A 144,179-nucleotide genomic window follows, 5' to 3' on the forward strand; every position below is an offset into this window, starting at 1 on the left:
ATAGCAAGTATTAGAGAACAATACATGCAAATGAGTGCTTTGTGGATCAAAGCCATACCTTTGTTCCACAACATCTCAAGGATTTCGGCAAGAAGTGCCATTTGCAGCTTTTGGAACAGTAGTTTTCTGTTGCCTTTTTATGAACTATATACAGCAAGCTGGATTCAAACAAAAATACTTCCAAATCCATAGCACAATGTGGAATTCTATTTTTCTTTTAGAAAAGAAAAAGGTGAGTAAAGTTATCAATTCTCCCAATTCTTACCTTTGGTTACCCTCTGTAGCCTTTTTAGAAACTTTGTTTTGTAGCAAATATAGATTTATAAGAATCTGCAAAAGGATAGTATAATGAGGCCCCATTTACTCTTTGCTCAATTTTCCCTACTTGTTGCATTGTATGTACAATCTCAAAATCATAGTTACATGGGTATAATGTATGTGTATGGTTTTATTTCATGTATATTTCTACAACCAACATTTCCATCAACATACACAAATTATTCCATAACCACGAAGATCTTCCTAATTCATAGTTACACCCCTTCCTACCTTTCACCATCTCTATCCCTAGGGAACCACCAATCTCTCCTTCATCTCTGTAATTTAGCCATTGAATGTAAGAAATATTATGTTAGCAGGATCATACGATATATATCCTCTTGTATTTACCCATTTTCTAGTTTATTTTGTTTTACTGTTGAGTTCTTTATAATGAGTTTATGCTTATGTATATTTATGTATGTATCTTCTTTTGTCATATAGGTGATTGGTTAAATATATAACTTGCTTTCCTGTCATTTTATCAGGATCTTTTACACTTGGCAATGCCGACAATTCTGTTTCTAGGTTCTTATTTGGTTTCTTTGGTGTGTTTTCTCTTCTTCCAATACCAATCCCACAGTCTCCATAGCTATAGTTATGAAATAAGTCTGAAAATCAGGTGGAGTGACTTCTTCTACTTTCTTCTTTTTTTTTCAAAATTGTTTTAAAATTTCTAGTCCCTTTTACTTTTTATACAGAGGTTAGATTAAACCCGTCTGTTTCTAATAAATATATTGCTAGAGTTTTTATTGGAATTATGTCAAGCATGGATATTAATTTGGGAGAATTGATAACTTTACTATGTTGAAAAATACATGAATGCAATATGTCTCTCCATTATTGAGATCTTTGAATTTGTTACGTGTGTGTGTGTGTGTGTGTGTGTGTGTATGTGTGTGTGTACATGCATGCACACATTGGCTTACAATGTTGGGGATTGAACTTAGAACCTCACATATGCTCTGAACTACATACTCAGCCCAAAGATTTGAATATTTTTCCATAATTTTTGTTGGTGAACTATAATTATACATAATGGTGAGATTTATTGTTACATATTCATACATGAATATGATAAAACAGTATTATTTGGTCAATATCAATTCCCACTATTTTTTCTCCCTTACTACCTCCCTTGGTCCCTTTTCTCTACTCTGATCTTCATTCAGTTTTCATGAGATACACACACATACACATAACAAATTCTTTTCCTTTGTCCTCCCTAGCTTCCACATAAGACAGAAAACATAGGACCCTTGAGTTTCTGAATATGACTTATTTTGTTTAATATAATGTTCTCAGGTTCCATCCATTTTCCTGAAAATGACACAATTTCATTCTTCTTTAAGGTTGAATAAAACTCCATTGTGTAAATATATATTTTTAATATACTCATCTCCTGACACCTAAATTGGATACTTAGTTTTGACTATTGTGAATTGTGTTGCTGTGAACATGGGTAGGCACTTTGGATATTTTAATAAGTGTGTGTTTGTAGTTTCCATCATACAATTCTTGTAGATGGTATTTTTTATTATATTTTGATAGAATTTATCTAAATATTTCTCTTTTTAGTAAATATGATTGAAAATATTGCATTTTTATTTCATTTTTATATTTGCTGCCAGTCTGTAGCAATACAATACATTCCTGTATATTGGTTTTATATTCTGAAACCTTGTGAAGTCACCTATTTTTTTCTTGTGGTTTTTTGTTTTTGTTTTTGTACTTCTGATTTTCAATGTGGAAAATCATTGACCACCTGGCCTGCCTACTGTGTGGGTTGGGGATGTTGGAGGGTGTGCAGCTTTGAAGAAACCACATTATCCCTCAATTCAGAGTTCAGGATGCAGCTATAGTATTCTGTCAATGGATTTGTCAGCATGATTCCTGCATCTGTTTTTCTGTCCTCTGCTAGCAGACCAGGCAGCTTATTCCTTGGACCTTATAGGAGATCACCTAGGAATAACCCACCCTAGCTCACCCACCCTAGCTCAGGGATTCATACCTACCATGTCACTCTGGCCTGCTGAAACTGGTGAACAGGTCATCTCTTATTCTGCTGTGATGAAACATTTGCTTAGGTCATGCCCATTTCTTACTAAGAGGACATCCTTACTTCCCCTTGCTCCCTAGTGGGGTTTTATAATAGATTCTGATATCCAGAAACAGTGAAAGGAATAGAGTCACCTATGGTTTTATATATCTGTTGCATTAGGTAAAAACAGGTGTGATTACAGGGTGACCCCACACAGTGTCCCCATGTCTAAGAGGATAGTAAAAGGGCATTGAGGACATATAAACATGGAGAATATACATTCACCAATACTCTTTCATAAGGGAGCACTGTCTTTTGTTGGAAAGCAATACTTTCCTAAGTCTTCTGTTTTTTGGGAGATGGATGACATGATGATGATAACAGCCCCCAATATGTGTGCTCCAAATAGTACAAAACTGCCTTCTGAGAGAAAGGGAAGCTTAACTGCTGGGTGTTGGCATTATTTGGTTACTATGTAGGGGGTGCCAACTATCACACTTCTCCAAATTTCCCCCCATATGGAGCTCAGAATCTTCTGTAAGCAAATACTAGCAGATATTTAAATATCTGCTTAATAGGGAGACACATTTTTAGCCAATTAGTGTATCCAGATGTCTCTGTCTTATCCTTAAATTTTTTTTTTCCAAAATGAAAACTATCATAATTTGAAATACAGTGAACTTTAGTTCTTAAAGGAAAAATCAAGTAAAAATAATTCAATATCTTTATTAAGTTAACAGTTACAAAGACGGTTGTGATGGTTATTGATTGCAGGTTAAAGACAAACATTTATGATCTCAAAGATCCTGTGGACCAGGATTCCAATCAAAGTTTGGTTATTTATTCTGACTCAGGGTTTCCCAAAGGCTGAAATCTAAGTGTTGACTAGGGCTACAGTTATCTCATGTCTCCACAGTGGGGAGATTCACTTCCCAGCTGCTTTGTTTGTCTTCTGGTGGGCTTTGGATCATCCTTGGTTGTCGGCAAGAAGTAACCTGGCATTATCCTATGAGCTTTTCATTGCGCAGCTTGCAACATTGGTAGCCAGTTTCTTCTAGAGCAAGTAAATGAGAGGGGAGCAATATGGAAGCTGCCTGATGTTGGGAGGGACAACTCTCTTTTCTATGTATTAGAAACAAACCAGTAAGTGTAGAATACATTTGAAGAAATGGGAACCCAACAGCATGAATAGAATAGAAGGAGGTAGAAAATGATGAATAGACGGAGGTAGAAAATGATGGGACTGACAGGGTCATCTTACAGGCTGCATTTGTGGTTTATAAATTTACAAAATGAACCAGTCTGCTCATTTATTGTTCATCAACTTATATTTTTGTGGTCAGTTTCAACATGAAAGCAGCATACAATGTGATTATCCTTAATTATTGGCACATGATAATAGCTCATTGTTGTAATTTGGGTAATGCAATTGATATTTTGAAGGTTCCAAATTTAATGACCCCCCCAAAGTTGTCCTTTGTTTTATGACCAGAGAAAGAGGCAAGTTTCATAATTAAATATAAACTTATATAGATTTCAGAATCAAAGAAAAGATCAGTAGAGTTTAGGAAAATGACCAGGAGGAGGGAGGAAGGAAGGGGAAGGAGAGATACTGAAAAAAGATTGTTCAATAATATTGGTACAGTTTGTGTACCTCTAAATATGTAACAACAAATCCCACCATTATATACAACTATGATTCACCAATTAAAATATAGAAATATAAAGCTAACAAAAAATCACTTTATAGAACCCTTGTTTTAAGTTGGAATATATAGTTGAACTTTCAAATACTAATCTAGAAGAAGTAAAATGATTCATTCACACAGCAAACCACCTCGTCAAAACCTAACATTCACCCAATGTGATGTTCTTCATAAACCCAGAGGGCCTACATGTAACAAGGAACTCACCATGATGCTGCTAGCTCCAGAGTAATATCCATAGCATAATGACCTGCAGTGGAACTGACCCAGGTCCATGCCCTAAATGTAGAGTTGCATTATCTCATTCAAACTCGTAGCAAAAGTTACAGTCTATATATGTTTGTCTCTTATTTTCATTAAAAACTGTACACAGAAGAATCTAGAAGGAAGTTTTCTTATGATTCCATTCTTTCTGCTTACACTTTGGTCACTCACAGCAGCTCTGCTGCCTTTAAACACTTTTGATCCTTGGAAGCTCTGAGCCCAGTATCAGACTTTGCTCACCTGAGCTCACTGGATTTCTACACCTAGTAGAAGTGAGGGAAGAGGAAAATACCACCCTGCACATAAACACATCCTTGAACTTGAGGGTCTTCTTGATCTTTCCAAGTGTTGATTTCCTTCTTACTAAAAATAAAGTAAAATAATGGGAACTTGAATTAGTCAAAGTGTTCTTGGACATGAGACCACAAGCCTAAATGATTAAAAATAAAAAATATAAACTGGTCTTCATCAAAATTCAAATATTTTTTTAACTTGAAAAACCACCTCAAAAGAAAAAGAAGAAGGAGGAGGAGGTGAAGAAAGAAGGAGAGGGAAAGAAAACAGAAAAAGCTATAAGGTGGGAGAAAAGTTCTCAAAGCACATATATGGTAAATGGACTTGTATCATATATATGTGTGAAAGTATATATGTATATATAATATATATGTTTTATATGATAAATAATATGTATTATATATTGTACTTTAAATACAATTTGTTTTAAATATTATCTTTGTATATTAACTTAATATACTACCTGTATATTTTAATACAACTGAATTACCAAAAGACAAAAGTGCATTTGAAATATAAACAAAAAAATTGAATAGAGCTGAGCACCATGGTACATTCCTGTATTCCCAGTGGCATAGGAGGATAAGACAGGAGGATAGCAAGTTCAAAGTCATCCTCAGAAATTTAATAAGGCCCTCAGCAACTTAGTGAGACCCTGGCTCAAATAGAAAATAAAAAGGTGTGAGGATGTGGATCATCAGTTGACTGCCCCTTGGTTCAATCTATGGTATGTATAAATAAATAAATAAATAAACAAACATTTCATCAAGCAGATCTCATGGAGTAATAACCTCTAAACATATCACTATGGTTTAGACCTTAAACATCCCTCAAGTGTTCATATGCCAAAGGCTTCATAGCCAGGCTGTGGCATTATTGGGTGGTAGTGGAATCATTAGGATGTACAGCATAGTGGGAGGATGTCAAGTCATTGATTGTATACTCTTGTAAGGGATAGTAGGTCCCCAGACCCTTCTGTTCTTTCTCTTTGATTCCTGGCCACCATGTGATGAGCAGCTTTGCTCTACCAACATGCTTCCACTATGATGTTCTGCCACACCATAGGCCCAAAAGTAATGGAGCCAGCCTACCATGGACTGAAACCTTGAAATCCTGAGCCAAAATAAACTTTTCCCATTTATGAGTTATCTTAGGCATTTTGTCATAGTGACATAAAGCAGACAAACACACACATGAAAAGATCAATATCATTAGCCATGAGGAAAATGTGAATTAAAACTACAATGAGATACAGTTCACAATCATTAGGATCACTGTGATATAAAAAGTGAACAATAATGAATATTGCTCATGTGAATGTAAAATGACGCAGCCATTACAGAAAGCATTCTGGCACATATTTAAAAAGTAAACATGACAGCACCATATGATGCAACAATTCTACTCCTGTGTATCCAAGAGAAATGAAAGCATGCCTCCACACAAATATATCCATGAATTTCATAGCAACATTATTCAAAATAGCTCAAAAAATCCAAATGTCCATCTTTGCTACAATGTAGATGAACCTCAACTATGAACTAGTGGGGAAAAAAGGTACAGATTGTAAAACTCCATTTATATCAAGTGTCCATAAAAGACAAACCCATAGAAACAGAGAGAATAGAAAGCTGGAGTAGGACTGAATAATGGCTATATATGGTGTGAGGCACTTTTATGTGGTAATAGAAATGTTCTGAACTTGGATTGTGGTATAAGTTGCTCTATACAAATTTACTAGCACCTTTGAATTATACACTAAATTTGGGGGAATTTTATCACATGTAGACACCAATAAGCTAGTAAATAAAATAAAATAAAAACTACTGGAATTTTAAGAAGTGGTGTTTGAGTGCTTGATACATAGTCAATAAATGGCAGCTACTAGTATTGCTATTGTCTTGATTCCTGGCTCTTCTTTGTTAATGTTCCAATTGATTAACTATGGTTATTGTCCTAAGAGATCAATCTTATATATATATATATATATACACAAGAGTCAAACATAGATTAATAGTCAATTTTTTCCATGTTCTTCTACTATTTAAATGAAAGTGAATCTGAAGAATGTATGATATCATGATTTATAATGATAATGATACAAAATGAAATTATGTAAACTATTTAGTTACATGTTATAAAAATTAGAAATTGGTTCCCTAAATTATAATCCATACAATAAAAGTTTGATCATTTATTTTATATGTTCTTTTTTAATATTTATTTTTTAGTTTCCGGTGGACACAACATCTTTGTTTGTATGTGGTGCTGAGGATCAAACCCTGGGCGCACGTATGCCAGGCGAGCACACTACCACTTGAGCCACATCCCCAGCCCTATTTTAAATGTTCTCACTTTACACCAAAACCAAATTATCTTCCACTGAATCTGGGAAGACATTTACTTTAAAAAAACTATTGCTCTCATAATACTTTTATGAAATATATTTTTAAAATCTTTTTAGTGTTCAATCTATAATTCGAAATACACCAAGTAAAATAGAATAAAAGAACTGAAATCACGATAGCAGAATAAATTTTATAGGCTAATTGGAAACTTTGGGAGTCACAAATTTTAATTAACACTTTATGTTTGCAAATTAGCTGTTAAAAACCATTACATTTTGCTTCTCTTCCATCTGTAAAAAGCATATTTTAAATAGCAAATGTAAAAAATAAATAGGAAAGATTGTACCAATAATGCAAACAGTTTTCTTTTTGTATTCTCAAGCGTCTGTTCCAGGCTTTATGTCTGCTTGTTTGGGAGCATTTTAAAAGACTACTACTTTGCTAGAGTAAGTCCCAAGGAAACACCAGTAAACCAAATGTTTGAAAATAATTTTAGCATTGTTAGAATTATGTTTCTTTACATTTCAAAACTCATAACAGTTAAAACCACAGAAGTTATTTCCTAGTCACATCATAAGTCCAATGGAAGGTATTTATTTCAGTGTAAACTTTAAATTATTCTCTTTATCTAAATATTTAAAATCAATTTCATATTGAAACATGCTTTTCTTTACTCCTATTGAGATATTACACAGAAGGAAAAAGTTCTTATAGGATGCTTTTTTACACAAATGGCACACTTTTCTATGGCAGATGGCATAAAAAAATTTAAAATAACTGCACATCAAGTCTGTTCTCAGTTGAATGAAATCTTGGTCCCTCCCCTTGTCAAATAAGAAATAACCTTAACCTTTGTTGTTTAATTGCTCAGAATTTTGAATTGTTTATATCACAGCATAACCTTTCCTTTTCTCATGAACATAAGTAATTAGTTTCCATAATTTTTGTCTTTTAATTACAAGGAACTTATTTTTATTCATGCTTTATATGGGAATATATCTGGCTTCATGTACCTATTTTAAATAAAATTACATTTTGTCACTATCAAGTTGTAAAACAAAGTTGTTGCCTTAATCTATAGAAGAATAATATATAATAATCATAATAATAACTCTGAGATTTTCAGTAACAACTGTGTAAGCTTAAGAACTACTCTTGGAAGGGGGTCAAGAATTAGAGTGAATTATTTAGGAATTGCACTCAACTGAAAGACATAGTAGCCTCCAAACAATTAAGATATGTAGAGAGGGAGAGATAATATTGGAGTGTGTATATGTATGTTATGTATTTGTATATTTCATATATGCAAAATTACATGCCAAGTGATATTTATAACTATATTATTATATTTATTTTAACATACATATTCACATAATGATACACAAAAAAATTAAAGGTTTGTATTTTCTCATATTAAAATTCAAAGGTGATGACCAGGCCCCATGGCATGAAACTATAATCCCTTCAACCCAGGAGAGTAGGGCAGGAGGCTCGCTTAAATCTCAGAGTTCAAGAACAACCTGGGCAACATAGTGAGACCCATTTTCATTAATTTTAAATAAATAAATAAATAAATAAATAAAATTCAAAGGTGAGCTGCACATACACATGGTGGGTGGGGTAGCTTAATAATATGATTTTACAGTCTTTCTACCAAAACCTCCAGGTACCCCAAAGCAAAACAAACAAACAAACAAAAAACTTCTTTTTTTTGCTATGATTATTATGTATACTCTTGACCTACAAATATTGTTACACCCCACTATAGTCACATTTTCATTTATTTGAAGCTCCATCTCTTGAAATCTATCTCATTTTATCCCAACTTCAACCAATATTGCCTGTGCACAAATCTTGTCTATGCATCAAACACTGTTGATACTGCTTTCTTAGAAAGAGCAAGGTATACATTAACCTTCATCTTTAGGAATGTCCATGTAGGTGTTGCACTGATAACATGCAATAGTCTTAATAATATTCTTAGTTGTCTCCACAATATGAGATAGAGGGGCAGGATTTGGAAGCATATCAGTTTGTTCTATACCATTTATAAGCAGATTTTTGGAATTTCTATGTTTATAGTGATAAAAATACTGAAAGAAAATTATTCGATCTCAAAAATTGTTTATATACTCCTGGCCATTTAAAAAAAATTTTTTTTCCAACTGATGTTCTCTCAGAAAACAACATAAGTGTTGGTTATTGGTCAGGTAGTACAATAAAAATGCAATGTATGATTTTAGAAACCTTTCAAATAAAAACCAATTTAGCTCCTTATTTCATGAAATGACAAATTTTTTAAAAATTAGAGACTGCAAGAGTCACATCAGGCTCCATAATATGACTTATGTTCATCCTAAGTAAGGTGAAAACTTTTATAACTGACAAATCTGAAGAGAAATGGACAGAAATGGCTTAAGCTTATCCAAGTTTTGGATCCAATCACAAAAACATTGTGGGATTAAGGAGCAGCATAATAGTCGTTCTTATCATCAAAGACCTGTACAAAGAGACTGAGAAAGAGGAAAGTTACTGTGTATACACAATTGAAAATAGATCAAAAAGCAAAAATTGGTAAATGTTCTGGAGTCTGGGAAGTAATAGCAAATATGGTGTGAAATATGAATAAAACTTGTGGCTATAATTCTTAGGAAAATCACAGAAATTCTTCAGGTGCTATAAGCCCTAATGTGTAATACAAAATCTATATGTTCAAAAAACAAAAAATAAATAAATTGTGAAGTTTACATTTTGGAAGTCACCCAAATCAAAAAGAAAAAGTAATATCAGGAGCATAATGAGACAGAAAATTTAATCTACTTGAAAGAAATGGAGGATCAGTTCAAATTATCTGTAGGTCACAAGACTTTAAAATGGGCCAATACAGACTAGAAGGGCTTCCTTACATCAGGAGAAAAATGCTCTAATGCTGTGAGCAAGCTCTGCACAAGCTTCCTCTTCCCCAAGAAAGTTTTTTTTTTGAAGTATAATTAAGTGTACTTGGTTAAATACTATCCCTCCAAATTCATATTCATCAAGAATTTCAGAATGTCAACTAAAGGAATTGATATTGGCTTTGAAATTGAGAAATGGATAGAAACTGGAAGCATTTTGAAGCTTATGATGGGGAAAAACTTCTATTTCTTTAATTAGAAGTTAGAAATATGAATGTTGATGATAATTCTTACCAGGAATGGTGGCATGCATCTGTAGTCAGCTACTTGGAAGGCTAAAGCAAGAGGATTACATTTGCTCAGTAGTTTGAGGACAGTCTGGCCAACACAGAAAGACTCCATCTCTTTTTAAAAGGAGAGAGAGAAAGAGAGAGACAGACAGACAGGAAGGAAGGAAGATGAGAGGTGGAAGAGAAAAGAAAAAGGGTAATTCTTGTGAAAGCTCAGAAAAAAAGAAATGAAAAGCAAAATAGAGAAAGTTTCCATCATCTTTGTGTATACATTAAACATTGCCAACAGGAAGCTAGAAATAGAAGCATTAAAATACTACTGGTGATGTCTTAAAAGATAGAACACACTATTGAAAATTAGAGAAAGGGCAATCTTTGTCATAAGCGGGACAAAACTTGGCCATGTTGTGTTGCTTGTTTTGAGGAATACAGAACTTATAAATTATGAACTTCGATATTTAGCTGAGAAGATTCCCCAAAGAAGCTTCTTGTTACATTTATAACAATAATCTATAAAAGTGATGAATTGGGGAAGGAGGTATTAGGCAAAGGAACCAGCACATGATTGTTGATGAGATTTTCAATCAATCTAGATTATGAAGGATAAAAAAAGTAGGAAATTCTCTGTTGAAAAATAGTGCTCTGTAGAGAGTGCCAAGGGGGTAACTAGATAGGTTTTTTTTTGTAATTTTATTTGTTATGTTTAGATATAGATTAGAGGAGAGTATATTTTGGCATATTAGACATACATGGAGTATAAATTAGGACCCCATTCTTGTGGTTGTATATGCTATGGAGTTTCACAGCATTTACATATATTTATATATGAACAAAGAAAAATTATGTCTGATTCATTCTATGGTCTTTCTTATTCTCATCCCCCTTGCCTTCATTCCCCTTTGTCTAACCAATGAACTTTTATCCCCCATCCCACCCACACTTTATTGTGTATTAGCATCCAAACATCAGAGAGAACATTCCACCTTTGGTTTTGTGGGATTGGCTTATTTCACTTAGCATGATCGTCTACAGTTCCATCCATTTATCAGCAAATGCCATAATTTTATTCTTCTTTGTGTCTGAGTAATATTCCATTGTGTATATGTACCACATTTTCTTTACCTATTCATCTGATGAAGGACACATATATAGATTCCATAGCTTAGCTATTATGAATTGAGCAGCTATAAACATTGACATGGCTGAGTAACTGTAGTATGCAGATTTTAAGTCCTTTGGGCATAAACCAAGGAGTGGGATAACTGGGTCACAGGTGATTCCACTCCAAGTTTTCTGAAGAATCTCCATACTGCTTTCCAGACTGGTCACACCAATTTACAGTCCCACTAGTGATGTATGACTATACCCTTGAATTCATATCTCTCATCCTGCACAAAACTCAAAATAGATCAAGGACTTAGGTATTAAATCAGAGACTCTGAAGAAAATGTAGGCTCAATTCTCCATCATATTGGCTTAGGAACTGAATTCCTCAACAAGACTACTAAAGCTTAAGAAGTAAAATCAAGAATCAATAAATGGGATGGTACCAAACTAAAAAGCATCCTCACACCAAAGGAAATAATCAAGAACATAAACAAAGAGCCTACAGAATGGGAGAATATCTTCAACATCTGCACCTCAGATAGAGCATTAATCTCCAGGATATATAAATAACTCAAAAAAATAACAAAAAAGAAGAAGAAGAAGAAAGCAAAACAAATAACCTAATCAGTAAATGGGCAAAAAGAAACTTAAAAGATACTCCATAGGTGAAATAAAATGGCCAACAAATATATGAAGAAAAGCTCAACATCTCTAGCAATTAGATAAATGAGAATTAAAACTGCACTGAGATTTCATCTCACTCTAGTCAGAATGGCAATAATCAAGAATACAGGTAACAAAATAGGTTGGAAGGGATGTGGGGAAAAGGGTGCATTCATACATTGCTGGTGGGACTGCAAATTGGTGCAACCACTCCAGACACACTTTTGCTGAAGAGATCAGGTAAGTGAATTATTTGTCCTATGCATCATCTCAGTAGAAATCAGGAGTGGAGATGAAATTCTCTAGTAAATATATGTGGAGGAGCTTTTTCTCTGATGCTGTTTCTCCTCGACATCAATTAGGTTTTTGAGAGTCTAAAATTACTATATCTTGGGATTACTATAGCTTGGACTAAAGGGCAAAAAGGATAAGATGAAAGAAGGCTCTCAAACTTTTAGGAGTTTTATAGGCAGGGAATGGTCTGATAAGACTACCTGGCCACAACATGGACTGCCTTTCAAGACAAAGGAAGAACAACTCCATAGTCAGTGGTGGATATAGAGACAGAGTCCAGACAGCTGACCTGAGGCAGGGACCAACACAGTCACATGGTGGGCCCAGAGAGTGGGGCCACTGAGGATCCAGAATAGAGAGCAGGAAGCCACAAAAGATCATTCCTAAGCCTTGAGACCTAATGGAATTTGTCCTAATGAGTTTGGACTTGCTTGACACCAGTGACCCCTTTATTTTGTCCAATTTATCCCTATGCAAATGAGAATATCCATCCTGTATCTGTCTCAATGTTCTGTTTTAGAAACTCACAAGTTATTTTCTAGTTTCACAGGTCCACAGGTGGAGAGAATTTTTTTTTTCTGGCATAGACCTTAGCCAGAGTCTCACCCATGCCTGATTTAGCTAATTCAGTTGATGAGATTGGGAGTTTCTAATTTGATAATATTTTGGGTTTAGTGTTAATGCTATAATGGGTTATGACTTTTGAGTATCTTTTGAGTATATTTTCATGCCTGTTGGACATGAGTAGTTACTACCTGGAAGGAGTTTTTTTTTTTCTTATTGCCCTTTTTTTTCAGAGTTTTGCCTTTTTTTTTATTCTTTCACTTTTCCACTTGAACTTTACAATGGGAAAACACCAAATCACCACAACCAATCACTTAAGCAAAAACAAAAAGCAAAAACTGTTATTAATTTAATTGGTATCACAATCAGTGCATAAATTAACTTAGAAATAACTGACATGTTAATGACACTGTCTACTTAAGATAAATTATTTAAGACTTATCATCTGCCAGATACAAGTTTTCTTTTTTTTTTAATTGGATGTTCACAACATTACAAAACTCATGACAAATCATATTTCATAGATTAGAATCAATTGGGTTATGAATTCCCATTTTTACCCCAAATACAGATTGCAGAATCACATCGGCTACACATCACATTTTTACATACTGCCATATTAGTGACTGTTGTATTCTGCTACCTTTACTATCCTCTAATATCCCCCATCCCCTTCCCTCCCATATTCTCTCTCTACCCCATCTATTGAAATTCATTTCCCTCCATGTTTGTTATCCCATTCCCCTCGTAAACTCTTATATATAATTTTGTATAACAATGAGGGTCTCCCTCCATTTCCATGTGATTTCCCTTTTTTTTTTCTCCCTTTCCCTCCTGCCTCATGTCTCTGTTTAATGCTAGTCTTTTCTTCCTGCTCAGCCTCACTGTTCTGCTCTTAGTTGCTCTCATTATATCAAAGAAGACATTTGGTATTTGTTTTTTAGGGATTGGCTAGCTTCACTAAGCATAATCTGCTCTAGTGCCATCCATTTCCCTGCAAATTCCGTGATTTTGTCATTATTTAGTGCTGCGTAATATTCCATGGTATATAAATGCCACATTTTTTTTTATCCATTCATCTATTGAAGGGCATCTGGGTTGATTCCACAGTCTAGCAATTGTGGATTGTGCTGCTATGAACATCGATGTGGCAGTATCCCTGTAATGTGCTCTTTTAAGGTCTTCAGGAAATAGTCCGAGTAGGGCAATAGCTGGGTCAAATGGTGGTTCCATTCCCAGCTTTCCCAGGAATCTCCATACTGCTTTCCAAAGTGGCCGCACCCGTTTGCAGTCCCACCAGCAGTGTACAAGAGTACCCTTTTCCCCACATCCTCACCAGCACTTGTTGTTGTTTGACTTCATCATGGCTGCCAATCTTACTGGAGTGAGATGGTATCTTAGGGTGGTTTTGATTTGCATTTCTCTGATTGCTAGAGATGGTGAGCATTTTTTCATGTACTTGTTGATTGATGGTATGTCCTCCTCTGAGAAGTGTCTGTTCAGGTCCTTGGCCCATTTGTTGATTGGGTTATTTGTTATCTTATTGTCTAATTTTTTGAGTTCTTTGTACATTCTGGATATTAGGGCTCTATCTGAGGTGTGGGGGGTAAAAATTTGTTCCCAGGATGTAGGCTCTCTATTTACCTCTTTTATTGTTTCTCTTGCTGAGAAAAAAAAAACTTTTTAGTTTAAGTAAGTCCCATTTGTTTATTCTTGTTATTAACTCTTGGGCTATGGGTGTCTTATTAAGGAATTTGGAGCCCGACCCCACAATCTGTATATCGGAACCAACTTTTTCTTCTATCAGACGTAGAGTCTCTGATTTGATATCTAGCTCCTTTATCCACTTTGAGTTGACTTTTGTGCGTGGCGAGAGGAGGGGATTTAGTTTCATTTTGTTGCATATGGATTTCCAATTTTCCCAACACCATTTGTTGAAGATACTATCCTTTCTCCATTGCATGTTTTTAGCTCCTTTATCAAATATAAGATAGTTGTAGCTTTGTGGATTAGTCTCTGTGTCCTCTATTCTGTACCATTGGTCCACCCGCCTGTTCTGGTACCAGTACCATGCTGTTTTTATTACTATTGCTCTGTAGTATAGTTTGAAGTCTGGTATCGCAATACCACCTGATTCACACTTCCTGTTTAGAATTATTTTTGCTATTCTGGGTCTTTTGTTTTTCCATATGAATTTCATGATTGCTTTATCTATTTCTACAAGAAATGCCATTGGGATTTTGATTGGCATTGCATTGAACCTATAGAGAACTTTTGGTAATATCGCCATTTTGATGATGTTAGTTCTGCCTAACCATGAACAGGGTATATTTTTCCATCTTCTAAGATCCTCTTCTATTTCTTTCTTTAGGGTTCTGTAGTTTTCATTGTATAGGTCCTTCACCTCTTTTGTTAGGTTGATTCCCAAGTATTTTATTTTTTTTGAGGATATTGTGAATGGAGTGTTTTTCCTCATTTCCATTTCAGAAGTTTTGTCGCTGATATACAGAAATGCCTTTGATTTATGTGTGTTGATTTTATATCCTGCCACTTTACTGAATTCATTTATTAGTTCTAGTAGTTTTTTTGTAGACCCTTTTGGGTCTTCTAGGTATAGAATCATGTCATCCGCAAATAGTGATAATTTAAGTTCTTCTTTTCCTATTTTTATGCCTTTAATTTCTTTCGTTTGTCTAATTGCTCTGGCCAGTGTTTCGAGAACTATATTGAATAGAAGTGGTGATAGGGGGCATCCCTGTCTTGTTCCAGATTTTAGAGGGAATGCCTTCAATTTTTCTCCATTCAGAATGATGCTAGCCTGAGGCTTGGCATAGATAGCTTTTACAATGTCGAGGTAAGTTCCTGTTATCCCTATTTTTTCTAACGTTTTGAACATAAAGGGATGCTGTACTTTGTCAAATGCTTTTTCTGCGTCCATTGAGATGATCATATGGTTCTTCTCTTTAAGCCTATTGATGTGGTGAATAACATTTATTGATTTCCGTATATTGAACCATCCTTGCATCCCAGGGATGAATCCTACTTGATCATGGTGCACAATTTTTTTGATATGCCTTTGTATCCGATTCGCCAGAATTTTATTGAGGATTTTTGCATCTAGGTTCATTAGAGATATTGGTCTGTAGTTTTCTTTCTTTGAGGCGTCTTTGTCTGGTTTCGGAATCAGGGTGATGTTGGCCTCATAGAATGAATTTGGAAGAGCTCCCTCCTTTTCTATTTCCTGAAATAACTTGAAAAGTACTGGTATTAATTCTTCTTTAAAGGTTTTGTAGAACTCCGCTGTATACCCATCCGGTCCTGGGCTTTTCTTGGTTGGAAGTTTTTTAATTGCTTCTTCTATTTCATCTATTGATACAAGTTTTCATCTGTAAGTTTTCTATACTACTTTTAAAATTCTCCTTATACTTTTGGATTTTTTGTTATTGATCTTTTTATGCAAATGAGGCAGTTTCTTCCATGTATCTTCTCAATGGTTGTTGATTACAGATGTTTATTTTTAGAGTGCAATTCAATCTGGATTAGAATTCTGCAAAACAGGCAAAAGTGACACAATTATAAATGTAGTATGCATATGTAAAGATATTTTATTTCTTCTGTGACTCAGCCTAAATTAATGTAAACTATTAATCTATAGTTTCTTATCAGGAGTGCATTAAGAGTACATGTGTCTAGGGTACAATTAAATTGCAGCTCTGATGATAATTATTAAACTGTTGGTCTCCTTTCATTCAATTCATTTTATTTTCTTAGGTTAAGATTTTATGAATTTAACCATAAATTTATGGTTCTCCAAAAGAAAGTTATATTTGACAGTGTTGAGTATGAATAGTAAATCTATAATAAATTGTTCCTAAGAACTACAAAATCTTTAAGACTTGATTTGCTAATGTGACCAATGGAAAATAACATCTCCTTCAAATATTAGTTTCTATTGAGAAAGGTAAGATTAAAACCATAATGCCTATGGTAGGGGCAGGTGAGTCTCTTTTTTAACAGATTTATTGAGATATGATTCACATATCCTAAGATCCAACCATTTAATATGTAAAATTAATGGATTTAGCATAGCAACAGAGTGTTCAGCCATTATGAAAATCTAATTTTAGAATATATTCATCACATTCACAAAAAAAACAATACCCACTAGCAGCCACTCCACATTTGCTGCTACCTGTTCCACCTTGTTCCTCTCACTGCTAGTTAGTAATGACTCATCCTCTTCCTGTCTCCAGACACTCATCACTCCTGGAAATTTAATATAAAAAAATTATATGATGTTCTCTTTGGGGGCTGTATTCTTCCACTTAGCACAAGATTTTAAAGTCTCATCCATGAAGAATATATCAGCATGTATTTCCTTTTTATAGTTAAATAATATGTCATCATATAATGATATACTTCATGTTATGTATCCATTAATCTGTTGCTAGATACTTCCATATTTTGACTCTCATTAATATTGCTGAAATGAGCATTCATATGCAAGTTTCTTTTTTATTTTTCACTTCTCTTTGAACATAATTGAAACTGTGAACATAATTGCTGGATCATATAGTAAATCTGGAGTGTTTAACATTTTGAGAAACTGTCAAACTGTTTTCTAAAGCAGATGCATCATTTATATTTCCATCAGCAATGTATGAGGATTCCAATTCATGTTCATCCTCATCAGCATTTGTTTATATCTTTCTTCTATATTTTAGCCAATCTAGTGCTTGTGAAGTGGCATCTCATTTTTGTTTTGATTTGCATTTTCCTAATAACTGATGATTTTGAGGATTTTTTCTTTTTTGTTTTGTTTTTCAGGGAGTTGTGCTAGGGATTGAACCTAGGGCCTTGTGCATACTAGGCAAATGCTATACCACTGAGTTCAGCTCAATTTTGAAGATTTTTATGTGTATGTATCAGCCAGCCATTTATATATCTTCTTTATAAAGAAATGGCTACACAAATTATTTGCCCATTTTTTAGTTAGGCTATTAGGGTTTTTTATTAGAGTTCTTGAAATCCCTTTAAAACTTTATAATGCTAGCACTTCAAATTTCTGTTATTGTCCGAAGTTGCTTACTAAGAAGTTGCTTACTAAGTTTGCTTACGAAGTTGCTTACTAAGAGACCAAGCACCACAAGTAAATATCTACAGTGAGTCCAGCCAAATCATGAGTGCCAGCTCCATTCTGGTTAGTAAGGGCTGCCCACAAGAGTGTTTTAGCTCTTAAAATTGATGTATTTTCACTGTTTAAATAAAGTGAAGCAGTTGAATGAACATGAGTTAGTCTCCCTGTATTGAGTGTCCTTGGAGGAGAGTTGGCCATTCAGAAGGAAGCTGGGCTGCATCAGTAAGGAGGGTAACAGAACCCCCTGGGTGACAGGAGCAGAGGCAGGAAAAAAGGGGGATGACTGAGCTGGGGCCCAGATCAGGTTCACCACAGTGCGCAGATCCAATTCCTATGACATAGAATGTGAAGGCTATGCTTTCTGGATCACCTTTGGAGAAAAAGTCTCAGCATCCCCTAATGCAGCTTGGTGTTTTTCCCTTCAATAGGACACGGAGGCAGGCAACCAGCATCAATCAAGCCATGGCTCCAAGGATCAGCAACTTTGTATCAGTGGCTCAAGATGCTCTTGATCGTGAGAACTACAGGTACAGGTGTATGGTACTCATTGCTGTACTCAACACACAGTTTTCTCTCTAGAGGATCAGATGAGGAAGGACTTGATGAAGCCCTTTATTTCCTCCAGCTAACCCAGAGACCCACCTGCACAAAACCCAAACCCAATCATCCATCCCAACTTTCCAAATGCTGCCACTTGGACAATCAGATATTATTGATAATGAGCATGCTAAATGTAGAAATTGTAGAAAATTATTTCTTTCTTATGCATTTTATAATGAGCATGAATTACTTTTTTTTTTTTTTTGGTACCAGTATTGAACCCAGATGTGCTTAAACACTGAGCCACATCCTCAGCCTTTCTTTTCTTTTTTTTTTTTTTTTAATTTTGCAACAGGGTCTCACTAAGTTGCTTAGGGCCTCATAAATTTGCTGAGGATGGCCTTGACCTTGTGATTCTTCTGCCTCAGCCTCCTGAGCCACTGGGGTTACAGGTGTGAGCCACCACACCTGGCTGAATTACTTTTATAATTAGAAAATGATAGTTATAAAAAAGAACAAGGAAGTTCTTTTTTATTTTAGATTTCTTTTAGCAAAAAACAAATAATAATAAAAAGAAACTGCCAAATTAGACCTGAGACAAAGTTCTCATGCAGTATTAAATGAAATACATATTTTGATTTTTGTAGCATTTTACCGGTAGTATCCCCAGACATTATTTTGTCTGAGATGCTATAATTACTAAACTACAAAATGCAAACTTGAACAAATCTTTTGATTCCACATCCTATTTGATAGGCTTATTTGAGTCAATGCTTATATCCTGGCTGTCATATGCTATAGGAATGGGCTCAGTAAATTGCAGCTTGTGATAGAAGTGCATCACTACCCAGCCCATGCAGGCAACTGTGACCAGGGACATAATTGAGCCTGAATAATTGAGAGTAAAGTGGTGCTGGGAGTATGTGGAGAGGATAAAGTGTAAGGAAATTACTTTCTATTGATTGCATCTTGGTGAGTCACAGCCCACCTAACCCCCCCCCCCATAGCTCATTCTGTTTGCTGTGGCTCAAACAACAATCAGGTCATCAGTGCCCCACTCCTTGCTAGACTTGTCCTGACCAAAGAAGTCTTGGGGTGTCTCAAAGGATGAACTCCCACCTCCTCTCATTTTAAATGATGAACAGAAACACGGTTTTCTCTTCCTATTTGCTAAAGATCTTATAGCCTTCCTTATATTAAATTCAAAGACAATTTTATAGTCTTCAAAGGATAAAAAATTCATCAATAAGTTATTGTTATACTGTAGATATGAGGTGTTTTCCCAAGGCTTCTATGTTTTTGAAGAATATTCAGAGGTGAAATGATTAAATCATATGAGCTCTAATTAATCAGTCCATTCCAGTTTGAATGGACTGAGTTGGTGCTATCTGTAAGTTAGGTGGGATGTGACTGGAGGAGGTGGGTCACTGGGGTATGCTCAGTAAGGGAGTATCATTCCTGTGGTCCCCTTCTCCCTCTCTCTCTCCTTCTCCTTCTCCCTCTTCCTTTCCCTTTCCCTCCCCCTCCTCCTCCCTCTCTCCCTCTTTTCCTCTCCCTCTCTCCTGACCCTGCCATAAGCAGAGCAGCTTTCCACTACTGGGCCCTTCTTCTATCATGTGCAGCCCAAGGACCCAGAGAAATGGGTTTCACAGCCTATGGACTAAACCTCTGAAACTGAGAGCACTAAATAAACTTTCTCTCTTGTAAATTGTTCTGTCAGATATTTTGGTCACAGCAATGCAAAAGCTGACTAAGATAGTGTATATACCAAGATATTGGTATTATTGATTCCAATTTCTGTTATTTATATTTGCTTTTGAAATAGTGGTAGTTTACTAATCAATGTGTATGGTACATCAATACATAAATTGTCTTGGGTACATGTTGTTTTCTCTTGCACTTTAGTAGGAATAGTTAGAGTTCTGAACAGCTCAAATTATACTTTTCTAATCCTTCAGCAAATTTTAAGAATTTATTGTAATTTTCAAAGTACATTAACTAATGGTTGCTAACCACTTTTCCTATCAACTGGTATTACTCTGTTATCCATTAACTGAGATTTCTGAATAAAGATAATGTGGTATTAAATAATATACTGAACAAAACATTTAATAAATATTTGTTGTATGAATAAGTTAATGGTTCTGAGGTTTAATAGTGCCTTCTGAAAAATCAACTTTACAGAATAATTTCTTTTACATTTAAATGTGTACTTTTTGCATCTATCTTTCTTATGTGAAAATTGACGTGAGTACAACTTATATTAAATACTTAATTTTTCTGAGCTTTTTCCTACCATACATTGAACTTGCTCATTCAAGTAAAATAATTGCAAACATAGAGTGATCAAAGTCATTTTCACATTTTAAAATCCATATATTTCTAAGCAACTGGAAAGCAATCATAGTTCTTTGTTAATACAGTATAAGAAACTATTAATGATTTCCTTATAAACCCCCCCCAATTTTTTGCCATAAAAGATGACAAGAAAGGTGATATAGCTGTGACTTTTGAAACCATGTCCACAGGAGTCAGCTACAACACTCTCAAACCTTCTCTTCTCCCTGTGCCCAAGAAGAAAATGCTGCAATTTGATAGCAATATAGAATGTCAAAGAAAAGAAACAAAAGAGCAGCCATCCCATGCAAAGAGTCTACATATGTAAAGAAAGTTTTTTTAAAAAGCCTCACAGGTATTTGAGAAAAGTAAGAATTTCTTTAGTATCTCATTTAAATTAACAGCTACAAATCACTGGGAAAATGTAGATCCTTAATATTTTAATCAAAAGAAAATCTCTGCATTGCATTTTGTTGTAAAAATTAGCCCTTATTGAAAATAATTAGGAAAGGAATATCTGCTCACGGTGAGGGTTGAATGTGGTTGGTCACTACAAGCCAACACTAACAACAGTTATAAAAAGTAGAAGAAATTATAAAACATCATGTGTTTAAAAGACTTCAAAGAGTTATTGTTGCAACAATAATGGGATGAACCAAAATTTCAGACAAGACTACGAGTTCCAGAGGCAAAGTCATAGTAGACAGTTCCCCTCCCCCCCCCCCTTTTTCTCAGTGTTTCACCAATCCAAGGGCCATTCCTGGAGGGAATTTTAAAACAAACACACAAACAAACAAAAAACACTGATTTAGCAGTGACACAAAGCCAGAATCATATAATTTTGATCTTCAGATATGGGTGCTCTTCCTCTGAAACTTAGCTGATTTCTACATGGAAGGCTTCAAGGCCTATGCCAAAAACTTTACAGTCAGAATAAAATATCCTCTGTTCTCAAAGAACTTAGGAAGTGAGTATTCTCTATCTCTCTACCCAAGGCAAAAGTGAAGCCGGTCAGAAGATAAAGCACACCTAAGAAGAATTTTCTAGAGGAAGCAGTGTATTGACACTGAGAATTATAACTGCTTTTTACTCAAACATATTTTGTGCTTTCATCAGAAGGCTTCTGCAGGAAGACAAAGAAATAGGGAAAGAATTTTATATTTAAGAAAATACTTAAATATGCCAAAAGATTTATCCATGTTATTCTGAATTATCAGATCATTGCTTATTATTTTTTAGTAATATCCCATTGTTCAGGTTTGTTTACCTTTCCCTCTGTTCAAGAATATCTTGATTAGTTAAAATTTTTGGCAACTATGAAGTTAAACAATCATGTGAAGATCATTTGTGTTAGTTAACTTTCCTTTGCTATGACAAAATACCTGAGAAAATCAACTTTCAGGAAAAGTTTATTTTGACTCCTAGTTTTGGAGGTTTCAGTCCATGTGGACCCTATTGCTTTGGGGCTTGTGGTGAAGATAAAACTCTTGGTGGAAGCATTTGTGGAGGAAACCTGTTCACCCTGTGATGTCTGGGAAGTAAAAAGAGAAGAGAGGGTCCCCATATCCCCCTCAAGTGCATGTCTCCAATATACACCACCTTGAAAAGGTTCTGAGACCTCCCAGTAGTGCCATTGAATGGTGTCCAAACCTTTAGCATATGGCCCTTTGGGGGACATTTAAAATCCATACCATAACACCATTTTTGTATGAATATCAGTTTTCAATAAACTTGAGTAAATGTATGAGAGATGTTGCTGGGTTGTGTAGTGAGTGTACATATAACTTTATAAGAAAATGTCTTCCACAGTGTTGAAGCCATTTTATGTTCAAACTGGCAATGAAGAATTCCTGTTCTACATTCTTGTCAGCTTCTGGTATCTTGGTATCCTCATTACCATTGTTATTCTAATTATGTGGTGCAGAGGACCAAATCCAGAGTTTTTTACATGCTAGGCAAGTGGTCTATTACTGAGCTACACCTCCAGTCCTATTTTTTTTTCAGAATTTCTAATTATGGTATCTCATTGTAGCTTTCATTTGCATTTTCCTAATGACCAGTGATGCTGTGCTGTCTGCATTCATTTTTTTCTCAAGGCTTGTTAGCATGCTGCTGGCCATGGAGGTGGTGTGAGATGGTGGCAATCTCTCACTTTGTATTTAAATTTCAGTTTTAGACAATTTCTACAAACCTGGGTTTGAGGGTGTGGGTCTTATTTGTGGTCCTGCTCTCCCCTGGTAGGTTTCCATCTGTGTTCTTGCCTGTGGCTTTGGTACTCTTCTCTGTGAGAGTTGAGGAGTTTATTCTCTGGGAAGAGGATCTGGGCAGTTTCAGTTGTAACCTCATTTTCTTTCCCCAGAGCCCCAGAACACAGGTTTAACTGATCTTCCTTCCAGGGATTAAGACTTATTGTTTAGGATAAATAAGGAATGCTAGGCCAGGGTGGAGTTTGGGCTCTGGCTGCTGTTTCCCTCTGCCAAGAGGGTTCTCCTTCTGTTCCATTGGTGAGATTCCTACAAGAAAAGACTGCAAAAGAGTGTGTGATGACTCCCCTAAAGCTGCACCCAGAGGGGCCTCACACTCCTGTGCTCTGTTATAGTTAAAGCAATGTCCAAGTGTTTCATAAATTGACTTCCAGACCACGTATAATTGAATCAAGACTTTATTGAAGCACACTGGTAGCGACTGACCAGAACATAAAGCTGTTCCCCTGATCAGCCCCAAACAATTGCAAGGGCGCTCCTTATAAGCCTGAAAACCGCAAAAGGAATGTTTGGGGGGGGGTCTAGCTAATGCAAGCAAGCCAGGTTACAGAAACAGGAGAGTGCAGTCAGGCGATGAGGATGCTTAGCCAATCACAATTAGCCCAGTCACCCCAGTTACAGAAACATAGCCCAATTACCCTAGTTACAGAAACAATGCCCGATTAGGTAGTTCCCTGTTCTAAAAGGTTTCTAAAGCAAAAAGGAAAAGAACATCTTGCCCTGGTCATGACCCTTCTACTTGGCATGGTTGTTTTACAAAATGAAGTTACTTTTGCTTTACTATCACATAACAACTCGATAAACATTTCTTGTTTCATAAAGGGCAATTGGTAACATCTGCCTCAAGGATGCAACTCTTCCTGCAGGCACATGTCTTTCTTTTCTTTCAAATCCATGAAATTGAACCTAGGTTCTCTCATAGTCTCATGAAAATTTGTTAACTCCTGGTTTTACAGCTTTTTTTCCTTGTTCTGACTATATATATATCTCTAAAGAAAAATTGAAAAAGTCATTGACCTATGGGAGAAAATATTTAGCTAAAAATCTTTAAAGGGCAAACATGAGTCTCTTTTAAACCCATCTTTTTGTGTTTTAATTTCAGATAATGTACTTTTTAGTTTGAGAATATCCATTTTAAGAATACAGTGTTTAGAAGACCCACCTGTCTTTCAGTTGAAAGCTGTGGGGAGGGGGAACTCTCCCCTGGGAAGGAAGATGAAAAAAAGAAAAATTGTTCTTCTCTAAATAAAATTTACTAACTTATTGGGATGAATCAAGTTTTTCAATACTTCTATATAATAGATGGAATGAGCAAATGATGGAAGATACCAACTAGATCCTCAAAGATCCTTTTATCTAAAATATATGGCTTGCAATTAAAAATTACAAGACATGCAAAGAAATAGTATGGCATAGCTAAACCTGTTATGCCAGATTCATGGGACCCCAATAGACCTCCAGCAACCGAATCCAATGCAATCAAACAATTCTTTATTGCAAGCTCCAGCCTGGACTCACAACCGTTCCTGATGCAGGGGTCCCAGGGAGTGAGTCCCGGTCCTTTGTTCAGTGAGATTTTGTAGGTTTTGGGGGGATACTCTATGCATCACAACATCACACAGCAAATCATTCCATACCATGAGAAAATCAAACAACAACTCTTAGCATTGATTAGCCCATTCAATGACGGGAACAAGTTGGGTAGGGGTGATTGGTTAATACAAAAGGGGGATTCATTTGAACTGATTGGTTTAGGCCACAAGGGGTGTATGTGCTAAACTACATGGTTTCCCAACATGTTATCAACCACCATAAACTACTTGGGGGTCATCTGGCATTCCAGATTTATTATTTTCCCTGTCTCATGCTGATTGGAGGTTGCTAGGGGGGTTGCTATGGGTCCTCAACTAGCCTAAATGAGTCAGGGACACCTACCTGGCACCTCAGACCTCTCCTGTTAATTACAAACAACTCAGCAGGGTGGGTATGTGCTTAGGAGTGCTTTGTGGGTTTTTCCAAGGACAAGGGTCATGCCCCCTTCCTTAGGACAGGCCTTGAGGTAGAAGCTACTGTTATTTATTTATTTTTTTAAAAATGGAGTCACATTAGTTTCTCAAACCCCATAAGGAAAAGCAAAATTCCTACATATGTTTCAGAAAATGGCATAAGCAGACAAAACTTTAAAATATTGTGACTAATATTTTAAAGTACAGCAAAATATAAACATAAGAATGAATGAATAGAGAGTTTTATCAAGTAATTGTACACATTATAAATATAAAACACATACTTTATAACTGATAATGTATTACCTGAAATTGAGACTAAGCACAGGTTTAAGAGCAGATAAGATAGAACTGTACTACTGAAGTGCTCAGTAGAATATGTCTAAAGTAAAACTCAGAAAAAATAAAAGTAGAGGGAAAAAAAGAACAGAAAATAGCAAGAGTCATGTAAAACATCTAAAAAGTTCAATGTACATGCAATTGAAGTCCAAATAGGAGATAACGAAATGGGTTCAGTAATGACATTCAAAGAGAGATGGTTTCAAGCTTCAACTGTGTTGTAATATGTATATTCACTTTGTTCTTTTTATTATAAGAATAAAAATATTCCTCAGGTGGGGTTATAATGTTATTTATTCAGTCATCAATTGATGGACATTTGGAATGTTTCTACGTTTTTACTTTTGTGAGTACTGCTACTACACTCTATTCATTTTTGTATGGATGTGTTTTCTTTCTCTTAATTATATGTCTAGAAATAAAATTGCTGAGTCATATAGTCACATGTGTAACACTTGAAGAAACTGACAGACTATTATACAAATTGGCTTCCCCACTTTACAACTCAATGAATAATATATGAGGGTTTCAATTTCTCCAAATGGTGACCAAAAGTTCTTAGTATCTATAGTATTTACTTTAGCCATTTTATTGCAGTTGAATCTGTATTTTTGCTCACTAATATTGAGCATCTTTTTTGTGACCAATTTTGTGCCTTATTTTGAGAAATGCTTATTTTAAAAAAGAAAACAGAGTTATTTGTTTTATGTTTGTTGAAATTAATTTTTAACTAACAATTTGTGTCAATAAGCAATGCTCAAAATTATTAATGTTAACATTATTCTTTTTTGTACATTTTTCTTTCCATTTTCCTAGAGACTAATGAAAGGAATGATATTCATAGGAAATAATCAACCATACCACAAAATTGTATAGCCTCTGTGTTAAAGACATAAAGCCTTATCATAATAGTTAGGAGAAACAATTCCTCAAAAAATTTAAAAACTTATTATTAACAAATATATATGCTAGGGCAAACTCTTATGGTTAATTGGCCTGTGCATACAGAGAGTGAGTTCTGAAACCTGGCATGATATTTGGCATAAAGCTTTACTCCTAAGTAGATTAGATTAAAAGTGAAAACACAGTTTATGCTGAAAATATTCAACTTTTATTTATTTATTTTTGAAGCAGACATCTCTCTTATGTGCCCCAACTGGCCTTGAACTTCTAGGCTAAAGTGATCTTTCTGCTTCAGCTTTCTGAATAGCTGGGATTGTGGGCTTATGCCACCAAGTCTGGCTATGTTTCAAGTATTTAAAAATTAAAATGTTTAACTTTAAGTGCATGTTTATATGAAGGCTCTCAGGTTTCAAAAGAAAATTAGAATTATTTATTGATTGTTCTTTAGCAATGTTTGGAATGGGTTCATTTTTCTTCTATGTAGAAGAATAAGATTTTTCTTACTTCAGGTTCCTAATCTGATTTCCTAAGTATTGCTTGAGTATTTATATGTACACCACAACCCAAAATGTGCCAGTTTCTGTAGTAACCTATGCTTCCTGCAGAATGAGTGAAATTTGGTTAATTGTTCCAATATTATCACTTCATAATAGTCACACAAATAAATGAGTATTTCCTCTTATCTTCTTTTACTTTGTACTTTTTCCTCCTCATTTTATTGGTGCATTATAATTATACATACTGATGAGATTTGCTTTTACATATTTGTACATGCACACAATACAGAATATAACACTATAATTTGACCACTGTAACTCCCCAGAAGTTTTCCCCTCTTTCCTCACAACCCTTTGGTCCCTTTCCTCTGCTGTATCTCACTTTGATAATAGTCATACAAATAAATACACAATTCCTCTCCTTTCAGTTTGTACTTCTATATAAAATCAAGAGATAGCAGTTGGTTAGAAATATAGTTTAATTTTTCTGAAAGAAATAAAAATAATAAAGCTTAGTATCAAGACTGTTCTAAAGCTTGTACTTTAATGGTGTGGATAAAATTTCTAAATATGCTTTGATTTTACCTGATAATCTTTTTGTTGAGCAGTGTTAAGATTAACTTTATTGATTATTATTTATATATAATAAAATTTTACAATTGTGGCAACCCAATGGTAACAGTTTCATTATGCTCACATATGTAGACATGATTGGGGGAAAACTACATGCCTATTAACCTGTACTGTACCAAGATACAGAATGCATCCATCATCCCAAAACATTACTTCTACCCATTTCCAATCAACTCCTTCTCCTAAGAACTAGAATCATTCTGTGAATAATTTTTGCTACCTTTTTTTTCTCAAGATAATGTTTTTGAGGTTAATCCATGCTGTTATGTATATTAGAATCTAGGCTTCTGAAAAATGTGAAAGTGGAAAAGTAGAATTCAGGATTCGGCTATGTCTTTATAAAAATATGGTTCTGCAATTCCCAAATATGTGAAATCTAAAAAATGACTAGAATAATAACTGGAGCTTATGTGTACAATATGAACTATTTATCCAGTGTCACTATTGAACATGGACCTCAAACAAATCTCTATGATGGTATTTCATGAGTCATTGGCATGTGAAGTACAAAAACAAGCAAAACAAAAAGAGTCACAATGCAATTCTCACGTATTTATGGACTAATAGATAAAAGAACTAATATGGAAATGAAAAATGTACATATACACACAAAGACAGAATTTTGACAAAGTGCTTCAAAATAAATAAACTAAAATTGAGAGAGAATAATTGAAAGATCTTATTTCAATGGGATTCAAGATGTAGCCAAGTCCTGCAGAGTCTAAAGAAAGGGTATTCAAGGCATCGTGCATAAAGGACAATGGGAAGATGCATTATTAAAAAGAGCCTGATTTCTTTGAGAAATGGAAAAATAGCAAATGTTACAGTAGCAGACTAAAAAAAGAAAAGTAGGATGGATAAATTGAAACAATGTTATGAAGGGTTTAACTCAAGAAAGATACCTACATTGCATTCTAAATCTAATGACGAATCTGGGTTCTTGACAGGAGAATGAAATCATTTAATTTACATTCAATATGATATATTTGTGCTTCTGTGAAAAATAGATTAGGGGTATATGAAATAACTGGAAAGACAATTAGAAGCCTTCTGCAATTTCAAGTGAGAAATGAGAGTGACTTGGATCCTAGATGAGTCAGTTGATATGGAGATATGGGAAGGGCAGAATGATTTGAGGTTAGTTTTGGAGATTGGGTAAGATTGTCACAGCAATGGTCCCCAGTAATGCATGCAACACCCATATCCACATTCTAGTGAGGTCCTTTCCTCAATCCTCAATCTCTCTCTCGCACTCATGCTCACTCTCACATGCTCAACCCCCCCCCCACCGTGGGATTGTACCCAGGGGCACTTTGCCACTGAGCTACATCCCAAATCCTTTATTTTTTTTTTTTAATTTTGAAACAGGGTCTTGCTAAGTTGCTGAACCTGACCTCTAACCCACCATCCTCCTGCCTCAGCATCCTGATTTGCCAGGTTATAAATGTGCACCACCATGCCTGGCTTTTATGGTCCCTCTCACATTGACTCTGGGTTTGTCTAGCTACATAATTTGATCAATAAGATATGAGCAAATGTGATGGAAGCAAGGACTTGAAGAATATTTTCATAATAGGGTTTTCCCTCTTGATGCCCTTAGATCACAATATAAAGAAGGCTAAGGCTGGCTTAAGGAACTACTATACTATGTGGAACATATACAAGCAGTACATCTAGGGCCTCCAAGCCAACTAGACCCCAGCCAATCTGCTTGTGAAGTGCTGCCACTTGAGTTCACTAAGATAGAATATACACCTATAGTGGACCAAGTTGCTGATCCATAGAATGATGAGCTATAAAATTTTTCTGTTTTAAGCCTTTAAAGTTTGGCATAATTTGTTACACAGCAATTAATAGCTGATACAGAGAGAAATAACTGGCAGAATAGATAAATTAGGAAAGGAATGTACCAAAATGTTACAAAAGTTTCTGCTTGAGTGACAGACTTGATGGTTTTAATATCTGGGAGTTGGGTAGGTACAGGACTAAGGAGATCAAGATTATGAACTTAGATGTGTTAATTTTAACATGGAATTTTAACATGTAAGTCAAGAGAGCAATATATATATATATATATATATATATATATATATATATATATAAAATTAATTAATATAATTATATATATAATTATATATAAACATATATAACATATTATATATGTTCCTTGCTGCAGATACATATTATAGGGTTGACAGAATGAAGTTTACATACAAGGTAATTTATTTGAAAATATATTTTAGATGAAAAACTTCATTTTAATCATATTTTTCCTGGCATACCTATTAGTTCCCTATGAAGATCAATGTTTGGTTTGAAAATATGAAACTGACCCAATTCCCTCACTTTATAAAAGATTATTAATGCTGATAAAAAGAAATCTACTGAGGTAACAGCTCATGCCTGAAAGGCCTGATGCACAAATATGAATCTCCTGACTTATTAATGCCTATCGTCCTTTATTCATAGGGTATTCTCTCTTGAGATGGCACATGTGTCATATATACACATATTACTCTTAGGAGAAGACAAATAAGATGAATGAGAGAATGTAGATGATAAATACAACAAACAGAAAATGCTCATTCTTAGTGCTGGATAAACAATGGGAGGTGGGTGTGTAATGTGGCGTGACAGAGAATATCATGCCTCATCTTTAAGGCAGCTTTTCCTGCATCTGACCAATTGGAAAATATTAACATTTTTCAACAAGAAGCTGATTATCTAGGTTTATATTAAAAAATCTCATTTTCAAATGAAGACAGAAAATTCATTGTAGGAACAACAAAACAAAACACATTTATGGAATGGTTCAGTCTCTGGGCTCCTAATTGTCCAACTCAGGAGTGACGTAAGCCTAAGAACCTTTGAGTCCACCTGTGATCAGAGATCATTTGAACATCTTGGAAACTGGTCTATCTCTGCCATTACCTTCAGGGCTCCCCATCAGTCACTGCAGATGCCTGGGTTATTGCTGCATTCTGAAGATATTTTATTTTCTTTAACTGAGGTATTGTGATAATTTCCCATTTCTTTTAAAGGTTATATTTCTTAGAACCCCTTAATTGAATAACTGGGATACTTAGATATTAATGATTCTTCTAGAAGTAAATAATTTTTTAATCAAAAATCAACATGTTCTCTAAAGTCCATTAATTAGGTAGCCTATAAGGTTTGAATTTCACATGAAAATATTCTTCAACAAGTTCATACTGTTGAACAAACATAGTGTTTCCCACAGTGTCATTAGAAACAGGAGAGTTGGAGTTTCATCATTTCCAGTTTTGAGACTTGAAAGTTGATTCATGAATGCTCTATGAGACCACGCAGCAGTCTAAAGCAATGCAGGAGTTTGAAATCTTGATTAGATTTTAAAACCATAATGTTGAATGAAAAAGTAAGGAACAAAATAAAATTAATAGCAAAACTCAATACTATTATGTATAGAGAAGTATACAAACTTTAGTTATTACTTAAGTGTGTATGTGTATGGAAGGCTAATTGGAAGAACCTACACAGGGTACCTGGTATTGAAATTGTTGTACTGGCAGTGGGGGTATTAAAGGAAAATAATCAAATAAAACAAAAGTAGAATGTTGCCTAGGCCAAGGATTGTCCTAATGCTATTAAGTTGGGAGTTGATCATCTCAGCCAAAAAGATGGAGAATCTAGACTAATGATATGAAGGTGAGGGACAGGATCTTATTTAGGGTCAGAACCCAAACATCAGCCAGATAGAAGAAGAGGAAGAGCATTTTTCCCATCCTGATCATCTCCTAGACTCAAGTCACTAGGACCTCAAGCATTTCCATATTACATGAGAGGTATTTGTGGAAGCTCTGCTGATGTTTGGGGAGTCTATCCCTTTCACTCAACTAATTCAAAGCTCCTCAAAATCTCAGAGACTCAAAATGCCTACATAGTGCTGCAACTTATAGAATTTCTCTCAGGGCTTCATTTCATTGTTAGTGTTTTGAATCAAAATCACTAGACTTTGATTTTATGGGTATCTCTTCCATTGCCCTTATCTCACTCTAGTCTCCTGTGCAGGATGTCTCAGGAGGACTATCTGCCTCGACTTTGATCTTCAGGAGTCCCTCTCAGCAGCACTGCCTCTGTCACCTCCCCAGATATCAGCATCTGGGCCATCCAGGATCCTAGAACTATCCTGGGGACTTAGAATCAATCCTTCCAGTAAAGGGCACTGGATACCTGCCCTTTGAATTGGGTAAGGAAAGCATCTTATGAGAGAATAGGCTTAACAATATACAAAGCATCATTTTGTAATTGGCAAAGTAATGTGTTCCAAGAGATTCGTGTATCTATGTCAGGCAAATAGCACACAAGAATGGTCAAGTGCATGCTCTGGTTTAATTTAGTTGCAGCTTTTATTAGAAGCAGAACTGGTGTCAGATTATGCCCAGTGATTTGTCAGACCTGTCAAAGATATCTGATATCAAAGTGAGTGGCTCCCTGAATTTCTAAAGACCCAGATAAACAGAAATGGTTTCAGGGAGCTAAGAGCGGGGAAAGATCAGAAAAGGAGGTCCTGATCAAATCAGATCTGGGGTGTCCTCAGAAACCAAGGAAGCCAGATCTGGTAAGGGAGACTGAAGTCAACCTACTAGGATGAAGGTTTAAGATAAAAGATATGATGAAGCAAGAAGGAAAAAAAGTCTGTGCAAATTCAGAAGACAACAAAGAGCAGTGTGGTCCAGGCCAGGGAGAGGGTTCACATCTAGAACATGTAGCCACAAAGATGGAGGACAGACTAAGATATGAAAGTGAAGGGCAGGGACTGACTTAGGATCAGATCCAAGATATCTACCAGAATAGAAGAGGAGCAGAGCCTCTTTCCCAGCCTGGTGCTACTCTAAAAGGTCATGGGGGTCAAGTAGTAAACCAGACTGGAGGAGAAACTGGACACAGTGAACACCAAAGATAATAGACATCCTTCCATAACTGAATTGTGGATATAGTCACAGCTATGAAGACATAACAAGGATACAAGTCTAATTTTTTAATCTGGAATTGCATTTAATTTGGGGAAAATCAGAAAAAAAAATGCCCTCTTCCTCCAGTCATAATCAGTTGGCTAGATCTAGGACCATTAAAACTCAGTGTCTCACATCACCTGTCTTATTAGGTTTATTTACTTTGAACATTCATCATTCTTTTTCCCTCCCTCCCCACCCCTTTCTTTCTTTCATTTTTCATGTTTGGTGCTGTGGATTGAACCCAGGGCCTTGTGCATGCTAAGCATGTGCTCTACCTTTGAAATACACCCCCACCCCTGTATTTATTTCTTAAAGAATTTCTTACTTCATACTTTAAAATTATACAAGAACAACATCTTGTTTTCTTAGAGGAAACAAGGCATTATAAATATCTGACCCAGACACAAGTCATATTAGGCAAAAGTGAGAGCCTTTAGAAAACATAAAACTTAGAGAAATTCAACTTGCTCATTTCCCTGCTTCTAAAGGTTGTTCATGGAACTGACTCTGCAAGTGACATTTCAGTTCATCAGCTATCAGCACATATATTCTAGGATGTACTCTTTCTTCGAATTTGAGAAGGTTAAAGCTAAAGCATGCCATCAGTCTGTTATTTGTCTGTCAGAAGGCCAACTGCAGTTGAAGTTCACGTGCTCTAAGAAAAACAACAGAGAGCTAACTCCAGCCATTGCAGATGCTTAAACATTGAATTAGAACTTTCTAAATGGAAAAAAAAATGTGCAGTTTTTAAAATCTAGACAATACAAAAAATGAACAGGATTTTGTATACAAAAATGGGATTTGATTGACATACTGTCACAGAAGCATATATTTTAAATTGTTTTATTACAAAGGATGCCTAGGGCTTCTGTCTTTTGTTCAGAAAGCAATTCCAAGAATTCCCTCACATCATTGGATCTTTGCATATACAGCCCCCTCTCCTGAAACACTCTTTTCCTCCTCTTATTCACTGACTAATTAGTTCTCTTCTGCTGAAAGCCATAGCCAAGTAGGAATGACGCATGGCATTTTGGGTTGAAAGGTGACCCTGCTCAGGGATTAGGGTGGCTCCGAGTTTAGGGTGGATCCTGCTGGGAATAGGGCGTATCCTGCTGCCTCAGGCTCCTGCTCCTTTGGAGTTCCCATTGAGTTCTCGCTTGGGGTTCTGAGAGAATTGGTGCGCGGAGCCGGTGGAGGCAGGGTGTTCACGGGAAGTGTGGGTAGAGTGTCGGTGAGAGTTCGGGAATAAAGAGTTTCTGTTTGAATCTACAAGGATTTTGTGGTGGCTCAGTTAGTTTGTGCCCAGCCAGACTGTGGCACTCTTCATTTTCTAAGAACATTTCTAAACTTTCTCTGAAACCCAAATTGTGGAAAGAGCCTCTGTTGTGCAGTTTCTGAGCTCCAATCCTCCATTTCACTTATTACAGAATATAGAGATTTTTATTTTACAATTGTTTGTTGTCTCCATCACTGGACCATATGCTTCATTTGGGTAATGAACACATTTTGCTCATTATTGTTTCCTTTGTACTTATTTCAGAAATTATTTCCTTAAAAAATTAATTTTGGTTATGCACTTCTGTATGTGTGTGTGTGTGTGTGTGTGTGGTACACATGCCTGCATGTATGTGATATGCACATCTCTGTAATGCACATGTTAATGCATTTGATATGAACACCTGCACACATGTGTAATGTGCATGTCTTTGTACTTAATATACATGGATATGAATGTAGTGTGCATGTCTGCATGTGCATGCTGTATCCAAAATGATCAAAAGAAAATGAGAACTGTGGAAAAAATAAAGGGCACAACCTGTATGGAAAAGTATTCAACAATGATCCACATAAGAGTGTCACATTTTTTCCAGATTATCCTACTAGACTTGGACAGTATAACCTTGTGTTCTGCAAGAGCCCAGCTCTGGGTCAGTTTCAGAAGGGAATACTTAAATGATAGTTGAAGGATAAGTGTGTCAAGTAGGCTTTCATGGTGGGAGGATGATGCAAATTCTCAGCTTAGACTAATGCCTGGGAAAAGAGGTTTAGTTTGCCTTAAAGATGCATGAAGAGGTGGACTGTGGAGGTTTAGAAGCTCAGGGGCAGAAAACTCTGAATTCTAAGGCAAGAGAGAAAGGCTGGAGATGGGCAACACCATAGGAAGGCCTTCATCATATCCTCTATGTGAGATCCAAGCATTCATGTCTGTACCCAGTGCAAAGCATCAATCACTGCATCGTACATAATTCCTCTTAAATATCTCCACACCATCAATGGCATGCATGTGTTGCAACAATTCGTCTTTGTATGAGTGGTACTTTGGGGATTGGGTTTGCAAGATGGTGCCAAAGCCCTGGCCTGAAGAAACAATAGTTCTGGATTTCCTGTTTACAAGTTGTCAAATTGAAAAGAGACTCAGAAGAGAGTAGAGGGTGGAGGAAAGAAACATCTATAAAGCAGGTGAACAGAGCGACAATGGAGAAAAGAAGCTTCTATTTTTCAAAAACTACAGAGGAGTTTGACCTCTGAAGAGGAAAGGTAGAAGGCAGACTCTGGAGAACAGGTAAAATGTCAGGGAACACAGGATGGAGATGAGGATGCAATAAGTGTAAAAACACAGAAAATCCCATTGATAAATAGGGTCAGGCCCGGGAATAAAGGAGGATGGAAAGTCTTCAGAAGTCTGGGCACTTCCGCATAGTAAGATCAGACCCACAATGTAGAATACAGCTCAGGTGCCAATATGAGAAATAAAATAGAGAATGATGTGAGCATAAGACCAGTGAAAATGATCAGAATATCAACCTACTGAAAAAAAAAGAATGATTTTTTTAAAGAAAACAAACTACTTAGCTATAACCTAAAAAACATTGTATATTTTATTGAAAAACAGGAAGACTCCACTGATATATACCAGGGAGAGGGGGCACGTGACTTCCACATATCAAGAGATTGCTAAAGAATTTTAGCAACTGCCAGTCCAAGCTCATGTGACAGAAGCAAGTAGTTACCCTACCCGACATCACATTGCACAGAACTGGGTTAACCAGGACACAGGAAAATAATTTTTATGTTTTATGAATGTATCTTTCAATGACTAGAAGAGGGGGAAAATAAAGTATATACATCCTTTTTTAATGATGCTGGGGATAGAACCCAGGACCTTGCACATACTAGGCAGTTACTCCCCCACTGAGTTACATCCCCAGCCCCATACATGCAGATTGATCAAAGCTTATTTTTCTACTAGACTCAGGCATAGAGAACCTGTACATTGTAACATCAATTTTATGATCTGAGAGAGTTTCCTAAAATGACTCTTCTAGAATTAAATGTTATTTCATCAACAGTCTAGGGCACTTAATGGATTGAGTCATATGAAAGATTGCATAAAATTTGCATTATAAAAGATTCATAAATTTTAAAAACAGATTAATTTTGTCCTCAAAGAGGATTAATTGTTGTAATATTTCTCAACCTTACTACAATTTTAATATATAACATAATTGATTTGTCTCCTCATTTCATTTGATTTAAACATAAAGAGAATAGTAATCACAAAATGCCAATTCCACTGATAGCTACTAAGATTTATGATGGTAGAGCTCTTGATACTTAAAGACTTTATTATTTTTATTTGCTGTTCTATTTTTAGGTGTAGTTTTACAAAATATATGCTCTTATATTCTCTCAAATTAGAAAAGTTGAGAAAAGAGAATGCCAGTTTGCTCATAAGCCACAAAAATATTTGCATAGGAAAAAATAGGAAGAATGAGTGACATTCTATAAAATAGGACCTATAAAATAGGACCTATAATGATTCTCCTATGGAAAGGAGATGCATATAATGTCTTCAAATGGCTCAGCTAGAAATTAGCACAACTATATTGGGATTCACATCCATCTGGCCAAAGCACCCTACTAAACATTTTTTTAAAAGAAATGGGTATATTTTTTAACCCCTGTACCCACTTCTTTCTACAAAAACTATGCAATGCAGTATTTAATTGCATCATTATTTATTTAGGAGGTATTTATTTAGCAGGCAGGGTATGAATTTTGGTAAATGCCAGGAATATAGGATAAATAAACCAAACTATTTTGTCCAGATGTATTTAAAAATGTATAAATATACAGATACACATATGAGTGATGTATATTTATAATAAAGATTAATTAAAGTCTACATAAATATTTCTTTAGGATGATGTTTCTCATTGCTGAATGACTTAATGGTCAATAGTATTTGTATAAAAGACATAGAAAGCTTTAATAATATTCAGCCTGTTAAAAAGGAAATATTTCTTTAAACACATTACTAATTACTTCAAAGTCTGCATGTTCAACTTCTAAATGGCTAGTCATCTCAAATTTTAAATTTAATGATTTCTAAAATAACAATCTAGATTTTCCATTAGGAACAATGTTTTTTGAACTGGTATTGATAACTCAATATAGCTTCAAAAACCTGTCATATTCATTATGTATATTATATATATTTCAATTGTTAAATTGAATATAACTTGTATGTATATGGTCCTAGACATTATCAAGTTTCAAGCAGAGTTAATTAGAGCTTCAGCTCCATTATCTCAGCACTCTTCTCCTTGTTCTGGCATTAAGAGTCCAGGGGCTTTGCTCATGGCAGAGGAAAGCACAGCCATCCCATGCCCCACACCCATAAATAGCTGGCAAGGAGAGAAACAGCAACATTTCACCTAGCCATTATGCAAGTTCCAGTCATTACTTGGACCAGATCTTTTTAGGCTATTTCTCTATGATTAAATCACCATAACAATGGCAATGAATCAGCTCCATCCTGTCTGAAATGAACTCTGGTTTGAAAATAGTTCCACCGAAAACTTCTTGGGTCCTGAAACAACAGAAAAATTCCTATTGTAAGTTTACACCACAAGTATTAGAAAATGTAGTTGTGACTTTAGAGACTTTTAAGACAAAACCCACAAATTATTGATTTTGTAAGTTGGGAGTTCAGCAACACCAAAAGGCAGAGACAGGGTATTAGAAAGAAGCCCATGGAGGTCAGCACTAGAAAATGAGTCCTGTCCCTATTTACAATGAATCCTACTACCATGACAAATCCAGCCACTGAGACAACTCCCACAATAGGTTCAAATTTTAAAATGACCAATGGAAGTAATTGTGGGCAATATTCTATTTAGGTTTTCTAAAGTAACGTATGGTTGGGGGGTGGAAAATATTCTAATCAGGTATAAGATAATCAATGGGAAAAAATAGGGTAAATTTTTCAAACAAGTTTTTATAAGGAAGAGAATGCATCCAGTTCAGGATATTAGTCCCTATTTTCCAGACATTGAGCATTCATTGAGCATTGAGGCCTTGAGCCTCTCTCTTCTCTCTCCTCCCTCTCTCTCTCTCTCTCTCTCTCTCTCTCTCTCTCTCTCCCTGCTTCATTCTCCCTAATGGAGTGCTATCTTCACCTTCAATAAATCTGTACTCTGTTACTTTTGTGTGTCTCACTCAATTCTTTGTTCCAGATGCCAAGGACCTGGACTTTGACTGGAATGGACAATTTTTCCTATTTACTTCAAGATTAGTGATTTGAAAGACTTTGAAAGACTTTCAGTTAAATGGCCCTAAATGTTTACAATGAAACAACTTTTACTTATTAAACATTTCTTAAATATTCAAAGTACTCATACATTCTTACACTGTATTCTCTAAAATTATATATTTGAAGGAATCTTCAATTTATAAGGTGAAATAAAGATGACTTATAATGAAATTTATTCAATTTCATGTTTTTGGAAAGCATTGTTAGGATAAATAATTCTTAGCTAAAATTGTAACCACCCTATTCTGATTATGTGTCTGCTCAGTTGGTTATTTTCTGGGGAAACTGATCATGGTTCTTACTCATTTTGTGAATTCAAGCATGCTACATTTCCTATTTTAGACATGAAATATCTCCGAAGCTGAGTGTACAATAAAGAATAATGCAATGAAGTACATTTTTCTCCTCAAATACTCATTAATTTTCTAATAAAGTTAATTGCTATTGAGGAACAATGGAAAAGCAGATACCTAATTTATTATGTTACTTTATAATATTTCATCCTTTTAGAATGTAAAATTTTAAGTAGGTTTGGTAATCTCCCTTATTGGAGACTGAAATATTGAAAAGACAGCTTAAAAATTGGAATTAGCCCTTTACATCACCTGTATCAGAAACAATTTTTTTTTTCTGGAAGATTTACTTACATCTAATAAAAAAAAAGTTTTAATGGAAGTTTAGAGATACTGAGTTAAAAACAAAAATTGTCAATTACTGTATAACATGCATTATTTTGTGAAATTTTGTTTTTGTAAGTACTGTTAACCCCAGTGTATTTCAATTACAAATTGACAAATTTGGCAATATATGACTGACAATAGAACCAAGAGTCATTCACTAAAATACTTTATATCCTTCCAGAAAGCTTTTACTATCTGATCCCCTTCAGCACAGCTTAGATAAGTAAATAGGAAAGATCTTTGCCCAAGAACTCAAGAGATTCATTGAGGATTAGGAGCACTTTGCTGAGCAAAGTAAGGTAGTGCTTAGCTGATGGATCAGTTTCACAGGCAGGAACAGAATTTAGAGATTTCAAAGCCATGAAAATTATCAGTGAAAACCCTGAAGAACAGTGAAATTCATAACTTGCCCAAGGTCATGCAAGACTAGATTGGTCAAAGATCCTCAATTACAATTCTTATGACTGACATCAAATGAAGACTAAATTTTAAGCCCTCACCCATGTCCCTTTCTTTTCCCAGAGTACTTTCTAAAAATATTGATTGCATTTTATCTACACTTCAGTCTACTGATGAACTACAATGAAGATAAAGAACTTCTAATGGTGATAAACTTAATGACATAGATTGGACACAATGCTCATTATTTAATAATGGGTACTTCATAATGCTAAGTGGCTATAATAGATTTCAATGCATTTTAAAACATTTTAAATTTTATTCTTAAGTTATATTATTTCAGTCATGCATTTTCCCATTCTATGTCTACAAGAGAAATGTTGAAGTTTAAAAAAAAAACAGAAAAAAACACTTTGATCTCCTAATTCACCAGATTTAATAAATTGGATTACTCCATGAAACATTTTTATAAAGGTTTTTTTTAATTTTTATTTTGTCTTTAGAAGTACCTATATTTTTACACTATTGAATGTATGGCATTATAGTATATGGCAAAATAAATTTGGAGTTCAATATATTTGAAACTTTATAGTTTCATTCTTAATCTAAAAGTCATCATAGTGTTTCTTCCAATGTGATACATGCACTTGTTGAATGAAACAGGAACAAGAAAAGAAAAAAAAAAAAGGCTGAGGTGGGTGGCAGTCCAGGCATAAATTCCCTGGAGTTCTTATTTCCACACAGATTTACATGTATCTGAACAGAACACTGGGATTATGGGATGGATCTTGGCTTTAGGAGAGCTCAAAGCATGATTTCTAGTAGGATTTTATCAAGGTGGATATCTACAAACTTGTAGCAGCTGAAACTTTCATTAAACTAGAGTATGGAAAGAGAAATGAGGTTTGGATAAATAGATAATCACTGCAATCACTGTAAAACTTAATCCCTACCAATGGTATGCTCATAAATATATAGAGGATAAGCAAGTTCAATGTAATTGATGGACATATTCAATTTGTCATAAGACATAAGACACAGCCCCTATTCCATAAAAGCTCTCCATTTACTGTAGAATTTTAGTTCAATTAGGTATGAGAGTGTGATAGGGTCTATTCAGATAAAAAAGAAAAGTATTAGACTGGGGGTACAGCTCAGTTGGTAGAGAGAGAGAGAGACAGAGACAGGAAGGAAGGAAGGAAGGAAGGAAGGAAGGAAGGAAGGAAGGAAGGAAGGGAGGAAGGGAGGAAGGGAGGAAGGGAGGAAGGGAGGAAGGAAGGAAGGAAAGTGAGGGAACTTAATTAAATAATCTCAGAAGCATCTTCCTGCTCTACAACATTCTTTAAAGTAATAATCAAGTAGTGGATAAATTGATTTACTCTGAATGATTAACTCAGTGCTGAGTATAAGACCATGTCAAGAAAGGTGATAAGGATGAAATCAAATCATAACTGATCTCTAGGTAGGGACATTTGATAGCAGATGTTGTCATCTTAATAAAACTCTGCCCATATGTCCCCTTAGTTTTGGAGAAATCCCTCATATATATAATGTTTCAGCTACTTAGACTGGACCTTGGCAATCAGTTTCTCAGACTTGGGATGAGTATGGGGTGACCTTAGTCTATTGTCATACAAAAAAAATACTAAAAAAAATCAACTGGAGAAAATGTTCATTTTGAGTCTTAATTTCATAGGTTTCAGTGTGTGGTCATTTGGCTCTGTGGCTGTTAGAACTGTGACAAAACAGTACATTGTAATGAAAGTTCATGGTAGAGGACACTATTTACCTCAAGAGACAGGGAAGCAAAGAGAAAGAGAAGAGACAAACATCCCAGCATACATTTTAAATGCATTGCCTCAATAATGCAACTATCTTTCACTAGGACCCATTCCCAAATGTCCCATACCTCCCAATATTGCCACAGATTGGTGACAAAGTCTGCAACACATGGGCTTTTAGAGGACTCTCAAAGTCCAAACTGTAGCACAGAGGGAAAAACAGATAATTCCACTGTGGTGGGGTGGGGGGCAGCTATGATTTCCAGAGTCTGCCACAGAAGTTAGAAGTGGACAGTAGAGTGGTATTCAGGGGTAGCTGTGAAGGTGGAGTCATCTTGGTCAGTTCTGTGCCTCACTGGGCCTATTCTTTCTGCCACTATGGCATTGGGTTTTGCATCACTGGAAACATCCAATGAAGGGACAACTCCTAAAGAAAAATGACTCACTGGGCACATATGATAGCTCCTACTGGATTGGAAATCATGTGTGATACTTACTGTCATTCAAGGCTCTTTGGACCTCCACATGAACTTGTAAAAAGTAGATTCTAATGTGGACTGAAATCATTGATCTTCTGGCCTACACTAAGGCTAGGGATGAGTATGAGTAATGCCCAGGAAATCCTTATCCCTGCTTCAAATACTTTGTGTCCAGTGGGATAAATTCATAAAAGACATTGAAATGTTATTTGGGTTAGGCTGTGCAGGCTCATGTCCCTTTTAGGAAAGTAGATTTGGATCACTTTACTGATCTAAGAATCTAATGAATCAAAGAGAGTATACTGAAAGCAGAGGGACCTAGAATATGAAATGGTCCTCAGGATCACTCAAAGCTTGATGACTTCCCACAACAATGACATCCTTGTCCATGTTTTCCTCTTTGCTGTATCATCTGGGGTTTTTTTGTTGTTGATGTTTTTTGTTTGTTTGTTTTATTTTGTTTTGTTTTGTTGTTTTGATATGCAAGCTGTCCTTGCTTCTTAGCAGTGAGGAAACACACACACACACACAAACACACACACAAAAAAAACTTAATGAATGAGAAAAACTAGGATATTTATAGGATCTAAAGATATTTTTGTTAAAAACTCTATATCAGTTATTCATCTAGTGGGAATTGTTTAGTTAGTAAAATTAATGAGTGAACTATTGAAAAACCAGCCTCTACCTCAGAGCAAAGCCTATCCAAGGAAGGGACATCACCTTTGTCCTTGGAAAGACCCACAGACAGGCACATTCTCACCTGCTGAGTGGTTTATTTACAAATAACAGGAGAGATCTGCTGCGCCAGGTGTCCCTGACTCAGTCAGGCTAGGTGGGGACCCATAGCAATCCCCTAGCAGCCACCAATCAGCATGAGACAGGGAAATACCTGGGATGCCAGATGACCCTCCCAGTAGTTTATGGTGTTAGGAAACCATGTAGTTCACCCCTCTTGGCTTAAACCAATCAGTTCAAATGAATCCCCCTCTTGTAGTAACCAATCACCCCTACCCAACTTGTTCCCGCCAGTGAATGTGCTAATCATGTTTTAGAGTTGTTATTTGATTTTCCCATGGTGTGTGATGATTTGATAAGAGATGCTATGATGTATGTGTGGGTCCCTGCTTTCTCCAAAGAATGTATAAAACTGCTGCAAACCCTGGTCTTGGGGCCTCTCAGCATCACCAGTTGTTGTGTGCGCATGGAGGACTGAGCTAGCTTGCAATAAACACCTCTTTGCTGTTTACATCTATCTTGGTCACTGGTGGTCTTTTGGGGGTCCCGAATTCAACATAACACTATTATTTTAATATATTAGAAATATATTATATGTATTATATATAATATATATTATATATATAATATATAATAATAATATTTGATATATATAATGTGAATTTGTTAATTTTTAATCTTCCTATAGACAAGATCATTTTTATACAATTTCATCTTGCACACTATAACATAGATGAATCTCAAGATAATTATGCTGAAAAAATGAAACCATACATAAGATTACATATTGTATGATTTCATCTATATAAAACTCTAGAAAATGCAAATATTGTCACAGAAAGCAGAACTACGTTGCCTGAGGTTGGGGGAGGGCCAGGAAGAAGGAATTACCAAGGGACATGAGGACACTTTTGGGCATGATAGATGTGTTCATTATGTTGGTTGCAGTGATAACTTTCTGAGTATGGACATATGTCCAAAACTTATCAGTTGTATACTCTAAATATAAGTTGTTTATTGGATATCAATTATACATTATTAATGATGGTAAAACAAAAAAAAATACTCATATAAGTTACAGGGAAAAAGTAAGATAACTTCAGAATGTACTGGGAATTTTAAAAAATAATCTTCCTATTATTCCTTTAAGTAATGTGCAAATCTAAGAAATAAATAAGTTATTACAATATATTTTTATGTGTTCAATGACACAGTAGTTATCATTCTAGTACTTATTTACATTAGTGAAACATTTTATTTCCTCTGATTTAATCTGGGAATACTAAACCATGGAGGTACATTTAATTGTACCATAAATGTACATTTAAATGACTTTATTAATGGCCAAATCACGGCCGAGCAGATATTCATGGCCTTATCCAATGATGTAAGTCTTAATCTCTGTATTATCTCAATTGGTGACTGATATCTTTTTCTAACTTTATTAATTATCATACCACCTTTAGGAAAATTTTGTGATGAACTCACTATCCCTATTACATGTTGGCTTTCACTACTGTGCTCCTGAGATGAACCTGTCTGGGCAGGTGGGTTCATGTTTGTTGAATGAATAACTAAATGAAAATACACCCTCTTCCAGGATGTGTTTTTGCTCACTCAAACTAAAAGTGATTCTTTTCTCATCTCTGTATGTCTATGAGTTGTACCTGGCCTATAGCACTTAAAAAAACAGACAGTGGGTGTTCTTGTCTCTCCTCTTGGATTTTATGAGTTTATTTGGGAAATAAGCTCCTGCTTGCCATTCAACACACAACTGATTATTATCCATGATTTAATAAATAGTTATTTTTTTCCCCACTGAACATACAATACCCACTACAAAACAAGTAAAAAAGTTTCTAGTGACCTGCAGCCCTGGGGTGAAGGCTATTGTGCTAAAATAATGTGCAGACTTCCCACAGAGAGCTGGGATTCACAGCCTCACAATTGCAGTCACCAAGTGCTTTAAAAACAAGCCCCAGCAGAGGGACTCAGTGATCCATAGCAACCAGTGACAGCCTTAGGCCCTGCACTCCTGCACCTAACAGAAAGGGCCAGAAAACACAGTGCCTGCTAAGCTTGCAGTTTTGAGCCTCTGGGCTAGCTAACAAGCACCAGAGGCTGGCTGAGCAACTCAGCAACCAGGAAGAAGCTCCTGTGCCCCAGCAATATACAGCCACAAATCGCAGAGTTACCAGCTAATATGAAACCCATTCAGACTCATGGACCCATAGAAAGCATTTCCTGAGGTTAACCCCAAGCAGCCAATGGAGAACATTGTGCATAAGCAATGCATAATACCCCACAGAGGAGCTTACTGAAGAGCATCTCACAGACACCAGCCACTGCCCCATCTTCCCAGATAGAAGCCACAGAGGAGGCAGCAACCCTGCACCTCCACAGGCCACCCAGCACTATTTCAGCCAGACCAGTGTACCTCTACCATAATCTGCAACACCCCACACATTCCAAAAATACACACAAGGGAGCCTATATCAGATGTAACAGCTCTAAGTACATACATGTACTTTCTTTTTCTTCAGGAGGGCATAAAGACTGCATCTCCTATGAATTACCATCACTGCTAAGTTTCAGTCAATTAGGACCTGTCTTCTCTGACCTTCCAGAAAATTAGTATGTGCATGGACACACCAAAGATTAGAGGAGGTCTCCTAATCAGAGGTGTGCTAATGTGATTGCTACCTCCACATCTCAGGGGTGGATAAATCTAACCAAGGAGGTAAAAGATCTTTAAAATGAAATATATGGAACACTGAGGAAAGAAATTGAAGGGACCTCATAAGATGGAAAGAGTGGAAGACACAGAGACAAATCCACATAGATATAGTCATTTGATCCTTGACAATATTGGCAAAAACATTCATTGGACAAAAGACAGCTTTTTAAACAATTGATGCCAGGAAATCTGGATATCCCAGTGAAAGAATGATAGCAAAAATCAACTGAAAATGAATCAAATACCTGGGAATTAAACCACAAACTGCAACTGCTAGAAAAAAACAAATTCAACACTACAACATATTGGCTCAGGCACCAAATTTCTTAACAAGACTTCAAAGCTCATAACCAAAAATCAATAAATGAGACAGTAACAAATTACAAAGCTTCATAACAGCAAAGGAAACAAGAGTGTAAACAGAAAGCCTACACAGTGGGATAAAATCTTTGTCAGCCATGCTTCCGCTTCCAATAGGGGATTAATATCAAGAATATATAAAGAACTCAAAAAACTTAATATATATATATATATATATATATATATATATATATATATATATATACACACACACACACACACACACACATATACACATACATACATATATATGCAAATTAAGTAAATGGAATTTCATAAAAGAAGAAATGCACATAGCCAACAAATATATGAAAAAATGCTCAACATCCTAAGTAATCAGGGAAACAAATTACTCTCTGGTTAGAATGGCAATCCTCAAGACTATAAGTAATAATAAATGCTGACAAGGCTATGGGGAAAATATTATAGTTATGCAAATTAGTGCAAATGTTTTGGAAAGCAGTATGTAGATTTTTCAAAGGACTAGGAATGGAAGCACTATATTACCTAACTCTCTTGCTTTTCGGTATTTATCTAAAATAACTAAAATCAACATACTATACTGATAAGTACATGCCAATGTTTAGAACAGCATAATTCATAATAGCCAAGTTATGAAACCAGCCTAGGTGCCCATCATCAAACAAATGGATAAATAAAATGTTGTGTGTGTATATGATTAGGATATACTAGACTATACCATAGTATAGATAGACTATACTCCACTGTTGAACACTCGAGTTTATTCCTCCTATCTCACTATATTTTTTACACTCTTTATCCAATCATACTAATTCTGTTCATCTGTCAACACAGAGATACTGCTCCCTGTGGCTGACCATAGAAACAATCCTGTATCCAAATTTAGTGATGGTATAGCTGCCAGAGTCCCATATTCTCCTGGCAAGAACACATAATCAATACATAGCACAAGGTTTGAGTGTAGCTTGCATGGCCTGGTATATGTTAGGTCCAGGGGGAAAAAATAGCTGCATTGAAAAAAAAAATAGCAGCTACATATTCAAGAGTTTAGAGAACCATCATTTACTCCTTAAACTATGTTTTTTGTAATAATTAGGGCTTTTTTATTTTCATTAAAAATTCATCAGAAGTTTAATTTTAAAAGGTTATTAAACTCATGAATTCAAGATAGGGTATTATTATTATGCTAAATAGATGGATAGCTTAAAATTTAAGTGGATTTCTAATTATGTAGTTTCTATATGTTAAAAAAGTTTCTTTTCTAAGAATAGGATGGAAACATATATTTGAGGAAGATAAATTATTTTTAAGTTTTAGTATAAAAAGTGATGTTTCATTTAAGGATTTTTTTCCTTTTCTATTTTATTTATTTATTTATTTATTTATTTATTTATTTATTTATTTATTTATTTATTTATTTATTTCTCATATTCAAGAGTGAATCCAGGGCTGGGGATGTGGCTCAAGCGGTAGCGCGCTCGCCTGGCATGCGTGCGGCCCGGGTTCGATCCTCAGCACCACATACCAACAAAGATGTTGTGTCCGCCGAGAACTAAAAATAAATAAATAAATATTAAAAATTCTCTCTCTCTCTCCTCTCTCACTCTCTCTTTAAAAAAAAAAAAAAAAGAGTGAATCCAAGGCAGAGCTACATTCCCAGCCCTTTTCATTTTTTAGTTTGAGATAAATTGTTTAGGACCTCACTAAGTTGCTCAAACTGGCCTTTAATTTGTGATCCTCCTGCCCAAGCCTCCTGAGTTACTGGAATTATACACATGATTCATTACACCCAGTTCATTACTTTTTTTCTATTTTTTTTTTTAAGATGTAAAGAGCTTTCGAGGAAGAAAGATGGCGGGACAGAGGGAAGCAGCATGCCATGTAGCTCTATGACCCAGTTCTCACCTCGTCAGAATACTGCAACTCAGAGAGTGTAAAAGGAATCCTATACAGCTGATTGCTGCAAAAATCACCAACACTGTGACCCCCATCCTGGGCTTTGAGCCTCAGCATTCGAGTAGGACTCCAGATACCTGGCTTCCAAAACTCAAAGCCCGCAGTTCTAGCCCACACATTGCTCCCAAGCATCTTAGCAGAATCACCTATCAGCACCTCTGCAAAACTCCAGACTGCACTACGCTCCCACACAGGTCACTCAGCTACTACCTACACACAGCACAACGCCACTGCCTGGCTCCCCCCATCTCACCAGATACCCCAGCACTGGAAACAGACCACCTCCATCTTGGATAACCTTTCTCACCATGTTGGGTGGGGGCAGCTCCCAGATCAATTCTCCATTTGGCCAGGTACCAGGTATCCAACTCCCTGCCACTGCCCACTGGTGATAACTGCACAATGACCCCACTCAACACACACAAAAAAATGCTCTCAGTTGGGCAGGTGTGCAGTGCGGCCAGGGTGCTGCGCACCTGGTGTGAGCCTTGGTGTGAGAAGTCCCACAGTTGGGCACTGCTAGGTAAGAGGGAGATGGGACTAAAGTTGGAGCTTAACAGAGAGACCAAGAACTGAAAAATCTCCAGGCAAGAGAGGGAGATAGTACTGGGGAAGTGCAGTCTCCCTGCAGGGACTGGCAGGTAGCATTCCCTGCTCCCAGACACCCTACACCAGGACCAGTCTTCCCACCCTGGTTGCCTCTGAGGGCAGAGACACCAGCTTACAACAGACAAACCCACCTACTGGAAGAGAAGAGAAGCCGAAAAGACACAGATCTCTAAAACTAGAAACAACCCTGATTTCTCCATTTGAGGTTTTTGGGTTTTTTTTCTCTTTCTCTTCTACCCCTCTATCCTCCAGCCCTCACATCCCCAACACATGTGAAACCAAGAACTTTGTATGAAATGGGATTTTGAGTACTGAGTCATCTGAATACTATAATATAGAAGTGTTGTATATTCCATTTTTTCTTCTTTCATTTTTACTTCCCCCTGAAAATTTTACTATTTTAACATTCTGTATTTTTCTATATACATAAATGTGTTTGTTTTATGTACTCTACTATCTTCCCATGCACTTGTCTACCCTAAATTACTTTCTGAGTATTTGCTTGCTACTAACCCTCTTCATTAGATTTCTCTTTCACATTTCCTAAGATATATTAACTCTATATCCTCATATGCTTCTTCCTCAGTATATCGTTCTACACCCCACCCCCAGTTCATTGTTCAGAATGAACTGGGGGTGGGGTGTAGAAACCATAAATGTTTTTACAAAACTACTGATTATATTTCAGATGATAATTGAATCTAACATTTCTGTACATTGAGACAAAACTGCAAACGTCTTAATAACAACAAATTGTTTATAGGTAACATATTGTTGATATTGGGATCTGTTAATATTCTATTTCCCCACAAAGTAGGGATCTTGGATCTCTACAAGAGCACTACAAATCTATAGGGTAAACATAATAACACCCCAGACCCACAGAGCTGAAAAAGAAGACACATGAGCAACATAAAAAGACAAGAGAAGAAAGTACCCAAAACAAATGAAGACATCACATCATTAGAATCATTGGCAGCCATAACAGAAAAAAATTACAGAGAAAGAGTTTAGGATATACATGGTTAAAATGTTCTGTGAACTCAAGGAAGATATAAGAGAGCAAATACAGGCAATCAAAGATCACTTTGACAATGAGCTACACAAACAAATTCAGGAAGCAAAAGATCACCTCAACAAGGAAAGAGAGGTTATACAAAAAAACAAACAAACAGAAATCCTTGAAATAAAACAAACAATAAACCAAATTAAAAGCTCAAATGAAAGCATCACCAACAGAATAGACCAATTGGAAGATAGGACATCAGACAATGAGGAAAAAATATATAATCTTAAAAAGATCATATACCCCACAGTGATAATGGTAAGAAACCATGAGCAGAACACTCAAGAAATATTGATAGCATAAAAAGACCAAATTTAAGAGTTATTGGGATACAGGAAGGCATAGAGGTCCAAACCAAAGAAATGAACAATCTATTCAAATAAATAAGATCAGAAAAATTTCCAAGCCTGAAGAATGAATTTGAAATCCAAATTCAAGAAACCTACAGGATGCTGAATGTACAAAAATTACAAAAATCCACACCAAGGGACATTATAATAAAAATGCCCAAAATACAGAATAAGGAGAGAATTTTAAAAGCCAAGAGAGAAAGTAATCAAATTACATATCCTAATTGGAAAACCAATTAGGATAATGGCAGATTTTTCAACAAAGACCCTGAAAGCTAGAAGATCCTGGAACAACATATATCCACATTGATGTGGCTGTGTCCCTGTAGTGTGCTGTTTTTAATGGTCATCATTATCCAAAGTACATGTATGAAGACACAAATTAGTGTCAACATACTTTATATACAACCAGAGATATGAAAAAATGTGTAATATATGTGTAATAAGAATTGTAATATAATCTGCTGTCATTTTTTAAAAATCAATTAAAAAACTTAAAGAAATAAAAACCAGCCTAGAATAGAATAAAATAGTATCATAACTATTTAAAAATATTTTCTTAATGATGTTCAAGCAATAATAGAAAATAGAAATTATTATTAGAATCAGCCTAGTTAAGAGTATTCTGAAAAATACATGAAAATGTTGCAGAGCCTGGTACATCTTCAAAGGTAGTTATAAAGTTTTAGAGTGTAAAAAATGACAGAAAAATAGAGACATAGGTGATGGAAAACAATTTTTAAGTGACATCTATAATTGATTTTTTTTCTCTATTTTCACAAGACAAAAGATGTTAACATCTATACATTCCATTATTAGGGAGCTGGTTTGAAATTGTTCAGTAATTTTAAATAATGATAATAAGAAAGTATTGGGGTGGGAGTTGTGGCTCAGTGGTAGAGCACTTGCCTAGCATGTGTGAGGCACTGGGTTCCATTCCCAGCACCACATGAAAATAAATAAAGGGCCACCAACAACTAATAAAATATCTTAAAAAAAAAGAAAGTATTGGATAGAAATTTGGAAAAAAAACTAGTTAGCTTAGTGTGACTAGGAAGCTCATATGACCCCTATATTTGCAGTAAGAAAAAGTCAAATTGTGGGAAGAAAAATTGTAATTAAATATAAGGGGAAATTGTAAGCATTCAACTCAAAACTTAAGACCAATTTGATGTTAGGAGGATAGAAGAAACATTTTTGAAGGAGGTCTCATGGCTTATATGATCATTTGCACAGAAAGTGGGTAGGATACTAGATCTAAAAAGTTTCCTGTCAGTTCATGCACGTTGGGGATTCCGACTGACTCTACTTTTATGTATGGTGAGTGTATGAGTCAGACACAGCTCAGGGGCTCCAACCTCCACCTTCCCAGGGGAGCTACAGGAAGTGGAGGTTTTTCAATGCTCCTACAAACCTAAGGTCTACGTGGTTATTATATTTGTATATTATATATAATGTCTGTTGCCATCAACTCTAGGTCCCACTGCTGTCATAGAGCATTATTAGACCTTGTGAGATTATGAAGGGCCAGAGGACAACATCACCAAACAAGGTGCCAGTTTCTTTCTCTGTCCATGAGAATACACCTATGACTATGTTTGAGTGATCTGCAATCTTTTTTCACACATTATTCTGCCTATGGGCTTTGAGACATGTGAAATATTAACATGATCTCTAGCTAACCCTAGGCTCATTATTGTCCATTATAAAAGATTGCTGAAATAAACCATGAAAAAAATTCTTGTTTTCAAGTACATCAAAACCTAAATCAGAAGTGAGGGATATAGGATACTTAGCCAACAGAACATTCCACATGTATGATGGATACTAACCTGAAGAGTAAGGGGGGGGGGGGGAAATAGATGATGTGAATTCATAAGTTCACATGAACAGAAAGAAGGGGTAGAGAGTTTGTTATTAGCTGCCAATCATGAAAGTCATGAATTCTGACCATAACAGAAGCCCTCCACAGAGCATCTTACAAGAAAATCACCTACTTGGTAAGGGAGAAAGAGACAGGAAGGACTTCTAAATGCAAAATGATGATAAAACAGCATGTCAGAGATCTGTTCAAATCTTTGAAAGAGTCCCTCTGTTATCATTACCTGTGACCTTCCTTGTGCAGTATTCTGTGGAACATCATTCCATCTCTGTCTTTAAAAATTTGTCATAAATTTGATGGTCCCACTCAAAATTATAACTTCTTCCAATTAACTATCTTAAACATTCCTTTCCTATATTTTGGAACTGTTTTTTTTTGTTTTTCACATTTCTCTTTTACTATATTCATTTATATACAGGTCATATAAATTTTCTCATTCTGACTTTAAGCTTCATAGAAAAAGGACTGTAGTTTATTTAGTCCTCTATCTCTGAATTCTAATCACTGGCTTTGTAAAGCCAACAAGAGTTAATTATACTGAATTGCTGCATATGTTAATAATAGTAGGGTTAGAGATGGCTGGCAAGCAGAAGTCTATGTAATAAAGTAAAAATCAACCATATGCCATATTCATCAAAAATGCAGCTTAAATTTTCTATGTGATGATGTGGTCTCAGAAGCCATGTAACTAAAGTATGGAGGTCAGATTTAATAAAAAGTGTCCCAACAGAATATGGAATATGGCAGAAGCCTAAAAAGCGTGGTTGAAAAAGAAATATGGCATATTATTTACTTAGGGCAGATAGTGATTCAGGTTCTTCTGAGATAAATAACAAAAATTAATGTGAAATTTTATTATATTCTTGATGACTTAATGATGGGGATACATTCTTAGAAATTCATCTTAGGAAATTGCGTTTTGGGGGGGAAAACATAGAGTCCCTTACACAAACCTAGCTTACACAGGTCAACTGGGCCTCTTGATACAATCAAGAAATGAAAATAAGAGATGCATGAGGAAGCTCTGACTATTTTACAATGAACTTTACTAATAAGTAAAAGAAGCATGTTCTAAAATAAAATGATAAAAAGTATAGTATAGCAAATACATAAACTAGGAACATTGTTATTATCATTAGCAAGTACTATGTACTATATATACTGGTATGTGCTGTACTTTGTAACTCTCAGGACTATAAGTTTGTTAATGCCACATACATATGGGTAATGTGTTGTCCTGTGATGCTACCAAGGCTTTGTTGCTTGTCTATAGAAATTTTATCATCTTATAGGACATAACATGTCTGTAGGACATATCATCAGAAGGACACTAAATTTTTCTCACAAGAGAATTCCATGAGCACCCTGGTTTAGAGGGAGCATATTCATCTGTACCCAAAAAATGGTGCTGTGGCATTCAGTGCTCTGAGAAGCTGCCCCTCTAAATTCAAAGGTCAAATTTCCAGAAAGGGTCTCTGAGTAGACCCTTTGGGTTAATATGTTTTTTCCCTTAGGTTTAGAAGGTAGTGCAGGCTATTGGGAGAATTATAAACTGTGCTGCTTCCCTCATGTAAGATCTACAACAGCAGTTTGGATCCAAGTTCTTCAAGATAAAAAGAAAGAAGTAAAAAAGATAAGGTTCCATAAGATTTCATACAGCCCCTGTTTCTTTGAAGCTTGACCCTCCCTTTCCTACCTCTGTACTGATAGCACTAGGAACTATGGAAGATTTAATCCAGCTCCTTTGTAATTTTAGGGGACAGACAGATGAACATGGTGGGAAGAGAATAATTATATAAATTAGTTCCAATGTGCTGACCTCAACACCCTTTCTTTGAAAAAAAAGCAATTTACCTTCAGCCTTGCCTGGCCTAAGTGGACAGGATATGTCACATTCCTCAGCCAACTACCTGTTATCTGTAAGGAAATGCAGACAGGAAATCATGTTGATAAGAGGAACTCAAGTGGGGCTGGGGATGTGGCTCAAGCGGTAGCGGGCTCGCCTGGAATGTGCGGCCCGGGTTCGATCCTCAGCACCACATACCAACAAAGATGTTGTGTCCGCCGAGAACTAAAAAATAAATATTAAAAATTCTCTCTCTCTCTCTCTCTCTCTCTCTCCTCTCTCACTCTCTCTAAAAAAAAAAAAAAAAGAGGAACTCAAGTTACTTTGAAGGGAGAGATTTTTGTGACCCTTTTCACAAACCAGATCCTAGAAGATAAGTATGATTCCTTCTTTTTTGTGTGTGTGTGGTTGTTGTTGTTGTTGTTGTTTTATTGATTTTATTGTTTTAAATACATGACAGAAGAATGCATTACAATTCTTATTACACATATAGATTACAGTTTTTCATATCTGTATATAGAGTATGTTCACACCAATTCATGACTTTATACATGTACTTTGGGTTTTTGTTTTGTTTTGTTGTTTTAGTTTTTTGGTTTTTTTTTTTTTTTTTGCATTACAATTCTTATAACACATATATACCACAATGTTTAATATCTCTGTTTACATATAAATTATGTTGACACCCAATTCAAGTCATCATGCATGTACTTTGGATACTGATGTCTATCACATTCCACCATCCTTGCTAATCAACTGCCCCCTCCCAAAAAGAACTCAAAAAGCTAAGCATCATAAATAAATAAATAAATAAATAAATAAATAAATAACTCAATCAACAAATGGGCCAAGACCTCAACAAATACTTCTCCAAAGAGGATACACAATCAATCAACAAATATATGAAAAAATGCTCATCATCTGTAACAATTAGAGAAATGCAAATCAAGACTACTGTAAGATATCATCTCACCCCAGTCAGAATGGCAGCTATTATGAAGACAAACAACAATAATTGTTGGCAAGGATGTGGGGGAAAAGGTACACTTATACCTTGCTGGTGGGACTGCAAATTAGTGCAGCAAATATGGAAAGCAGTATGGAGATTCCTTGGAAATCTGGGAATGCAACCACCATTTGACTCAGCTATTCCTCTCCTCGGACTATACCCAAAGGGCTTAAAAACAGCACACTACAGGGAAAATTTATAGCAGCACATTTCACAATAGCTAAACTATACAGCCAACCTAGAAGCTCTTTAGTGGATGAATAGATTTTAAAATTGTGGCATATATACCCAATGAAATTTTACTCAGCATTAAAAGAGAATAAAACCATGGCATTTGTAGGTAATGGATAGCCTTGGAGAAGATAATGCTAAGTGAAGTTAGCCAATCCCCAAAAAACAAATGCTGAATGTTTTCTCTGACATAAGGAGTCTGACCCATAGTAGGGTAGGGAGGGGGAGCATGGGAGGATTAGATGAATTCTAGATAGGGAAGAGGGGTGGGAGGGAAAGAGAGGGGGCAGGGGATTAGCAAGGGTGGTAGAATATGATGAACATCATTATTCAAAGTATAATTCCTTCTAACCATAAAACCTGTGAAAATTATTAAGAATCCAATTAGAACTGCTCGGTATAGCTCAGGGTGACATAGAGTTTTCATGGTAGTGGGGACTTGAAAGCCTGATATCATTTTGGTGTCAGTCAAAAATCAAGAAGCGGACCTTAAAAAGACTCTCTGGGAACTTCCCTGGGATCCCCAATAAAACTGAATTGCAGAAGAGGCAAGGGGTCCCTCTCCTTTCTGAGAAAACCCACCCTCTCCTTGAGTTTGCCACCTTTACCTTTTCCTGCTCCGTCATAAATTTACTCCTGTTTCTTTAAGTAACATAGTTGAAATCTTTTTAACTTTATCACAAGAATCAGAGTTTGAAGAAGGGGTCTTCACGCTGCCTCAGTTTCCTAGAAAGCTCCAACCCTGTAACTGTGCCATCCCCTTACAAGCTGCCTGCCTTGTATTAGGAACAAGATAGACTTGCTCCTTTTATTTTTGACACTTTCCTTTAGATTACCACTGGGAGTTTTTACCAAGCTCAGACATTTTTGTAATCAAAATCCTCCTTGACAATTCTACCCAGGTGTGACAAAATTACTTTTTAGTAGCATTAGGGTGAGATGAATCTTAACTAGACATTGTGGTCATAAACTTTTTTTCATTTCCTGGTGCCAGGGATTGAATCTAAGTCCTTGGGCATCCTAGATAAAATCTCTACCAGAATGCTGTCTTTTGAACAATGACCATCATTCTTTACAAAGTATTTGTAGTGGTGACAACAATAGAGTATTTAAAATGTCTTATTGTCAATAATTTATCTCTAGATCTTTCTATTTAAAGTAGTTTCATGGTAAGTTGATTAAATTTTGTTTTACACATATACTATGTGATCTCAGTAGGTCCCCAGGGCATTCTTTATGAGTCATTTACTCATTATAGCAGAACAGTGAGTGAAATTGGTGTGTAATTGCTTTAAACACTTCAGGGTATGTTTTGTATTTTAAAAAGCTAATTACATAACCACATGAGGTAAGTTTCTCAGTTTGGCTAAACAATGACAGAAAATGGGAACACTGATTAAGTGATAAAGAAAATCTCTGTTGCAATAAAGTGCACAATTGTTGTTTGGTCCTGTTCTAAGTCACCAGGTATACCCCACAGAAGCTGCATGTGACTCACATAATGCTGCTATCTAGCAAGTTCCCCCTTTGAATTCCAGTGATCCTAAGCTTTTGTGGACCATATTGGAGCCCTGATGACTTCTGCCTTCTCTTCCTGCCACTATTTAAAACAAATTGCCACCTTTTCCCTCAGAGAAATCTTCCCAACTTGCACATTTCTCTCCTGGTTACAGAAATCTTTCTGTCTTTTCTTTCATATTTGTGCTTTGATAGATACCAGCAGATGTGGAGCCTAGTCTGAAAGCCAAAGTAATCTCATTGTGACCTCTGCACCTTTCCAGGGTCTCAGGCACCATCAGGCTTCTCCAGCACTGTAATGGGGCAGACCACTCAAGAAACATACCAAGTCCATTTTGTTTGAATTGCTGAGTCTTTATTTAGCCCACCAGTTGGTGACTACTCCTCACAGGACCCATAATGGTCTCTGCAAGGAATAGCCACATGCCTGAGCATTTCGGGGTCTTTAAAGCCAAAAACCACATGCAGGTTGACATAGCTGCAAGTAAGCAGGGGTACAGAAGTTGAATTGAGCAGTTAGCAAAACAATTCAATGGGTACATTGGTATTTCCCACAGGACTTTCCAGGTTGGCATAGCAGCAAGCAAACAGAGGGAAGTGGGTCAAAATGACCCTAGTTGAGTACAAGTTAGAGAATGGTTACTAATGCCTAGACAAACACTCTCTGGGTCCATTGTCCAAAAAAAAAAATGGGAACCAAAGAGAGAAAAATGTTACAATGTATAAGAATTTTGTTTTGCCAAACATGCTATGCTAAAAACTATTGATAGGTACAGAGGCGGAGTGTTCTGATGGGAGAAGCATTTCTTATATGACATGGAGTCTCTGGGTAAAATGGGGTCTGTTCAGTCATTGCCCATATAGCCTGGCCCATAACAGCAGTACATGGCCATGGGAACAAGCCAGCAGCCAGAAGATCTCTGTGCACAGCCACAGGCTGGCAATGAATTCTCAGATCTGGGATGCTAGTTTTTATCTTAAGCATTTCATTAGAGTCCATGCTATGTGAAAGATAAGGTGTCTCAGTTTCTTAGAGAGTATACTTTTCCTTTTCAGATAGTAAATCTGTAGAAATGCCCCCATCAGCAATCAATACATTTTCTTTGATTGTATTGTGTTTGTGCTTAATCTTCCCTGAGTGTTCTATTTAAATCAATCTTTTAGAAAATGGGCTTTTATTGATACATTTTTTAAAAAATTAATTTGGGTGGAAATGGATATTTGTTTCTGATTTCCTAAATATCATGGGAAATAAATGCACATTCTTAGGATTAATTTATAATCTGGGCTAAGGCATTAAAGTCCTACAGAACACGCTATTAAAATAAGAACCAGTAACCGGTAACTTCTAACAAGGTTGGTTCTTCATCTGTGGGATAAACAAACTTATTGTGGTGATTAAATAACATACTCCATTTTAAATGTTATGCTTGGTGATTTACACAAAACCAGCACATACAGAGTTTTCAATGTTGTTGATCTTCAGTCGTGGTTTTGTTAACTGGTACCTTCAGATGCTTGTGCTACTGAAAAATGAGAATCTGAGGTTGACAAGGTGGCTAAGTGGAGATAGGGAGCAAATCTCAACTCCTACACAGTTTGTAACCAAAGCAGTAGTGAAAGGCAGAAGTCATCAGGGCTCCAATATGATCCAAAAAAGTTTAGGATCACTGGAATTCAAAGGGGGACTTGCTAGATAGAATATTGGATCAGAGAGGTGAGTAACAAAAAGATTCCACTGAGATACAATATTGACAGTCAAAGACTTACCCAAGACCTGAGATTTGCATGGATTTTTGGAAGCACAAAGTTGAACTATTCTAGGGGAAAAACTGAATATCTAGGTCCCCAATACTTCAGGGAGATGGCTGGTATGGTTACTACCTCCATGCCCAGAGAAACTTAGAAAGCAAGTAGATGAGGCATGAACATTTGCTATGTCTCCGAGAATTTGATTGAATCCAAATCTGGCAGGTCCAATAAGAAATTGGTCCATCTCAAATAGCTAAGAAAGGAATAATATGACTATTTAATGTCAGAGTTTTTTGTTTTTAAATTCACTGCTATTGTTTCTGGGTTAATCTGATAAGTTTCTTCCTATGATTTGATATTGCATACTTTAATTTTGTCTGGTTTTCTCAAAATGTTCTAGTCTCTGAGAAGGCAAGTTAAAATAATTTCTAGAAAAAAAAATTAAAACAAACATGAGATTGTATTTGACATCCTCCTCTCAATATATACACATATCAGGACCCAGAGCAATTTGTTATCCAGAGATGATTAAATGCTTAAAACTTATGTTTTATATCATATCAATTGCATGTTCCACATGTTCTTTTCCAAATTTCTTCTTCATACATTTTAGGGTTCTGGACTTCTATTTCTGTCATCTCTCATACCTAGATCCAAAGAGAATGAACTTGTGTTTGCCCTTACTCTGCTGGCAATGACTTTCTTTTTTAACCTTCATTCCAATATTTTTAGATCATTTTCCTAAACCTGTATTTCTGATTTCAATAGTTATCAAGCAGATTAAATTAGAGAAGGAAGGATAAAAAGAAGTAAAATATTAGGGAGAAATAAAACAATCATCGTGCTCACTTCGGCAGCACATATACTAAAATTGGACCGATACAGAGAAGATTAGCATGGCCCCTGCGCAAGGATGACACGCAAATTCATGAAGCGTTCCATATTTTGCACACTACAGGGATACTGCCACATCGATGTTCATAGCAGCACAATTCACAATTGCTAGACTGTGGAATCAACCCAGATGCCCTTCAATAGATGAATGGATAAAAAAAAATGTGGCATTTATACACCATGGAGTATTACGCAGCACTAAAAAATGACAAAAATCACGGAATTTGCAGGGAAATGGATGGCACTAAGCAGATTATGCTTAGTGAAGCTAGCCAATCCCTAAAAAACAAATACCAAATGTCTTCTTTGATATAATGAGAGCAACTAAGAACAGAACAGGGAGGAAGAGCAGGAAGAAAAGATTAACATTAAACAGAGACATGAGGTGGGAGGGAAAGGGAGAAAAAAAGGGAAATCACATGGAAATGGAGGGAGACCCTCATTGTTATACAAAATTACATATAAGAGGTTATGAGGGGAATGGGATAACAAACATGGAGGGAAATGAATTACAGTAGATGGGGTAGAGAGAGAAGATGGGAGGGGAGGGGAGGGGGGATAGTAGAGGATAGGAAAGGTAGCAGAATACAACAGTCACTAATATGGCAGTATGTAAAAATGTGATGTGTAACGGATGTGATTCTGCAATCTGTATTTGGGGTAAAAATGGGAGTTCATAACCCACTTGATTCTAATGTATGAAATATGATATGTCAAGAGCTTTGTAATGTTGTGAACAACCAATAAAAAAAAAAAACAATCATCATTTGATTCTGGGAAATGTAAGCTAAGATTCTAAAAATAATAAATAAATTATAAGCAATGTTAAGCTCCTCCTTGAGAAAGTAATTTAATTTAAAGTAATTTAAAAATTATATAAACATATTACATAATATAAAATTCTAGGTATAATTATTACATATGTATTCCTATGTATATGACAAGTGCAAAATAAAGGAAAATTGAGCCTTATTTTAATAGCAAATGTGGCAAGAAGTTAACAAGAAAAGTTCTAATCTCTTTATGAAGAAAATTTAAAGCATCATTGAAGGATATAATGGAAGACTTTAACTGTCTTTGGATATCAAGACTCAATATTATAAAGCTGTTAGTTCTCCTTAAATTATCCTCTAAGTAAAATGAAATCATTTCAATTTTATCTTAAAATATTTATGTATAAGAATAGCCAAGACAATTAGTAAAAAGACAGTAATAAGAATTAGCTTTACAAGTTAGAAAAATACATTATAAAACTTGATTCCAGCAATTAGATACTAGCACTTTAATAGAGACATCAGTGAAGAAACATAATTGGGCCCATTACAAATCCAAATTACAGATTTAGCATATAATGAGTGTGGCAATTCAATTCAGTGAGAAGAAATGAATTATTCAATAAATGGTACTGGAACAGATAGCCATCTAGAATTACATAAAGTTAGATCCATCCTTCACACTTTATATTAAAATAGATGTATGATGAAATAAAGATTTAAAAAAACAACTATAGAGAAAATATAGGGACAAAATCAAAGGAGGAGATTTTTCATGTATATAATGCTAGACTGCGTATTTATGTTTAAAAACCAAGTTCACATGCTGCAAAAAATTTAATAAATTAAATTTAATTGAAATTTTAAAATGCCATAAAAAGACCAAGCATGAATAGAGGAAAATTTTATTATATATGACAAACAGTTTATAATGTTATATTATACACCAATCTTATTAACCAATAAATAAATAAATAACCAATTAATAAATAAAACAATTTATTTTTTTTTCTTTTTTTTTTCTTTTTTTTTTTTTTATTGGTTGTTCACAACATTACAAAGCTCTTGACATAACCCACTTCATACATTGGACTGAAGTGGGTTATGAACCCCCAATTTTACCCCAAATGCAGCTTGCAGAGTCACATCGGTTACACTTCCACATTTTTACATAATGTCCTATTGGTAATTGTTGTATTCTGCTACCTTTCCTATCCCCTACTATCCCCCCTCCCCTCCCCTCCCAACTTCTCTCTCTACCCCATCTACTGTAATTCATTTCTCTCCTTGTTTATTTTCCCATTCCCTCACAACCTCTTGTATGTAATTTTGTATAGCAATGAGGGTCTCCCTTCATTTCCATGCAATTTCCCTTTTCTCACCCTTTCCCTCCCATCTCATGTCTCTGTTTAATGTTAATCTTTTCTTCCTACTCTTCCTCCCTGCTCTGTTCATATTTGCTCTCATTATATCAAAGACGACATTTGGTATTTGTTTTTTAGGGATTGGCTAGCTTCACTAAGCATAATCTGCTCTAGTGCCATCCATTTCCCTGCAAATTCTATGATTTTGTCATTTTTTATTGCTGCATAGTACTCCATTGTGTATAGATGCCACATTTTTTTTATCCATTCATCTACTGAGGGGCATCTGGGTTGGTTCCACAGTCTAGCAATTGTGAATTGTGCTGCTATGAACATCAATGTGGCAGTATCCCTGTAGCATGCTCTTTTAAGGTCTTCAGGGAATAGTCCAAGAAGGGCAATAGCAGGGTCAAATGGTGGTTCCATTCCCATCTTTCCCAGGAATCTCCATACTGCTTTCCAAATTGGCCGCACCCGTTTGCAGTCCCACCAGCAATGTACAAGTGTACCCTTTTCTCCACAACCTCTCCAGCGCTTATTGTTGTTTGACTTCATAGTGGCTGCCAATCTTACTGGAGTGAAATGGTATCTTAGGGTGGTTTTGATTTGCATTTCTCTGACTGCTAGAGATGGTGAGCATTTTTTCATGTACTTATTGATTGATTGTATATCCTCCTCTGAGAAGTGTCTGTTCAGGTCCTTGGCCCATTTGTTGATTGGGTTATTTGTTGTCTTATTGTCTAATTTTTTGAGTTCTTTGTATACTCTGGATATTAGGGCTCTATCTGAAGTGTGAGGAGTAAAGATTTGTTCCCAGGATGTAGGCTCCCTGTTTACCTCTCTAATTGTTTCTCTTGCTGAGAAAAAACTTTTAAGTTTAATTAAGTCCCATTTGTTGATTCTTGTTGTTAACTCTTGTGCTATGGGTGTCCTATTAAGGAATTTGGAGCCCGACCCCACAATTTGTAGATCGGATCCAACTTTGTCTTCTATCAGATGCAGAGTCTCTGGTTTGATATCAAGTTCCTTGATCCATTTTGAGTTAACTTTTGTGCATGGCGAGAGAAAGGGGTTCAGTTTCATTTTGTTGCATATGGATTTCCAGTTTTCCCAACACCATTTGTTGAAGATGCTATCCTTCCTCCATTGCATGCTTTTAGCCCCTTTATCAAATATAAGATAGTTGTAACTTTGTGGATCAGTCTCTGTGTCCTCTATTTAAACCATTGGTCCACCTGCCTGTTTTGGTACCAGTACCATGCTGTTTTTGTCACTATTGCTTTGTAATATAGTTTGAAATCTGGTATCGCTATACCGCCTGATTCACACTTCCTGTTTAGAATTGCTTTTGCTATTCTGGGTCTTTTATTTTTCCATATGAATTTCATGATTGCTTTGTCAATTTCTACAAGATATGCCGTTGGGATTTTGATTGGCATTGCATTAAACCTATAGAGAACTTTTGGTAATATCGCCATTTTGATGATGTTAGTTCTGCCTATCCATGAACAGGGTATGTTTTTCCATCTTCTAAGATCTTCATCAACTTCTCTCTTTAGGGTTCTGTAGTTTTCATTATATAAATCTTTCACCTCTTTTGTTAGGTTAATTCCCAAGTATTTTATTTTTTTTGAGGATATCTTGAATGGAGTGTTTTTCCTCATTTCCGTTTCCGAAGATTTGTCGCTGATATACAGAAATGCCTTTGATTTATGCGTGTTGATTTTATATCCTGCCACTTTGCTGAATTCATTTATTAGTTCTAGTAGTTTCTTTGTAGACTCTTTTGGGTCTTCTAGGTATAGAATCATGTCATCTGCAAATAGTGATAATTTAAGTTCTTCTTTTCTAATTTTTATGCCTTTAATTTAATAAAACAATTTATATAAAAATAGTCAAACATACTAAAATGCCACTTTTAAAAATAAAATGTTTTATGAACATTTGATAATTTCTCAACTTCATGTATGTTTGAAGAAATGCACATTATAACATCACTGTGAAACTACTTAGCTTCATTTGAATGGAACAAATGTTTAGTAAGAAAACTCCTGCTTACAATAGTAATTTCCAAATTTTGACCTAGTATAAACTCATTTTTCTTTTAATTTTTTCCTGTTTCACTTAATTTTTTAGCATAAAATATAAATAGAATATTAGATCTATCATATCATATCAGCTTAAAACTGTTGGCCTAGCTTTTGAGACAGAAAGAGGATGCTAAGTTGTGCCATGTCACCTAGCACATTTTGATGTCACAAAGACTTGATTCCAGGCCATGGGCTGCATACTAAAACCACCTCATCACAGCACAGGGAATTCATGTTGGAGAAGAAATTGTTATGGGAAAGTTGAGATTATTCAGCATGTGGAAAATATCCCTGAAGGCATGGGAAGCAGACATTCTCAGACAAAGTTGATCAGAACAGAAAACTACACAAATCCTTGCAGGACAATTTCTATAAAATAAATTTCTAAAAGTACCTGTATTTCAATGTTCAAAAAAATAACAATCCAAAAGGGAGACACTTTGGGTATCCTGATAAACTCTATACCAAGTAGCAAATCTACTTGTTGGAATTAATTCCACAGGGACTCTCACAGAGGTAAATAACAAGTACCTGGAGAATATTGATCACATCATGCTTTACAACCATGATCCACCTCTCTGTCAATAGATGAGCAAATAATAAATCATGATGTCTCCACTTTATGAAATAATGGAATATGCAAGTCTTTCCCATGGAAAAAAAAATAAGGTATAGTGTGTGTGTGTGTGTGTGTGTGTGTGTGTGTGTGTTTAAGATACATTTTTTAAAAGCAAGGTAAAGAACATGGATTATATTTTGGCCCTCTTTGCAATTACTCAAATAATTATATAAATCATCCTGAGAGTTGAGTTACTCTCTGCTTTAAACAAAGAACATGCTAATTCTGCTCTCCGTGAAAGCAGTGAACTTTCTAAATAAATGCTCCTCTGCCTACTGTGTGTACCAGCTTCCACTCTAAACTCATTGAAATATCCCATGGGGATGAGGTATCCATTGGGCACTGATATTAAACAACATGAATTTCGGGCTACTGCTTCAGCCAAGAATAAGAAAGTTTTGTTTTGCTTCATTTTGTTTTCCTCTGAGCCATGGTTCTCATGCCCTCTAAGAGTATCTATTTAAGAGTAGCAGGCTGATTTGTTAAAATGTAATATCTTGCACCCTTCATATCGTTCTTGACAATATGGAGACCAATTGGTAAATTCAGCAAAAAGGCAAACGTGTCACTTGTTTTTTAGGAGAAAATAGGGATTTATAGGTGAGAGATCATTGGATTTTGGATAAAGATGAGAATTCATTGAGTTCTAAGTGGGATGAGGAATGGGAGGAGGGAGAAGTATATAGTAGACCTACTAGGGCAGAATGTATAGGGCATAATGGAGTTACTCAATTTCTATGAAAAATAGATAACAAATCCTCCCACAAGCTGTTTATCATTCTTGTATTGTAGTATTTATTAGTGGTATAACCCAAGCCTAAATACATACCTGTAGATATTATCAAATAGAATTTTCAGTATTCTGTATAATAATAAATTTTAAAAAATGATCAGGACTATGGGTGTGTGGCTTAGTGATAGAATCTTTGTCTAGCATGTACAAGATACTCAGTTGAATTTCCAGCACTACTCCCTTTCAAAAATAAATAAAAATAAAAATAAGTGAACATCTTCTGTTTGGTTAATCATCCCTGATACTTTTCCTTGTCATTTGGTCTCTGACCATCTTGTTATCAGAAGAGCCATGATCTAATACACAACTGGACCATGTTCCCAGGTTCAGTCCTAACGAATGTGATCACAAGTTACTTTTCTTTGTTTACAAAATGAGGAGTAGAAAAATGATCTAGGTTTGAGGATGAACCATATGAAATACTATTATTCAACTTGATTTTCTCATTGGAAACTAAATACATAAAATCAGTATGTTGAGTATCTTAACATATTAAGAGATTTTAAATGGGTCTTAAGCTCATTATCAGCAAATGTATCTATCTTGATTTTCAATAACATTCTAACCTTTTCTCATGCCAATATTCTAGAATAATACAAACTTTGCAAAAAAAAATTAGGCTACAATGTCTTGAAGAAATTTCTTTTAAAAAAACTTTATAGTGGCTTACTTAGGTAAGTTTATTTAAGTTTAAGGAATTCTTTGGATATCTGAAAGAAATGAATTTTGAGGAGTAAAAAAAAAAAAAGATCCAAGGATCAGAACTTGTCCAGAAATATCTGGAAGCACAAAAAGAGAAAAAAAAATGGGCAGTGGAAATACCAGAACAAAGCCTCAGAGCTGTGTCTTTAGAAAAAGAGTTGAGAAGAACTTAATGTGGTCTGTACTGTGCAAATGAAAATTGTATTTGGATTTGAACTTGACTTCTATTTTCTTTTAACATTCTTATTAATCATTCAACTTGTACAACTTATCTTCTTTTCAGCACTTCAAATTCAATATTTTTTTTTTTATTGAGATGAAAGAATTGCTTAAGCATCACGAAAAGGTCCCCAGGGAGCTCTCATAACACTCTCCAACACACACTTATACATATATATATATATATATATATATATATATATATATATATATATACTTCTTTGTTCTAATTTATTATATATGGCAGCAGAATGCATTATAATGAATATTGCACATATATAGCACACTTTTTTCATATCTCTGGTTGTATATAAAGTATATTCACACCATTCGTGTCTTCATATATGTACTTAGGATAAAGACGTCCATCGAATTCCATCATCTTTTTTACCCCCATTCCCCCTCACTTTCCCCTCCCCCCCTTTGAAGATTTATTACTCAAGTTTCTACTGAGGGAAAATTCATATTTTCCCTCATATTTATTGTAAAAAAGTTTGAGGGGAATTGCCAAAAAAAAAAAAAAAAAAGACTCCCAAACCCTATGAAAAATTATTGTGCCAATAATTTTCCATCTTTCTGTTCCATTATAATGATGGGCAAAATGGTCAATGAATACACATCCCATATTTAAAATCAATCAATAAATGCACTTACAAATTACTCAAAGAACCTCATAGTAGTATCCAGGCTATCTTGAAAAATCTACCAGTTAAGCATGCCCAGGCACCTCTCACTGATGAATTAGGCCCATCCTAGTTCTACCATTTCCTATAGTTAAGCCTTTGGGGGGGAAAAAATATATATATATATATATATATATATATATATATATATATATATATATATATATACACACACACACACACACACACACATTGAATTTCTCCATTCATATTTTAGGATGTTCAGTGGTTGTTCTTTCTCCTTGCATTAGTTTTCTGGGTCTCATGAGCAACATTCACATTAATAAAAATGCTTCTTTGTTTTTTTAAAGATCCATGTTGAAAAACAATATCTTATTTTAAAACATGCTGATGAGTGCATTTTAGTATTATTCAATTTTTCTTGACTTGTTTCATAGTTTTAAAATTAAAACAAAAATGTTAATAGATTCCAGCTATTACTAAATGAAAAGACCTGCACATGGTTAGTATATTTTTTACAGAGAACGAATAGGCTGTGCTTAATTGTACTTCCTCTGGAGCAGCTCTGCTCCATCCACTGACGAAGGGTTCAATACCTCCAGATTCTGTTAGAGGAAGAACCTGTTGTCATTTAAGACTTAAAGTGTACTAGAGATGCTCCCAATTACCAGAGACCAGGCAAGTGTGTGATGGGGAAAAGAGAGCTACTGTGATATAAAACATGCCCATTTTTAAAGCTGCCTTGAGTCCTTAAGAGACATATGCACACCAGGATGTGATCATGATAGAAAACTAACAGCACAGTCAGGAGCCAGCAAAAAGCACATGCTTCTCTAATAACTACATCCAACATCTTCCTGTTGACCCACCAAGTCTCACCTTTTCCTGGGTCCCTTTGTCAGGGGCTCTGTGACTTCCCAAAGTCCTGTCCTCCCCAGCATCTCCTTTATCACATTCATGGCTATCAGACTTGTCAGGCTTTTCCCAGTGGGCATGTGGTTTTAGCTGAGTGAAGCCACCTCATGGACTTCCTAAATGACCCAATCCTTCTGGGTCACATCCTTATTGTACAGCAGCCCTAACAAGCTATGGGTAAGGACTGTTGTCAAATGCTGGTGTTTAAGTTTGCAGAGGACAGCCTGGGGCAGCCTGGGCAGCTCTGGCCCACATATTTTCCCAGTAGAGACATAGAGTTGAAAGGGCAAGGCTCTTTTGAGCAGTGAGTCCACACTCACCAATCTGACAGACTAAGGAAGAACCAGGGACTCAGGGATCTAGGACATGCTCTGCCAGGTCCTGGATATGAGCCCAAGCCACACAGGAGATGGAGAGCTGGCTTCCCTGAACACGCCCCAGGAGAAGCTGTTGCCACTGTGAAGTTACCACCACTTTAATTTAATTGCAGCTGTTTAGAAAAGAAGGCAACAGAGATAAAAGCATAAAATTCAATTGTATACCAGGAGCTAACTTAACTAGCAACTACAGTAGCTTTAAAGAATTGGTGGATTCCAAATAGAATAGTGTATATTGTAAACTGTTCTCAATTGTTTATTATCTCAGCTTTGGATAATGCATGTAAAAAATGATGACCATTCTGTTTTCTGAAATGTATTCCCCTGTCCTTGCTCTTGGTGAGTCCCTTCTCCTGGTCTCTTCAAGCGAATAATTCTGCCTTTGTCCCTTTTGCCTAAAAGACTTTCCTTGAATGTGGGATACAATCCCTGTTCTTCATTTGATATTCAAGGTCCCTGTCTCTTTAATGTGGCCCAAATTTACTCCCTCAGATTCATCTCTTTCCTCTCTCACTACAAGAAAGTGCCAGTCTCTAAACACCTCAGTGTACTGCATGAAAATGTGCTCTGTCCAAAATGTCCCCTCCTCTCATGAGACAAATGTTCTGACTTGTTATCACCAAAGTCCCACATTTACTGCCTCATTCTCTAGTGGGTGTTGCCTAGATTCACAGCAACAATGATCTGCTGCTGCATTTTTCTACAAACAGGTCTCAGCTTAGATGCTGTGCTGCTCATTCCTCTTTCCTGCACTGGACACTAATCTGCAGCATCCCCTCAAAATAATCTCTATGTCCAAAGCAAAGTTCTTTTCTAGCTGGTATCCATTTCCAGCTCGAGATGGTCTTCAGCTACTTATCTTCCCATGAGTACAGTTTGGCATGAGACTGGCATCACTTAGTGTGTGTTTGAAAAGGTATTTTTAAAGGATATAACAGAAATGTTTCTTTAAATTCACATTATTCAATGTCCTCATTCTAAAGCATCTCACAACATTTTAATAGTGATAAGCCATGGCTTAAAGAAAAAAAATCTATAAATCAAATGAAATGTTGGGGGAAAGTGTGGATAAAAATTAAAAGTGAGGTTTGACAGACACTGTGAGCTATGGTGAGCAAATGAGGGAAATGAACTCTGGTGATTTCAAGCGTCCACAGGGATTGTCTAGAAAGAAAAACTAAAGGCATTCATACTTTCCCAACTGAGTATATCTGGAATTATAATAAATCCATTTTCTGTTAATATCACCGCATTCTCAATTTTATTTTCCTTCCCCAGAGTGAAAAAAACAAGATTTCATTTTGATTGGGCTCAATGTAATTTTGAAATACACAGTCTCCTTGTTCATGGAAAGTTAAAGAGAGAAAAATGTCATGTTCTGCTCTAGGTGTTAGCTAATGGTTATGCAGCACTTTTTAAATATGGCATTTTGTTGAGGTTTTCATAGTGCCCACAGGCATATGGAAGTCTTGTCCATAAAATATTTAGTTAACTCCTACACAACTTTATTAGAGTGCCAAAAATAATAATGCACATTTTTTCCCTTCCTCCTTCTTCTTTCTTTCTAAAGTGCTCACTCAAAATAGATTTAAAGAGGAAATCATTTGTATCTTATGGTGTGCTGTGATTACAGCATACATACACATATTCATGCAGATAAAGAACTTGGAACAATTATAGTATATGCATTATCAATGAAATAGTGGTTCAAAAAAAAGTGAATTAAACCTGAAACTGTGAAAGGATAGGAATGTTGAAGAAGACCAAATCCAACTTAAAAAATTATTGTTTTTTTGTTCCATAGAATCTAGTTTTGCCTTCCTAAGCTTATTAGAAGATCAAAATCGTATAGGAGGATCTTAAAAATCACCACTTCTAAGATCCCATCACATATTCCTGTGAGTCAGCCCTGGTGGGTCATGCCTGCATTTAAGACTGAGTCCAGGGTGCTGCCATGGGAAGGAAGCACAGGGGAGTAGATGAGAAATTAGAGTCTGAGAATTCTCATTGCCCTTGGCCTTCCCTGTGGCTACCCAGCCATGTAATAAGACTCCTGTGGAGCAGCTTTGTTGGTTGCCAGGGCTCCCCTACTGGGACTAATTTAGAATCCAGGAATCCCAGAGAAAAACTTTCACCACAGACTTTGCATTGAGGATGCTGGGAAGGATTTTGCAAAAAGACAAATCCAATAGCTGAGGATGTTGTTCACTATTTTGTGCTTAACTCAATCTTGGAAGTAGAAATGTTGAAGCAAAAATTGTCATTCTAGTGTTAGGAATTTCTAGATTGATTCAGGTTATAAATAAGAAATGTCTTTTAAAATGAGTCCGGTACTCAAAATCTGCAAGGAAATTTGTTCAGAAAACAATAGAGAGTTGTGTTTTTGTTTTTGTTTTCGTTTTTTCCCCTAGTTTGGTCTTGTGGTCTCCCTCTCAGGTGACGGTTGTCAAGATTTGTGTGTGTGTTCAATAAGACCCAGTGAGGAAGTGAAACCAAAATACATGCTTCAGAGGAAATTAATTACTCACAGATCCCAGAGAAGATAAGAATCAGGGAGAGTCTTGAAGTGTATCAGCGCTCAGTCAAGTGGGTGGGAAACAAGAGAGAAAGAAGAGAGAAAGACTATGCCTTTCTTAAGGTGCAGGGATGTTATCCCTCAGGCTTTCCCTTAGGTAAAGTAGAGTGATTAGTTTAAAGAAAACATACTGGGAGCCGGGAAACTTATTATATGACTCTGAGGTTGATAATTAGATTTTATCATGGTCAGCAGCAGTGAAGTGTGTTGTCTTTGTTTGGAATGAGGAACAAGATCATATTGCAAACAACACACAACGGGGCAGTTTTAACAAGGCCAGAGGCAGTGGTACATGACTGGTTTCAGGTAACTTTAGGTCAGGCCTGAGAATTGATGCTGAGGCAGCAGAGACATTAAACAAATTCATGGCACAGGATAATTATATCTTTTAATACTTCAATTCTACTTGTAGTATTTAGTGTTAAAAAAAGTGAACACTATTTTATTTTTTCATTATAGATTTACCTCTAACACAGCTATATGATTTTTAAGGGGAACAAAATAGTCTTGTGCAGAAATACTGACAAGAGAGGATTACATCCACCATTGAATCAATCTGACTCCTAACAGACTCAACATGAGAAGTGTGAAACAGCTCAAACCTTGAGTGTAATTACAGATCTATAGAACTACAAAATCTTATAGATAAAAATACTTTTCTGATCATACTACTTGTCCAAGATTTATTTCTGAAACGTATCAGAAGCAGACAGTTTTACAATAAAACTGATAGATTGAGCCATAACACGCTTTTAGAGCTGCTCAATAGATGAGTCATTTACTTTGGCAGAGTGCTCATACATACTTCATGTTCTGTTTACAGGACTGATTTGAGACCAAAAAAGGGGAGTCAGCAAAATTAGTCTTTTTAAGTTCTCTCTTATTTTCTCATTTCTAAAAAAGTATTTTTATGAAACTTAATCTGTATACCTGATGCTCTCAAGAATAAATCAGAGGCCAGCTTTCTGTCACAGTGACAAATTATCAGAGAGAATCAGTTTAATAGAGTTAAGATTTATTTTGGCTTACAGTTTTGTTTTGGTGGTGCTGGGGATTGAACCCAGGACCTTGTGCATGTGAGGCAGGCACTCTACCAACTGAGCTACATCTCCAGCCCATTTGGTTTATAGTTTTGGAGAAAACAGTTCCCCATGGTTTTCAGTCCATGGTTGGTTGGTTCTGTTGTTTTTCAGTCTATAGCAAAGCAGAACATCATGGAAGGAGAATGTGGGGGAGCAATACCATTCATTTTATGGTAACAGGGAAGCAAAGAGAAAGGGAATGGAATGGTTTGGGGTCCTGATAACCCTGTCAATGGTATTCAACCAATGGCCTAACTTCTTACCCAAAGGCCCTACCAAAATAAAAGTTCCACTTCCTCCCAGAAGCACCACAGGTTGGTGACCAAGTAATTAGCATATGGGCCTTTGGGGAGAATTTAAAATCTAAACAATAACACTCTCCAAGGGCAGGAACCAGTCCTATCTTCATCATCTATTTTCCAGTGTTTATTATAATACATAAGAAGAATCACCACAAAAGGACATTTACATTTTTAGAAGAAAACTCTGTGAATCAGACAAATATTTGAAAACTCAAAACTTTAAGTACCTAGATGATGGTACTTGATCATCTGCAATGGGCGTGAATACTTTTACCACTACCACCAAGTATTCCAATAAGAGATTTGTTTATAAAGCATATTTGACAAATCAATATGGAAAACATCAACTATAGTTAATGGGTCTTAATTATCAGTTACAACTTAACGTACCTCATGTAATCAAGTATTCCTGAGGACACAGTACATACTAGCTATTGTGCTAGGAACTTGTTGGAATTCAGCTTAATCTGACTATAGCTATCTTGAGCTGTAACCACCATTATTGCTCATGAGTAACCCGGATTGGTTTTCCCTGTGTAGTTTTCTTTCATACTATAAATAATCAAAAGCATAGAGTGGTATGTGGAGCTTTAGACTGGAGCCTGGTTGGCTGATTTTTTTAATTGATTTTATTTTTTAAATACATGACAGCAGAATGCATTACAATTTTTATTACATATATAGAGCACAATTTTTTATATCTCTGTATATAAAGTATGTTCACACCAACGGTTGGCTGACTTTTTATATTAGCTTGAGATAAACCAGATACATTCTAGTTTGGATAAATTCACTTTTATCCTGATAATTTTATACACCCTACTTTGGGGTGAAATTGTAGTGCTACCCAGGATTGTGCCAGTAAGTCTACAATAATTTGCATCCTGTGAAATCCCAGCTCTTTCTCCTTCTTTGGTCTCAAGGCGCCTTGGAGCCAGTTCTCATACACTGAGGCAAGGATGTTCTGGAGTAGCATTGATACCCAGTGAGTGATATGACAAGCAATATGGGGGAGAGATGATAAATTAACATGATAACACTAATGGGAAAACCTGAGAGTGAGCCATAATAACAACCATAATAACAGGGAGTAATGATGCAGCATGATGGTTGGGATGAGGAGAGTGTTAACTGGGGAAATAGATGTGGTCACAGAGAGTAGGTACTGTGCAAGGTAAAAGTTGAATGTTAAAAAGAGCTAGACAGGCAAAATCTGAGAAAAGAACTTTTAAAGTAGATTAAATCTAACTGTCGAGGGACAGGAATAACCTAAATTTCTTTAAGACAAAGAAAACAAGTTACCCAAGGTGGAGATCAGAAAATGAGTGGGAATGGCAAAGGAGAGGAGACTACTGAATGAATGGTCAGGTCAGGCAGGGTTTTGTGGATCATGTGGGATGCAAAATATAACTCAAGGAATAATTGTTTGACAGGTTCAAGGATACAGGTTACCAGTGAAATAATACCATTAGGAAAATAGCAGAAAGTCCTGTGCCAGTTAGTGAAAAAATCTGTTTGCTGTTAGGGGATAAGAATTTTTATCAAGGCTGAGGCTATCTTCTGGATGTACACAACCTATACATATATACATTTTATTTATTTATTTTTTTTAAAGGTAGGATATTTTTTTTAAAGAGAGAGTGAGAGAGGAGAGAGAGAGAATTTTTTTTAATATTTATTTTTTAGTTCTCAGCGGACACAACATCTTTGTTGGTATGTGGTGCTGAGGATCAAACCCGGGCCGCACACACACGAGGCGAGCGCGCTACCGCTTGAGCCATATCCCCAGCCCTACATATATACATTTTACATAGGATCAGTGCTTTCGTTCTGTGTATGGTGATTCAAAAGCTGGTATCACAAGTTTCTGGGTAACACTGTTCATTTGCTGGGGTCCAGCCCCAGAGGGGATCCAGGGATCCTAAAGGAGGAATGATGTTGGTGAAAGAAGAAGAGACAGGACAACAGGTTGCAAGTTATAGGCTGCCTCCAGAAAGATCTACCACCCTTAGAGGGGCCTTTATTTTTATACCTTTATTTGCAGGTGTTTTTTTTCAGTTTGTTAATGAATAGCCTCAAAGTCCGAAACTTCTTTGATTTACACAATTTTCAAGAGTTACAATCTTTTCTGACATACATTGATTACCTAAGATATTGAGTACATTGTTTAAAAATATTTTCCTATAACCTTTGCCAATCATGATTAAGCTTTTACATTTTTACCTCACTAGGTTCTAGACTACGCAACTGGTCTACATGTCTCCTGACTTATTATTAACTTGATTGACATATGCCCTGTTATTCATATCATGTGTATCATAAATAAAACACTTAACATTCCCCATGATTTTGGTTTCCAGTAGGCACAGCTCTGGTGCAGCATCCCTCATGCTGGGACCTGTCAGATAGCAGGTGCAAGAATGCCTTCGTCATTCATTGACTGATTGAAATTCTGAAATTGGTAAAAATAATACCCATTTCCAGATAAAATATTTGGGGAGAAATAGGAAAATTTGGAAATTTGAAAATTTTCTAGGTTCTAACTTATTTAGAACATAGGAAGAGTTTTACTGAACTCACACTTTAAAAGAAAGAGAACTCAAGCAGAAATTAGCCTCTATTAAATGCATGCTTGAAGTAAAATGAGGAAACATGAAATAAGAGCAAAATTCTCTTGGATTTATGATATTCAGCATGTGTCTGGTCAGTGAGCATCAGTTACTCTTACCTTTGAATTTAAACAACTCAGCTAGAATCCCATAATTCATATTAACTAGTGGTTTCTTAATTATGGATGAATGAGATATTCATTTAAAATTTTGGTGATTAATCTATTCTTTTAAAAAAACAAAATTCTTGGGCCGGGGATGTGGCTTAAGCGGTAGGGTGCTCACCTGGCATGTGTGCGGCCCAGGGTTCGATCCTCAGCACCACATACAAACAAGGATGTTGAGTCCACCGAAAACTAAAAAATAAATGTTGAAATTCTCTTTAAAAAAAAAATTCTTTACTCAGAAACTCATTTGATACACAGCTGCTGGCCAAAATTTGCTGAAACTAAGAGATTTGTTTCTCAGCCTCATCAGGCATGTTTTTTTTTTTTTTAATTTTTTTTAATTGGATGTTCACATTACAAAGCTCTTGACAAATCATATTTCATACATTAGAATCAAGTGGGTTATGAACTCCCATTTTTACCCCAAATACAGATTGCAGAATCACATCGGTTACATATCACATTTTTACATACTGCCATATTAGTGACTGTTGTATTCTGCTACCTTTCCTATCCTCTACTATCCTCCCTCCCCTCCCCTCCCATCTTCTCTCTCTACCCCATCTACTGTAATTCATTTCCCTCCATGTTTGTTATCCCATTCCCCTCATAACCTCTTATATGTAATTTTGTATAACAATGAGGGTCTCCCTCCATTTCCATGTGATTTCCCTTTTTTTCTCCCTTTCCCTCCCGCCTCATGTCTCTGTTTAATGTTAATCTTTTCTTCCTGCTCTTCCTCCCTGTTCTGTTCTTAGTTGCACTCATTATATCAAAGAAGACATTTGGTACTTGTTTTTTAGGGATTGGCTAGCTTCACTAAGCATAATCTGCTCTAGTGCCATCCATTTCCCTGCAAATTCCGTGATTTTGTCATTTTTTAGTGCTGCGTAATACTCCATGGTGTATAAATGCCACATTTTTTTTTTTTTTATCCATTCATCTATTGAAGGGCATCTGGGTTGATTCCACAGTCTAGCAATTGTGAATTGTGCTGCTATGAACATCGATGTGGCAGTATCCCTGTAGTGTGCTCTTTTAAGGTTTTCAGGAAATAGTCCCAGAAGGGCAATAGCTGGGTCAAATGGTGGTTCCATTCCCAGCTTTCCCAGGAATCTCCATACTGCTTTCCAAATTGGCCGCACCCGTTTGCAGTCCCACCAGCAGTGTACAAGAGTACCCTTTTCCCCACATCCTCGCCAGCACTCATTGTTGTTTGACTTCATCATGGCTGCCAATCTTACTGGGGTGAGGTGGTATCTTAGGGTGGTTTTGATTTGCATTTCCTTGACTGCTAGAGATGGTGAGCATTTTTTCATGTACTTGTTGATTGATTGTATGTCCTCCTCTGAGAAGTGTCTGTTCAGGTCTTTGGCCCATTTGTTGATTGGGTTATTTGTTTTCTTATTGTTTAATTTTTTGAGTTCTTTGTATACTCTGGATATTAGGGCTCTATCTGAAGTGTGAGGAGTAAAAATTTGTTCCCATGATGTAGGCTCCCTATTTACCTCTCCTATTGTTTCTCTTGCTGAGAAAAAACTTTTCAGTTTAAGAAAGTCCCATTTGTTGATTCTTGTTATTAACTCTTGTGCTATGGGTGTCCTATTAAGGAATTTTGAGCCCGTGCCCACAATCTGTAGATCGGAGCCAACTTTTTCTTCTATCAGACGGAGAGTCTCTGATTTGATATCTAGCTCCTTTATCCACTTTGAGTTGACTTTTGTGCATGGCGAGAGGAGGGGATTCAGTATCATTTTGTTGCATATGGATTTCCAGTTTTCCCAACACCATTTGTTGAAGATGCTATCCTTTCTCCATTGCATGTTTTTAGCTCCTTTATCAAATATAAGATAGTTGTAGCTTTGTGGATTAGTCTCTGTGTCCTCTATTAATTCTTTTTATTCTATTATTATTATTATGAGGCATGTTTTGAATACTTCATGGCCATGTGTGGACGGTGACTGCCACCTTAGCACAGGCACAGCACATTCCCTTCACTGCAGAAAGTTCTAGTGAAAAACACTTCTGGTCCCTTACCTGGAATATCGTATTTCTGAGACCCTCTTTTGTCTTGTGTTGATTATTAATAATTGTGAACAGAAAACTTCAAAGTAAACAATTGCAGAGGGTTGAGTTCTTTGAGAGACTAAACCAGACAGAGGAGCAAATTTTCCCAAGATAAAACTTGTGGTTTTATTTCCATAAGCCATTCACAAGAACACTTTATATTCTCTAAAACTTATATCCTACTGTGAAACCCTATATTTTAAAATAGTAATACTTCTTATATTTCAACCCCTAATTCACGGTGATATAATTCTTTCAGTGAATATAAACCTAAATCAGGTCATTTATATTTAGAAGTACCAGGACAAGCAATGGGTTTCAGCCTTAGACCAGTAAAAGCAAACATTTAGTACTATGTTTTGGGCAAGTAATTGAATTCAATAGATCTTTTTAAGGGTTAAAATGTTGAATGGCAGAATGATAACTGTAATGTAAAAATGTATCTCAGTTGTCTTTAATTAGGTAAAAGGACTCCTGTTTCAGGGATGCACACAGACAATGGGGGTTTGTACACTTCCATCACCTCCTTGATCTTAGATGTGGTTCAGTGTCACCATCAATTTTGTTAATGTTCTTCTCTAGGCCACACTTAATTCTATTGCTTCACATAAAATATTAAAGGCAAAGGTCACTACTAATGAAGGGCAAAAATTTACTTATAGATCCAAGTTTAGATTTCTGGAAGTGAAATATTCAAGACTGACATAGAGGGGAAAGGGTAAGCTACCTGGGTAAAGAGTGAGATTGGGTAAATGGATGTCTTCCCACTGGGCACTGCCCAGGGTGACACATGCTTATGATGTGTAATTCTTGTAAAGGATATTCAGAAGGAAAAATGACATCATGCAGAAATGGGGCCCAGAAAATCCACTCATAATGATCTGAATGACAAACAGAATTGAGGACATGAAATTTCACACAGAAGCAATCAGCCCATGCTTTTTAATTCTCCCTATCATCTGACTGAGAATGGCCCTGAACATAATATTCTGCACATTCTACATTTTGTGGAGCAAAAATCATGGTTTTCAGCCCTGGGCTTCATTCTTTCTCTAACCTCTTTTGTACATGGAGGACAGAAATGCTTATCTTAGCATTGCTGAATGACAAAGGCTGTCACCAAACCTAGAGCATTTCAATCCTTGCCTTGGGAAGGCTGCATGGACTATGCAGCGTGGTAAGTCTCAGGTACATGTGCCCCACACTAAGCTTCTTCTGTGTGTGGTGCTCTTGACCTCAGTCCTCTCCCCACTTGGGGAGGGCAGCAGAGGTCTCTGGGTGGGGAAATAATGGGGAGACTGACCACCAAAAGGCAGAGAGTTAGGTGGTAGAGATCCTGCTTCAGGAGGCAGGGGAAGGTAGAACCTCTGACAAGCTGAGGCCTCAAGCCATTGAGGACCTCAGCCTTCCTTCTCCCATTGACATTCACTTACAAAACACAAATTCAGAGATGAAATTATTAAGCATTTCAGTATTGTGAAATTAAACTCTAAATGAGCCTTTCTTAGCATAGAGGCCAGCACAACTGAGCTGGTCACTAGCCTAAAAATGTGCCCTGTCTCCTAAGTCTGTCCAGATTCAGGCAACAGGTTACTGCTGTTCCAATTAGTATAACACATTCCCAGCATGCTATAGTTTGAATCTAGAATGCTCCCCAAAAGTTCATGTGTTAAAAGTCTATGTTCTGAGCTGAGGCTGCGGCTCAGTGGTAGAGTGCTTGCCTCATACATGTGAGGCACTGGGTTCAAACCTCAGCACCACATAAAAAATAAATGGATAAATAAATATTTTTTTTTTTTAAAAAAGCTATGTTCCTATAGTGGTGTTATTGAGAGGTGCTTTAGGAGGTGGATCCTCATGGGAATTCCTTAGGTCTTGGGCAAATTCCCCTGAGGGGGATTGTAGAATCCCAGTCTGACCTCTTTTTCTTAAATATTTTTTAGTTGTTGATGGATCTTTATTTTATTTATTTTTATGTGGTGCTGAGAATTGAACCCGGTGCATCAGGCATGCTAGGCAAGCACACTACCACTCAGCCACAACCCCAGCCCCTAGTCTGACCTCTTTTTGTCCTTACCTTGTAATATAAGCACTTTTGATGCACTATGAACTTCTTCTATGATGTGCTGCCTCATGAGAGGCCCAAAACAATGTGGCCACTTGATTGTGGTCTGGAAACTCCAAAATCATGAGCCAAAATAAACCTTTTCTATTTATAAGATAGTTGCATCAGGTATTTTGTTATAGTGACAAAAGCTGACTAATATACAGATCTTTGTATCTGTTTGCCTTCTTATTCAAGTTCTATTATCTATATTTCCATCTATCTCTCTATCTATCTATTCATCTATCCTTCCATACCTTATTCACAGTAGCATAAGGGCAACTCTAATGTCTGTGAACTTTTCAATAACTGGCCTACTATGGCTGAATTTTTCAATATGATCTCCTCCTTTGGAACTTATGTACATACAATCTCACATAGATTACTATTTTAAGTCCTAAAAACATCCAGGTATGGTGGTCCATGCCTGTAATCTCAGCATGTTGAGTGGCTGAGGTAGGAGGATCACAAGTTCAAAGACAGCTTTAGCAATGTAGTGAGGCCCTAAGCAACTTAGCAAGATCTGTCTCAAAATAAAACATAAAGGGTCTGGGGATGTGGCTCAGTGGTTAAGGGCCTTTGGATTGGATCCCTGGTACTACTAGTACTAGTACTACTGCTACTGCTACTACTACTACTACTACTACTAATAATAATAATAATAATTCCTTAAAAAAACTTTTTTCTCATAAATTTTATTTTCTTTGTTCTATAAAAGTTATTCTGATTCAAGCAACTTTCTTAAGACTGCTTCAAAGAGGTGCTAGTGTTAGGATTCATAACATCTTCCAAGTAGTCCCAGAGCCAGAACTTCTTGTGATACCCTACTGTCCAACCACCTCCATCCTCTGATAATCTATGTAAGGAGCTGAGACAAAACAGCACATTACCTTGTTCAACCTCAGCTGGGAACATGAGTCTGAAGGTGGAGGTGTGAAGATTCAAATTTTCCCCTGTTCCATGCATTTTCTTTTACTGCTGTCTTGAACATACTAGGAAAGTACTTGACCACTGAATCACAACCCCAGTGCCTCAGTGCATGTTTGCAAATTACCCTAAAAGTGTTACAACTATTGCTTTAGGGTTTACAAAAGACTCCGGTAAGAAAATATGTTTACAAATATGGAATCTGTAAGCCATGACAATTAACATTATTGTAGCAATCAATTAATTTTTATTCTATTTTTAGTCAATTCATTCCATAAGAGTGTTATAGATTAGCATAGTGTTAAATACATATCATTAGGTAGAATTTACAAGGAAGTAGTAGGCAAAGCCTTTCCAGTCAATCTTGTTCAAGCCACAAACACAACTCTATAACATTTCCAAAAACACTGCCACACAATTTCTTATGATTTATTCTCTAATTTTTTGAAGCATACAGCCCTTTGGTGACCTCTAATCTACTGACTATGAGAAGTATATGGCAGAAACCCTAAAATTCCATGGTTTTCTAATTGTTTTTGTCTTTATTTACATTTTTGTCTTTTTCTCATTCATGTCGCACACATGTTCCTGAATGACCCCTCCTGCAATGCTCCACCAGAACCCTGGATTCTTAGGGGAAAGGTTGCTCTTCCAAAATCAGCAGACCCACCATCTTCATTCTTCATGGGCTGCCATTCATTGTACTCCTTAAAAGTCTTCCATGTGCATTACTTAATTTGAGCTTCATAGAAACTATGGGACAAAGGCAAGACATGTATTGTTGTAAATCCACCATCTGGTGTGTTAACGATAGCTCAGAGTCCTGGTGCTGGGATTCCATATGGAAACTGTGATGCCCATTAGTAGGGCAGAGGGAAAGAACAAGTGCCCCACCCACTAAAATAAAGTGACCACAAGTATATCTAGTGCCCAGTAAGATTTTGTTTAGTTAAAATAAAAACTTTAGACAGATTAAATTTAGCAAAGTTTATTTGAATACAAAAACAATTTATAATTTGAATAGTAGTCCAGATGAAAATGATTTAGAATAATCCCCTACAGGCTATGTTTGTACCCAGAGAAACCTTGAGATTTACTCTACCCTTTGAAATTCTTGTTCTCCTATTTAAAAGAAAAATTAAGTTAGCTTGCCTATATATCTCTAGGATATACAAAGAACTTGAAAAAAACAAATAATCCAATAAAAAATGGGCTAAGGAACTGAAAACAGACACTTCACAGAAGAAGAAATACAATTGATCAACAAATATATGAAAAAGTGTTCAACATTTCTTACAATTAGAGAAATGCCAATCAAAACTACTCTAAGATTTAATCTCAATCCTGTCAGAATGGCAATCACCAAGAACACAGGCAACAATAAGTGTTGGTGAGGATGTGATGAAAAAAGAACACTCATACATTGCTGGCGGGACTGCAAATTGGTTCAACCACTATGGAAAGCAGTATGGAGGTTCCTCAGAAAACTTGGAATGGAATCACCATTTGACGCAGTTATCCCACACCTTGGTTTAGACCCAAAGGATTTCAAATTAGCATACTTCAGTGACACAGCCACGTGGATGTTTACAGAAGCTCAATTCAAAATAGCTAAACTCTGGAACCAATCTAGGTGTCCCTCAATAGATGAATGGATAAAGAAAATGTGGTATATATACTCAATGGAATATTACTCAGCTATAAAGAAGAGTGAAATTATGGCATTTGCCAGTAAATGGTTGGAGCTGAGAATATCATGCTAAGAGAAATAAGGCAATCCCACAAAACCAAAGGCCAAATGTTTCCTCTAATATGCAGATGCTAATTCACAATAAGGTGGGGGCAAGGGCACTAGGGAAGAAGAGTGTTACCTTAGATTAGATAGAGGGAAGTGATGGGACGGGAGGGGAGAGAATGTGGGGAAAGGAAAGAATAGAATGAAACAGACATTATTACTGTATGTATATGTGTAACTGAATGACCAATATGATTCTGCAACATATACATTCAGAAAAATGAGAAATTATATCCCATCTATGTATGATGTAGCAAAGTGCATAAATGCATTCTACTGTCATGTGTGACTAATCTTATAACATTAAATTTAAAAAAAATTTACCTGTAGAAAACTCAAGGACATTGCAAAATGATAGTCACTAACAAAGAGTGGCTGCATTTTGTATTAGGTAGAATCATTCCATTTTGATAACACATAAATGTCCCTTATAAAATCTTTTCCCCCTTTCCACTCACATTAAATCTAATGACATACCTGTATATATGTTTAATATTTTTACCCTGGAGTAATAATTCATAACTTAGAATCCTTTATTATCTTAATAAAAATAACCCTTTGGGTTGTCCTTTATATACCAACATGGAAGTTACCTGCTGACTCCTTTCTAGTATGCAACATTAAGACCCTATAATAAGCATTTATGTCATATATCTCCTTTTTATACACAAAATCAAAATGAACCATGTAATACATGTAAAAATTCTCAATAAAATTCTGGCAAATCAAATACAAAAAAACAGATCAAAAAGAGTGTGCACCATGATCAAGTGGGATTCATCCCAGGAATGGAAGTTTGGTTCAACATATGGAAATTAATAAATGTAATTCATCACATAAGTAAACTCAAAGAATCATATGATTATCTCAATAAATGCAGGAAAAGCATTTGACAAAATAAACTACACTTTTATGTTCAAAACAATAGAAAAACTAGAGATAACAGGAACATATCTCAATATTGTAAAGGCTATCTATGCTAAGCTACAGGCCAACAACATTCTAAATGGAGAGAAATTGAAGGCATTCCCTCTAAAAACTGGAACAAGACAGGGATGCCCTCTTTCACCACTTCAATTTAACATAGTTCTTAAAACTCTGGCCAGAGCACACAGAGAGATGAAAGAAATTAAAGGGATATGTATACAAAAATAAGAATGTAAATTAGCACTATTTGCTGATGATGTTTCTATACCTAGAAGATCCAAAAAGCTCCACCAGAAAACTTCTAGAACTAATAAATGAATTCAGCAAAGTAGCAGGTTATAAAATCAACACCCATAAATCAAAGGCATTTCTGTATATTAGTGACAAATCCACTGAGAAGGAAATGAGGAAAACTACCCCATTCACAATATCCTCAAAAAGATATACAAAATACTTGAGAATCAACTTAACAAAACAGGTGAAAGATCTATATAATTAAAACTATAGAACCCTAAAAGAAAGAAATCAAAGAAGACCTTATAAGATGGAAAGGTATACCTTGCTGTTGAATAGGCAGAATTAATATTATCAAAATGACCAAACTTCCAAAAGCACTATACAGATTTAATGCAATTCCAATCAAAATCCCAATGACATTCCTCATAGAAATAGAAAAAGCAATCATGAAATTCATCTGGAAAAATAAGAGACCCAGAATAGCTAAAGCAATACTTAGCAGGAAGAGTGAAGCATGTGGCATCACTCTACCAGAACTTAAACTATACTACAGAGCAATAGTAACAAAACCAGCATTGTATTGACACCAAAACAGTCTGGTAGATCAATGATACACAATAAGAAACAGAGACTAACCCACAAATTTACAATTATATTATATTAGACAAAGGTGCCAAAAACATGCAATGGAGAAAAGATAGCCTCTTCAACAAATGGTGCTGGGAAAACTGGAAATCCATATGCAACAAAATCAAATTAAACCCCTACCTCTCACTATGCACAAAACTAAACTCAAAGTGGATCAAGGACTTAGGAATTAAACCAAAGACTCTGCATCTAAAAGAGGAAAAAGTAGGCCCTACTCTTCATTGTGTGGTATTAGGCTCCAAGTTCCTTAAAAAGACCCCTATAGCTCAAGAATTTAAACCAAGAATCAATAAATGGGATGGATTCAACCTAAAAAGTTTCTTCTCAGCAAAAGAAACAATCTGTGAGGTGAACAGAGAGTCTACATCCTGGGGGCAAATCTTTACCCCTCCCATATCAGATAAAGCACTAATCTCTAGGATATATAAAGAACTCAAAATGATAACTAAGCACCAAAAAACAAATAACCCAATCAACAAACGGCCCAGTTACCTGAACAGGTACTTCCTGAAGAGGATATATAAGCAATCAACAAATATATGAAAAAATGTTCATCATCTTTTCTGAAGGTTTTTCCTGAGGAGCTGTTTTGTTTGGCGTGTGTGGTTCTAAAAATAAAGTTCGTTTCTTTTGACAAGTGGCTCCTGAATTGTGCCCAGCAAGACTGCGGCATTTGGTGGCCCATACGGGGAACGAACCCGCGACCTTGGCGTTATCAGCACCAAGCTCTGATGAATCCAAATTTTAAAAGTTTAGAGTAAAAGGGTTATTTTAAGTTTATCTTTGGGGAATATATACCCCTTCCCAATTCCTTCTTTTTGCTTTAATAAGTACATTTTAATAGTTTGATGAGCTCTTTCAACTATGCCTTGTCCCTGTGGATTGTATGGGATTCCTGTTATATGAGTAATGCCAAATGTTGAGCAAAATTGTTTAAAAGAGGTAGAAGTATAACCAGGGGCATTATCTGTTTTTAACTGTTTTGGAACGCCCACAGTGGTAAAATTTTGTAAGCAATGAGCTATAATATCTTTAGTTTTTTCTCTGGCATAAAGGGATCCCATCAAAAATCCAGAAAAAGTATCAACTGTAACATGCGAATATTTTAATTTTCCAAATTCTGGCAAGTGTGTGATGCCCATCTGCCAAATATGGTTAGGTATCAATCCTCTAGGATTGACTCCAAGATTAACTTGTGGTAAAAAGGTCATACAATTTTGACATTGTATTATTATTTGTCTAGCTTGTTCCTTAGTTATTTTAAAATGCTTTTGTAAAGTATTAGCATTGACATGGAACTTTTTATGAAAATTTGTAGCTTCTTCTAGTGTAGAGAAAATATGTATGTCATGTGTAGTTTTATCTGCTAAATCATTGCCCAAACTAAGGGCTCCAGGCAATCCTGCATGTGCCCTGATATGTCCTATAAAGAATGGATCTTTTCTGTCCCAGATTAGACTTTGTATAGTGGAAAGCAAAGAGAAAACAGTAGAGGAAGGGGAAATCCTATCAGTATCTTCAAGGGATACTATAGCATTAACTATATACTGACTATCGGAAAATAAATTAAATACAGAATCTTTAAACATCACAAAAGCTTGTAATACTGCATTAAGCTCTACCTTTTGAGCTGATTGTTTGGGTACTAAAAATGTAAAAGTTTGATCAGGTGTAACTATTGCTGTTGTACCATTATTTGACCCATCAGTGAATATATTTGGAGCATTCATGATAGGTGTTTTTCTTGTCATTTTTGGAAAAATTACAGGATGCAATGACCAAAAAGACAATAAAGGATTAGATGATAAGTGGTTATCAAATGAAACATTAGACTTGCACATGATTATTGCCCAAGTATTTAACTCATTAGCTAACTCATCAATTTGATTCATAGTATATGGAGTAATAATTTCATTGGGAGAAATTCCAAATACTCCCTTTGCTGCTTTTATTCCTTTGAGTATTAATTGTCCTACAGCCTCAGGATACCTAGTAAGAATAGTGTTAGGAGAATAAGATAAATGTATCCATAATAATGGACTTTCTTGCCAAAATACTCCTGTAGGAATATTTTTTGTTGTAGTACAATAAATAATAAAGGCAAACTTATATCAATTCTATCCAAATGCATATTTTCCATATATGTTTCAATGATTTTTAATGCCTTTCTTGCTTCAGGCGTTAACATTTGGGGTGAATTTGGATCTGATGGACCTTTTAGGATATCAAATAAAGGTCCCAACTCTCCTGTTGGTATACCTAGATAAGGCCTTATCCAATTTATGTCTCCTAATAACTTTTGAAAGTCGTTAAGTGATTTGAGTTGATCTAGTCATATTTGAATTTTTGGTGGACGGACCATAGTGGAGGATAATAGAACTCCTAAATAATTAATTGGAAAATTTAATTGTACTTTATCTATTGCTATCTCTAGATTATAATTTTTAATAAATTTGTAAGTGTAGCATAACATTCTAGCAATGTGTTTTTATCTTTGTGTGCTAATAATACATCATCCATATAGTGAAATATTTGTAGTTCAGGATTTTGATTTCTAAGTGGCTGGATTACTTTGTTAACATAAATTTGACACATAGTTGGGCTGTTAGCCATCCCTTGAGGGAGTACTTTCCATTCATATCTCTGATCAGGTCATGGGCTGCTTGTATCTTTTCTTTAGTCAGGGGCCACTGAGGAACCCGTACTGGTCTTTCTGATTTCCAAGTAATTTTTATTGTCTCAGTGGCCCTTTCTGAAAATCCAAGCTATATCTGTCCGTTCCTTGATCTATTTGTATTGGTGCTGCTATACCTTGTTCTTGTTTTTCTAATCTTTTTCCTTTCCTAAAACCTTGTCTAGTCATAATACTGGGTGCATTTTGGTTGATGTTATTTGTTAATGTCAAACCTAATTGATCTAGGACATCTCGTCCCCATAAATTTATGGGAAGATGATCCAATACATATGGCTGTATAGTTCCTTCACATCCTTCAGGATCCTTCCAATCTAATACCATTGCACTTCTATGGGGATTAGTTGCCACTCCTAGGCCTCAAAGCGTTTGAGTGGCTTGTTGTAATGGCCAATGTTTTGGCCATTCTTGATGAGAGATGATGCTAAGGTCTGCACCTGTATCCAGTAGCCCATTAAATTCATGTCCTCGAATATTTAGTTTTAGCATGGGGCGAGAATCTAAATTTAAAGAAAGCATAGCCCAATCTACACCTGTGGAGCCTAATCCCTTGGAACCTCTTTCTACATTACGACTGGAAAATTTATCATGTAGGCTGGGTATTATTAGTAACTGTGCTATTCTATCTCCTTGTGAAAACACACAAACAGACCCCAAACTCCAGACAATCACTGGGTCAGGACCTTAGTTAATCTCTCTGGAATCCAAATCGGCTGCTGTTCTCCCTGTGGAAACACACAAACAGACCCCCGACTCCAGACAATTACTGGGTCAGGACCTTTCCATTGTCCTGTTAGAATATCCTTCCAAAGTACCTTGGGGTTATGTACATTTTTTGTACACATATGCCTTTCTGCAGCACTAAACCCTGATGAATCCAAATTTTAAAAGTTTAGAGTAAAAAGGGTTATTTTAAGTTTATCTTTGGGGAATATATACCCCTCTGGTACAAAGACCTATCCACTGGAGAGGCTTGTGGGAAGCCAGTGGTGGCAGTTGGGCTCTGAAGGTTTTTCCTGAGGAGCTGTTTTGTTTGGCATGTGTGGTTCTAAAAACAAAGTTCGTTTCTTTTGACAAATGGCTCCTGAATTGTGCCCAGCCAGACTGTGGCAATCTTTAGCAATTAGAGAAATGCAAATTAAAACTACTCTAAGATATTATCTCACTCCAGTCAGAATGGCAGCTATTATGAAGACAAATAACAATAAGTGTTGGCAAGGATGTGGGGGGAAAGATACACTCGTCATTGCTGGTGGGACTGCAAATTGGTGCAGCCAATAAGGAAAGCAGTATGGAGATTCCTTGGAAATCTGAGAATGGAACCACCATTGGACCCAGCTGTCCCTCTCCTTGGACTATACCAAAAGAAGTTAAAATCAGCATATTACAGGGACACAGCCACATTAATGTTTATAGCAGCACAATTCACAATAGCTAAACTGTGGAACCAACGTAGATGCCCTTCAGTGGATGAATGTATAAAAAAAAATGTGGCATATATACAAAATGGAATTATACCCAGGAATAAAAGAGAATAAAATCATGACATATGCAGGTAAATGGATGGAGTTGGAGAAGATAATGCTAAGTGAAGTTAGCCAATCTCAAAAAAAAATGCTGAATGTTTTCTCTGATATAAGGAGGCTGATTCATAGTGGGGTAGGGAGGGGAAACATGGGAGGAATAGACAAACTCTAGATAGGGCTGAGAGGTGGGAGGGAAGAGTAGGGGGCAGGGGGTTAGCAAGCATGATGGAATGTGATGGACATCATTATCCAAAGTACATTTAAGAAGACACAAATTGGTGTCAACATACTTTATATACAATATACTTTATATAAAATTTTGCTGTATATGTGTAATAAGAATTGTAATGCAAAAAAAATGAACACTGTAAATGTTTCCTTTATGAACCTCTGTTACTATGTGCATTGTGATTTTTGTGTGATTATTAACAAGTATTATATGTTATCTTTGAAGCATAGTCCAGTGGTAATGAAGTGAAAATGTCTTCAAATTTATGCTTTATGGAGCATCCAATAAAGTGCCTTGCCTGAAACTAAAATTTCACTGTGTTGCCTTGATCAGATCAATAACTATGGATGTCTTTAAAGATACTCTCACCTAAACCCAAAGCGAACCTGCTTCTTTAATGAAACTGTATCTGTGTTTTGTTGTTGGACTTGACATAACTGATTTTTTTTTCAGCAGTGGCAGTGATCACATAGTATATTATTTTTTATGCTGCTAAAACCTGTGGACTTGTTGAGAAGAAAATTTCTATAGTAGGTAGGATGGTGATTGCATGTCATCTCTACTTTCGGCTCCCTCATAGGAATATAGTTTTCCTGAGGTTAGAAACTGAGGAGTGTATTTATGATCAAAATTTGTGCATAAATTTCATATCCTCACTATTATTTAATCATTGTCTCTTCCTTACTTGGCACTGTGGTTTGAATGTGTCTTCCAAAGTTCATGTGTTAGAAGCTTAATCACCAGTGCAAATGTTGAGTGGTGAGGACCTTTAATGGTGACTAAGTTATGACTTCTCTGCCCTTAGGAATGAATTGTGCCATCGTGGCAATAAATTCATTATTTCAAGAGTAGTTTTATGTTGAAGAGAGTTTAGCTCCCTCTTGCTCTCTCATAATACTCTCCTGATCTTCTGTTTTCTGTCATAGAATGATACAGCAAGAAGACTTTTGAAAGATACACACCCCTTGACCTTAGACTTCACAGCTTCTAAAACTATGAGAAATAAATCTCTGCTCTTTATAAATTACCTAATCTCATGTGTTCTGTTATAGCAGCACAAAATTGACTAAGACACTCAATCAGCAGTCTGAGCATTTCTGTAACAGTCTAGAGATTTAATCAGAAATGATTCAGTGAGAGTGATGTACTCAACAGCTCAAGGTATTGCCACTGTAAAATGGATATGCTTAGCTGGGATTTTGGCAAGCATTTTGTCACTGACACTGAGCAATACTTTATGGTATGATGATTTCAGATGGGAAAATTAGGGACTGGATCTGTAGACTTTCTATTGAAAATATTCAATTTCTGTAGAAAATTTTCATTTCCCTATTGAAGAAAAACGAAAATTAAAAATTGAAGTTTAGACAATATGAGATTTAAAAATTATATGAAGATATGTCTACTAACAGGGTCTTTTTGTGTGTGTGGTGCTGGGATTGAACTCAGGGCCTTCTGCATTTGAGGCAAGCACTCTATCAACCAAGCTATATCCCTAGCCCTTACTTATAACTCTTCTTGATCTCTTAATTATGACAAAATTTCAAATTATTCATCTTTCACTGTATTTTATGTCTGTTGCTATGGTTTAAGAGAATAGATTGAATAATTTGCCTCATACTTTATAAAGTGGCCCCAGGCATGGCATTTTCTTTTATTACTTAGGTCCCTAACATCTGAGTAGTTTAGCGTATCCTGTTGTTTTTCAAAATTTCATCTTGGGTTAATCAAGTATCCAAGTGTTTGATTTTATTCTAGGACATGTGTGCCAGACTACAGAGCATCATTTAAAAAAAATCATCAACATATTTATTTGTCAGATTCTTCAGTAAATAAGAACTTGGAGTATTCATTTATATCATTTATGATTTATCATAAAGTATTGATACTGATATTATTGAAATTTACCTAAGTCCTGAGATCTTAGTATATAGCAAAGGTTAAAGAAATCCCCACCATCTTGAAGTTTTACTTATGCCATTGCTTACTGTAATAAGCTCCCTTCCCCCAAATTACTTAGATAAGACTCAGACACACCCTTATGTGCCTAGGACAAGGTCAAACACAGATCTTCCAAATTCCCATTCTTCATTTCCTAAAAGGTTAAACTGCTTGTACCCACTAATCAATGTCAATAAAATGCTAAAAACCAAATTTGTATTGATGTTCTTCCCCTGTAACCACCTTTAGCCTGAGCCAGTATACAACCTTTACTGAGAATTGTGAGGTCAGGAAAACATCCTCTCACCTGCTGTCAGATAACCCACTGTTTCTTACCACTGTCCTGTGTGTGATCCTCTCTGGCTTCGTTCATTTTTCTTAACATGAAACAAATTCTTTCTGTTTAACCATTGAGATACTTTCAGATCTAACAGTCAGAACATCCTCCTTGTTGCTACAGTTTACTTACTCTCAGTTTTCTTCAATTGAGGGAACAGTGTACATACCCAAAGGCTGGTGTGGCCAGATGTGCTTCTTAAGTATTTTCCAGAGGAGTCATTATTTTTAGGAGATATCTTACAAAGTTGTGCCAGTCTCTTCCATGACCCATCTGTGTTTCTACATTGAGCAAAGCTGAAAGTGACAAAGCAGTGGTGCTTCTGTTTTACTGGGGTGAGGACCACAACCTCATCCACACAGCTTTTATGTCCACCTATGATCCCAGAGATGAGAGATGGAATGTCTCAGCAAGCTACAGCACATGCTTCCCACACATGTGGTCTCCCCCTGAGTGATCCATATTTATTAGGGCCAACATTGGAGCTTTGGAACCCATGTCATTATTAGTTTTAATATACTAACCCAAAGTGATACCTTAACCTATCATCCAGTATTCCCACAGCTCAGTAGAATATATTTGAAAAATATGATTATTATAAAAGTTTTCCTCCCACACAAATTCATTCTTATTGGAAATTTAGAGGATTACATAAAATAGTCATAACATTTTACTCACTATGTCATTTGTAGTGTGTTACCTGGCCCTCTACGGGACTTTGGAATGTTTTCCCTCGATTTATCCCCATTTTTTTTGTGTGTTGTTTTTGTTTTTGTTTTCACCTCTCTCAAGTCTGTGATCAGTTGCAGCATTCTCAATAAATCCTCCCCTGACTTTCTATTTAAAATTATAGCCTCTTCCCTTTCCTTTATTTTTCTCTATAAACTTTGACAAATTTTAACATTCTATATATAACTATATTTATTTTGTGAACAGTGTAGTTTGCCTAAAATTTATGAATTCCATGAGGACAGTATTTATTTTCTTTTACAGCTGTGTTTGTTCCAGTATTCCCAGATAAGTTCTTGGCACAGCGTTTCATGCAAATATTTGTCAAGTAAGTGTTGTCTACTGCAAGAAGTTTTATTGTGACTTATCAATATTGTGCCTATACATGGAAGTTTCTTTTCTTAAGTTTCTGTTCCCACTGACATTTTTAATCTGAAATATTGGGTTGATCTTGCACAGGTTATTTGATGGTTGGTGATGATCCTACAGGCTTCAGTAATCTTTGAGAATATTCATCCATTCATATGGCTGTTACCTGATTCTGTAAATCTGGGCCAGCTCATTTCTCGAAGTCTCCGTTTACTTATCAATCTCTATGTAGGAGGGTTGGTCTAGATAAAGCATGCATGCCCATGTGCACATCTCTGTCAAGATGATAAGCAATGAAAGACAAACCGAGATGGGGCAGCCATCCCAGAGCCATAACTCCTTGCCTGTAAGAAAAGCTCTTTGTATTTCATCACTCTGTCTTCTTCATCACCAGTAACACATCTCCTGTGTACATTCAACATCCAGACATAAAAGGTGACAAGATAAATCAACTATGTGTACTTTCTTCTCCATTTCCTTACGTCTGATATTTCCTTTTCTCATCAGAATCCATTTTCTAACATTTCTTAAAGGATACTTTTGACAAAATGTGAAATATTTATAGGCAGCTGAGAGGAAAGGGAATTTTTTACTTTGCTAAGTGATAAATTTCTAAATCATGAATGGCAGATCCTATCACGGACTCAGTTTTCTTGGTGGAGTTTTTATTTTTAACTCTTAACTACATGAAAATGAACAAAGATGTGATACTGATTTTTTTTACCTTATGTGTAAAATCAAGATCTATTTTCTTTTTATTGAAATGCCTTTTTTATTATATCAGGGATAGATTGTGAAAGACTCATTGTGGTTTCAGGGAAGAAATTTTTTTAGCACAAGACAATGTAAAACCGCAAGGAGAACAAAATATCATACAATGAAACAAAACTCGTAATTTTTAGAATTCTATGAGTAAATGTTATTATTTCCATAGTGGTAAACACAATCAAATTATAGAATTAAGTTATCTTAATTTACTAAATAGCATGTTCATTTGAGTTTAGAATGTGAACCAGTGTCAATTCATGAGTGCCCTCCTTATGGATTCCAGTGAGTCATTAATGAACAAATTAGGTGTTCTGACTCAACCACACCATAAAAACCCTTGTGGTATTTAACCATTATTATAAGTAATCAGCCAGAACAAAATCATGGTTCAAACTACAGTGAACATCAAATATAAATAACCTTTTAAGTTTTTTGTAATTTATTTTTGTTGTTGCACCCAATATTAAAGCTGTACTCATGATCTCTGAAGTCTGTTCCATCTTCTTGTAAATATTCTTGAAATCTGTGAACAGTCTTTTGTGAACTTGGAGGAAAACAGTATGTGGCTTTGTCCTTGTGTAACATTGGTCCACCTCATGATTTGAGTATAGCCCTTGCTGCTCTGCCATTGAGGCTAATTTTAAGGTGGACATGTTTTCCTTTCCTCTTCTTTTTCTCCCCCTCCCTAACCTGAGGCTGGGCAGAAGTACATTTTCCCTATCCTAGGCTGTGTCTTTGAGCATACACCCACCACAGGAACCAAGTAATTCAGATTCAGGGATGGCAGCAGAAGATCTAAGAAATGGCTATATCACAAATTAACAAGTGAATCACACCCCCTATAAGGAACACCTGGAATGAATTATATCTTTTAAAACCTTCTGTTCTCCCTGATGGGCAGAATTACATAGGAATATTCTTACTGATCCATTTTATTCTCTTTACTTGAGGAAGATTTCTAATACTACTTTTTAAATGTGGTTGATGGTAAATACACCACAATGACTGATCTCCCTCCTCCCCAGCCAATATGGATTGTAGAGATCCCTTCATTTCCTTCCACTGTGCGGTAATCCATGAACAAAATGATGATACTTCATTGGATAGCAGATAATTTAAAAATAATGACGGATGCATTTCTAAAAAAGTTTCTGTGAAAATTTTAAGGTGTACAATGCCTGATGAAAAATTGATTAAAGGGGAGAAAAATCTAGGAAATTCAAGTTACTCTAGGAATACTCACTGACTGGTTTACTAAGTATAGTGAGCTAGAAGGCCTAACAAAATAATCTTTATCTGTGCTAAATTTTAAAGTGCACTAGTTACTTTTATGCTATCATATTATAAAATAATAGGCATTATGAGTCAGAATTGTGCCAATATCTTCAATAGCATTAATGCCTTTAGTACTGCTTTTCTTTCAGTCTGCTTTTGTTGTCTCTTTGTTTACTGCTTGTTTTGTTTTGAAAAGTCAGTAAAGTTGTCTTGTATACATTTAGCAGCCAAAATCCTCAGGATGTGAAAATGTGAGAAGGGATATGTGCACATTGGTTTGATATTTAACTTTCAATTTGTTAGCTATTAAATCTCCATGTGACTATTTATTACTCCTTCCATTGAAAAATTCCTATTTAAGCTGACTACTAAATATTTGAGTGATCTAGCACCACATACATAGTAGAATCCAGACAATTTACATTAACTTCTCTCTTATGCTGATATTCCTGGATCTTTTATATAAATAAAAAATATTTTAAACATACACCCATGTTACTGGGCTTGTTGTTAACAACCAGTGAAGAATTCAAGATATCTTTCCTTTATTATGAGATTATCAAATTATTTTAGCCTTACCAAAACAGATAGTTTATGTGACAGAAATGTGAAAAATGTCAGCAGATATTCACGTGTCCATGGATTTGAATAAAATTTTAGTAGATACTCAAACCCTATGGATTTATTAAGTTCTTCAAGGTTTGACATCTAGCTGAGAAGTGGATGCAGCATTATATAACATGATCGTCCTCAAGCTTTGATATAGCCCTTGCTGCTGTGTCACGGAGGCACATTTTAAAAATGAACATGTTTTTTTTCTTCTCTCCCTCTCCCAAATTAACAAGGGAATTACAACTCTGGACAGAGAACACCTGGAATGTAGCCTTTGTATCACCTCTTAAAAAATCCTCCTGTTCTCTCTGATGGGCCACAGTATCTGGGACAGAAATCCTCTGCAATTCTGTTTTGCTAGCAAAGCAATAACACTTCTTTTTCCTTTTAATCAAAACCCTGTCCTTGGGGCTGGGGATGTGGCTCAAGCGGTAGCGCGCTCGCCTGGCATGCGTGCGGCCCGGGTTCGATCCTCAGCACCACATACCAACAAAGATGTTGTGTCCGCCGAGAACTAAAAAATAAATATTAAAAAAAAAATTCTCTCTCTCTCTCTCTCTCTCTCTCTCTCTCTCTCTCTCTCTCTCTCCTCTCTCACTCTCTCTTTAAAAAAAAAAAAACAAAAAAACCCTGTCCTTGTTTTTGGACTGGCATTTGGTACAAGGACAGAACTTCCAGTAACCATTAGACAATCTTAATCAAAAAGTGTGAATTCCTACTCTAATCCATCATGAATCAATGGGCCACATGATCTCAAATGTATCTTCAGAGCAGCTTCAGAATCCTTCTAGCTATTTTAAAATATATATCTTGTTAACATAGTCACTTAACTGTGTTATAAAACATTAGACCTATTTCTCTCATCTATAATACTTTCTGCTTACAAAATGTTATGTGTATCATGATTCTCATGACAGCTTTGACCTGGTGACAGTCAGAGGCTCCTCCCAGGCCCCCACACTTGCTCTCTGGAGCATGCAACGAGTTCTGGGCCCAGTACTAGGCCCCATAGTGCTGTGAGGTAAGGGTCTCAGTTTGCATTTTATGGTCCAGTTGGTAGTCTCCTGCCTCACAGTCCATGCAAATTCTTGTATCAGGAATATGGCCATGGTCATTTATGTGGACCTTATTTCAGACCCCTATCTCATCTTCAGATGGACAACAGAGCAATGAAGGTCTCCTTCCTGATAATGTATCACTGTGCAGTGATCATTCTGTAACTAGGATAAGTGACAAGTACTTTTTTTTTAATCAAGGAGACTTTACTAATAACATGTCTTTATTTTCAGAAAAGGTTTTTTCTGTGTTTGTTTTCACAGGTTACTCATGATCAGTAGAGTGGGCTGTGTCTAACGCAATGCTTCCAGAGATAAAGGTAGGGGCTAGAATGTTCCTTACACTTTCCAAAATCAACCTTATATAAAACGTTAATTTTCTCCCTTTAGATTATCACCGTATGCCAGATATTTCTGCTTATCTTCAGGATTCAGTGAGATCATGCTCTCTTCAGTAATTAAATATTTATTGAAATTATAGAAAAACATTTTCATTTGGTCTCCTAGTCTTCCTTCCAAATCTTCCAGGTGATCCAAAAATATTAACCTTCATGAACATAGACGATCACTCCAAAACAACCTTTGTCAACCCCATCCTATCTCAAAGGTTCTACACCTTCCATGTCTCTTAAGTCAAAAGCAGGTTCCTCTCTCTGAGTTCTGAGAAGTCCCACTGTTTTTGCCCACCTTTCTTACTCCAGGTCCACACTGTGTGATGGCTAGGAGACTCTGAATTCAAGAAAGGACACAAAATTCTACTTCAAAGAGAGGATAAAGGGAGTTCTTAAATCAGAAACAAAATAATAAAAGAAGAAAGTCTATGGCATTAGAAATGAATACAGAACATTACAGAAAAAATAATATGGATAAATAAAATGGGCATATTTATCTTGAATTTTCCAAACAGTGTTTCATGATTGAAGTTGTTTCTAAATAACAACAGATAGAAATTCCTCTAAAATAATGGACTTAGCAGGACATTTGCAATTATGAGTAGGACATTTGCAATTATGAGTAGTGTTAGGTCTGTGGTGGCGACTTGATGGCAACTTAGTGGCAACTTAGAACAAAGCAGCCCGGGCAGGAAAAGAACATCAATCAGATGCCAGCGGAAACACCTGTCAATCAGATCTCCTGACTAATGCCTGTCAATCAGCAGGACCCCCTGGCCAATCCTAGAGTTCAGCCAACTCCCCTGACCAACTCCAAAGGGGCAAGGGACCCTAAAAACACCTTTTCCTGTCCCAAGCTCTTCCCTTCCTGCTGTAAGCCCCATAAAAGTCCAGTCCAGTCAAGCTTCCATGCAGTTTCTCCTCACACCCTTCTCCTGTCCCCTTTGTGGGTCTGATGGAGTTCCGCCCATGCCGCAGTCTGGTTGGGCACCAAATAACTGGGAGGTCACACCCACTTGTAGGTTCAAACAGGAACTACTTTATTGCCAGAACCCCACGGGAACACAACTGGAACTCCACCAAAACTCCGGGAGAACCAACGGGAACTCAAGGGAAACTCCGCGAGAACTCAATGGGAACTCAAAAGTAGCCGGCACCGAGGCAGCAGGAGCCGCCTTTTTGCCAGACAGCAGAGGTCTACATACACAACCAAATACACAGCTTGCTTCAATTCAGCATCATCCAGTTACAGCAATCAGTCATCATCCCAATTACCATACACACCTTAACTTAACCATCATCATCCTAATAGCTCGATGGCATTGCCTCTCATTCTGGCAAAATGCCAGGTGCCACCTTGACTTGGTTGTGGCTCCCAAAACGCCGGGGAGTGATATCTCAATAAAGCCTCGTTCATCGGCCCTTTTGAGAGAGAGAGAGAGAGAGAGAGAGAGAGAGAGAGAAATTTTTTTTTAATATTTATTTTTTAGTTTTTCTGCAGACACACCATCTTTGTTTGTATTTGGTGTTGAGGATCGTACCCGGGCCACATGCATGCCAGGCGAATGCACTACCGCTTGAGCCACATCCCCAGCCCTCAGCAGCCCTTTTTAAATCTGCCTCCTTTAGTCACTGCCCACCTTGCCTGATCTGACAAGTAGGACATTTGCAATTATGGAATACACATAGGAAACTACAGAAGTATTTAGGAAGGCAAAGGAAAGCAAGAGTTTTTTAAAGGGGAAATGAGTAGGATTACATAAGATGTTTTGAAACAGTTATCCCTGATATCAGTCCAAGTTTGGACAGGAAATTGCTGGCAGATGGCCTCACAGATGTGTTGTGTGACAAGATTGTGGCTGAGGTATAGTGTCTTATGATAGTTCTTGTTGTTAGATATACACAAGGTCCTCTCCTCCAAAACTTCCTGGCATAATTTGTTGGTTTCTTATGGCTATTGTTGATAGAATTTGACACTCAATTTTGTTTCTATGACTTTCATAAAGCAAAAATTACTAAATTGCTTCATGTGCATCTCAATGTATGTAAAAAAATTATATAATTTTTCATTGTGTCATAAAATTGTATTTTAAATCTGCAGACACAAAAGTATCTTAACATAAGTTCATTTACGTGTGTATACTTTTAGTTTTATTACAAATAACATTTAATTACTATATGGTGGTGTTAAATATTGAATGCTTTAGAAATAATTTAAACTTGCCTGTCAATTAATTTCAAATGTGTGCATATTTAGACACATGTGCCTCACACTTCATTCTGAAGATATGAGCTGAGCTGCAATCATAACATGCTTTCATCATCTTAAATTTATGATTTGAGCAATTAAAGCTTGCTTGCTTTCTTTCAAAATACATATTTGTATTAGCTTGGATTTGACATTTATCTCTTATTATTATGGTATCTTGAACAAGGGAATTCTTTTAGGAAGAAATATAAAACTGTTCTTATGTTTCTAATTTATGATATATTAGATGTTAGGCTTATATAGGAAACAATTTTCAGATAGTTTGCTAATGTTGCAGTGATTTCTATTTGACTCAAAAATGATTAATTGCAGATTGAGCATCCCTATTCTAAAAGGTTCTAAAATCTGAAACTTTTTGAGCACCAACATGATATGATAGAGTAGAAAATTCTACATGATTTCATGTAAAATGTGGCAGTCAAAAACACAGAGGCAGACCATAGACCCTATACCTATTAGAAGAAAAAATAGACCCAAATATCCATCATGTAGATGAATTCTTCAAAAAGACTCCTAAAGTGTAAGAAGTAAAATCAAGAATCAGTAAATGGGATTTTAGCAACTAAAAAATTTCCTCACAGCAAAGGAAACAATAAAGAACGTGAAGAGAGAGCTGCGTAATGGGAAAAAATGTTTACCACCTGCACCTCAATTAGAGCATTAATCTCCAGATTATATACAGAACTCAAAAAACTTAACACCATAAATCAAATAATCTGATCAATAAATGAGCAAAGGAATTGAACAGACACTTCACAGAATAAGAAATACAAATGATCAACAAATATATGAAAAAAATGTTCAACATCTAGCAATTAGAGAAATGCAAATTAAAACTACACTGAGATTCCATCTCACTCTAGTCAGAGTGGTAATTATTAAGAATACAAGTAACAATGTTGATGAGCACGTGGTAGAAAAGGTAGACTCATATATTGCTGATGGGACTGCAAATTGATGCAACCATTCTGAAAATCAGTATGGAGATTCCTCAAAAAACTTGGGATAGGCGATCATTTGACCCAATTATCCAACTCCTCAAATATACCCAAAGGACTGAAAATCAGCATACTATAGGGTTGCAGCCATATCAATGTTTATAGCTGCACAATTCACAATAGCTAAGCTATGGAATCTACCTACCTGCCCTTCAACAGATGAATTAAAAAATATGTACATATACACAGTTGAATATTACTCAGCCATAAAGAAGAATGAAATTATAGCATTTGCCTGTAAATGGATGGAACTGGAGACTATCAAGCTAAATGAAATACGCCAATCCCAAAGAACCAAAGGCTGAATGTTCTGTCTGATATGTGAAGGCCAGGGGGGAGGAGGAGTGGAGGTTCACTGGATTGGACAGGAAGACATGGAGGGAGGGCTGGGAGATGGGAATGAGACAGTAGAATGAATCAGACATAACTTTCCTATGTTTGTATATGAATAAATGACCAGTGAAACTCCGCACCATGTACAACCACAAAAATGGGAATTTACACTTCTTGTATGTATGATATGTCAAAATATATTCAACTGTCATGTATAACTAAAAATAACAAAAAAAAACCCATGGGAAATTAATAATATTCTATAAAATTACCTTCAGTCTCTGTGTACAAGGCATATATGAAACATAAATGAATTTCATGTTTAGAACTGGGTTCTATCCCCTAGACATTTTGTTAGGAATATGCAAATATTGCAAAGGCTGAAAATAAATCTGAAATCCAAAATTCTTTTGGTAGTGAACATTTCAGATACAGAATATTCAACCTGTTTTTTTTTTTCTTTGTGTCTTTCTGTTCTCTTTACATACTAGGTATGATAGCAGCTGTAAAATTTATGTTGCTTGATTTTGTTGTCATAGCCACAAGCATTTGTGAATACATTAATTCATAAAAAGTGTCAAAAATCTGAAAAGCAAAGACAGTTCCAAGACTTCTCTAAAAAGTGAGCTCATTGTAGAAAACCATTAATGGAAGTCAGAGTGTTTTTCTGATTGGCAGCTGTGATTTCCTTGTTGCTATGTCAATGTGGATGAAGAACTGACTCCTGTCCTTAGATTCAGGCAGCAGGTGTGCAGCACTGTCAATTTGCCCACCCCAAGCCTCAGATGCAGTCCAGGTGGCTTTGCTCAGAAGCTCCTCGTGATCTATTGATATAGCAGTGACTTAGGTGTGGTCACTAATCACTGGCAGTCACTGGCAGTTTTGACTTGGTTATCTAAAACTGAAGTGTAATTTACATAATGCACATGGATTTTAAGACCCAGGCTCTGAAGTGTGGTCCTACTCTCTTAAAAATGAAACACAAGATTGTGTGAGAGGACTTTAATGGTTTGCTTTATGTGGAAATTATCATGATTCCTATACTGACTGTTGACTTCTGCAAAATTGGACCAGGACATATTTTAAGAAGGGCAGTTATGGAAAAAAGAGAGGTGTGGGGAGAGAAAGGGACAAAAGTTAGTATTTCCAGGAGGAGAAAATAAAAAGCAAAATTAGTGAAATATTTAGTTACTGTGCTCAAAAAAATCAGCAACAATACAAGTTTCTTCTTGGCCTATATGTGATTCAGTCTTGAATCAAAAGGATGGCAAATGAAATCAACTTTTGTTTAAACTATAAGGATGGGTTTGAAATGTGTTTAAAGAATATAGTACTCCCACAATTCAAGCAAAAGTTGAAAAATGGATATTTGCATTAGTTTACACAATGATGTCATTTGGGTGCTTTTTTCTTAATTGAATTGATTGGATGCAGTTTTTATTAGAGATTTGAACAGATTCTTTTATTCACAGAATCCCAGCAGATTTGAAAAGATGCTTATGGTATTTTTCCCACTGTGTTCAACCTTCATTTTCACTCTCTCTGCATATTTCTGCTTAAATTTCAGTCAAGGAAAAAATTAAAGATCATACAGCAACTAAATTTTACTTCAAATTTAAATAAATTTTATCTGAATTTTATGCATATACTTTTAGTGTAGGAGAAACAGTTTTAGTATATTATGAGATGGAATATGTATTTGGTTTCTCTAATTCACAGGAGATTAAACACAGAAGCCAAAAAATAATTTCCAACATAAAATTGTATAACAGTAGAATATAACTTTACTCTAAATATTAAACTAAAGCCCAGGTTCCAAGTATATTTTTCAATGTAATTTTCAAATTCTCAGTATTATGGATTAAAATTGATATCGCTTCTTTCATTCTGGTAGATTATTCAGGATCAATCTATACTATGAACTTTATGGTAGATGTTATTACTAAGTTTTAGAATCGAAGGGAGAAAAAATATAAATACACTTGCATAACATTTAAAATATAGTCACAAGGATGCAAGCTGATACTTATCATTAAAAAAGAAAAGTGACTGATTTTTTTTCAGAGATACCAAGACTATTCAAGGGATAAGAACTAGGTTTTTAAAAATAAATCCTGTTGGGAAAAAAATTGGATATTAACATGCAAAAAAAAATGTAAACTTAACCCTTACCATATAAAATACATGAAAATTAATTCAAAATTGGTAATAAAACTAAAAGTAAGAGCTAAAATTATACAGCTTTTCTAATAAAACATAAAATAAAATCACCTTGATCTTGGGGCTGGTAATGAATAAATTATAATATAAGCAAAAGCAGAATCCATAAAAGAAAAATATTGAAAAATGAGACTTCATCAAAGATCTCGGTATGGCAATAATAATTAACTGGAATAGTCATGAAGAATTATTGGTGATTGAGAAAAATATTTTTAAATTGGGTTGTCATGATGATGGAAAAAATATAAGAATTTACTATAAGTCATTTAATTATAGATTTTTAATGGGTAAAGTTAATGTTTGATAAAATATACCTTGATAAATCTGTTAAATAAATAGGAATACAAAAACAACAACAAAAATCATTGGGCCACAAATTTGAATGGGAACTTCACCAATGACGATATAGGGAAAACAAATAAGCATATGAAAAGATGTTTAATTCCTATATTTGTTTTGCACTGCTGGTATAACAAATTATGAGAAACTAAGTGCCTTGAAATAATACAAATGTAGTATGTTAATATTTTATAGGTAGTAAATGTGTCAGGGATCTCATTGGGCTAAAGGTTGATGTAGCGTGTGTCTCTGTAGACTGAAGGGGAGAATTGTTGTACCTACCTTTTGTAGCTTTGTGGGCTGTCCATCTTCCCTGCCTCCAGCCCTCTTCTCTCATAAAATTACTCTGACCTACTCTTTTCCCTCTTCTACTTTTAAGAATGTTTTTTATTACTTTGGGACCACCCAGATAATCTAGGATAATCTTCCTATTTTAAGATCTGCTGATTATCAACCTTTATTTCACCTGTAACCTTAATTCCCAGTATGACATTTATGACAGCATGCTTGTCCCCAGGGTTGTCTTGAGGGAAAGTCTACTGCAATGTTAGGTCTTGGAAAAATTAAAAATTAAATTAAAATCACATTGAGTTACCTTAATAGCTTACAGTGATTAGAATGGCTAAAATGTAGAACACTGAGAAGAATAAACAGGAAATTAGAAGAAAAACAAAGTTGGTGCTTTCTTAAAAATTTACAAGTACTTACCATAAAATACAGCTATTCTACTTTTTTGATATTTGCCCAGAAGAAATTATATCATATGCCCATGCAAAAATTGTCACATAATTTTTCCTAAATATATTATTCATACATCAAACATTGAAAATGATCCCATGTCATGTCATCAAATGGATACATAAACACAATGTGTTGTATGCCTACAATGGATACTCCTCAGCCATTATTGTGTTAATCAGCTGTTTGGATAAGTTTTGCTAGTGGTTTTCAAAATACCTGACATAAACAACTTAAAGATTTATTTTGGCTCAGTTTCAGAGGTTTCAATCCATGGTCTGAGGTGAAGTAGAACATCATCATGGTGAAAGAGCATGGTGAAGGAAAGCTGTTCAGCTCATGGTAGCCAGGAAAAGGCAGAGTGGAAAAATAAAGAGAGAAGGAGAAGGGAAGGAAGAAGTGTCCAAGGGCAAAAAAAAAAAATGCTCTTCTAGGGTGCACACCCAGTGACCAACTTCCTTCAACCATGTCCCACCTATTATAGTCCATCCAGAAGTCCATCCACCTATAAATAGATTAATCCAATGATGAGGTCAGATCCTTAATGATCCAATTACTTCCCAAAAGCTCCACCTATGAATATTGTTGCATTAGGGACAAAGTCTTCAACACATTAGTCTTTGGAGGACATTTTTATATACAAACCATAGCAGTTCTACAGTGCAGTTAACTATTTACATCAATATTTCTCAACCTCAGCACTATTAGCATTTTGAGTCTGATAATTATGTGTTGTGGGGGCTGTCCTGTGCAGTGTAAGATGTTTATCAGCATCCTTGGCATCTCTGGCCTAATGACTAGGTTCTAGTAGTGACCCCCCACCCTCACCCTTATTCCACATTTATGGCAATCAAAAATGTCTCCATACCTTGGCAAATACTCTTTTCCTCTTTCCACAAAACAAAATCACCACTGTCTAGTTGCCATTAGTAAAACTTATCCAAGTAATCCTGCTCATCTCTTTATTCTTAGTTCAACTACTATTTGCAGTATCACTTAGGGAAAAAAAAAACAGTATATCAGAAAAATAAGATTCTATGATCAACTGGATTAAAAACAAAGGCATATGCATTGGGAATTAAGGCATATAATTTGTAAATTAATATTTTTAAAGATTTATTAAGAATATACATTTTGCAGGGCTGGGGATATAGCCCAGTTGGTAGACTGCTTGCCTCACATGCACAAGGCCCTGGGTTCAATCTCCAGCACCATCAAAGAAAAAAAAAAGAATATACATTTTTAAATTAAGTTTTGGAATGCCCTTAATAGATTTTAAAAAGATTCCATTTAAAAAAAATACTTTTTAGTTGTAGATAGGCACAATACCTTTATTTTTTTTATTTATCTTTATGTGGTACTGAGGATCAAATCCAAGCCTCACACATGTGAGATGAGCACTTTACCACTGAGCCATCACCCCAGCCCAAAGATTCCATTTTTTTAGGAGTATTTCTATTTATAGAAAATTCAACAGTGTAAATTTAACCAAGTCTACTGGCAAGTTCTTTAGCCTTTGCATTTTCCTCTTTGACTATGTAATCCAGGATATTGCCTAGACAGTGACAAGAATCCCATCAGAGCTGTCATTGTAATTGGTGTGGTGGTTTCCACCAGCTTATACTAAATTCCATTGTTTTCCCTAATGAGGCATGGGGAAATAGTGGGCTTTTGTCCTCTCAGTTACACTTCTATAAAGAAGGAGTGACTTAATTTTTTGTCAAACATAGGCCTTTTGCCTTCTATACAATATATAATTCAATTTTGTCATCCGTTTTTAGGGGAGGCATTGCTAATATTTTATTTTAACAATTATTTGCAGTAATTCTATAAGTACTGTATATGGTATGTGGTTAGAACTAACTTAATCATTTTTGAATTGTTGGCATGCCTCTAGACGTATTCCTATGGCATTTTATTCTTGAGCATCTATTAGTTACAGAATGTTGCTTAGGCTTGCAATTCCACATGAGGGTATGTACTTCCAGTTATTATAAACTGCCCAAAGAAATCAATATCCTTGTTTCCTAGGAATGTAATTAAATTAGAACAAGACCTGGGGCAGAATGTAATATAGAGTTGCTCTGTATATTACTTGATTTCAAAACTTCATTGAGAACTCATATCTGTTTCAGTCAAATCTATTGCCCTCTATGGAGGACACTACGCATGCATATTATAGACGGAACTGGAAATAGGAATTCCAACATAGAATTGCCAGTGTGGGAGTCTCCCTGGGCATTGCAATCCCTAGAGAGAGAAAAAAAAAAAAGGTACTGTAGAACAGTGGGTAGAGCCCTGGACTTCACACAGGCTAATCAGGTGTTCTACCTATGAGTGACATATTCAACCCTAAAATGTTATTTTCAAATAAAGAAAAAAGTGATAAAGCAAATCAAGAGCTACAAAAACTAGTCCAGAATTTACAGCTGTCCTCTGTAGAGGATAAAATAAATGAATATTTTCATAAAAGGGTTATTATGAATATCAAACCCAAGCCTCACACATGTGAGATGAGCACTTTACCACTGAGTAACCAAATTCTCATTATCTAAAGATTTCTTAATATATTAAAAAATATAAATCCTATCTTAAAATAGTTTACATGGTTTAAATTGTGGCTTTCTCCCTTAGTATTAAAATGAACAACACCAACAAAAGCTGTATAAGGGTTTGCAGAATGACCTTCTAAGAGGCTACAGGAAGATGTTTCAACTAAGTTGCAGAAAGTACAAAATGTACATCAAAAGAAAGGTGTCATTTTCTATTTATGTTTGAAGGAATGAACTATCAGCCCTTGGATGAAGGCAAACTGTCATTGATCATTATCTCTCAGGGCATTTGTTAGAAATCTTGAAAAATACTACCAGAAGATGACAAAATAATATTGAAAATTTGAATGGCTGGTTTAAAGATTATTAAACCTGTTCTTCAAGTCTATTTAATTCTTAATCAGAAACATTTGTCCATGTAAAGTATGCATAAACAGACCTGCCTATTTTGCTGTTGGAACTGTATAAAATAAGAAGAGTGTGACCATCAAAATTGTCCTAAGGTTTCACAGAAGACTGTGATGTGAATTTTGGGAAAAGTTTCTCTCAGTTATAAATGACAACCAAATATTTTCTATTTTTTATATAACATTATTTTTTTAAAAAATATTTTACCTCTATCATCAATGTCAAAATGACTTTGATGACTGTGAAAAAATGAAGTCTTGAAATATAATGCAGAGATTTCCCCATTCACAAAAAGTATGTCTTCAAGATCTATCTATATTAAAATATTTGTGATTAGGATACTGGATACAGAAACTTGTTATGTGAAATAAATAAATATGAACATATATGTATATACATATATAATATAACTGTATTATATAAGAATATCTACATATATATATGTGTGTATGTGTGTGTATGTATATATATATACATATATATATATGTATATATATATACATACACACACATACACACACATATATATATATAACAGTGCAGACTATGAGGGGTACCTGGAGTCTTGAACTTCTCCTGGTGACTAATGCATGGAGAAAGCACATGAGTTGAATTCTGAAGATTCAAGGCAAAGAAGTGGTCAGCTGTGAATATAGGAGATTAGGAAGACTGGTATAGGATACTGTGAGTTGAATCTATCAGTAGGGAAGAGATGAGATGGAAATAGGAGTTGGTTCCAGAGCAGGGACTCATTTAAAATCTTTCTATTTTGATTTCCCTTCAGCTGTGCTTTTTTACTTATTATTTTATCTTACTTTCATAAATCATGTCTCAGTAAAGCAATTTAAACTATATGGGAAGGATGTTAGTCAACTTTCCATCGTTGAGGCACAATACCTGAGATAATCAACTGGTATGGAGAAAAGGTTTATTTTTGTTTCATGGTTCCAGAAATTTCAGTCTACCATTGTTTGGTGCCTTTACTTAGGGCACATGGTAACACAGTACACATGGTGGGAAGTGCATGGTGGAGCAAAGTTTTTTACTTCACGGTGGCTGGGAAGCAGAGAAAGATAGATAGATAGATAGATAGATAGATAGATAGACAGACACACACACACACACACACACACACACACACACACACACACCATGATCCCAATATCCCCTTTGTGGGCATGCTCCCAATGACATAACTTCCTCCCAGTAGGCGCCACCTCCTAAAAGAAGGTTGTTTACAAAGCCACTAACTCAAAGTTTTTGATGACCATATAAATCCAAAACATATTAGGAAGCAAGTTAAGGAAGGTCTGAATCTCTGTATTGCTACTTATGAGACATTCTTGAATACTGGGAAGGGACAACATTACTGGAAGAATCCATTAAACACAAGTCAAGCGTATGTGTCATTGGCTTTTAGCTGCCTTGTAGTTTTAACAATAATAGGCACAGTTTATGTCTGAAGTTAGAAATTTGGAAGTCAAAACCAACAAACTATTAGATTTTTTAAAACACTTTAATGTGATTCATTTACATTGCATAATTTCTCAGTGTAATTGGCCCTAAGATCATCATGTCATTTAAAATTAGTCTATAGTAATTTATGATGGTCAAGACCTTTGCAGCTGCCTGGAAAGTTAATGAAGGAGACATAGAGCTGGTCTACTTAGGAAAGCAAGGCTGAGCTAATATGTGATATTCCAGAAGTAGCTCAGCTGGATCTGCCCCTTAGAGAGCAGCCAAGAATTCTTGCTTGGCTAGGGCAAAGCTTGGTTCAACACAAATGCTTTTAGTTATCATCATGGTCTGTGCACAGGATGCTGATGTGCATGGTAAAAAAAAAATAAAGTAATTCAAATCACTTATATGGTCTGTATTAGCTCAGAACTTTCATGTATTTCTCTTGTCAGATTTGCTCCACTTTCTAGGGTAAGTTTTTCAATGTGCTCCATAATGACCACCTGAAGTTGCTCAAGCTTGGTTTATTACATTCTATAAATAGTGTGAGTGCTCACCCCAGGGAACTATGGGCTTCTCCATGAGAAGTTATTAGAAGCTAATAAAGAACTGGAACTTCTGTTGGCATCTTAGTCTGTTTTCTCCTGGTATAAAAAATACCCAATGCTGGGTAATTTAAAAGGAACAGAAGTTTATTTGGATCACTCTTCTGAAGGCTGGAAGGTACAAAAGCATGTCACCAGAATCTGGATGAAGAATTTTTACTGCATCATAACATAGTGCTAATCATATGGTAAGACAGAGCAAGTGTGACATAGAAAACTCACATTTATTAAAAAAAAAAGCCACTACATAATAGCCTTGGACAGATTAATCACCTGTCAAAGATGAAAAATGAGGGCCTGGGATTGTGGCTCAGTGGTAGAGCGCTTGCCTAGCATGCGTGAGGCACTGGGTTCAATCCCCGGGACCACATAAAAATAAATAAAATAAAAGGTATTGTGTCCAACTACAACTAAAAAAATTCTAAAGAAAAAAAATGATTATCCCAAAGGTGATGAAGTTTCAACTTGAGTTTAAGAGGAGCAGTATAGTTAAGCAGACTGTTGGTGAAGAGCTATGAACTGAGACTCACTCTGGAAAGATAGTTGCCAAAAGGAAAGGGTGGTTCTATGACTGGGTATCTCAAGAAATCTTGCATATAGGGAGGGCCTAGTAGAAGCAGGATAAAGGTATAATGGTGTAATTGATAAAAAAGATGGATATCTGATACCTGTTTTTCTCAGGATTCATCTTATCTGGGTGGTTTTCTGACTACACCAGCATTATTGTTTATTTCAGAAGAAATTGTTTTAATTATTCCATCTAAGAAATCTCATTTATTTGTAGGTAGTAGGACCATTGTCCATTCTCCAGTAGCTCAGTCTTTTCAATAGATTCCCCACATCGGGAATCCCTCACTTTGTAAGTTTGAATGAGTACCTACCTCCTACTCCAATATAGCAATGCCCAAACCACTTCTGTAGGCCCCTTCCTGCCTGTGCAGGGTCTCAATCTGTAGGCTTGGTCCATCTCAGGAGCTGTGACAAATAGTAGCAGAATGTGCTATATCAATGAAGACAGCACTGAGGGGCCTGGGAAGGTGTGCAGCCAGCAAGGTGGGCAAACTGCAGTGTAGTAGATTGAAGGCTGGCCAGGGCTGTGCTGGATCCCACATTAGACCCATGTACACTGGGCCTTATAGAATTACCTTCATGCCCTTTAAATACACATTATTTCTTTAATTTCTGTTTCTTAAAACTATCTTCTGAACAAAAATAATCATTTTAATTTATTTTCTATTCCATTTATTGAGTGTCTTATTTTGAAGATCTGACTCTAAAGTTATACATGGTCAGATTCATTAATGTCTACTCAGTAGCTAGATTTTAAATAGATTATTTCATTTCTCTGTGCTGTTATTGATTGGATTCCTTTTGCTCACTTCAAGAAAACCAAAGCTCGAGGATCTCCTTTTGAGGACAAAAGGAGGCTTTTGTCCAAAATTTGGTTCTATTTTTATTTCACTCTACTCCCATGGAGAACCTTTTCCCCACATCCCCTCCTTCTGTCTATCTGTGTATGAGCTGTTTCCTTGCTGAGTGTGAGGTCCATCTTCTGCTCCTCAGCTGCTCAAGCCTCCCATTTTTTAGTACTGAGCTCCAATATATTCCTTTTGCTAATAGTTGCCCACAGCACAGACCATACTCTTCTTATAGCATTTATAGTATTTGTAGTTCACATCATGGAATAGATGGAAAGTTTAGAATAAAAATTCTAGATTACTGTTTCTGGGGGATACTTGATGATGTTCTGAGTAGAATTAGAGGTTCAATTTCAGCAATAAGAATTGCATCCTACAATTTCCCTATTTCTATTTTATATTCCTACAAATAGAGATATAAAAGAAATCACTCACCTTCTCCAGAGCTTTAAGAACTTGAATGGTGGCCAAAAAGAAGTAATGCCATAAAGACTAGACAGCAAGGTGCTATGTTTGGAAGTATCCCCTACAAATCCATGTGTTGAATGCTTGCTCCCCAGCCTTTAGTGTTATTGGGAGTTGGTAGAACCTTTCCAAACTGGGGCCTAGTGGAAGGAAGCTGGATCACTGTGGGCATGCACTTAAAGGGCATACTGGACCTTACTCCCTAGCTCTTTCTTTTTCCCTTTGCTCTCTATCTGTAATTAAGTTGAACAATCCTCCTCTGCCAAGTGTTTATGTCTTAGTATACTTTGTCACTAAGACAAAGCAATAAAGTCAACGAACCACGAGCTGAAACCATGAACTGAAACTGGGCAAAAAATAAAATAAAATAAAAAACCTTTCCTCTTTTTATCTCAGGTGTTTTGTAACAATAACAAAAAGCTGACTAACCCAAGTAGAAAGATTTATCTTATAGATACAGATCACAGATGATAAGGAGACCTGTTATTGACTGTTATGATGAAAGTAAATTCCCTAACATGCCTTCTGGGATTAGCAAACTATGTTTTCAAAGAGAAACAGGAATGTACAGAAAGAAAATTTTCTGTTTGTAAGATAAGATATAGCATGACTTTCATAGATAGCAGAGAAATACATGGGTTTATAAAATATTGTAGCATAATAATAATGTAGCATAACATTGCTACATGCCAGAGGGAAAAATATTTTATATAACATTACAAACAGTACCACACACAGATGTCCTCAAGTTATAGAGTTTTGACTTATAATATTTCAACCTCATGATGGTGTAAGTGTTATGCACTCAAAATTGTACTTTAGTTTTGAATTTTGATCTTTTTCTGAGTGAGTGATATATGATACAATTCTGTCTTGAGTTGATGGACAGAAGAAATGAGGGTCAATTGTATATACAAAATAAATAAAACCATGAACTAGAAGATTATGAACTACATTTATGTCTCCAAGAAGTAGGGGAATAAAAAGAATTTCAACTTCATTATCGGTATTTTGTTTCTTCAATTAAAAATGGAAACAAATATACAAATAATGGTCTTTTCTTTCTGATAAATAGTATATTATATTAATCTTTGTACTTTTATAAATACTAATTGTTTCATATGATTCTTAGAATCTTATTTTATACCTTAAAGTCATTTTTTTTTTTAATTTGAGCCTCTTGAGTGTCCAAGAGCTTCACCCTCACAGAGTTCTGGCCATGAAACAGACAGAAATCAGGATATGTCAGTGAAGTGGAATGGAAAGGTAGACCCTATAAGCGATTAATGAGCTCATTTACCCTATTCCACTGCAGGCTTCCAAAAGCATCAACAATACACTAGCAGCTACTGCTAGGAATTACTTAAAGGGAATTTCTTGGAGGTGAGAGATCTTGCCCTTTGGAGAGGAGATGGATCTCAAAAATTTAAATGTATATTAGGCAAAAAAAAAATTTTTAAATTTAAAAATAAATCATAAAACTTCCAGAATGCATTAGATACACCATTCCCTCTTTCTCTCATGGATAGTGCTATAAAATATAAAAAAAAATAAAATAAAATAAACCCTACTCATCTCATTAAGATCAGATGAATTCCCTTCAATCTTAATAACAGCGTAGGACAGCCTCAGCCCCTCTCTGGCAAGCTGGATTTGCGGAAGGAAAGGGAAGGTGAAAGTGTTCCAAGGAGAGAATCCAGATGCAGAGATGCATGACACCAAGTAAATAATGTGGGGCTTTCAGTGCCCTCTGTCAGGAGCCTGGGAGAGTGTCCATACTGAGTAGTGTGGACCTCTTTTTTGTTGTTGTTCTTTTTAGTGATACATGACATTAGAGTCATTTTTTACATATTTATACAAACATACTGAGATTTCACCTTAGTCCAGTCAGAATAGCAACTATCAAGAATACAAGTAACAATAATTGTTGGTGAGGATGTGGGGATAAGGTACACTCATACATTGCTGGTGAGACTGCAAATTGGTGCAACCACTCTGGAAAGCAATATGAAGATTCCTCAAAATACTAGGAAGAGAATCATACCCATCTGACCTGTTATACCACTTTTCAGTATATATTCACAGAAGTTAAATTTAGCATGCTATAGTGACATAGCCACATTGGTCTTTACAGCAACTCAATTCACAATATCTAAACTATGAAACCAACCTTGGTGCCCTTGAACAAAGGAGTGCAGACTTCTTTCCATAGGGTATCAGGCATCTTCCTCAGAGTTGAGACAGTTATTTCTCTTTTCTCACCATTGTTCACACCTTGGAACTCTTCTATCTGTTCTCAGCTATATTTCACAAAAACTTCTCTATCCAAGATGATTCACAGTATCTCTGATGTTTAATCCAATGAACATTTTTAAACTATTTGATTACCTCCACACAGAATTTAATACTGCTATTGCCTTCTAGAAATTGTTTGCTTTTATGCTTCCTACATCCCATCAGTAGTACTGTAATTTATATGGTCACATTCTTAAAATTCCACCTTAAGTTGTCTTCCTGTGCATGACTCATAGACTGCATACTTCCTATAATTCCACATATCCTACTAGCTCATCTCACCTATTTTTTATTTATTTTTTTAGTTGTAGATGGACACAAAAACTTTATTTTATTTGCTTTTTTTTTTGTGGTGCCTCATGCATGCTGAGTAAGTACTCTACCAATGAGCCACAACCCGGCCCTTATCTCATCTATTACCATGAGGTTTATAGCACATCGATCTTGATATTTCCTCAATGTTAACGCTCACTTGGATCACCTTACCGAGGAAAGCTGTCAGTTCATGGCAGCCAAGAAAGAGGAAAAAAGAGAGATAAAAAAAAGAAAAAAGAAAAAAAAAAGAGGTCCAAGGAAGAAAATAAACCCTTCTGGGGCACATCCCCAGGGACCTACTTCCTCAGACTTGGTCACACAATAATTCTCACAGTAATCCAACCAACTATAAATTAATACAATGATGAAGTCAGAGCCCTCATCATCCAATAATTTTCTAAAAGCCCTGTCTCCGAAACTTGCTGCATTTGGAAACACGTTTTCAACACATGAGACTTTTGGGGGACATTCCAGACCCAAACCATACCAGGGAGGGCTATGGACCACCAGCCAAGGAGGAAGTTGTGTGTCTGCAGATCTCAGATACTGAAGTCATGTTCGCTTGTTGTGCATGGTGTCTGGGAGGACCAACAATGCTTCCCTTCTTAAAAGGGGAACACTTTGATAAGGATGAGAAACAATGCAATGGAGTAAATTACTCTTTACAAGAATGAACATTTAAATGGACAACACATTATTGACATTACAAGGACAAATATAGAGATATACTGTTTGAAATGAAAAAGATAATATACATGGTAATATTTTATAAAGATACTGTTTGAAATGAAAAAGATAATATACATGGTAATATTTTATAAAGAAGGACTAACTTGAAAAAAGAAGTGAGACAAGCAATAATAAGAGGCTTAATTGATGAAAAAGATATGTAAAAGCAATACAGAGTACAAATACTACCTGAAGTGCAAATAGATTTTGAGAAAAAATGAAAATAATTGTAGCATGAAATATTGGTATACACTTTTTCAGAGTTCACTAATAAAAGAAGAAAAAAACCATGATGCTGAATTTTTAAATTATTTAATTAACAAGCCATAATTTTTTTTTAAATATTTTATTTTTTAGTTTTCGGCGGGCACAACATCTTTGTTTGTATGTGGTGCTGAGGATCGAACCCAGGCCGCACGCATGCCAGGCGAGCGCGCTACCGCTTGAGCTACATCCCCAGCCCAACAAGCCATAATTTAATGGAGATGTAGAATGAGGTTCCCTTTGACAAAGAATTCACACTATTTTGTAGGTCCATAAGAACCTTACAAAAATCAAGCACTTATTTTAACATAAAGAAAAATATTATCAACTGCAAAAGCATAAATACAAATTAAGAAGTCAGAACATAATACACTTAGGAAATTTAGCAGGAGAGTGAAGTAGGTGGCATCACTCTACCAGAACTATACTACAGAGCAAGAGTAACAAAACAGCATGGTATTGGCACCAAAACAGACTGGTAGACCAATGATACACTATAATAGAGAACACATAGAGTAACCCACAAAATTACAATTATCTTATATTAGACAAAGGTGCCAAAAACATGCAATGGAGAAAAGATAGCCTCTTCAACAAATGGTGCTGGGAAAACTGGAAATCCATATGCAACAAAATCAAATTAAACCCCTACCTCTCACTATGCACAAAACTAAACTCAAAGTGGATCAAGGACCTAGGAATTAAACCAAAGACTCTGCATCTAAAAGAGGAAAAAGTAGGTCCTAATCGTCATTGTGTGGTATTAGGCTCCAAGTTCCTTAAAAAGACTCCTATAGCTCAAGAATTTAAACCAAGAATCAATAAATGGGATGGATTCAACCTAAAAAGTTTCTTCTCAGCAAAAGAAACAATCTGTGAGGTGAACAGAGAGCATACATCTTGGGGGCAAATTTTTACCCCTCACACATCAGATACAGCACTAGGGTATATAAAGAACTCAAAAAGCTAATAATTACCCAATCAATAAATGGGTCAAGGACATGAACAGATACTTCTCAGAGAGTATATTTAATCAATCAACAAATATATGAAAAATGTTCATCAACTCTAACAATTAGAGAAATGTAAATCAAAACTTAAATTAAAATTAAAGTTTTCATGACTTTAATACAAACAGCAGTTAAGTGTTAATAGAGGTAGCTATTATGAAGACAAACAACAATATGTGTTGGCGAGGATGTGGAGGGAAAGGTACACTCATACATTGTTGGTAGGACTGCAAAATTGGTGCAGCCAATATGGAAAACAGTATGGAGATTCCTTGGAAAACTTGGAATGGAACCACCATTTGACCTAGCTAGCCCTCTCTCTACCCAAAGGACTTAAAAACAGCACACTACATACACACAGCCACATCAATGTTTATAGCAGCACAATTCACAATAGCTAAACTGTGGAACCAACCTAGATGCCCTTCATTAAATGAATGGATTTAAAAAATATGGCATATATACACAATGGAATATTACTCAGCAATAAAAGAGAATAAAAACATAGCATTTGCAGGTGAATGGATGGCGCTGCAGAAGATAATGCTAAGTGAATTTAGCCAATCCCAAAAAATCAAATGCCAAATGTTTTCTCTGATATAGAGTGACTGTCTCATAGTGGGGTAGGGAAAGGGAACATGGGAGGAATAGATCAGCTCTAAATAGGGCAGAGGGGTGGGAGAGGAAGTGAGGGGGCAGGGCATTAGCAATAATGGCGGAATGTGATAGACATCATTATCCAAAGTACATGTGTGAAGACATGAATTGGTGTGAAAATACTTTATATACAAACAGAGATATGAAAAATTGTGTCCTATATGTGTTAATAAGAATTGTGATGCATTCCGCTGTCATGCATTTAAAAAATAAAAGCAATTTAAAAAAAAGTTTCTACCACAGAGCAGGAGTTGAACAGTAGGTAAAGATTTGCTACAATCCTTACATAGTGAGTCATTAAGATTGAAGCTGCAAAGATCTATTTCTCTGTTAAGTATTCTTAGGGTAATTTTTAATATATGATTTTAAATGATAGAACATTTCCCCATTATTTTCAAGCAAAATAATTTTATTTTTAACTGAAATTTTCCTTATGATCTTGTGTCATAAAATTTTTTATTTTTTAATTATTTAAAAGGTTGAAATTAAATAGCTTATCATGTAACTGAGAGTAAAAAGTGTTATCAAGAAACTCAAATCACTTTTGTATCTATGTTGTAGCATCTAAGTATTAAATATATTTTATTTAATTTATATCAACATGGACATTTGACTTTTTTAAGGTTTTCATTTCTTATACTTAGCACTGAATTGGACTGTTTTCAAACATGAAAATACTCCTTGTCAAAGCTTAATGATAAGCATGTGTTTGCCTGTGTGATACCCTGTGTTTCTTGTTCCATACCAGACTCAAAAAACAAACAAAAAGTTTTCATGACTTTAATCCCAACAGCAGTCAAGGGTTAATCAATGGGAACACATATTAACCCTCTTTTCACCTTTCTTGAAAAGACTTCTGAATGGCTAGTGACAATTCTTTCCCTGAGGTTACCTGCCCCATAGCAATGCAGGTAGCTCTGCTTGGAACTTCCTCAGAGTCAGGATTTTCTGGAAGGGATTGGAATTCCAGGTTTTGGAATTTGAATGAGTCTTCAATTCCTCTATATTTGCAGATAAGCCTGCAAGGTGGTAGTTCATCACTATTCCACATTACAAAATCCTGACCAACTTCCCTTACTTTTCTAAAAAACCTTTAAGTACCTTTTTACTTGATCCGATCAATCATTTTTCTGATGTCCTCAAAGAAAATGTTATTATGTTTGCTCCTTCAGAATTAAACAAAGCCTCAGCAGTCTTAATGTCTTTGAAATATCTATTGAATATTTTACAATCATAATCCAAGCGGATTTGAATTAAGAATCACCTTGCAAAAAATTTCAAGATAAACACTTGAAATTCAAGATCTTATTTCTAATAAAGCTTATGAATTGTATCTAAATGTGCCTTTTACCTAGCCTAGGAAAAGCTACTATAATTTCTGAGATTCTAGATATATATGTATCATTTCATTTTGTGAGTCAAATGAAATAACAGTAATATAATTTCTTCCACTATATAATTTTTCTCCTACTCCTCCTTTCCTGTGACCTGCATTCTAGTCTGCCCCCACTTCCATTTTCCCTCCACTCCGGGGACAAAGGCTTGGTTTCACTTCTTTATTTGCTACATCAACAAACATGGTAGGGCTGTTTCCAAATTACTGTAATTACATTTAATAATAGAAATAACAGAAGAATTACACAAGAACATATTCTATTTCTAATTCCCTTTTGTTTTGCACAAAAAGGAAAGGAAAAGATTCAATGCACTTGTTTAGTTTTAACTATTAATCATTAAAAAATTACTTTTGTTTTTTTCTTTTTAAAGTTCACAGCACTGATGAAGACACTAGATTTGTCAGGTTTACAAAAGTATACTGATTAGTTAGGGTTTTTCGAAAACAAATTTAAAAGGCACTTAGTGAAAATGTAATCTACCAAGACTATTTTGCTCACTTTTTCAAGGTGGTCTCATCAAACAAACCCAGATATTTTATTTAAGGAAAGTCTGTTTGCTCTTTAAATGCCATTTTCTTGTCTATTTCATTTTTCCCTTTGTCAGCATATCTGGGGAAACTTTTTAAGTGAAGTAGATTCTAATCCATGGTTCAATTAAACTAGCATATCACAAAGCTAACAAGAACCACCTGCAGCATCAATAAAAACAGCTTTGAAAGTAGCTAGCTCTTGCTGTCATTGATACGTGATATGGCCCAAGAACACATATGGGTATGGGTAGGATTTTATGAAGGTTGGGAGGCATTACAGTTGACATCAACATCAGTAGCAAGAATTATTGTGCCTTAATTGCAGACCAAAGGAAGATGATGAAGCCTGTCTCCTGGCATCCTTTTTTAATCAACTGGTAAAATCACATAATGCTCATGGTTTGATTATGGCCTAAAATGATTAAACTGTCTATCATTGAATCATTATTTGAGCTGGAAAATGAAATACTGAATTCAAAATTCATCTTTAGCCTTAGAATAAAAATTACTAAATCTCAGATTTAAATCTTTCTTTGCTTTTGGAAAATGAACTTTCACATGTATGTAGATAGGTAGGTTGCCTAAATATTTCAGAATATGAAATCATCTGATTTAATAACCATCCCTTTTAAACCATTAATTAAACTATAGAAGAATTATTTATAACAATTTTATACACAAGAAAGTATTTATACAATAACATGATTGCCAAGACAGATTTTTGAAAACATATTTTAAATTTTTGTATCTATTTTTTTTTCTAGATCAACTGTAATTAATTAATAGTAACCTGTAATTAATTAATATTAACCTCATATTAGAAATTTATTTGACCCTTTAATATGAAAACTTTATCAAGTAACCCAAAATTTACATGTTATATACTTAAAATCTTTGTGTTTTCTGTGAATGAATACTACTTTAAAAATTTACATGTAGATGGGCACAGCAGCACACACCCTATTAACTCCAGCAATGTGGGAGGCTAAGGGATTAGAAGTTTAAGATCAGCCTGAGCAATTTAAAATCCGTATCAAAAAAATTAAAAAAGACTGGAGAGGTAGCTCAGTCAGTGGTAAAGTGCCCCTGGATTTAATCTCATATTTTAAAAAAATCAAATGTAGTGACTTTTCTGAAGATCTATGAAGATTATAATATTTAACATTTTATTATAGCTCAAGGAATTTTCAAATATCTTGAAAAATGTAGGTGGGACAACAATTCAATAATGTTATCAATATTAAATAAATGATTTATTATCAAATTAGATACAATTTCAAAAGCTAAAAAAATGCATTCTATTAGAATTTATTGATATGGGGGGAAAAAGTAAACACTCTTGCTTTATGTCATATCATCTGCAATAACATGCCAACAGACTATAATTAATTAAACTGTATCTAATGCACTATAGATTTCTAAAAGTGGAGAGAGGTGATACTCATGACAGTACTGCAGAATGGAGTTCCACCTCGGGCATTAAGAGGCAGTATAAAGTCATGAAGGTCTTGGAGGTATGGCACCTTGTGTTGCAGAAAAGCCATGACCTAGACGACTTTGAACATCTAAATAAAATATGAACCAGAGAACACTGGATCTCTCATAAATATATATTTTCAGAAGCTAAATTAATGAGAAAATAGATATGTGAGGGAAAAAATGTAGTTTTGCCTATCAGCTTTATAATCTATTAACTACACAGACATTTACACATAGACATATATAAGTATAAATGTAGAGCTCATTATTAACACACAAATATATGAAGTAGGAGATTACTGCTACACTAAAATATTATTAGTAACTGAGAAAAACATAAATTTAAATTCTTCTACCTGATGTTTAGATTGAAGAATTTAACATCCTGAGGCTAAAGTATTGTTTTCTCATGCTAAAATTTTAATTTTAATTCTTTTATATGAGTCTGCCAAAGATGGGATTAGTTTTAATACTATGTTATTTCATTTACAATGAGAAAGAAACCAATAGTTAACTTAGACTCTGTCATTGATTCAGGCACAGTGTGATCTCACTGATGATAAAATGTGATAAAATCTTGTTTCTGTGAATTAATGAAAGGCAATATCTGCTGCACATTTGAGTCCTGGGAAGCAGACATTGAATGGGGATTAAAAGGCATTGGCCTGTGCCCCTGTGTCAACACCTATACTGGAATGAAGAAAGGAAGATTGGAAAGACAGACAGAACCACAACACATTCATACCAAAGGCCTCAGCTGGCTTTACAGGGAGCTCTAGAGCTGCGGGCAAGGGTGTGTACATAGAAGGCATTCAGAGTTTTTCTAAATTGGAAAGGACAGGAAAGGCTGCTCTCTTCAACCTCAGTCTAAGGGCAGTGGAGGTGGATATTAGTGAAGTCTCTGCAATGTTTTTAGTCTCACAATTACAACACAGGGGTGCTATAAGCATCTAGAAAGCAAGGGCCAATTATTCTGTTAAACACTTGAAAAGCACAGGACATCCATGATAAAGACTGAATCAGTCCAACCATCTATATTGCTTGCTGAGGGAATTACAGAGGTTCCTGGAGGGGACCGATCTCTACAGCACTCCACAGCATTCATTACACTGTCTAATCTGCCAAATTGACTTCTAGAAAATTAAATGCAGGCAGTAAATTAGAAAAGATGGTTTCTAAATTTCAAAGTATTCTTAATATTAAAACAGAGTAACTGGTACATTAATAAAAAAAATAAAGAGTTGCACAGGTTACGTAATTTTTTTTCTTTTACAGATTACATGTTGCTTCAATGTAAACTGAGACAATGTTTGTCATAATGAACAGAAAACATAGAGTGATCCTATTATATTTTGGGTAGCAAGTACTATGCAATATATTTTACAATGAGCTTATCCGAGAATAGTTTTAGATGGTTAAGATCTTAACAAAATAATTCTATTGCCGTGGTGGAGATTCTTATTTTGCAAAACAAACGATTATCTTTTTTTTCTTTCTACAAGTTTGACTTTGCCATCAATATCCTTTTGAAAATATCTATGTATCAGAGCTTCAGGTTATCATAAATTATCTGGTGAGCCATGTCATATTGAGCCAACCAGGTAATTGTTTTAATTTTGTCAAGTACCAACATCATTAAATTATATAATAATTTCTCAGACACTTGCGTGGAGTAAGAGATCCTAGTTTATTTTTTATTTATTAAAAATAGGTGAGATGTGAGTAACAAAAGTATTTATACTGATCAATGTAGTTTTCACAAACATAATGATTGGCAACACTATCATTTAGTTGCAATGTAAAGGATACATCCTCATTCTGAAACTGAACAAAACCAGCAACTGAAAAACCAGCCTCTACCTCAGAGCAAAGCCTGTCCAAGAAAGGGACATGACCTTTGCCCTTGGAAAAACCCACAGAGCACTCCTAGGCACATTCCCACCCTGCTAAGTTGTTTATCTACAAATAACAGGAGAGATCTGCTGCGCCAGGTGTCCCTGACTCAGTCAGGCTAGGTGGAGATCCATAGCAACCCCCTAGCAGCCACCAATCAGCATGAGACAGGGAAAATACCTGGGATGCCAGATGACCCTCCCAGTAGTTTATGGTGGTTGATAACATATTGGGAAACCATGTAGTTCAGCACCTACACCCCTCTTGGCTCAAACCAATCAGTTCAAACCAATACCCCTTTTGTTCTGACCAATCACCCCTACCCAACTTGTTCCCGCCAGTGAATGTGCTAATCATGTTTTAGAGTTGTTATTTGATTTTCCCGCGGTGTGTGATGATTTGCTATGATGTATGTGAAGTCCCTGCCCTCTCCAAAAAAATGTATAAAAATGCTGCAAACCCTGGGCTCGGGGCCTCTCAGCGTCACCAGTTGCTGTGTGTGCACCAGTTGCTGTGTGTGCGTGCGGAGGACCGAGCTAGCTCGCAATAAACACCTCTTTGCTGCTTACATCGATCTTGGGTCTCTGGTGGTCTTTGGGGGTCCTGAATTCGAGCATAACACAACCCATGGATTGAAAAACAAACAATAACAGACAATAAAAAACTATGAAAATTATTATAGTAGGAATGTATTTTGATGAAAATTTCTAAACATTTATATTTATTTTGAAATTTAATATTATCTTAACTCTCTGAGACAAAAAGTTCCCTGAAAATATATAGTCTGTCCTCCATATTCAGGGGTTCTCTGTGTATTCAACCCAAATATTAGGGGAAAATTCTATCTGCATTGAACCTGTTTACACATTTTTCTTGTCCTTATTCCCCAAATAACATAATGTAAAAACTATTTTGTATATTATTTGCATTGTATTAGGTATCATAAATACTGTAGAGAAGATTGAAAGTATAAAGGAGGATTTGCATAGATTATACACAAAACTAAGCCATTTTATGTAAAGGATTTAAGTATACATGGATTTTGGTATCCGTGGAGGTCCTGGAACCAAACCTCCACAGATACCAAGGGCAGACAGCAAACAAAGCTCTGTAGTCACACCTGACTTTGGACAGTGATCACTTGAGACATTAATTCATGCAGGGGCAGTTGAAGGGGAAGCTATAGTGTAACTGAAAGTTTGGTCCTCTTCCCCAATGCAAATTAATGTCAATTTAATAATGAGAGCACAATTTTGAGAAAAATGAAAAAAAAATGTTTCATTGCTTTGCTAGCAAAGGAGAAACACAGGGGACTCCTGTCCCTGAGGCTGTGAATCTCCCGATCAGGAGGGACAGGGGGATTTTAAAAGGAAACCTTCAAGGGTTAAATTCCAGGTGTGCTCTGGTAGGGTGGGGGGGGATTCCAGAGCACCCTGGTGGTGTGTTAGGATTCACTTGTTAATTTGGGAGATAGTCACTTCCCAGATCCTCAGCAGGCATCTCCTTCCAGTAGTGGGTGTGTGTTCAAGGGCAGTTAACTAGGAAAAGATCACACTGTCTCCCTAATCTTGTTAGGGAGGGGGAGAGGGGAGATGAGAGAAAAAAAAATGTTCCTTTAAAAATTAAGCATTAGTGCAAGGAGGGCTATATTTAGAAGGAGAAGGGACCACTGTCACAATAGGAGCAGCAGAAACCCTTGTGAGCCTGAGAAGAATATTCCCCTGAGACCTAACCAAGTTTAAACCACAGGCTGGAAATACTAACCTCTACTCTGACCCTGAGCAGCTGTGCCAGTCCTGGGTTCCAGCAGGATGAATTATAGTGGATGCTGACCCTGCAGATCCATCCACCTTTTCAGAACTCTATGAGGATTGATTGCCCTAGGCTTTGGCTGATTTTCAAAGAACAGAATTCAATTTCTAAAGGGCTCAGCTGAGAAGGAGGCTAACTTTTGAGGCTGCAGCACACCAACTTCTCACAAGGCCTGTTGGCGTTAAGTTATCAAAATTTAAGATGCCCTTACAGATATTATTAGTGACCATGAAACTGCTATTCTCTAAACAATAAACGTGCCACTTACCTAAGCATCTTCAGATTGGGAATCTAGATCTAAATCATTTACACAAGGCATTTTTTTAAAAAAAAATATTTATTTTTTAGTTGTAGCTGGACACAATATCTTTATTTGTGTTTATGTGGTGCTGAGGATAGAACCCAGGGCTTCACGTTTGCTAGACGAGAGCGCTACCACTGAGCCACAACACCAGCCCAAAACAAGGCACTTTACAATGAGGTTTTTCCCTGTACTGAGTACTTTTTTCTGTACCTTTGTGGTGTTATAATTTTATTTCATGTTATAAATATTAACTTGATTTTTTTTTCAGCTTCTCCCCCTGCATTGCAATATTTCAGTGCACATACTAAGCTCACAGACTAAATTTAAATATTCACAACTTTTCTACCATCTCTGACAATTGCGTGAGTTGGCCCATGATTTTTTTTTTTCATAAATCCTCACTGGTAGGATTATAAACCATTTCATATATTTTTGCATAGCAAAACCTTTTCTTGTTCTGCTTCAATTTGTTCCATGTTCACTTATATGAATTTTGTTTTTGGGTCGAGTTGCTTTTTTTTGGTACAGTGAATATTGAAACTGGAAAAAAAATACAGAAGAAATAGAAGAGAAATGAGTAACTGTGATCTACACAATATTGAGAATTTCAACCTTAAATTTAATGCTTATTCCTTATTAAAATTAATTTTCACTTATTTCTGCTTCTTTTTAGAAATTAAAACCAATCATTCATGTAATTTAATTAGTATTTTTAAAATACTAAAAAGTAGCAGAATATTAAAATTTTAAAAAGGTAGCAGAATATTAAAATATTCCTAAGTTCCTAAAATAAGGTGCAATGGTGCAAGTAATATGTTGATACTCAAATCTTTTTTTCTGAAATTTTTCTTGAAAACCTTAATTTCCATGAATGTTAATTAATGTTAAAATATCTGCTCTCTTTAAAGAAAGAAAAATCAACTTTTGGTGTGTCCAGTTCATTTCTTAAAAATGATCAAGGAGCTAGCACATAAGCTGTCAAATTAGTATATCTGCTTCAGTAACCAGCCACAGATCCTAGTCTTCACTATGGATCCTCAGGAGTGGGTGCACAAGGGTTTCTCAGTGGGAGGAAGTGGCTAAACACCCTGCAGGCCAACGTCATGCTTGAGCTGAAAAGAAGAATATTGAATATAGTGAGACAGAGCCTTCCAGCTCCAAGCTTCACACACGCTTAGCTTCAGCCCTCAAGGAAACTTTCTGGTAAGAAATCTGTTTTTAGATGTTTGTGTGTCACAATGGGCAAAAAGGTGCAACTTATGAGGTTGAGGGGGAGAATATCCACGTACTTCTGCCCTTTTCAATACTTTATTCACTCAAATCACTCGATACAATTTCACTCTATAGGTTCTTTTTAAAAAAATATATTTATTTTTAATTTTTTCATTAACTCTATAGGTTCTTAATGAAGAAAATGACAATCCTTAATGCTAGGCACTGCAACAGACATAATCAATTCACAGCAAAAAATTCTAGATTGATTCTAAGCACCGTAAACACACTTAATCATGACAGTCTAATGACAGAGGTTCCCTCTGCATGCTAAACTCAAGAGTCAGGTCAAAAGTCTCATAAAGCCTTAGGCTTTAAGTCCAGCAGATGCACAGTCACTCAGACCTCAGTGATCAGGTCAGGAACCACCACAGGCTTCTCCTGGGGTGGAGACTGATGGCCAGTTGAGGAGAGAGTCTTAGAGAGAAGTCTCGGGTCTCAGCAGGGTCAAAATATGTCTGCAGAGTTTCAGAGCAGTGAGGATCAGACAAATGAGTTGGGATGTCAGTCCAGGTGCTCAGCAGGCTCTCCTGTGTGAGGGCATCAGTGTCAGCTGGCTGAATATCTGTTCATTTGCTCCATCATTTAAACTAAATTTTGGGGCTTCTAACCACCCTTTCAGTCCCTATCAGCTGCCACTGGATTTCTCAGTGACATAATTTGCATCTGGCCTGGTGGTGCCCACCCTGATTTTCTTGCCTCTTCCCCTTATGGGGTGAGGACAACATTACAGAGAATTCACTCTGAGCTTGTCAGGGTGGGGAGAATTGACTTGTTTATGTCAGGGATATGCCTGATGATCATATTGGAGGGCTCTATAGGCATTCCTGGTGAGACTGCACGTTTCAAAGTGAAGCTTTTAAAAATGGAGTTGCTTAGGCTAAGGCCTAAATCCATCCTTACAATGTGATGGTTCAGGCCTGTAATCCCAGCAGCTCAGGAGGCTGAGGAAGGAGGATTGTAAATTCAAAGCCAGCCTCAGCAATTTAGGGAGACCTGAAGTAGCATAATCACACTCTCTGTCAAACTAAAAAGTGAAAGGGTTTAGGATGCAGCTCAGTGGTGAAGCAGCCATGGGTTCAATCCTAGGTACCAAAAAAAAAAAAAAAATCTCTGTTTCTAGTTCCCTGGAACCAGATTTTCTCTGGATTATCCTTAGTCCTGGAGTCAAGTTTTAAACACTGGAAATGCCATCTTATACTCAATATGGCAATTTGTATTGATGGACCAAAAAAAAAAAAAAAAACCATGAGAAACTTATAATGTTCCTTATGAGAAACAAGAAAATCTTAGTATCCCCATGAAGGGTTGGTGAGATTCCACCTTATTCATTAGAACCAAGCTTTAAACTCTTAATTTATTTCAAGAGTGGGCACATTTATTTACTTTATTTAAACCTTACTTTCTTCTTTATAATTAATTTTAAATATTACTTTGAATAATTGGAATGTATTTGCCCTTTGTGTACCACGTCTTTGGCTCTTTTTTGGGAGAGTGGATAAAGTAGGGAAAGTTTTATATTATACAGTGTATTGAAACTAGCACTGTGCCCATACTTATGTATAATTCTTATGTTTCATGTATCAGTTAAAAAAACAAGTTAAATTTTTTTTAAAAAAGGAAACTATCATGGGGGGAAAAAGTTTTAAATTTTATAAAGAATTAGGTAAGAAGTGATAAAGAAGACAGACAATCCCTTTAGAAAAAAAGGATTTTTAAAATAAAATAAAAAAATAAATAAAAAAATAAAAAGGATTTTTAAAATAAAAAAGAATTGGAATTGAATCAATATGCTTCAAACCCCAGTGGCTACTTTGGGGAGCAGCTTTCTGCTGGCAGTCCAACCAATGTGCAGGAAGATGGCATTTAAAGCAGCCTGAGAGCCCTACCTCAGGAATATGAGTACTTTTTCCTTCCAGATACATTTGTTTAACATTTCATTTGACAGAGTCACTCCCCAAACATCAAGCCACAGGGAATGTCATAACTACCCTTCCACCATGATCCTAACAAGGCTGCTCTAAGTACTGGGAACATACAGGCTACAAACAGACAGCATAATTTTAAAATTATTCTAATGGCGTAAAAATGAGGACTTCCAATATGCTAGGCATTACTGGAACTCTGAATCTATGCTTTGGCTTATTTAGAGATACTACAGCAAGTAAGGAAAATTCAAGGTCATGAGTCAAATCATTCCTTTCCAGTCTGTCCTGGCTTTTTTTTTTTTTTTTTTTTTTTTTTTTTTTTTTTTTTAGTATTATCTTATTTTTTTTAATTGCTCTTTTTTTAATTTTTTTATTGGTTGTTCACAACATTACAAAGCTCTTGACATATCATATTTCATACATTAGATTGAAGTGGGTTATGAACCCCCAATTTTACCCCAAATGCAGATTGCAGAATCACATCGGTTACACATCCACAATTTTACATAATGCCCTATTAGTAATTGTTGTATTCTGCTACCTTTCCTATCCCCTACTATCCCCCCTCCCCTCCCCTCCCATCTTCTCTCTCTACCCCATCTACTGTAATTCATTTCTCTCCTTGTTTATTTTCCCATTCCCCTCACAACCTCTTATATGTAATTTTGTATAGCAATGAGGGTCTCCCTTCATTTCCATGCAATTTCCCTTTTCTCTCCCTTTCCCTCCCATCTCATGTCTCTGTTTAATGTTAATCTTTTCTTCCTGCTCTTCTTCCCTGCTCTGTTCATAGTTGCTCTCATTATATCAAAGAAGACATTTGGTATTTGTTTTTTAGGGATTGGCTAGCTTCACTAAGCATAATCTGCTCTAGTGCCATCCATTTCCCTGCAAATTCTATGATTTTGTCATTTTTTATTGCTGCATAGTACTCCATTGTGTATAGATGCCACATTTTTTTTATCCATTCATCTATTGAAGGGCATCTGGGTTGGTTCCACAGTCTAGCTATTGTGAATTGTGCTGCTATAGAATAGAGGACACAGAGACTAATCCACAAAGTTACAACTATCTTATATTTGATAAAGGGGCTAAAAGCATGCAATGGAGGAAGGATAGCATCTTCAACATGGTGTTGGGAAAACTGGAAATCTATATGGAACAAAATGAAACTGAATCCCTTTCTCTCGCCATGCACAAAAGTTAACTCAAAATGGATCAAGGAGCTTGATATCAAATCAGAGACTCTGCGTCTGATAGAAGAAAAAGTTGGCTCCGATCTACATATTGTGGGGGTCGGGCTCCAAATTCTTTAATAGGACACCCATAGCACAAGAGTTAATAACAAGAATCAACAAATGAGACTTACTTAAACTAAAAAGTTTTTTCTCAGCAAAAGAAACAATAAGAGAGGTAAAGAGGGAGCCTACATCCTGGGAACAAATTTTTACTCCTCACACTTCAGATAGAGCCCTAATATCCAGAGTATACAAAGAACTCAAAAAATTAGACCATAAGATGTCCTGGCTTCTGGTTAGGGTGTGTGGGTCAGGAGATGAGTGAGGGTCACAGGGCCAGCTTTTGTTTTCCAGACCTGAGGATGTAACTCATCTCAGCACATATCTTACCTCCCAGAGGATGTTGGGCCTTTGGAAAATGCAGAACACTTGTTATTAACCTTAAAAATGGAGAATGTTTGATATGATGGCAAAAACTATAGAGTGGCGGGTAAGTTTCAATAAAACAAAACAAGTACTTTTTGAAAGATAACACTTTACATAGTAAATAAAGCAATCAAGCTCTTTTTTAAAAGGATTTCTCTAGTTTACATAATTAAGTATGTAGAACTGAAGGGAATTTAATGGTTTCAACATGCTTCTCCTGATCATAGATTTTTTTTTTCCTTTCCCACCGTTTAATACTTTAGTTTTAGTAATACATAGCAAGTCATAGAAAAGCTAAAAGTAGAAAATGAAGATAACTTATAACATTACAATATTAAAGTTTTAAGTTAAAATAATGCAATACAATAAAAGAAAATTGCATAACATCATAAACATCACATTGTTAGGTAGTAGCTAGCAATAAGCAGTGAAATACATGGTAAGGTCATAAAATGTTCTTAAAATTACTTTAGGTTCCTTCTTTAAACTATCTTCAAATGGTGGCTGTTAATCTGTTAAAAAAAATTTACAAAAGCAAGGGAAATAGTGATACCTCCAGTTACCAATGGAGGTGACTGAGAAACAAAGCACCAAGCAGCCTGCACAACCAAAAGAAACACCAATCAGCGGGGTCTCCTGGTAATCCTGGAACTTAGCCAGCTTCCCTGACCAACCCCAGTAGGACAGGGGACTCTAAAAACCCCTTTTCCTGCCCCAAGCCCCTCCCTTCTTGCCCAAATCCCAATAAAAGTTCCAGTCTGGTCGAGACCCATCTCCACCCCCCTTGCATGCATGCATTCCTTTTCTCAGATCCTCTTCTTACCTGCTCTGCCAGTCTTAGAGTTCCATCCGGGAGCAAAATCTCAATAAAGTCTCATTCAGCAGCCTTTTGAATCTGCCTCCTTTTGGCTGCCACTGCCTGACCTTACAACAAGTCCTGCTACCTCACCTGTTGAAGTATAACATTAGAGAAGCACGCCTAGGCAAGCATATGAAGCAGGGTTTATTTTAAAAGGGGTAATAGGAGAGAGAAGGGGGCCATAGCTGGTATCCTGGTATTCCAACAAGTGAGGTGTTCCACCTTCTTATATGTCATAGGCCTCCTTTTTTTTTCCTGCTCTCTTCCCCTTATCTTTCTCCTTCCTGTCTGTGACTAGGCCCAGAAAATTCTCGGTGGGATGGCCTAAAGGTGGGAAATAGCTGGGTTGAAGGGGGGAGGGCAGGATGGAGCAGCCCAGAACACAATAATTAACAAATTTTACAACTCAATACAGGAAGGGACAACTCCTGTGACAGGTTACCTTAGCAACAGGCTGGAGCAGGAGCAGGTTATCTTAACGTGGAGGAAGGGCTCTGAAGGAATTAACTTTTTAATTCCTCCATACTCTGGATTTGACCCTTGCCTATCTGCCTGTCTAGAATAATGAGACTAACTCTGATAGAGTCCACTGAAGTTTATGTGAAACTAGGAATTATAGCTGTAAGCATCTCCAATTGTGTGGGAAGAAAGATTCCTTTAGTAGTGCAGGTGCACTAAGATAACTTCCAACCAGCTATCAACACCAGTGCCTATGTTAAGATGAACTTGACTTGTAGATGAAGCCCCCCTAAATAGATTGGACACTCTACAGTTCTGAAGAGGACCAACTAAGTTCAAAAATTGCACTATCCGACAGGAAAGAGGAGTTGAACACCTGATTGGCCAAGAGTACAGAAAGTAGTCCCCAGTTCTCCTGGTAAACATCAAACAGTAATAAAATTTGGGGACAGCATCGTCTCCTTTTTGTTCTCTGCTTGGAGATGGCCCATGCTCTCTCTTGAGAGTACACTCTGCTTAAGCCTCACTTTTCTTTTACTTTACTTTCACCTATAATAAAGTTCTCTTGCATGACTTTTGGTGTCTGACATTTAAATTTTCTTTTGTTGAAACATGAGAACTGAGGTTTGGAGATTCAGAGCCTTGCTATCCTATGACAAGATGTATGGAATAAATAATATTTTGGTTAAAATTATTACAGTTTTTAAGTCTTAAAAACTGTACTACAATGAATTCTTTTATGTGTATGATAAATTCCTAGCAGTGAAATTGCTGCATCATATGGCATAGGAATCTTTTTTATCTGATAGTTTTTTTAAATTACCCTCCATGGGGGTCACATTGTGGGCACACCCATAAAAGTATGAGAGCAGATTGCACAGATACCTTTTAACTCTCAGTGATATCTCAAAGGGACTCCTACAATTCACACTCAATGGCAAATGAAGTAATGTTGTTTCATTGTTTTCTTCCCCCTGTGGAGAGTCTTCATTGTTTATTTTAAGTACTTGTTAAAATATAATAATAACCAACCCTAGTAAATTGTACAGCTCAAACTATCAAAGTAGCTAGAGCCATATGTTGCCTTAATGAGCTCCCAGCTTCTTCATGATCCTCACTGTAGGAGAAATTCAGGCCTGAACAGAGTAGTGCTAAACATAGGGCCATTAATACTTATCTTTTGGTGAAGAATAAGAATTACAAAGTGTTTTGCATGTAGAATTATAATAAAGAACAGCTGGTAAATGAAATGAACACAAATTCTTTATTAATTGAATTCTTTAAGTAAATCATGGGGATATTTTAAGAATTTTGTCAAGCTCCACTTAAAATTCTGACTTGTTCAGAAATTTTTGGAGAATATGAATACTTATTTTTACTTATACAGTTAGGGAAATTATTAAAAACAAATATTTATCAAACTGTGGGGAAGCAATGATGCTGCTCTGAGATATTATAATACTGATAAGCAAAATTGAAAATATGCGTAATGTGTAGACTTTTTTGTAAGATGCTGAGGAATTTGAAACTAAATAGAAAATCAGCATCAATAATTGTTTTAAAGAGATAGAAAGAAAAGGACTGGATTTTGTGACTACATAATAAATATAGCATTGATAACCAAGTTGCTTGCTCATGAAATTCATTAGAGTCAATGCAATAACAGACGTTAGGACTTTAGGTTCTGTAGACTTCACATAGGTAATCATTTGGAGGCACTATTTTAAATCTAAGGACATTATAACTCGGTAGATATCTGCTAAAGTATTCCAGGAATGTGGAGAGAAATGCAGATAAAGAATACCTATTCAGGTCAGGCAGATGCACCTGTAGAGGCCAGGCAGGTAGAGAGCTGGCTGACAGCAGCATGTGAAGATTGCCTGACAGAACTCAAAAAGCATCCTAGAAGTGAAGGGAAGAATCAGGGAATAATTATAGCAAATTTTAGTCTGAGTTTTAAGAATCTATTTACAAATAACACAGTAGCAATTCTCTAACCAGAAGCTTGCTGAGAAATGTGACCTTTAGAACTCTTCTTCATAAACTAGCATCCTCTGGCCATATTTAGAAGTTCCCCAGGAAACGTTACCTGTGGTCACTCAAGAACTGAAGGAAGCTACAGTCACTGATTCTCCATATGAAAATTTTTCTTTGGGGGATCTCTGCATCTCTTCTTCCACTTCTAATTCTCTCCTAATTGCATGACTTCCCTTAAGGTCACAATTCAGAGCTTTGCTTTGATGTGAGAGGCCTCTAGGCCCTGTAATGAAATTAGAATGAAAGTTACAGGCACACCCCTGGATAATATTCAAATAACTATATTTAGAACAAGTTAAGGAAGTGCTGAAAGTGGGTAGAACTTTGGGGCATACTGGTTTAGTTCCCATGACTATTTCTTAGAAGGTAAATGGAGACCTGGGACAGGGAAGTAGAGGAAAGATGCAGCTGAGACCATGCTCTGGAGGGAAAATTGTCAGCAGGTAGATGCTGGAGTTGTCAAGACCATATGGCCCAACTCACTCAAGAGAACAGTCTTCTCTTAAGGTAAAAATGAATAATTAAGAGGAGCTTGAAACTTGGCGATGACCTTGCTAGAAAAGCTCTGTAATTTGCACATTGTTTCCCACACTATGAGAAATAACTGCACCTGATATACTGTGATTACCCAAAGGAACAACAATACTCTTAGGAGCCTTTAGTTTTTCTTTCTGCACCCAAGAAAATTCTGTGTGTCTTGCTGATCAGTGCCTAGGAGGTTGGTAGAAACAACATCTGGGGACTTACAATGTAAACTCTTCTTGCATAAGAATCACTTTGTTCTGACAAAATGCTCTCAGGTTTTACTAACTAGCTATAGTAACCAAGAAATTGTTCATAATATTGACATAAAAAACTGTTGTCATTTCTATGAGGTGCCTCGTATTTTTCAGGTTGATGAAGGTGACTAAGCAGCTGGCACCCGAAAGAAACACCAATCAGGCACTGATGGAACTGACTGTCAATCAGCAGGGTCCCCTAGCCAATCCTGGATCTTGGCCAGCATCCCGAACATACACACATACCAACTCCAATAGGACAAGGGACTCTAAAAACCCCTTTTCCTGTCCCAAGGCCTCCCTGCTTGCCCTAAATCCAACAAAAATTCCAGTTCAGTGGGGCCCCACATGCTTCTCCTCAGACCCTCTTCTTACCCACTCTGCTGGTCTCAGAGTTCCACCTCAGAGCAAAATCTCAACAAAGCCTCATCCAGCAGCCTTTTTAAATCTGCCTCCTTTTGGTCGCTGCTGCCTGACCTTACAGTATTTTATTAATATTTTCATACTAGTCACAGACAAATGGTTACTTTCTTTTTTTTCAAGTTGAGAAGAAACGTACTTCAGATGTGATAAAATAAGAGTGCCAGACCACCATTCTGGATTTTACTAGAATCATCAGCACCACATCGGGATGAGGACAGACTTCTCATGGGTCTTCCTGTGGCACTCACTTGTCTAAAAAGAAAATGAAATGCTGCCTGAGAAATGTCCACTTTGTATTAACAAGAGCTGAGAATTTTCTCTGCTTATTTAGATATTTGGCATAAAGAAGGTTGAAGTACCCTAATTTTTCCTCTTCTCTGCAAAACTAAATTTGTGACATACTATGCTTTAAGGCATTTCTAATTTTGTTTGGTTGGTTTTTGGTTTGGCTTTTTGTTTGTTTGTTTTGTTTTTTGGTCAGACTTATATATCATGATAGCAAAAATTGAGTTATATCATTGAGAATAGAAGGAAAATGGGCAAAGTGACAGGGACAGGGAGAAAGGATGTTTTAGTCTACTTTTTCATTGCTGTGATTAACCAAAAGACCTGACAAAAATAATTAGAGGAAGAAAAATTTATTTGGTGTTCAGTTTTTAGACATTCAGTTCATAGATGGCTGATTCCATTGTTCTGGGCCTGAGGTGAGGCAAAATATCATGGTAAATCAGTATGGAGGAGGAGGACAGCTCTGGACATGGCAATCAGGAAGAAGAGAGAGTGCTCCACTCCCCAGGGACTAAATATCAACCCCAAAGGCATGTCTTTAGTGACCATCCTCTACCAACCACACCCTAACTACCTATACTTAAGGCCAAATTAATCTATATACACTGGTTAGTTTAAGGCTCTCATAACCCAATCATTTCACCAAAGAAAATTCTTGCATTGTATTATACATGAGCTTTTGGAGAAAACCTCATAACTAAATCATAACAAAGGGGCAAGTCAAGGTTTCCAGAGCCCTCCCCTCCCTGAGAAACACATCAAGCTGTATTTGCTTTTTTGACTTTTCTCTGTAACCCTGAAACACTAGAACACTACTCTATTGCAGTCCCCATCTCTGATTCCCCTCCAGATAGAGGGAAAAGATCATGCCTTTCCTTTCTACCAAAACTTGGAGCATATAACAAAAACTGAATGCATGTGAGTATATGAATAAATGAATATTTAAAATATAGCCTTGCTTTCTATCAATGGCCATAGGAAAAGTGAATCAGAATGACAGAGTCAAAAGGACTCAAGGCTATATCCAGAAGGATATATGGTGATAAGAAAAGATTACATGTATGCATTAGTCTGGGTTCTCCAGAGAAATGAACCAATAAGATATAGATATAACACATCTTTATGTATGTATATAGATAAATAAAAATAGATAATGTAGATAAAAATATCCATATGAGTGTGTGTGGATACATTATTACAATGGCTTTGAAATTGCTTGATATTGGGCTGGGGATGTGGCTCAAGCGGTAGCGCGCTCGCCTGGCATGCGTGCGGCCTGGGTTCGATCCTCAGCACCACATACCAACAAAGATGTTGTGTCTGCTGAGAACTAAAAAATAAATATTAAAAAATTCTCTCTTGCTCTCTCTCTCTCTCTCTCTCTCTCTCTCTCTCTCCTCTCACTCTCTCTTTAAAAAAAAATTGCTTGATATTATCTGCTAAAGTAAGAAACACTTATATCCCATGAGCCAATAATTTCACTCCGGTATACACACCCAAGAAAAATAGATGTAAATGTGTATCAAGGAGTATGTCTAAGAATGATCAAAACAGGAGAATTCACAATAGACAGCAATAGAAAACAATATGAACACACATAAAAACAGAATGCATATATATGTATATGGAATTTGTTATGCACTTATATAGTCTGAGAAATCCTATAATGGAACCAGAAAGCTGGAGACCCGGGAGAGCTAATGGTACAGTTTCCAATCTACTTTGACCTACCTGTATATCCCAAAGTTCATGTTTTGGAATTGTAATCCTCAATGCAACAAATTTGGGAGGTTGGGCCAAAAGGAAGATGTTTAGTTCATGAGGGTTTCTACCTCATGAGTTGATTAATCTTGATTATAAAGTGAGTTTGAGGCTGAGAGTTCAATCTTTTTGCCTTCTCCTGTCCTCTTGCTTTCACAACAACAGGCGCCTTGCAAGATATTGTCAGCTTGTACTGGATTTTCAGCCTCCATATAACCAATTCTTTTTGTTCACTGTAAATTCCCCAGTCACAGGTATTCTGTTACAGCAGCACAAAACGGATTAATACACAGTCTATGCCTGATTATGCAGGCAGGAGAAGACTGATGTCCAAACTCAAAGACAAGCAGAGAGAAAGAATGAATACAAAGGATTGGATGATACCTGTGCTCACACTGGATGGGCAATCTTTTTTATTCAGTCTGCAAATTCCAATGTTAATATCAATCAGAAACATTCTCACAGACACACTCCGAATAATGTTTAACAAATATCTGGACACTGCTATAAACTGGTCATATTTACACATTAAATTAGCCATCACATTGCAATGTGCTTTACTGTATTATCAGAATTGCGGGGCATGATAAGATCAGATACATCTAGCTTTATCTCCATCAAGTGAATGTGTAAGAGAAATGACATTTTTGCTTAAACTTAGTAATTATGTTTTCTGAGCTAAAAAATAAGGAAGAGGGAAATAGATATGAAAATTAGCTTATTTGCTGTAATTCAACATATAGCTTTTTATAGGCCATTGATTACATGTTTGAGGTTGTGTGCATGTGTGTTAAATTTAATAAATATTTTTATGGAGTTAAATAGCTAATCTTTAGAGGATACCTGTAGGTTACATTTAAGAGAGTGCCTTGAATCAAAAAGAAGTAGTTTTCCTTCTTGGTAAAAAAAAAAAAAAAATAGGCTAAAATAAGTCTATGTATTTCCAAAGATCATCTTGACCTCCAGGTTTCTGTTTGGGCCTGGGGGTAAAATCAGTCATAGCTACATGCTGTTTCCTTAACATTACAGATATTGCCCTTTCCCATTTCAGTATTTCCAAAAAAACAATTTTATCCATACTGTTGCCAAACAACTGCAACTTGTGTCTTGTACAGTTAGAGAATATTTTGAGTCAGCTAATGGAGTCCCCACCCTTATGGCTTCCTTCTAAAGTCTTGTGAAATAGCACTTTGTAAAGCTATGATGGTGTCGGTGAAAATTTCATCTCAGAGAAGATGTATGGATTAGGCTAACATTGGTCCTGTAGGTATGTATACTCCTGATTTCTTTAATGTAACTTCTTATTTGTTACATATTTTTCCCCTTATGAACAACACACAGAAACACAAACAGCTCAGTGCTTGATCATGGCATGTGCCTTCTTGGAAATTCAGCAATCAAGTGAGCAAAGGGAATTGATTAGATAGCAGAAGCTCCCTTTGTGCCTTCTACAATTTAATGTGTTCCCATTTCCTCCAAAAATAACCAGTATTCCACATTCTAAGAGAATAATTTTGCCAAAATCTGTACTTTTTACAAATAAAATCATATAGAATGTGTAGTCTTCTGGCTTCTTTTGCTTGCATTATACTTAAAGAGATCCATGTTGTTGCAGGTAACTATAGTTTCTTCAAATTTATTTCTGCATAGCTTACTATTTTATGAGCACCTAATAATTTATTCATTCTGCTTTTGCTGTATCCTCACATTGCTTTCAGGTGTTGACTATTGTTAATTCTGCCATTTTAATCACTCAGACATGCTTCTTGTTACACATTTACATCTACTTATCTTGGGTCTATATGCAGAAGTTAGCTCCTGGGGTGGAAGAGATATATACTTTTAACTGATAGTATCAAATAGTTTTCAAAGCCATAGTGATAATTTATGTATCCTCCAATAGTTTGAGAGCTTTCTTGGGAATCCACAGCCTTACTAATTATTGGTATTTTTTTGCTTTTCACATTTCTTTTGTTGTTACTTTTTTGTTTGTTTTGAAGAATTTAGCCATTCTTATGATTAAATGAAGATAACTTCTGTGGCTTTAATGGTCTTCCCTGATGTTTAATGAGGTTCAGCATTATCTCTGAGAGTTTAATAACCCTTTGTGAGGGAATTGGTAGGAGGATTTGTTGCAGGAAGAGGAGAGGATCAGTTTCCTTTGACCAATGTTGTCAATATGTTTGCAGGAAAGTCACCTGCAGGGATCTGAGGCAAGAGGTTATCTGGCTTTTGTCAATTTAGCCCCTGTATTCTCCTCCAGCATTCACTATAGGTTATACTAATTAGAATCTCAAAATATTCTTGACCTATCCAATGAGTTTCAATAACTCACTCATCAGGAATGACCAACAATAACTAATTTGATGTATAAAATTAAAATTCAAGTTACTGATTTATGTTGGAAACTTATGTTTTAGAAGACAGAACTTGTCATTCTACCACCTGGAATACCCTGGTTGGATACCCAAGTTAACTACTGGGCATATTTTTAATCAGAAATCTATTTGTTCTATCAAAGAAAAAGTTGAGTAATTTGTGCAGGATGGTTCATTAGAGTTGAGATGTTATGAATTATTCATGACATTCATTATCATACATCCGAATAGATGCTGTCTCTCCTTTCCTCACAACTTTCAGAGAAGCCCTGGACAACCAGCACCACAGTTGGATTGTAGAGTGTGTCCACCAGCCTCCTTTTATTAACTCATTTGTTTCACATATATCACAGGCCTTTACTAGGCTACAACTTTTTTATTCAAAACTTTATTTCTATAGGATTATTTTTAGATATAGTTGGTTGAATTTAGGTTTTAATATGCATCACCTCAGTTGCACATTTATACGTCATGAACTTGGGGTGCCACTCTCCAGCTGTGCACCATCATACAGATTTTGAAACTTAAATGTTCCAAATTTATCATTTTAAGAACGAGGATAATATTGACTATTCCAGACTCTCATCAGTTTAAATTAAATAATTCATGAAACTTCCAGTAAATGGCAAGTATTATTTTTGGTAAACTATTGTTACTAGTATCACTGGTAATCTTCTGTTATGTTAAATTTACAAATAAATAAATAAATAAAGTTTACTTTCACACCTTTCTTTTCTAGTTTTCTAGAAACAAGTCTATACAAAGAGAAAATAGTTCTCCTTATTACAGACTATTAAATGTTCTCAGTTATTCATTTTTTACATTTTTCTTTATTAGTTGATCTCATAATGTGAGGTGAGCACATGGATATACCTACAAAGTAGATTAGATTCTCTGTCTCCTTTGTAGCTAATTGTAGTTCTTAACTAACCTTGTTCTAAAAGATTGTAGAAGTAATATGCTGAACTTCTGTGACAGCTAATTAAACACAAAGCTACTTAGCTGGGACAAAACCTCTGACCTCCCTTTTTTGGGTTAGAACAAAGAATTTATGGAGAGTTAGCTTGAACTTTGCAGATAAAAACATCTCAGGAGGGTTCTTAACCTGAGATTTAGGAGCTGAGGGATTTGTGTATAGAATTCAATGGCACCACAAAACTTGGAAGGAAAAAATACATCTTTTATTTTAAAATTTGCCATTTTTTTCTATCACGAAGGTAGGCAAAAAAAAAAAAAAACAAGAAAATCTCAGCAGTATCAAGATCTTTTTTCATATATAGAAATAACAGATATTTTCATATCACATCATAGTTGATATATCAAAATAATGTTTGTTCATCCTTCTTGAGAAATTTTAAAGTTATTAGACTGATCACCTACACTTGATATTCTATTAATAAAAAATCATATATGTATGATTAAATATATATGCATATATATATATATATATATATATATATATATATATATATATGGAGAGAGAGAGAGAGAAAGAGAAAGAAAAAAAGAAGAAATGAAAATAAAAAGAAAAAAAGGCAAGGCAAGGAAGATCTGACCAAAACAGTAGCCAGCATCCTAAACTTAATTTTCATGTGAAATGATTTATGAATATGATGAAAGTCAAAATAAAGTCAGTGGTCACCATGCACATGAACAACAAGTTAAAAAGCTCTTCCCCAATTATAAATCCATTCTATTTCATTAACAAAGAAAATGTAAACCATCCTGCTGTATTGCTTTAAAATGGGATACAACTGTCTGAGACTAGAAAGGAAAGAATCTTTTCAGTCCAGTGGTGAACTTATGTTTTAGGGACCTGCCCCATCATTTCTGCCTTTCACATCCTATGTTGAACCTGCCAGATCTACTCTAATCCTGGAAGTTAAGTATGGTTGGGCCCAGTCAGTACTTGGATGGAATTCTTTCTGGGAATACTGGGTACTGCAGGATTTTAAATTGAAATAAAACAAACAAGAAATTTGCCCTTATCATCATTCCTAGGAACATAAATAGGCCACCAATTATATATAAGAAATTGTTTTCAAATGCATATCAGGAGGGTATTTGAAGGTATCAATGATAAATTCAAGTTTTTGTTATTGAGAAACATGAGCAATGATCAAAAAATAAATAAAATGGGCTCAGGAGATGCTTTACTTAAGTTTGTAATCTGATCTAATTGTGTTAGAATAAGGAAAAATTAATACAAAAACAGACAATGAGTGAATAGCTCGTTACAATTAACAATAACACATATGAACTTCCATATTGATTTAGGATAACTGAGCTTTTCAAGAAAAAAAATTATTTCTTTTGCCTTTCGAATGGTTTTCTTGATTGCAATATTAATTTTTATTATGTATATCTAACTGATAGTATTTGATATTTTAAATCACCTATTAAACATGCTCCAAAAATCAAGTGAACATAAATAACTCTGTAATTTAAATTAATTGGTAATTCACAATATATACTTTTTTTAAAATCTAGGCCTTTGGGCTTGATTGAGAAGGTTTAAAAAGCGGCATTTCTTTCAGATGTTAATGTTATCATATTAATCTTGTAGGTTCAAAACCAATTTATTTTCATGTAAAACTAATTTAAACTTAATTAAAACCAGACTGTGCTTTATTATTTAGCTATTACAGAGTCTGTTCACTAATATACATCCTTAGGCAAAGTTTTTTTTTTCTGTTTTTCTGCTTTAAGTTTATAATTTCTTCCTTAACTACATTTTTCCTAATTGCAAATAATCCAAAGGAACCTAAGTAGCAGTAGGTTTTTTGCCTTTTTTTTACACCAAATATTTTATTACCACTAAAACTGGAATTCCTGTTCTTTGATAGCTCATTAATCATATGTGTATTTCTTTCTCCTATCATATAAATCCAATGAGCAGAATTTGTTTTTCAGCAGTGAGGATAATCTTTAACAAACAAAAAATTTATGATAGTAGACCTTAAATGAGTTGAATTTTCTCTCTTAATGTTCATAAGGACTGTATTTCTTCCCATCTTGTATTTTCCCTTCCTGTTCCCTCTCTACTTTCCTTAAAGTTACAAGAAGTTTAGGTGAGACAGGTTCCACTTGATGTCTCACTGTATGCACACTGTATGCAGATGAGGTCTTTCACCAAAACCCACAAAAGCTTGAGCCTGAACTAGCAGGTTATTCATAAAATATTCCCATATTTTGGAATTTTATTATATTGTGTTCCCAAATAAAGGTTTCTTCCACTAAAGATTTCTGCTAATTCCAAATTAGCAGAAAAATAATAGATTTTCTGACAAGTATATCATTAAATTTTGGCAACTCTTTTTTAACATAACATCTTATTTAGCAAAATATAAAATAAAAGCATATATTCCGCTACTAAAGTTGACTACATTCATGTTTCATGGAATTTTTTGTGGTGGGTGGGCAAGTCTTATGAAATTAGATTTCAATTTTTAATCTCCTAAAATATAAAATGGAAATTCAATTGAATAAGAAATTGATATGAAAATAAACAATTACAACATAGTGCTGAGCATTTTAGAAAAGTCACATTCAGGGCATGACACCATGTATTGATGACCTGAACAGTCCAGGGATTGCTGTTTACTGTAAAAGCTGCTTTTAGCAACAAACAGAAGGAGGAGAGAAGCTCAGACAGTCACAGCCCTATGCTACAAATCATGTGTCCTAAGAAGAAGAGAAGGGGTTCCCTGAGTTGCCAAATGGAGATGGGGCTAGAGAAGATCTGGAGTAAATCCTCAATTAACCATGTCTTAAGAAGAATAATTTATGCTACTGCTACTAAAGATATGGAGCAGACACTTGAACACTGAGAGAGGTGGAATAGAACAGTGATAGAAATGAAAACAAACAAACAAACACCCAGAAACTTGAAACTGTTCTTTGGTTAAAGAACCATACAGCAAAAACTCTTATATATCTACTTTTGGTCTTTTACTTCTCTTCAAATATCTAGCATCTTTTTTCTACTACCATTCGACCACTACTGTTTTATGTGTCACTACCATCTTTATATAGTGAAATTTCTTCTGAGTCAGTGGATGGGAGTATGGTTTCTATCAGCAGCATAGCCCTTGGGATGGATGATCTTCTTAAGGGAAAAGGTTAGGTGAATCAGCCTTGGTCACATAAAGTCCCTAATCCATTGGAGTTGTCCAACTTTTCATTTTCTGAATGAAAGCAATTTGCTCTTTTTGTTATTACAGTTCAAATCTGTGACTTACCTCGGTATACAAAACATTTTAATAGTCTTACAATTATAGGCAGAGAAATCATACTTATATGAAGTTTGAAAAACATGAGATGCAACAGTCCTCTAATTTGTATTAATGCTTAGAAGCAGCACAGTGTTTATGCAAACTTGGCCACCAAGAAAACAATTGTCATTTGCAAATGATCATAGACAGTTTTCTCCTTTTTCATAGTCTTTATCCATCTCAATCACTTTACCATTAAAGATAATTGAAATTGTGAGTAGTTTACAAAATAAATGCTTCTCAGTTTCAAATCTCAAGCATTAATTTTTTTCCTTCTAGATTTGAAGGAGATGAAAACCTCTCAGCAGAGTGGAGAGCTCCATATCTATATAGCATAGGAATTAAGATCTGAATTACCTGGGACAAAAATCTGATCTTTTCTAGTGCTAGCTGTGTGAACCTAGTCAAGTTTTGTAAGTTTGCTGTGCTCTTTATTATTATTATTATTTTAAATAGAGATAATACCTACTTCATTGAACCATTATCAGAAATAAATGACAACATAGATAAAAACTCTAGTAGGATTTATTGTAGCCAGTGCTCAGAAAATGTTGCCTATTTGTTATTAATATTTACAATTCTTTCAAATGTGGAAGATTCTCTTGAGTGATCCTGGGTCTTTCTACTTGTAGGTGAAATATAAACATACATTTTTATTTATATAAATAAAAACAGGTATCCTCAGCAACAGTAATTCACATACATGAAAGGAAAAGTGAAAAAGTTGGGAGAACCAATGTAAGAGGACAGAGTGAATGCTTTCATACATCATATGGGCAGTGGTCAGGGCAATAGCCAAGGGCTGCTCTGTGTATGTATAAACTTAGTTGTTTTTCAAAATCCAAGAAACACTTTACATTTGCTGTGTTAAATACTTTTATCTCATCCAACAGAGACATTATTCACCTCAAACTAAGATTCTGGAGGTGTGTCAAGCTTTTTGTAATATATTGATATGTTAAAATTCCAAGGGAAAATTATTTTAGCAATCAACCAATACTACTTCAATTGACATTATTCTGAGCCTCTGAATCATCCAGTAAGGCCAGAAAATATTTTTTAAATACAGAAAATAGAGAGTAATATAAAATAATAAAAAATAGAGAATAGAGAAAAGAAAAAAAATTACCATTATTCATAGATAATATGATTGCTTACATAGAAAATCCTAAGATACTTAAAAAATACTACAGGTAAGAAATGAATTTAGCAGAATTTCTGATTTTAATGTTAATATAAAAAATCCAGCTCCATTTCTAAATACTATGAATAAATGATTTAAATAGGAAATTAAAAATATTTCCAATAGTATTACAAAAGAAATGATCAACAAAAACAAAAATCCCTTAAGGAAAAAAAGTAAGCCATGTATGGGCAAAAGTTAAGAAATTAAAACCAGAATAAATCAAAGACATTTAAAAAGATATAAATAAATGAATATGTATAACATGTTTATAAATTAGAAAACTTGAAATTTTTAGGACATCAGTTCTTCAAAAACTTATCTGTAGAATCAATGCAATGCTTATCTAAATCCCAGAAGATTCCTTTGTGCACATTGATAAGTTGATTACAAAATGTTTATAGAAATTCAAAAGACCTAAAATTACTAAAACAGGTTTGGAAAAGAACAAAATTGGGGGACTAGAAATCCCTGATTCTAGTGGCATCCTCAAGACAGTGGGAAGAGACTTTGTGTAATGTTGAGAGAAATATAAACAAATGGAAGAGAAAGAACTGCCTGACCAAGGTGTGTGTGTGTGTGTGTGTGTGTGTGTGTGTGTGTGTGTATATTGTCAGTTCCTTGTAAATGTGCCAAAGCAATTTGAAAGGGAAACAAATAGTCTTTTCAACAATCAAACATAACAGGACTGTTAACCTTTTAGAAGAAAAAAATTATTTGAATACGTAACTCACACATACAATAAAATTAAGATGAATAATATGGAGCTAGGAAAAATAGTAGAATGAATCAGACATTATTAACCTATGTACATATATGACTACATGACCCATGGGATTCTACAATCAGAAGAATGAGAAATTAATTATACTCCATTTATGTATGACAATCATAGTGCATTCTACTGTCATGTATAACCAATTAGAACAAATAAAAAATTTTTTAGAATTCAAAATTAAGATTCCAAGAGGAATTTATAAGCAAAAATTTTGTAGCTTGAATATAGACCAAGATTTCTTAGTAAGAACCCAACAAGCACAGGCAATAATATAATAATTGATAAATTTTGTAAAAATTAAAAAGTTTCCTTCTTCAAAAATAATTTTAAAAACTAAAAGATAAGTCATTTGAAGAAAATATTCATAATGCATATAGCTGAGTGTATTGGGGACAACACAGTAAAGTTGCTGCCTAGGCATTAGAAGTAGAACTCCACAGCTGGTGGCATATGCCTGCAATCCCAACAGCTCTGCAGGTTGAGGCAGGAGGATCCAGAGTTCAAAGCCATCCTCAGCAAAAGCAAGGCACTAAGCAATTCAATGAGACCCTGTCTCTAAATAAAATAAGTCTGGGGATATGACTCAGTGGTTGAGTGCCCCTGAGCTCAATCCCCAGTACCAAATAAAAAAAGTAGAACTCACACCCAAATAGCTCAAGCCAGTGGCCAGAAACAGAATATAGGGGCATCTCTCCCACCTAGGGGACTGGGCTCCTGGTAAGCCTACTTCCTTTAAAGGGACCATTTGCTACCCCAAATAATTTAGGGAAAATTTGATATGGATTAAATGTAAGACTTAGAGTCATGAAATTAGTGAAATAATACCCAGAAGAAACATTCTAAGGACATTAGAATAAGTAATATTTTTTTGGAAAAGTCCCCCAAAGTATAGGACATAAAGGGACCATTTAGGCCTTGCCCATGGATTTAAAAGGATCCACACTCAATTGCCCAACTACTAGTTGCTTTACTCTCTTCCTGTCTCAGCCTGACTCTTCATTTCTGGTGCTAGTGACCTGGGATGAAGAACTGAAATCATTGGACATACTCTCCCCGTGGTCTGTAAGTAATAAATATTTGAAATTGCTTTGGATTGTGGTGGTTAATTGAATCTGAAGAACCAAGGGTTATCCCAGGCCAGATTCTCTGTGGATAAAAGGACAGCTCCCAGTGGCACAGTGATGTGGCAGGCATAAACTTAACAACAAGGCAGACAAGAGACACAGGTGTCAGTGTAGACAAGGTTCCTATCACAGGGACCCACAATCATAGGTCAAACAACTGGGCATTAGACTGTCAGGTTAAAAACTGTACTCTGTGAAAAGCAGATGGTTAACATCTACACCCAGCCCCTCTTCATTTCTTGTTATAGCAAAGTTGCTAGCTGCTAAGGTACTGGAATCCCAGTTTAGCTGATGGCTTTCAAGATACTGACAAAACAGTTTTGCACAGAATATATAAAAAAACTTTTGCAACTCAAGAGTGAAAGTTTAATTTGAAAACAGTCCAATAAAAATGGAAAACTTTGATCAGAAAATTAAAATACATTGGGCTAAGGCATGTTAAAATGACTAAATATTACATGAAATAATATTAGCTGTATCCTGATACTCTGGAAATGCTTACTAAAATCACAAGATTTCACTTTACCTTCCAATAGAATAGGTAAAAAAAAAAAATGTTTGTTAGAATGAGGATCAACTGGGATTGCCAAAATGTTAGTGAGAATGCAAAATGGGTATAGCCATTTTGGAAAAGTTTGGCAATTTCTTGTAATTATAAACTTTCCAAACAATCCACTACTTTCATTCCCAGGTTTTAAAGCAACAGAGTTGAAAATAGATGTCTACTGAAAACTTGTACACAAATGTTAGCAGAAACTTTATGTAGAATAACAAAAAAAGAAATGCACTCACATATCTATTGCTACAAGAACAGTTAACACATAGTGGTATATTGACACCATGAATTACTTAACCATAAGAATGAACAAAATACTAAAACAAACAACAATATGAATAAATTGAAGAATCAGTATGTTGAGCAAAGGAAGGCAGACATAAGAGAAAATGTACTATGTTGCTAGGAGCCACAAGCAAATAATATGATGCATGGCACCTTTGGTTGTAAAGTGACGCCAGCTAGCCACTGAGATGATATGATTATGTTAAGATTTACATTCATATGGAAATTGGGCTCCTGCTGTTCACCTTGGCCTGCTATGGGACTCATGTTACGGGACTCCTGGAGAGTTCCCATTGGTTGGGGAAGGATAGTAGGAGAAAATTTCGGGGGAGGTCGCCCCCCCCCCACTTCCGGGAGACTCGTGGACGCCCGCGTGGGAGGACCGGGTTTGGCTTGCCTGCGCCTACGGAGTATTGGCGGCTTTTTCAAAAATAAAGTTTTGTTCCTGCTTGAGTGGCTCGTGATTCTGTGCCCAGCCAAGACTGCGGCACTATGTGATTTCATTTATCTAAAGTTCTAGAATAGTCAGAAAGACGCTATGATGATAAAAATCAAATCAGTGGCTCTCAGAGTGCACGTTCCAGATGTAGACTGGGAAGAGTCATGGCAAACTTTGGGGGTAATGAAAAAGTTCAATATCTTATTTGGGGTGACAGTTACATGGTTACAGATATTTACCAAAACTGCTCTCTGTATGCTGAAAATCTGTGAAGATTATTTATTTTTATTTTATCTACTTTTTTTAGACCAGGGTCTCACTATGTTGCTCAGGCTGGTATTAAATTCATGCTCTGAAGTAATTCTCCTACCTCAGACCCCTGAATAACTGGGGTCTCTGACCACTGAGCACTGACATCTGTCTTCACTAGCCAGCCATTTATGCAGCCACATATTCCATCATCCCTTGGTATCCGCAGTTCTGGGACCTCCTAACATACCAAAGTCTACAGATGTTCAATTCCCCTATGTAGAGTGGCATAGTATTGGCATAGAATCTATGGGCATCCTTCTGGCTACTTTAAATCATCTCTTGATGACATCTAATAACTAATACAACATCAATGTTAAGCAAATGGTTTTTATACTATGTTGTTTAGAGAATAAAGACAAGGAACTAAGCCTTATCATGTACAGTGTAGACACAGGTTGACTGATTGCACAGATAAGTAGTGCCAACTGTATTTTCTGCCATCCTTTGGGGAATGGTGAAATAAGTGGCTAGAAGCCAGAGATATTGTTTTTTCTTTCTTTGTGTTCCTTCCTTCTGTCTCTAAAGACATAGAACAAAAGTCACAAATCCTACAGATATGTGTTTCAACTCTTTAAAATAATTATTTTTAAAAACCCTGCCTATTGAGCTGGGGCTGTGGTTCAGTGGTAGAGTGTTTGCCTAGCATGTGTGAGGCCCTGTGTTGCATTCTCAGTACCTTATAAAGATAAACAAAGATATTTTGTCCATCTACAACTAAAAAATATTTTTA

Source organism: Spermophilus citellus, assembly GCF_964194105.1.
Source record: "Spermophilus citellus genome assembly, chromosome: 12".
Taxonomy (NCBI): Eukaryota; Metazoa; Chordata; class Mammalia; order Rodentia; family Sciuridae; genus Spermophilus; species Spermophilus citellus.